This window comes from Alosa sapidissima, chromosome 13 (assembly GCF_018492685.1).
Source record: "Alosa sapidissima isolate fAloSap1 chromosome 13, fAloSap1.pri, whole genome shotgun sequence".
NCBI classification, from domain to species: Eukaryota; Metazoa; Chordata; class Actinopteri; order Clupeiformes; family Clupeidae; genus Alosa; species Alosa sapidissima.
The window spans coordinates 21669889-21814067 of NC_055969.1; the positions used below are offsets into that span (position 1 = coordinate 21669889).

Genomic DNA, 144179 nt, shown 5'->3' on the forward strand with positions numbered 1-144179 from the left:
GCCGGGCACACGGCATCGGAGCAGGGGAACGCTAGCTGTAAACAGATTTACAGGAACTGCAAACATCCTCAGCCATCACTGACGTACGTTCCACCACAGTGCAAGGGGACTTTAGAGGCATTGGGGAATTTGGAGCGGGGAAAACAGCCCAGAGCAGGTCAGGACAGGAATGCAAAAGGTAGAAGCAGCATCTCCATTTCATACATACTTCAAAAGAGCAGGAGGTGAGAATCCACGGGAGGCTAAAACGTCTGGAGCTCTAATAACCCACTTACACAAATAGACTCAGTGACCAGTGATCCATTTGAAACAAGACGCAGGACAAAAAAACTGGTAACTCATACCGACAAGGGTGAAAATGAGAACATGACAGACTGCTCGCTGCTTGACAGAAACTGTGCTGGAAACTCCCTGTATAGACCCTTTCAAGGGAGTTCCATTATCAGCATCATAGTTGGCCCCACAAGACTTCCTTTTTAACATTCCATATGTTATCTTAATGCAGAGGAAGTAGATTGGGGCCCAAATAGAACGTTCAAGCATTGTTTTTGTTTTTATTGTTGAAAGGGTCTATAAGGAGCTGGACATTAGAAGAGCCAGTAGGGGAGCCATGAGTGGACTAGATGCTATTTATCTATTTGTGCAGTTGGACTTTTCTAAGGTGGAGAGACCTGAGAGGAGGAGAAGATCAATGTGTTGATGAAGATTCCACGACTGCCAGCTACACTGGACTGCATTATTCAACAGCCATTTAAAGACCTGAGAGAGGTGCATACAATAATTAACACCTCATTATTTTAACACACACACACACACACCTTTCTCTCTCTCTCTCTCTCTCTCTCTCACGCACACACACTTTCTATTTCACATACCTCTAACCACACAACTACACAACACAACTCTATGTCCACACACACACACACACAGCCCTGTTAAAGTTAAGGTTACTTAAAGGCCACTGAGCAGTAATTAAAAATGGAGAGGTCTGCTCCGGTGTGGTGTGGAGGCGAGCCAGTGGGAACAACATGAAAGGGAATCCAAAGCAGCTGAAGCCAAGAGGCCGAGTCTGCGTTTAGAACAGTGACACAGACCGTACTCTGCACCTAGAGCAGTAACACAGTACGGGTCTGCACCTAGAGCAGTGACGCAGTACGGGTCTGCACCTAGAGCAGTGACACAGTACGGGTCTGCACCTAGAGCAGTGACACAGTACGGGTCTGCACCTAGAGCAGTGACACAGTACGGGTCTGCACCTAGAGCAGTGACACAGTAACACAGTCCGTACTCTGCCCCTACAGCAGTTACGTAGTCTAAATCCACACTGGGTCAGAATCGCTTCTGATCCACAAAACCAGCACCAGACCTGGGCCAGATCAGGATTAGGCCCATGCTAGTCTAAGGCTAGACCCATACTAGACCCAAACCAAACCCGTGCTAGACTGAATCAGCATGCTAGTCTAAGGCTAGACCCATACTAGACCCAAACCAAACCCATGCTAGACTGGGGTCAGATGTATTAGCCAGCGCGCTGCTATTTGTGCTGGGCAGTAACAGGGACCCAGCGTTCTCTGAGCTCCGTCTGCCATGTTTAGTCTGTGCGAGAGTGGAGCCCCAAGACTGAATCAACAAGTGAGTTTGGCCAAAAATATCATTCCCAAATTTGGCCTGATGAAAAACTGCACTGCACAACTTGGGCCCAGGGCTGGATGTAATCAGATCTTCACTTACCCACTGTTTCACGTCACTGGGGCAACAACGGGGAAAAGCTATGTCATGCTAACCACCATGTTGCTAGGTTACCTTTATGCATTAAGTGTGGTCTTTAACTAGGCATTACTAAAACTTCAAAATTACTCATTTACTCATTACAACATTTTACAACCAAATTAGTGCAGTGTTGACATATGTCAGCATTATCAACGAGCAGCATTTTGGCCTTCTGCGACTTGTTGTTGTTGTTGTTGTTGTTGTTGTGACAAACAGAGGAGAAGCAGGACAGTGTCATGGCAACATGCAGGTGTAACTGATTGGCCTCTTCTCTCAGCAGGCAGGGCGACTCGTGTTGTTCCCTCTGCTGCCAGACCTCCGAAGGCCAGGCTCAACGTCAGCAGATGTCAGTGTGTATGCGCACGGCACGCACGCACACACACACACACACACACACGGCCTCATGGTGTCTGCTTCTCTTTAACCTGGGTCTGACACACACACACACACAGAGTTCTGCGCTGACCGGGGGAAGGGCTGCTGTGATGCGATGCCATGGGAACGGGACGGGACGGGGAGTCTCAAGTGCTTCAGGAAGCAAAAAACACATCCTGTTCCGAGCCTCGCACGCAACACACACCGCGGCTCAAAGCGCGGCCCGCAGCCAAACTGCAGAAGATGGTCAACTTGGCAGAGCCACTCCAGCACACCTGGGTAACATTAACAGATTGGCTGAACAGACGCTGCTCAGCCCGGCTCCCAAAACAGCAAATACCTTGTGCGAGTCTCGGCACACCTCCTGAAAAGAAAAGGCTAACCAGTAAAATACGACAATCTTTGCAACCAAAAGTAGCATGGGCAATCTGGGTGAAGAAACAGCATGCAGATGAACTGCATTTTATATTTTTTATATTAATTTTAACTGAAGTTTGTTTGCACAGAAATAGAGTCTGGATTCTATCCTGATTTCATCTGTAGGCTACGTAGCAGTGCTGGTTCCACGTCTTTGGAACGGAAGAGAGGCTCTGTGTCTCCAGTGAACCCTAATCACGGTAACAACACAGAGCTGGTGTGTCCATAGAAACATATACAACATCATAAATATAGCGTCATGGAAACAGAGCCACCAGCTATGGCCCTAACCCTTTCCCCTAAACATCATAAAAAACAGAGCTGAGGGTCATTCTCCATGGTCCGCTAATCACACACACACACACATACAGTGAAAGTTTTCTTTCTACTCTTGCCAGGAGCACTGGCATCTGATGCCGCATCTCTTTCTGCCTCGTTAGGCTGTATGAAAGACAGACTTTTACAGATTTCCCCCACTGCTATCGGCCAAAACAACACCCGACAGGACGGACATGTGCCCTTTCTGCACCTCTTACATAAGCCCCCTTCTGCTGGTGAAAATTAAGAACCCAATCAGTTGCTGTCGTGAAGAGGTTGGATTGTTTTTTCTAATCAGTTCTCTTTTTTAGACGAGCCACACTCTGCCAAACCACTTCAGGGCTCAGTGATTGACAGCTAATGGGAGTGGCCTATACAGGAAGTGTTTGATTTCTCCAGAGGCCAGCTGTCTCTATACGAGCAGACAGAGTCTCCTCTTGGGCTACTGCACACAGCAGCACTGCTCTCTATTAGGAGGCCATCGGGAGATCACAACACAACACAGCAGCACATCTACAGCAAGCTAACACATGAAATGACACCGCACCCCTCCTCACCCCTCCTGCCTTTCACAATACTCGTTGTCTTCCGAAACAGCACTATGCTAACTATATTAACATGAATTGTTGGATTCTATTGAACAAAATCAGGATTCTGAATGCCACCCTGGCATGGACTAGAGAGAGAGAGAGAGACAGAGAGAGAGAGAGAGAGAGAGAGAGAGAGAGAGAGAGAGAGAGAGAGAGAGAGAGAGAGAGAGAGAGAGAGAGAGAAAGAAAGAAAGAAAGAAAGAAAGAAAGAAAGAAAGGAGAGAGAGAGCGAGAAAGAGAGAGAGAGAGAGAGAGTTGGAGAGCTAGAGAGAGAAAGAGTGCTTGCTGTGATGTACCATCAGCAGAGCAGCAGAGCTCACAGGCAGGGTATGGTAAATGATTTAAACCAGCGCCGACCACAGACATGAACTAACCCACGGCGGCAGCCAAAGCAAACCCCGACAGACGCATCCGAAGCCAGCACAGGGAGACGGGGTGAGGTCAACGGGGAGGAGGAAGAGGAGGTGGAGAGGGAGAAGGTAGGAGGAAAGAGGGAAAGAAAGGGTGGAGAGAGAGAGAGGGAGAGAGAGAGAGAGAGAGAGGGAAGGAGGAAAGGAGGAAAGAGGGAGAGAAAGGGTAGAGAGAGAGGGAGAGAGAGAAAGAAAGAGAGAGAGAGGGAAGGAGGAAAGAGGGAGAGAAAGGGTGGAGAGAGAGAGAGGGAGAGAGAGAAAGAGAGTGAGACAGAGAGAGAGAGAGAGGGGGAAGGAGGAAAGAGGGAGTGGAGAGGGGGAGAGAGAAGAGAGGAAATAATTTTGGGTGTAGCAGCAAGAGGGAGTTGGAGCTCTGTACCCATCATGCCTTATGACAGATGCACAACTGCTGCTGCCGCTGCTGCGTGGCTCCTGGAAACAGGCAGCCCCTCCCTGCCTCTCCACTGATTACATTATGCAGTCAGAAAGCACTGACAAAATGGATGAAAGACCAGCGCAACCGACGGCTCTGTTTTCAGCACGTTCACACAACAGCGTCTCAATGCCACGGGCGGGAATGTGGTCTCGTCTGAAGCAGAGGATCGCACGCATGGTCATCAGCCTCACGTCATTCCCTGCATTTGGCAGCCCCACTGAGCGGGCTCACAAAGGAACGGTCAATACCATTTCTGGATAGAGGGGATGGTCCAGTCCAGTCCGGTCCGAATAAACGCTCAGACAGATGTTTCATTCACAACACTACAGAATTTAACAAACACACACGCACATGTGCACAAACACAGACACACACATACACATACACATACACATACACAGAGACACAGACACACACAACGGATGGACAAAAAGGCATGGTTTGTTGTCATGACAACCTCCTCCAGCTTCTACAACCATGTCAGTGCAGTTGACACACCCTGATCCTCTGTCAGTAAGACAAGCTGGTCCCAACCAATTTCTGTTTCTAGGTGGGGCTTTTTACCCCCCCTCTTCTCTTTCTCTCTCTCTCTCTCACACACTCACACACACACACACACACACGTCCCCAGTCTACCACCTCAGTTCCATTGTGTGCCCCGTCTCCCCTATTTAAACCGTTGCCACACTTTGTGTCAATATTTAATGTCAACTTAGGCACACACCAGCAAGCCAGCAAGCCTTTCAGTTGAGAAAGAGGCAAACATGCCTTGTCATTGCCCCCACACAAGACTATACAAAACAAAACAATCTATAGTACACAGAACTGAAAGGACTTCATGCATAAACCTATACTATAATATGCTCCAGTTTTGATATACCAAAACACTTCAAATGTATGTGCAATAAGCCATTATTTACAAAACACTGACCTCAATAAACAAAAACAAGTCCCGTTGAGACATTATCCATCACTAGGTCGCTATGTACTTATATTATTTGACATCACCACTACAAAGACTCAATTTGGCCTATACTAAATGAAGCATGTAAAGGCCTAAAATCAAAACAATTCACATAGCCTAGATCAGAACGATAGAGTATATAGGTCACTTCTGTCTGTCTGTCTAGTGCAGGTGCCATTTGACCTGCCAAAGCTGGAGAAGGGCGACAGAGAGGGAATTACCTGGGAAGGAATGTGGGTTTGGCGAGCCTCGTTTCAGGCACTTGGAACACAGGACATGCACCGAGTAGTGGAGGCCTGGCCACTCCAGCAGAAGGACATTCAACTCTTCCACCAGGGGGGTGACGGCCTGCCAAGCTGTCCAGATATTTGGCAAAGACGCGTAGCTGGCTATGGACAACACCTCGGCCTGCAGCCGCGTGCGGGAGGGCCGGTAGCTGACCACCACGGGCACCTTGCCGCGGTAGGCGAAGATCTGGTGGCGGCTGTCGGAGCGCTGCACCACGTGCGCGTTGATCTGGGCGCTGTAGCGCGCGAACAGACCCGGCGGGAACAGGAAGGGGAAACTGTACTCGATCTGCAGCTGCTCCACGGAGAAGAGCTGGCTGGACACGGGCGTCACCCCACCTGCCGCCCCCGACGTCCCGCTCACCCACCAGTCCTGGCCGTGAGGCTCCTCGTTGCTCACGTGACTGGGGAACTTGTACCAGACGGTGGCGCCGTTGAGCGGCTTGGTGCGTGGCTTGTTGATGCAGTAGCAGACGCCCATCTTCTCCAGCAGCTCCATGATGAGCGACAGGTCCTGCTGCGTCTGGACGAGAGGCTGCAACAGCAGCCGGATGACGTTGGACGGCAGCAGGCCATTTTGCAGGAAGCCCTCGGCCAGGTGCTTCATCTGCGCGGCGCGCACGCGGTCCTCCCCGTCAGTCTCGGCCAGCAGGCGGTCCAGCATGACGTCGGCGTCGCGCTGGAAGAAGACGTTGAGGATGGCGATGAAGCGCGGCAGGTTGTGGAAGACGTACTCCTTGAGCGTGAGGCTGTCCTCGAAGTAGAGCAGCTTCCCGGACTCGTGCAGGTAGGAGAGCGCGCTCTGCAGACGGTCCTCGGTCAGCCCCGCCTGGAGGCCCAGGCGCGCCGAGTCCCACCAGGAGAGCCAGAGGTCCTGCGGCTTGACGTGGAGCTCCTCCAGCATCTGCCAGGACTTGGGCAGCACGCGGTGGAGGTTGGGGAAGATATCCCGGTGGTCTGCGACCGACATCAGCTTCTCCTTGAGCCGATCGACGTTGCGCTGCTCCTCACCCGCGCAGCTCACGCGCAGCACCGGCGACAGGATCTGCAGCCGGTGGTTGAGCAGGTACTGCAGCTGGGCCTTTTTGCGCCGCAGGTTCTTGTCGGACACGCCGTAGAAGAGCACGTGCGGGCTGGACGTCCGCACGTCGAAGCCCAGCGCCAGCGCCTCGTCCACCTGCTCGGCCATGCTCCGCAGGCAGTCGGTAGCGTGCCGCTCCTGCAGCGAGATCTGCCGGTGGATGTCCAGGCACTTCTCCTCCAGCTCCACCTCCTCGCACAGGTCCATGTGCGTGCCCACCATCAGCACCACCGCGTGGGGCACCTTGGCACTCAGCAGGTGGAGAAAGTAGCCCACGTGGTCTTTGAAGCTCCGGGGGGAATAAGTTTTCAGATTCACCACCAGGATATAGAGGGCCCCCGGGGAGAGGAAGAAGGGCTTGATCAGGTCATAGTTCTGCATCCCTGACAGATCGTAAACTATAAACGTGAGACTTCTGGCGATGTCCGCCACCCAGTTCGTCACGTCGATGCCATTGTTTCCCGCCTGGGTCTTTGCGTCCTGTGCTTTGTTGACAACACACTGCCTGAGGCAGGTTTTCCCCGCATTCTTCTGCCCCATTAACACCAGCTTTAATCTGGGCTTCACTGCAGGCTGAGAGTTGGCCAGCTCTTTCTGATAGGCTGCTATGTAAGGGATACCTTTCATGCAGACCTCATAGGGAGGCTGAATGAGAGGATTATCCTTCACCTTCCAAATGTTCACTTTGGCGAGCTTTCCAAAGTTGTCCGGAAGAATGGCAATTTGGTTACCCTGTAAAACGAGCTCCTCGAGTCTCTCCAGATCCACAATTGAGTCTGGAAGATAGGTGATTTTGTTATTGTCCAGCCACAAGTTGGCCAACTTGATCAGCTGGCCAAGCTCCTCTGGGAGAAATGTCAGTCTGTTTCTGCTCAAATACAACTCCTCCAGAGCGCGGATTCGGAGGATGACTTGGGGGAAATCCTCAAACAGGTTCGAGGAGAGATTAAGCATTTTCAGCTTTTGCAGCTTCCCAAAAGACTGGGGCAGAGTTGCCAGCACGTTGCCATCCAGCATGAGGCTCTCCAGGTTTTGCAGGTCACAGAAAGTCTCTGGCAAAGATGATATTAGCGTGTTGCTAAGCCACATGATTTTGATAGACTCCAGCATCATAATGTTATTGGGGAGACACTCAAATTTATTCCCAGAGCAGTCTAGTTCCTCCAGGTCACTTAAAGCCAGGATTTCCAGAGGAAAATGGTGTAGCTTGTTGTGATCCGCATCCAGTGTGCGGAGCTTCCTGAGCTGGGAGAAGGACCTGGGGAAATCATGGAGCTCATTGAAACTGATATCCAGCTCCTCCAAGCACTGTAGAGCTCCAATTCCCGAGGGCAGGTACTGAATTTTGTTGTGGCTAATGCAGAGCTTTTTCAAGCCCTTCAGCAGCACAATATCTTCCGAAAAATGACTCAGGCAATTATGGCTAATATCCAGCTCTACCAACTGACTGAGCAAAAACACTGCTTGGGGAACAGTGGCAAACTTGTTTCTGCGAAGGATAAGGATACGCAGTTTCGTCAACGTTGATCCCAACCCCTCAGGGAGTTCCTGAAGGCAGTTGTTACCCACGTTCAGAACCTCGATGTCCTTGATGTTTTCGGGAAGAGTAATTTTTTGGCTATTTTTAGTGCTGAGGGTAAGCTGGCGCAGGTCACTCCTCAGCTTTCTGGAGCGCAAAGCTGCATCTCTCCATAACCTGGCTGTCTTTAGATTGTTCTCCTTTTCAGCCATGGTACTGCAGCTAGACCCCTCCTCCTTGTTTTCATTGAGGGTAATCATCATTTATCCTGGCAACATGGTGATAGCTCCGCATGCTTCATCGATTCCCATGCACTGTGCGGAAGTCCTCACGGGTTCGACATTCCGTGGAAACGTAACAACAACACAATCAAATACATCCTGAGCGCAAAATCCATCGAGCTTTTCAATCGCTTGCAGGCGCCCTAGACGATACAGCGGTGTTTCGTGCATCTTCAAGCGCTGCGCCATCGAATAGTACCGGACACATGAAACCATCAAAGGTGAAACGGGTCCAGTTTGGAAGGCAGGCAGTTCGCCTGGCACCGCCAGTGCGTGCTCCGGTACCACCGCATTCAAGCCCGTGCCGACATTTAGTAGGCAAATAGATTCGATTCAAATCACTAACCGCACGGCGCCTCGTCTCTGTCCGCTTGTACCTCCTCCTCCTCCTGCGTGTATGTGTGTGTGTGTGTTCTCACCGACTGCAGTTACTCAGAGGAAAACACCAGCACCGCCTATTATACTGCGTCAGAATGCAGAGCCCACCTTCCCGGAGAAGGAAACGCTCATAGTCAAGAAGCGGGCAGAATAAAATGTAAGGTGAACATAGCCTACTGAATAAAAATGGCAAGGCATCACATTTCATATTTATATAGGCCTAAATCGTTTACTTTTTTTTATCGTTGGCTTTAAATATTTTCACAGATAATTGGTAAATTAATAGCCTAACTTTTAACAATCTCATTGTTCTTCAGCATATTAATAATTTCGCAAGATGTTTTCATGGTTGTAGAGTTCAAAAGTAAAGTAGGTTAGCCTATAAACTATAACGACACTAATTTGGTCGATTTGTAAACTAGATCACATTCTGAAATAGAAATCATTAATTTACAACGACGTAATATGCACTGCAAAGGGAGCTGGCATTTAACTGGATAAAAAATAAGACAATTAGGCCCTAACGATTTTCAAAAGTCTACAAATAGCAGCAAAGATTTAATCTGCAACAGAAAATTACTGTTATACTTGGGTCTGCCTCCCCCTGTCGGCTATTTTATGCAAGAATACAATAAGTAGTTCCTGAGATGCATAGAACGAGTTTAACTCGCACTTGTACAAAAAGTTATGTTGGCTTGTTTTTCCAACACAGGCTACAGATCAGAGATCCTAAGAGGTTGTCTGAACCATACCACCAGAGTAGTTTAGTGTCAAACCTAAATTATGTCAAAGTAGTAGGCTAGTAATAGATGTAATATAACGGGTGTTTTTTAAAGATTTGATCATATGAAGATGCCCAGGGGCCAATGGTCCCCTCTGATTTGTCTTAAACATTATGTTACATACAAATGCACTATTCTATAACAATTTTATTTTCAGTCACAATGATATATTTTTTTTAAATGCCAATGTAACCAAATCTAAACCACTGAAGCATGAACAAATCTGCTGCTCTGCCTTTCTTTCATATCTGGAGTCAAATAACATAGGACAACCTGTATGGAATACCTTAAACTTGATACAAAAATCTTAACCTCGTGTTCATTTTAAACATAATGACTTAATTCAGAAAGTAGGCTAATATTTTGTGCACATCTGCAAGTACATAACACCAGCAGTTATAGGCAAACCTTATTCAAAAGATTAGTACAACACGTGCCATAAATCCAAGAGCATATTTTTCAGATTGTCCAAGAAACAGGTAACTTACTGAAACTAATGAGAAGGGTGATACTAAAATACATTGTAAAACCAAAGTTGCAGGCCGTATTAAATCTGAACGCGGGCCAGACATGCCTGTAATAGAAGAACCCTATGGCTTCATTGTTCATTCTAAAACAGCCGAATGAACATCCTCCAAAACTGGTGATTCCATAATTTTTGCCAGGGGTTGTAGAAACAAACCTATATAGGGCTCATCTATTATGAGATTTACCACTTACTCTGAATAACACCTGTCACCTAACCATGAACTCAGAATGCCCTCCAGGAGAGCTTCACAGATCAGTTGAGCATCCTCATATTGTCTACAAAAAGGGTACCACACTACTAAGAGATTGTTTGAGCATTGTTAGAATAACCCATGTTGGTCACATGGCACATGATATGCAGTTGTATTATAGTTTAAGCAGCTAATGTTGGAATGTATTTTGGTGATTGAATTTGAAGTAATGTTTGAATATTGCACTATGGTCTCTATGTCACGGTTGAGACTGAGTGAAGAACTCTAGTTTCAATATGTGAAGTTGTCCTTTGTCTATGTAATCTTTTATATGGGTGATGGGCTGCTTTAAAATCGAATGGAAATGGCCATGATGCATCAGTATTTAGGCAATGGTTCTCTTAATGCATTTATTTGTACATTGTTCCTGGTTTGGTTCTTTTCTCTGGGCGATTAGGCTTCTAGCTTCGCTTAGAGCCCACATCAATGAGGCATACACACTGGCAAGTGAAGCCTGTTTGTATTTTGTGCTGTCTGGTTTGGTTTGTTGCCGGTATTTATTGGTAGAGGACCCATCATGAGTGTGGAGGAGGGTGAGTCTGGGACACCAGACACCACTGTTGAGCCTTCTGGAGGTGTCGTGGGCCCAATTCAATAAAACGTCTATGAAGGAAGATGCCTGCTTGATAACCCCAGTGAAATGCTCTTGAAGGCTGTTCGGTTGGTGATGTTTTTATTAATGATTTGTTAATGATTTTGGTTTTGATGGTAAATAGGCTTGGTTGTAGATTGGCCGCTGTGTGTACCCTATAGCACGAGGAATTTAACATCTCTTCAGTGTATATTTGAAATACCCATTAAATACCCAACGAAAAATGGTTCATGAAATACCCATGAAAAAAATTCAGCACAATTTATAAATGAAATCATGCAATTAACGGGCAATGTATTTATTGAAGAGGCAAGACAGATCAAAAGAAAAGCATTTGTGTAATCCATCTTATCTGTGCAAAACATTATATGAATCGCAATATTTATCTTTTCCATCGACATAAGAGTGTCATGGCAAAGAAAGACGACAGAAGACATGAATCTGAGCGGTCACCGCTCAGGCCCAGACGAGCACAAAATGTGATACACAAGTGTACACAACTGTAGGACCACAGTTCAAAAGATTGCAGCCCCCTTGGAATGCCTGGAAACTCATCACGAATGTCAGTCCTCATGTTTTTTCAAGGCACCGCATGAAAGGGATGATGAAAAGGATGGAATAGAAAGCTCTATTGGGACAGATATTTTGATACATGTGCTAGAGAGGAAGAGCAGAGAGCAGCTGTTCCTGATTGAGTCCATGCTGTGAGGGGCAGGTGAATTATCCTGAGCCCTCATCTGCATCTCAGATGCAAGTATTTTATTCTCCTACTTCATTTTCTCAGTAGTGGGATTTTATTTCTTTGATGTCACAATCAGTACAATAGGGAAAATAATGGATTCCATTTTTGTGAGCTCACAATCTGTGCACTAGAGAAGTGACTGTGATGTCACAATTGATGTGCTGACAAATCGTAATGGATTCTAATTCTATGACATCACAATGAGAACCCTGTAATGGCAGTGACTCCGTGATCTCTGAGTGAGGATCTCTCCGAGGCCCTGTCCTGTCCTGGCGGGTCTAGTGTCGGCCCTTGGGGTTGTGTGGGGGTGGCGCACCCTCAGGCGGAGCAGAGCTGGGCACACCCTGGAGCTGGCCTTCGTGCAAGTGCTCGTTGACACGCAGCTGGCAGCCATCCTGCAGCATGCGCAGGGCGATGCGTGCAATGTTGCGCGCGTCGTCCAGACCACAGTGGGGCCGCCCCTCGTACTGCAACCCTAGCTTCTCCAGCATGCTGCTCAGCTTGGTATTGGTACGAGGAACCTGCAAGAGCAGAACACCAGTTGTTATGGTTATTATGTCCACCAAGGATATTATGTTTTTACCCATGCCTGTTGATTCATTAGTTAGTTAGTTTTTTTTAGCAGGATTACATTTTAAAAAGTTGGCTCAAGTTTCATGTAACTTGGTGGAAATGTCCTACATGGGCCAAGGACGAAACTATTATACTTTGAAGCATCTTTGACATGGCTGAATCTTTGCAGTTCTCTTGAACTGATAAGTTACCAAAAGGAAACAGGAAGATGGCAACTCATGTGAGGAATCTCATAAATATTTCTTTGCAATATCCAGGACTAAAGTCTCCAAGCTATATTTGACTCACTGTTGATAAAAAAAAAATGACTGTGTAAATTGTATCATAATAATACCTGACAAACCGCTATTCACTATTCAAAACAATTGTTCACCTAGCAAACCAACCAACCAACTAACTAACCAACCAACTAACTAAACAACCAAGCTCACTGATGGAGGAAGCACTTGGCATAGGTCTCTATTGAGTGCCATACTTGTTATGGTTATGTTCCCAAAGTAGGTTCCCAAAGTAGGGGTCCGGGCCCACCCTGGGATCACGAGACAGCAAGTGGGGGATTTTTATTTTATTTTAAATTATTAGAAATATCATATTTTAGGCATATTTGTAACAAAGGATTTAAAATAAAAGCCTTTCGATTTTCTTTGCCCCTTCTGACCTCTGATGTGATTACGACAGATTAACAACATTAGCGTCCGCCGATTTGGCCGATACCCAATGCTGATACCAATATTTTTTTCTTTGTTTGTTTACTGGGTTTTGTTGTTGGTTATAGCCTTTAGTAGAGTAGAAAAATTTAAAATCATAGCAGAAAACAGGCCGATATTGGCCAATATACAGTATCGGTGCATCCCTACATTAGACAGATATTTACTTTATACCCAGAAAACTAACATTTCATGACCATAGTGTAGTGATAGTTCGGTAATTCAGCGGTCACTCCCCTCTCCTTCTCTTTTGTGTGTGATGTTTTTATGTGTTTGGTTTTTGGCTTGGCTGTTTCTTCTCTTGTCTTTTTTCCCCCCAGTGTGTGTTTGTTAGTGGTGTCAACTGCTGTGTTCAGTATAAGAATGTCCTCAGAAATGCACATCATGTCATGCAGAAATGTAAATCTTTTTTTTATATATATAATGACAGTTACAATTTCATAATCACAATCATACCTTGTAAAAGTTCCCATAGGATTTTCTGATATTGATCCACTTCCTGGCAAAGGGTGGATATCGGAGTCCACTAATTCTGCACTGAATGTTGAGGAACTTGCTCATGTCCCAAGACCTGGGGGAAAAAATTGCAATCTCAGGATGCATAATTCCCATCAGACTCATTCAAATCAAGTTATCAAATATACAAATACACTGTGTATTCGGTGTTTTGTACTCAGTTGTAGGTCTGGAAAAAATATTATTTTGATATATTTCTTTGTTGATCATTTTCTTGATTAATTGATTACATGGTGAAAAAATTTCCAAGATTCCCAGCCAAGATGATGTCCTCAAATACCTTGTTTTGTCAACATACCAAAGACATTAAATTTCACGGTTACACAGGAGTAAGTAAACCAGAAAATATGAAAAAATATATAAAAATGTTAAGCTGGAAAGAGAGCTTTTCCCTCCACACCGCATAATTGATTACTAAAAAAGTTGTTGATTAATGAAATAGTTGACAAATTGATTAAAATCCCCCTTGGAAGGATTAGCTATATTTCCCCCCTCTGCTGAAGAAGTTGTGCATTATGCAATCTCAAATTGTGGAAAAAAGTAACGATAAAAGCACATCCCGTGAGGGAAATTTGGTCTCTGCATTTATCCCAATGCGTGAATTAGTGAAACACACTCAGTACACAGTGAACACACAGTGAGGTGAAGCACACACTAATCCCGGCGCAGTGAGCTGCCTGCAACAACAGCGGTGCTCGGGGAGCAGTGAGGGGTTAGGTGCCTTGCTCAAGGGCACTTCAGCCGTGCCTACTGGCAGCCCTCTGGTTACAAGTCCGAAGCGCTAACATGTAGGCCACGGCTGCCCCGACAGGAGACCGCGTGACAACGAAGCATCAAGCCGGACTCGAACCGGCGATGCTACTGGCACAATTTTTCATGTGCTCAGCAGAGCAAAGCCCTCTCAATAGTGCTAAGGAGGGGATGTTGTTTACAGCTAGCGAAGCGGTTAGCATAAGTTCGGCAGAATAATGTGGATGTAATAAGGTAAGAAACACGATTTAAAACACGTTTCTTGTTTCTCACTTCTCTTACCGGGACGGTAGTCCCAACGTTGCAAGGTTGGTTTTCCACATGGGGACGCTAGGGGGAGCGGGGAAAGTCACAAGTTTCACCGGAACAGGTCACTAAACAGGTTTATTAAGTTGAAATAGTTGCCAAGTTCCCCTTTAATTGTTGCTGCCCTTCTATACTGAATAATCTGATGGTAGACTGTAGCATTTTGATTAGATTTCACACAGCTGCAAACCACAGGGGGGACCTACCAGGGGAGGTTACCGGCTAGTATTCAAACACCTTCATTATCACGTAAACTGTTCGTGTAGTACGTAAACTCCATGACATCCACAGAGTTTAAACTAAGTGGCTAGCTGGCTAGCTCTGCTAAAATGGACACCTTTTTGAAAGAAGAGCCAAAGGGATGGATATTTTTCAAGTTTTGGACGAGTACAATAAGGCAAATGGACTTGACTGGTCTGGTTCTGTGAAAGTGTGTTCAGACCGAGCCGTGGCTATGACTGGGAATAACAGTGGAATAACAGCTTTCATGAAGCAGAAAAGCCCCAAATGCATCTTTTACACACTGTATGCTCCATGGCTAAACAGATAGAGAATGAGCTTAATTTATTTTTACATTTGACGTAGTATCATTGATGGGTTTAATAAGACATCTTGCAAAAGGGGGACCTTGGCCAGAACCTAGAGGAATTTGGGGGGCCTCAGTATAGTACATGTGATTTCTACAAGATGTATTATTAATTGTCTATCAGTGCTTATCTGTCTATAGGGACTGTGTATTTGTGCTGTCAGTAGTGTTTACTCGTCTGTCAGTTGTGTGTATCTGTATTCTGTGAGTGTCTGTGCTTATCTGTCTGTCAGTAGTGTGTATCTGTATTTGGTGAGTGTCTGTGCTTATCCATCTGTCAGTAGTGTGTATCTGTATTTGGTGAGTGTCTGTGTTTATCCGTCTGTCAGTAGTGTGTATCTGTATTTGGTGTGTGTCAGTGCTGTCAGTAATGTTTATCTGTATTTGGTGTGTGTCAGTGCTGTCAGTAATGTTTATCTGTATTTGGTGTGTGTCTGTGCTTACCCATCTGTCAGTAGTGTGTATCTGTATTTGGTGCCGAGCTCTTTGTCCTGCAGCCAACTGACCACTCGCCGGAGCACCGAGGGAAAGGTGTCTGCGTCATCCACCATTTTCTAAAAATAATGATATAAATCATGTTTGGTTAAAAAATGGACTCTTACTAAAACAAAATAATTATTTGAATTGTAGAATTCAACTGTTACTAAGCAATTAACAATTAATTGTCTCGTCTATGAAACGTGTGTAGTGACGAGTGGACATGTACATACTCTTCAGGATTTAAGTACAGTTGGTGTTGTTTAGCTAATGCTTTTATCTAAAGTGATATGATTTAGATGGCAACACTATTGCAGCACACCCTTTACACATTTGAACACATGAACACGTTTTAATCATTATCGCTTAAATACCAACTCTGCTCCAGTCTGTCTCCAGAGTTCTGATGTTGCACATTATACAGCAGTAGAACATGTTTTCAACTGATTGTGACCCAGGGACTTTCTAACAAAGGAAACTACCTGAGGACCACCACTGAATAATAAATAGTGAGTGTCACCCTGAAACTACATAATAAATGCATGGTCAGGGACCACCAGCAATACCCTCATTGGCCACCAGGAGGCCACAGAGCAGTGGTTGAAAACCCCTGCACTAGCACAGAACACCTCACCTGTGTGATCCCGGTTAACTGAACGCAGAAATCCGACAGCTTGGGGTTGACCTCTGGCCTCACATACTCCTGAAAGGTGTCGACCTGAAACAGAACGACCGGGTGCTTCAAACCACCTCTCACCAAACAGGCACAAAACCCGAATCTCAGCTTGCAGTTTCTTCCACTTGTTGGAGGACAGCAACATTAGAATGCATGAGGGCATTTCACACATCATATATATTATCCATACTCTACATCAACATGCCAACAAACAAAAACAACAGACAGACCAATAGAGAGAATAAGGAAATATTTATGCATGGAACACTGGCATTTTCCGTCACCCACTCACAATCTCCAGTGTGTGTGTGTCGATGAGGACGATGGGGAACTCGATGATCTCGTGCTCGAAGTCCAGAGGGTTGCTCTCTTCACAAGTGGCCTCAAAGTCGACCACACAGATGAAGTCGTAGAACGTGCCGGTCTTCTCTGCCTCTGCTGTCGAGAGCGTCAATTTTTGCTTCTTGTAGTAGCTCTTCAAACGTTTCTTCAGAACGTCTTTCACACCTCTAAAACACACACACACACACATACACACAGAGAGAGAGAGAGGATTGGAAAGTGCCATCAGGTAAGCTGTGCTGCAGCTGTAGGTCTCCACTCTCATGCTGAAAATGATGTGCACCAACGTTAAATTAATAAAATTCCACACTTCAGAGATTGCTATGCTTAAAGCATTTAGCAGACACTTTTGTCCAAGGTGATTTACAACAACTTTCAATATTGTTGTACAATATCCCAGCACAAAAAATAAAAATGTGTGTAAAATATTTACACAAGTCTCTTATGCATTCTTGTTGTGGTCATTGTCACGGTCATTATCATTATTTTTCTGCATGGGTATCAGCCACTTACAGTATGAGCAAACAAGGCCAATAGGTTTATAATTTACAGTCATATACTGCCTATTCTTTTTTGAAAGATACTACCTTCCATTAGCCATCAAGATGTAGGGTCTGGGAACTCACCATTGGCAGTGCTCAATACGAGGGGCGGGATAAACAGTTGTCTTTGTCCCTCTGCACGCAATAAGATAGCGCTACAACTCATGAGTCCCATGCGTTTTCCTACCAGCAGAGCTAGTTGGCTGGTTGATCAAACTTTTGCCAACTTAAAAAAATGCTTAACAAGTCGCAATTCAAAGACCGCTGTTCGCCAGCAGCAGCATCCATCTTCTTTGTTTTCAAGTAGCAGGGAATTCACGCGGCACCGTCGCAACTCTGCCGTCATTATGTTACGCCCATGGTGTAGTCTACGTGATATGCATGACTACGCAGTATAGCCTACCATTTATGATATTGAATATTGAAGTTGTGGGAACTGGGGAGTTTACATAGCTTAAGCTGTATGTTTCTTTCGTCCCCCATGCTGTTTCATTTGTCTCAGCCAGGAAGGACGAATGAAACAAAACCCACGTTCGACTTCTGCTTAATTAACTCCTGAGCGGTTTTGTTCAGAGCTGAAACATTGTCAGTGTTTTACGATGTCTTTGTAAGTTACGTTTAATTAAAAAGTGTTTAATTCGTGCTAGTTTTCCCCACCACTTAAAAAGCATCACCATCTCAGTATACCCACTTAAAATAGGCAAGGATACGTATTAACATTTGATCACAGTATACCCACTACAGCTAACTACTACCGTACATCACAGTGTATCCACTACAGCTAACAAGACTACAGCACTGGTTAAGCCCATCCACCGACTCCACACACAATGTGATTGCCCTGACCGAAGTTTGGTTTTTCCAGCTCGCAAGCCAATAGAGAGTTGCTAGACCCTGGCTGCAAATTGTGTCTAGATTTCTAGGATAACCTTCCATGTCAGTCTTTTTCACCAGCATAGAGAGTATATGGCCATACAAACATAATGTAATTGTTGGGGCAAAAAACGGCATTTTTCCTTTTCAGCATCTTCCTTCCTGAGGATGGTTTATAGTGTTAGGGTTAATTGATTTATAATATCATAGAAATATTGATTACTAGGCTACACATAGTTGGAGACAAATGGATGCAAATTATTTTTTTAGAAAATGTCATTATCCCTTCCTATCCAAAACATCTGGGGATCTTTGTGGCTGTGTAGAGGGGAATGCCCCTAACCAGAAGAGAGAGAGAGAATCTGATTAGGAGACAGTATATCTGATTACCCATAATCTTGACAGCCCCATATCGGGTCATAGCCCTTTCACAAACAGCCTACTATGGCTTAAAGTGATCAATCTAGACATGCACGTTCCTAGCACTTTCCAGATGTATATAGAGATGTAAAGTTAGCCAAACTTTCAAAAGGCTGATAATATGAGTGTTATGTTACATAGTTAATTTCGAGAAGTGCTGTGATGCCTGCCTGTTGCATGTGTTTCTCACCCACCCATATCAATTACAGTTTTTCTCAGTCACTTTGGTGCTTTTCTCAGATCAGAATGAAAATTCTCATAACTATTAGTTCAACCTCCACAACATTTAGTCATTTGTGCACATCATAGTAGCAATTTCTCCTTCATCTGAACAAATTGCAAATGCTTTTGAACATGTATCAGTTGCTTTGTCATGTCAGTTAAAATGAACTATACTTATGGATGCTGAATAGTCATTCCAAATAAAACTAATAGTCTTAATTTCATTGCTAAGTATAAGTATAAGTATATTTACTTTTTTGATCCCGTGAGGGACACAACACACAGTGAGGTGAAGCACACACTAATCCCGGCGCAGTGAGCTGCCTGCTACAACGGCGGCGCTGGTGGAGTAGTGAGGGGTTAGGTGCCTTGCTCAAGGGCACTTCAGCCACGGCCCACTGGTCGGGGCTCGAACCAGCAACCCTCCGGTTACAAGTCCAGAGTGCTAACCAGTGGGCCACGGCTGCCCCACGGCTGCTTGAGTCATTACATACAAAATTGGTGAACTAGTTATCAAATTCTGTCACAATGCTGTAGAATTGCAAAGAGCATATACAGTAAAACAGGGAAACGTACATATTCAGTGTCTTGTACTCACTTACTCCCCTAACTACAGCAATTTGTAACTTTACTGTAGTTTTCAAATGGCTGTACAAGTACTGTATAGTGCTGTCTTGAGCATTTTCAGGTAGTGTCACCAAGTTCTGACCTTTTTCTGCATGGGAAAACACTGAGAGCATAAACTGTCGTAAAGAAAACATGACAAAGCCATTTGACTACCTTGTTCATAAACAATTGTGTCAAGACTTCTCATTTTGATGACACTGGCAGTTTCATTGACATAAATACTTGCTTTTGAGGAATGGACTATCCATTTTGAGCAAGTGACGTGCTTTTGCAGGTTGTCCACTAGGTTTTGCAGCAAATGTTAATAGTGATGTGAGAAAAGCACCAAAGCGACTGAGAGAAAACTGTAACACATCCCATAACACAGGCGCAGCTCTAACCTCGTGTCCAGCTTCAGCTCGTACAGCTTGGCACGGAGCTCGTCCCGGCTCATGCGGTTGATGTGCCCGTTGGCCAGAGCGATCTCTTTGTACACGGGGTCGCTGAACTCCCCGTGCGAAGGTGATATAGCTGGCACCGGATCCACCGTACTGCCACCCGGAGGGCAACCAGTTTTCATCTGAGGAGAAGAACCGATATTGTGTTGATTAAACGTCAGACGTTCGCTACATGACATACGAGCGACCACAGTTCGTCAGACTGAAGAACTGCCTCTCTGACACTGTGATCAGCAGCACCGGAACTGGGAACTGTGCTCTCTCCAGTCCTGTTCACCCTGTACACATCTGACTTCTGCTACAACACCGAGTCATGCCACATGCAGAAGTTTTCTGATGATACTGCAATTGTGGGGTGTATCAGGGACGAGCAAGAGGAGTACAGGAGCCTGGTGGAGGACTTTGTGCAGTGGTGCAAACTCAATCACCTTCAACTCAACACTTCAAAGACCAAGGAGATGGTGGTGGATTTCCACAGGTCAAAGCCCGCTCTGCTACCAGTCTCCATTGATGGGGTCAATGTGGAGGTGGTAAGCACCTACAAGTATCTGGGTCTCCACCTGGACAATAAACTGGTCAGCCAACACTGGTGCACTCTACAAGAAAGGACAGAGCAGGCTGTACTTCCTGAGGAGGCTGCGGTCCTTCAATGTGTGCAGCAAGCTCCTCAGGATGGTCTACTAGTCTGTTGTGGCCAGCGCCCTCTTCTATGCAGTGGTATGCTGGGGAGGAAGCACAAAGAAGAAGGATGCTGGGCGACTTGACAGGCTGGTAAGGAAGGCTGGCTCTGTAGTGGGAGCTGAACTGGAGTGCATCACTTCAATATCTGACAAAAGGACCCTAAACAAACTGATCAACATCTTGGACAATGAATGTCATCCACTACAGCACTATCAAAAACCAAAAGAGCTTGATCAGCTGGAGACTTCACTCACTGCCATGCACAACTGAAATGCTGAGGAAGTCATTTGTTCCTAGGGCCACTGAACTGTTCAATGCCTCACTAAAGGGAAGAGGAGAGATAGACTTCTCTGCTTAGTCTGTCTGCCTCTCCACCCTCTCCATGTTTGAGTACTGACTGCCCACTACTGCTTTACTACTGTTTTACTACTGTTTTACTAATGTACACAGCCTAATGTTTTCACTACTGTTTTACTGCTACACTGTTTTTCATGCTATATTAGCACACATGATCAATGGCTGCGGTCAGGCTTCTGCTACAATACTGAATGAATGAATGGCTATAAACCTATTACCTCAACCTGTTCTTGCACTGAAATAGTTTTTCTTATTTTACCTTGTCTACATTATACTTTACTCTCCTATTTGTCCATATTATTTATGCTGGTCTCTAGTCCTTACTCTTGCACTGTTGGACTAATGTTGGACTACTTTTTGCACCTTCACCATGACACTCACTCTCTTGAGCACCTTGCCATCCACACATAACTAAAGGACTATGGTTGGACTACTTTTTGCACCTTCACCATGACACTCACTCCCGTTAGCACCTTACCAGTCCCGGCCCTGTCACTACAAGCGTCTTATGCTTGATCACCCTCAAGCACAGTGGACTTTCTTAATTTAATTTATATAGTGTATTTAATATTTAGTTTTGTTAGTTTTCTTATCTTCTACTGTCTTTGTTGTACAGTGGAGTTTAGTTATATGTTTATACTTATACTTATGTTTACCAGTTCTGCTGTAAGTGCATGTTGTGTGTGATGTCTGTATGCTACTGAGACCCTTGAATTTCCCCTTGGGGATCAATAAAGTATCTATCTATCTATCTACATGTGTCTGAATGTAAACAAACAGCTAGCAGGACTAGCCAGCCAAAGTAGTAAGTTTAAATTATAAATGAACGTATACTATAAGAACACACTGACTATGTATAAAGCTAAATAACACAAAATACTTAAATTATAATATGCTGCCATGTTTTGACAACAAATCTTAAGCGAGACAACAGGTGATATGACGTGTTCTTGAGTATCTGACGAGACAGTCACAGCCATAAAATGACAGTGGTAATTCTACGTTACTTAGCCCAATGCCAAACGACTGTTGAAACGTCTAATCAACATACAGAAAACATCGTGAACACTTGGGCCATTCAATCAGAAAACCGCTATCTGCTTGCTTGGGGTACGTTCGTAAATTCAATCTGACACGCTTAGTAACAGCAAAGATTGTTAAGGCGGAGCAGGTTAGCCAAGTGACAAAGTTAGCTAACGTCAACGTGACCTGTCCAACATTATTTCCCCAACTGCTGATTTCCAAGAGACACGTATGACGAAAACGCTCACATTTACTTACAAGGGAGATGTCACGGACGCCAGATTCAGCTGGATTCTTATTTTCAGGTTGATGGTGGATGTTCTCCTTCTGTTCTTCCATTTCTAAGTGCGGAAAATTAATGTTCTGAACCCCCTTCCTTCCTCGGGCTCTTGGGTTCCAAGGTTTTCGCGCGCGCCTTCTCCGTAAACATACCACGAGCTCGCAGAGCAATGGCGCAGAGATTAACCACGGAAAGGGTTAACTATGAGCTTGCTGTAACACTTTCAGCGCAGTTATAAACACACTGAGAAAATAGTCTGAAATCGTGTTTTGATTTTAAGTGGCATTTTACTTAACTTGAAATTAGGGGAATGATGATAAACAACATGCAGAGGAAGCGAGTCTTCCTCTGGTATTCTAATTTCACGTCCACTGTTTTCCAACGTTAAAAATGAAACAGTGCCAACTTTCGGCAGGGAGGCCTGCGTTTGTCACTACATCAACAAGCACCTGTCGTTCAGTCATTATTACTCTCTATTTGACACGATTTGACAGACTTCTGTGCCATAGAGACAGTAAGGGGTCTGTGCTACTGGATAAATGTTATAAGCCTTATATACACCTATTTTAATTTCACGCCGAATTTGGCCTGTTCTCTGTGCATGTTGAAACCAGCTCGATAGGACAATTAGATTTAGAATTAGAACACGTCTATTTACAATTAGAACATATGTGATGATGGGCATAAGAGTATCGGTGTGATCAGGGAGCTTTTGCTCTGTTTTCAGTGTACCGAGCAAACATTCTGTTACACTCTGGCAGCTATGGGAGGAGATCATCATACCCCCAGAAGGAGATCATACCCCAGACTTGCAAAACTTTCAGTTATTGACACTTTTAAAAAGACTGAATGAGACTGAAAGAAATATATATTTATTTGGCAGACGCTTTTATCAAAAGCTATTTACATATTTAAACTATTAGAAGGGCCAGTCTCCCCGGAACATAAAGGGCACAACGGTGGCAGCTGAGAATCGAACACAACTTTTTCTAGCTATAGCATCATTTAACCACTACGCTCCCAACGCCCAGATTGGAGTCTCTTTTCCTTTTCTCTTTTGCTTTTCCTCGTGATATTTAGGAAGATACAGGGAGTGCAGGTAACATTTTGACTAAGGCTGAACAACTGGGCTGTGCTTCTATGGTCAATTTCCAACTCTTAGAAAATAAAATTTAAGGAAAGTAACAGAACATAAAAAGCTGAGAACAACATGTGTCATAGAAAAAAGTACACTTGTAACAAGTTAAGCGACTTCTTAATGAAAGCCTATACCCTGAGCAAGTTTTGGTCACATTGAAGATTTTACTCAGCATCCTTGAGGCTCATGCTGTTTCACAGACAGACAGACAGACAGACAGACAGACAGATAGATAGATAGATAGATAGATAGATAGATAGATTCTTGATTGATCCTCAAGGGGAAATTCAAGGTCCCAGTAGCTTATGACACCACACACAACAATGGAAATATAGTAATATAAGATATAGCAGCAGTGCAAGGATAGCTTTGCAGTAAGGGGGGGGGTTGTACATATCGGTTAATATAGCTCGTAAACAGTGTAGACAGTGTAAGCAGTACACAGTGGGCTAGTGGACAGCCAGTGCAGTCAGAGGTCACAGAAGTGTTCAGAAGGGAGGTGTGGAAAGTGGCACTTTGGTGGCTCTAATAAGTACAGAGATAATTTAAACAGGATACAATAATCATATTTCAAATATACACTGGAGAGATAATTCCTTGTGCTACAAGTAGGGGATTTCATAACAGCGGCCAATCAACAACCAGCCTATTTACAATCAAAGACAAAATCACTAACAAATCAACCTTTGTTGGCAAAACGCATCGCCAAAAGAACAGGCTTCAAGAGCATTTCACTATGCATAAAATAATAAAAATAATAAAAAGTATAGAAAATAAATACAGTATGAAAGAGTAGAGCAGTGCATGCTGAGAAAAAGGTGGATTTGTTCCTGAGCTTGGTTGCAGCAGAAAGGCTGGGGCACCACCACTGAGGCTGATGGCTGGTAGGCAGTAGCACCATGACAACCATAGAGATCTGGAGGAAGTGCAGGTCTGACTGTGAAGGGATCTCTGTGAGATGGGCAGAGTGTGAACTTTAAAAGTTTTGATAACTACGAGTCCTATTACAGGTATGTCAGATTGAACAAAGAAATACATATTAAGATATTGACACATACCACTTCATAATTTATCACTGGAAAAATGGCACAGTTCCTGAAGTTGTGCTGAGTCGACCATGTCTGTTTGCCTGGAGACAGTGATGAGAGAAAGTGATGAGAATATCAGGCCTGTCGCTCTGACACTTATGAAACACACTGTAATTAGTGAGGTGTCCATACCTGGTAATGGGGGCTCTTGTAGAAAGTCTTGTCGTAGTAAACAAGAACATCAGCCCCTTTTGGGTTGTCCACAACCTGCACAGGGATCTGACATCATGTTTGTTATGACTTTGTAAGCACCTGTGGAATCTGTTTCTAGTGTTTGTTACTGCACCGTTTGACCGTCACTACAATGACCACAATGCTTTGGGTTTGTCATGGTTGTGTAGTGGTGGAATACTGTACATGTCAACCAATCAAATGTCTTTGTTTGTTTGCTTTTATTTGAATTTTATACTCAGCCAATGATTATTTGTTATTTGTTTATGCCCGCGAAATCACAGGGAATGTAAAGGTTCCATCTCCTCAGAGAGGAGAAGGCTCATCTCAAATATTAACCCAGCACTGGATTTACACAGCATGCATGTTGTGCTTTTAATGTAGAGTGGAATCATTGAACAAATGCAGACTGCTAGGATAGGTTAGGTCACATGGTAGGGAAAGCGCTGTCTGACAGATGGGGGTTCAGTGATGTCACTACCTGTAGTTAATCGGTGGCTATTATCATTATTAATTTGTAAAGGCACACCTGCACTGACATCCTGAGCTGAATAATTTAGTTAGGCCTGCAGAGGCCTGTGAGTGTTTGCCATGACTAATTGAAAATAAAAGTGTAAGGACACCTGGTCAGGTTATATATAAAGTTTGTTCATTATCCTATCGAGACAACTTTTGCACGTAGATTTGTATTTCCACTGTACTTCCAATGCACTACACATAGTGGTATAACACTACCTGTTATGCCAGGTTTAATTATGACACATTCCTACCTGAGGAAGAGGAGAGTTGTAAAATGTCTTGTCCTCATACACCTTCACACCAGACCCTTGTTGGTTGTCCACACATGGAATAGGAACCTGCAGCATATTTATTTCAATTATAAAGATGCTCCATGCATTCACATGGCAACAAACAATGCTTAAGTAACTTACTATGTTAAACATCACACAAAGTGCATAACATTTACTTAACTTTAAATAAAATACATTTATGTTAAGACAAAATGCCTAGTTACATTCAGTTGGTTAGGAACATTAGGCCCAATCTGACTGTCACAGAAGGTTTTTTGAGTCCACAAGATCATTATTTGGAAAAAGGCACCCACCTGGTTTGCCATTTCAGCTACAAAAAACTTCAGAAAACCTTTGGAGAGAAGGGGAGGAGTCTTTAGAGAGGAGGGGAGGAGTCTCATCAGCCTTACTGTCAACTCCGCCACAGTAACTAGAAGCTCAAAGAAAGAAATACAAGGATCACATACTAGAGACTCTACAGAACCTAGTATCAGACTCCTTGCTCCTAGGTGATAAGGAAATAAAGGTAGATCTTGTATTCTTTACCAAGCCTTAAGTTCCACCACTGCTTCTCACTCCCCTCAGACACCCAGAACAACTGTATCAGTGCAGAGGTTACAGAAGTGTCTCTTTCTTTTGTGGAAATGGAGTTAAAGAAAAAACAACTAATGTACAGTGATTCTGACAAACAGCTAGACGTTGAATTTAGAAAGTTTAAAAACCTTGCATTAAGAAAGACTGCTTAAAAGAACAAAACAATAATCTGGATGCTGAACTGAGAGTTAAAGAAGTTACTACTACAGCCTTACAGAGCAGCCCACCAGCAGCAACAGCTCCACAACATGGATCTCCAACAAACCAACTCTGCTTCAGCAAACCAGCTGGTGTTACCCTCCACACTTCTGCCCCAGTCTACCTCCACAGCCATGCCCACACCGACTGCAGAGACAGAGCCACATTTCCAGCCTCGCTCCAGTCATTCCCACACCGACAACATCCACTGTGCACCATCAACTGCTAAACTTCTGGTGCTCCACCCCGGAATCTACTCTTGAAGTACTGTCCATCCACTCTCATATTCACAAAAGCATAGTATGATCCAGTATGAAATCAGAATTCATACTGGAACAAACAATCTAAGATCCAAAGATAGCACAATCAGTAAAAATGGTGGCAAAGAAGGCCTATGAAGAATTCCCTATGGCAGTGGTTCTCAAACTTTCTTTCAATCCCCACTTTGATCATTTCTGAGCCCCACCTGTCCATCATCACTCTAAGAAAGTAGATCAAGCTTAAAATTGTCAAATTTATTGAAATAACGACAAGTTCTAAATACATCCTCTTCAGCAGAGTTAAAATCAGCTGGTGCTGCAGATATAATATAAATAAAAATACATACATAATGTGCCACTGTAAATTAAACACACATATTTCAGTTTTCCAGCAACATATTAGCAAGCACAGGCCAATATTTTACATCATTGTACAATATATTCAATGAAATAGGCTATGCTGCATTACATGGATCCATAATCCAGTCATACTGAGCACTGCTGGTTGGGAAATCTTTTTGAAACAAACTTTGCAGGGATGTGATGTAGGCCTACTGTTTAATACATGGAGTGGCTCCCGAATCACACGTTTCAACGATTTCACTCAGATTCTCAAAGGCATTAATACGATAGATAGATAGATAGATAGATAGATAGATAGATAGATAGATAGATAGAGATAGATACTTTATTGATCCCCAGGGGAAATTCAAGGGAAGGTAGGTGCTTGTCTTTGCCTTGTAGCCTAACTAGAGATTTAACTCTTTCCAAATATATCGCTAAGATAGGCCAGCTTCATCAAGAACTGTTCATTAGTGAACGTGCTTACAGATTCATATGCGCTCTTCCTCCAAGAAGAGGCGACACGGAGCTCAAACACGCGCGACAGCACTTCACCTCGGGAAAGCCGTGTGAAACAGCTGTGTGGTCAACTCCCATCTCCGCGCAAACTGCGGAGCAGACGCGCGTTTAAGAGGCGGGTCTTGATGAAATTCACCACCCTCACAACCTTGTTCAAAATCTCATTCAGGTCGGGACTAAGCTGCCTTGACACGAACGCTTCCCTATGAATAACACATTGCGCATCGGGTTCTACCTAGGCCTAGGCTACAGATAAAACATAAAAATGTAAAAACCCCTGTTTTTCACGTCAGTTCGCGCCCCACCTGGCATGTCTCCGCGACCCAGTAGTGGGTAGAAAGGGGTTTGAGAAACGCTGTCCTATGGCAAACTTAATTTCATCCCTCCTCAAAGACTTTCCTCAACTAAGGATCAACTAAAATAGACAGTGGACCAAAATATCTTCATATTGCTCAGAATTTTGAGTTGTTGGTCAAATGTCGACATGTTGACATTAAACTCAAAATTCTGAGAATAAAGTTGAAATATCATGCCGACTTTAATCTCTACGTGTCGACATCAAACTCGAAATTTTAAGAATAAAGTTTACACATCATATCAACTTTAATCTCGATAATTCATGAATTGAAACTTTCAACACAACATTCACTTACCCCGATCCTGTTGCCGCACACGCTGCTTTTTCACAGCGGTATTTGTCATTTGTAGGCTATGCGACGGGGCGGGGACAAAGATTGTTAAAACGGAGGTGCGATTTGTAGGACTGTTACCGAACTTTCTGTTGGCCAAAATCAAAACACTGGTGAACGTTCTCAAGACTACCAGACGTGAGCCTCTTCTGGGTTGCCAGATGTAATGAAGACTTAGCTAATGTTAGTTGACCTGCAGCTGCTTTAACCAGAGAGGGTTAAAGCGGAGCGAGAGGCGCAAACGTTCGACAATTTCCGCGTTCGATTATTGCAAGGGGGAGGGGGGGAAACCAAATTGGTTACCAAATTGGTTGTGGTCTATTCAGCATTTCTCAAAATATGGGTCCGCAACATGGAGACTGCTGGTCCGCGGAGTCGTGGAGTGAAATTAGGCCCGGTGCTTCATCTGATAATTTGCTGCGCAGTTGATCAAGAAACCGCGGATCGACGAAAAAAGAAAACAAACGTTTCTGCTATCGATGTCATTAAACATGGAGCCCTACAATTAAGTGGTGGTATGAGCATTCATTCAATGCGCGTCTGCGCGAGAGAAACTGAAACTAATCGATAACGTTGGTATCAAAGCTCCGCTTAAACCTGTTGAAAGGCTATTTATTTATTTAACGAAACTTAATAGAACGACGTTGTTTTTTGGAACTTCCTTAGAAACAGAGCAGAGACTGTATAATACACTGTATAGCATTGAGTATTGTATAGTCAAATTTCAATATAACGTGGCCAAGAGCTATTGTAGCCTTCTTTCTGGGTACATGTAGATGAGCCCTATGACCCAAAAGTCTGCCATGACCGGGCCTCAGGTCAAAGAAGTTTGAGAAAGGCTGGTCTATATAACCTGCATCAGAATGAGGTTTGCAATGGTGCGCCTGAAGGCACGGGTTGAAGACCCAGTCAGTTACGTCACGATATGCACATTTGTGTAAATTCATTCCTACGTAATCACCATGACCAAAATTGTACTTTTTTTTTTACTTTGAATCTTGAAAAAAAAAATATTGACCTACCTACCGACCCATTTTTAATTTTTTTTGGCTGTTACTGCAAACAAAAATATTTTTAAGGATGGCCTCATGTCCTAAAGAATGATTCATTGGTATCATACATGATTATAGACAATAATACTGTGAACACAATTATGTTTATCTGTTCTTATTGCTTATTAAGAGAGAACATTTATTTAGTGACGTAAGGTGACACTCCCACTTATGCAGACCGGAACTGTCCCGTTTTGCTCCCATAGTAACGAATTACGTTGCTCTATCTTGCTAGTAATCAAGGATCTTTGCTTTAACGTTTCTCCAACCATGACCCAGCTACACATTACGGAAACAGTGAAAACAAAAAATACCTCTCTAACCAACGTAACATATGTAGCTGAAGTTAGCGATGCAGATGAAGTTTAGCATAGGCTACCTGTTGTGGAGAAATATGGCCAGCTCTGCGTCAGACTTGATATTCTTCGTTTGACGAAGACGTCACCATCTCAGGAAGCTCCTCCGATGTCCACTTAATTTGTTTCTTGTTTTAATTTTGTACATTTGCCTGCCTCTTGTAGGCGTTCATGACTACAACTGACAGCTGTTGACAGTTGGCCTTTGCTAATTTGGCAACCCAAATAGGAGGACGCGCTAGCCCATTATTAATACGCTATTCTAGAATTAATTGTTCAAAACATAAACGAAAATTCCAAGAGATTCCGCCCCGTAACTGATTTTTTTTCATGGGTTATACGGGGTTTCACGGGTTAGAGTAATGTTGTCAAATAAGCCATTACTTCAATTCATCGTGTTTCCTCACTCTCTGACAACATATGGTGATCATTTTTGGAATGGTTACAGTTTATTTTCCATTATTTCCTACATACTGGACCTTTAACAATCTTTGGCGGGGACATCCACACATAGACAGTAAAAGAAAGGGGTAAACCTGGAAGTACACTGCAAGTACACCACTCACTGATTGGCTTAGCCAGAGAATCTCTGTAGCCAATCAGTGGTGTAGGCCTACTTGCAGAAGGCGCAAGTAGAGGGCGTAGCTACCAGCTTCAGTGTTTTTAACTATTTTTTACAGTCTATGGTTTTTAATCAGTCAAAATAGTTTGTCTTTCAGGCCATGTGGTGGCGGTATTGCACCAGTTGATATTATTTTTTACAACTTCAGTTTTGAAGAAAGAGGAAGCTACCAAAACATTCCATCTTTTTCCAATTTGCTTTATATGGGAATCCACGCCATTTCGCTGTGTTTCTTCATTGGTTGATAAGAACATTTCGATTAGTATGGATTGTGTTTGAATCCGGATTAGAGATAATCACACATAAACAATAGATTTGGTGACTGTTTAGCCTACGATAGTAACGTTAACCAGCTGTCTGACTGACTGGGCTGCTGCCGCCGCTTGCTGCTGTGTCTGCTAACCAGCCTTCATTTCGTCACTTTATTGTTCGTTTTTTTCTGGTAAATACGCATTAAAGGTCTTCACATATTCAGTCACAAACATAACAAGTTACAACTTCGTCTTGAGATTCTAAACTGTACTTTGTTCGTGGCAAAGATAACTAGGCAATGGCTAAGGTTAGCAACATGATGTTAGCTAACCTCATCAAGCCTGGGAAGGCATTTACGTTATATTCTTATACGTTTTTTGTCTTGCTCTAGTTTAAAAGTGTATGTAATATAAGCGAGTTAATCCCAGTTCCAATGTCGTTGTTTCGAGCATAAGACTCAAATTTTAGATAAGTAGCACTATTACGTTTGCTAGCCTTTAACGTTAATTAGCGTGCTAATCAATGTAAACAGTCAACATCAACATGCAGTTAAGTACAATCTAGGTAGGCTACTGTGTAGAGATCATCATAGTCGAAGAGTTTTCTAAAGCCTAGCACAAGGAAACCGTATATGTATGTATGACCGATATGTTGATGCTGATAAATAGGTCGTTACGATGCGAATCACCGAGCCATATGTCAGATGTCTTCATTTATACTTTCTCTAACGTTACATCCTCAGCATGAGCGATGGGGTCTTTGGGCAGCAGATTTCAGAGTACATCTACACGACCGACTGAAGAGGTGTCGGAGGAGGTCTGTGAAAGGAAAGGGCATGGTTGTGAATGCAGAAAGAGAAAGCGGACCTCGCACTGTGAGTGTGACAGTGAACCAGAGGAAGATGACAGTCTTCTGGACACCCCTCGCAGGTATGCCAAATCACAGAAAAGACTATGCTTCATTTGCTGTCATAGTCCACGTCAAAGCCAGTTGACAACAAGCATAACTTATAGCGACTTTAACTTACATTGTTGTGCCTCCGGGTAATTCTTGGGTTTATTTTCTTTATGTGAAGGAAAAAGTTAAAGAGCACCTCAAAATACATTTACCAGACGCTCTTTTTGAATGGGGAGAACAGTGACATTCGTATATGTGCATTGGGTCAGGAGTGGAATCTGCATAAAGTATATTTGTGCCAGGTATGTGGCAGTTATCTCTTTCAGTGTAAAATACAGACAGCACACATTTGTATGGATCAACGGCATTGTGCCTGTTGAGAGTAGTTTGACACATGACCTCTCTCTCTCTCTCTCTCTCTCTCTCTCTCTCTCTCTCTCTCTCTCTCTCTCTCTCTGTCTCTGTCTTTAGTCTGGATATTTCTCCAGTATGTTTAGTGGATCTTGGAAGGAGTCAAACATGATGGTCATCGAGCTGGAGATTCCAGATCAGAACATTGACACTGAAGGTGAGCCTATGAATCAATTCATATATTTTCTATTGTCACTGTTGATTGATTTGGTGTCTCATACATAAAATGCAAAGCACATTGAATGACAATTGTGTATGACAATGTGGTATACAGTAATTAAATAGAACTTCTCAGTGTCTAATCCGACAGCACTTCTCAGTGTTAAATCCTACAGCACCTCTGTGATTTTTTTTTTCTTTTCCCTCTACCTTCTCTTATGTTTCTCTAGCCCTGCAGGTTGTGTTTGGTTCTCTCTACAGGGATGACGTCCTGATCAAGCCTAGCAGAGTGGTCAGCATTCTGGCAGCAGCGTGTATGCTGCAGCTGGTGAGGACCCAAGCAGCGCTAACCAGACTGATGGGTGGTGATGGTGGTTACTGCAGCGCTAACCAGACTGATGGGTGGTTATGGCAGCGCTAACCAGACTGATGGGTGGTGGTGGTGGTGGTTATGGCAGCGCTAACCAGACTGATGGGTGGTGGTGGTGGTGGTTATGGCAGCGCTAACCAGACTGATGGGTGGTGGTGGTTATAGCAGCGCTAACCAGACTGATGGGTGGTGGTGGTGGTTATGACAGTTAAAAGACAAAACAATGAAGTCAACTGGAAGGATCTTTAAAATGGCTGAGATTTAACAAAATTTGGTCAATATGGTGTAAATGGACTTTAAAAATGTTCTGTTTGCTATCCATGCTCTGGCTCCAAAAAGCACTTTCTGTCTTATTGCATAGACCAGTGTTTCTTAAACTTTTTCAGACGAAGGACCACTTAACCAATAAAAAAAGAAACGCACGGACCACCTAGCTAAAAAAAAAAAAAAGATTAGACCTACTTCAACGGTATATTAGCCTACACAATAGGCCTTCTCACTGAACCACCTTGCTTATTGTCTTTGCACTTTGCTTTATTGTGTCAGAGGATTCATATGATTTAAACTGGCATATCTTACATAGACAGTGTTGCAGAACTGTGGATTTACATACAAGTTGGTTTAATATTGCAAACCACTCATCTATATTATATTTTACCACGTCTGCTCGCGGATCACTTGGGATAGCTTGCGGACCACCAGTGGTCCCCGGACCACACTTTGAGAAACACTGGCATAGACAATATGGATGACCAATTTTGGCTTCATTTCATCAGAGCATGATGTTGAACTGTTCATGTTTTTGTTTTTTTAGCAGTCATTGGGTGATGTGGACTACTTAATGTTAAGCTCCTATCTACTCCGTGACTTGCTGCTTGGTGCTTTTTGGGCTCTGTGCATAAGGGTAGATCTGGGATGGTGCTTGTAGTTTTTCAGCAGGGTGTTAGGTCTAAGGTTCTTGCAAAGGTGCAAACTCTCCAACAAGCACCAACATCATCAGTTTGTGTTTGTTGGTGTTTATTGGATGGAGTTGTTTGAGTTTGACCTGTCCAAAAGTCATTCTTTTCGATTACTGTATGGGCAGTGTGGTTCTGTATTTTTTCCATTCTTAACACTGGGCAACTTTATAACGTTGGGGTTTGTTGGGTATTTGTCTGGGCAACTTTATTGTGTTAGGGTTTGTTTGGCATTTGTCTGGGCAACTTAAGAATGTTGGGGTTTGTTTTAGACCTTAGACTGACGTGATGCTCTTGCTCTGTCCCCGCCTGTCAGGACGGATTGATCCAGCAGTGTGGCGAGACAATGAAGGAGAATGTCAGTGCCAAGACGGTGTGTGGCTACTACGCGGCCGCCAGCATCTACGGCCTGGACTCCGTCATGAAGAAGTGAGTGAGAGAGGCCTCGAGATCCTTTTCCCCATACTGCCACACAGCAGTGTCCTGGTGTTTCCCAGTAAATAAGTAAACATATGATTGTTCACTGTTGTTTGTTTGTTCCAGATGCCTAGAGTGGCTCCTCAATAACTTTATGACCAATCAAAACGTGGACCTCATGAAAGAGCTGGGGTATGCCTTTTGTCTTTGAGTAGTTGTAGTGTGTGCATGCAGGTGTGTGAGAGAGAGAGAAAAAGAGTGATCAGTGTCCTGAGTGTGTGTGTGTGTCAAGTTCGGGGTGCATAACTGAAGCGCTCCTCTTACTGAGCATAAAAATAGTTTTTGAAGACCTGTCTACATCCTTCGAATGTGCACATCACTATCATGTATGGTGTAGCTAGTTCCAGCTATAGACCTCTGAAGTTTGCCTACAAAAAAAGGACCCAAAGCTGCCATCTTTGCCTTTACAAGGAGATGTGTTGGGTGTTGAAGTTAACTACCTATGGCAACTTAGTTGCATTGCAAGTTAGCTCTGAGGGAGCAAAAATCAAAGTTTGCTGTCTTAACATACCGAAGAGGCATAGTACCCACTCGAAGGCAGTGGACAAAAGTGTGTAGAGCAAAACGTCTGCATTTCAGACTTCTTCATCCCCGCGAGAGTTTAACAGGTGTGATCATTTAAAAGCCCCATGTTACATTCCTATAAGAAAAATCACAAGATACCGGATCTCCTTATTTGGGTAAAGATGGCAGTGTTTTTATAGGCAAACTTCAGAGGTCTATTGATTGTAAAGGAAATGAATTGTTGCAGCATACGCAGCGTGACCAGGGCGCTTCAGTTGCGCGTCCAGTGTAGCCCGGCTGTCAAACTCCTGTTTGCTTTCTACCTCTTTTGATACTGCCAACAAACTCCTGACCATCAAACTCCAATCAAACTCCTGGCCATAATATCCCCTTTAGAGAAGGATACTGATGCTAGTTATGTCAGTGTGTGATAAGTGTTTGCTGTGCTATGTGTGTAATGCTGTGTTGTGTGTGTGTGTGTGTGTGTGTGTGTGTGTGTGTTTGCTGTGCTGTGTGTGTTTGCTGTGCTATGTGTTTACTCTGATGTGATGTGAAGTGTGTGTTTGCTGTGGTGTGTGTATGCTCTGATGAGATGTGTGATGTGTGTGTTTGATGTGTGTTTGCAGGGTGGACGTGATGGAGCAGCTCATCCAGTCCTCCGACCTGTTTGTCATGCAGGTGGAAATGGACATCTACACCGCTCTCAAGAAGGTACTCCACCTGAACGCTCATAGAGCACAGCACAGAGACGGTCTGCTGAACGCAGGCTATAAAATAATGCAATATAATACATATGATATAATATATAACTGCTATTAAGAAGGTACTGCAGCAGGGAGCTAGTAAAGCACAACGCAGACTGGGTCTGCTAAACACGTGCTATAACATAAAGATGTAAAGGTACCACAGCCATATATGCTCATAAAGCCCACTGACTCAGCTGACTGACTGCTTCATTGTTTGTGGAAGTAGTTTCTACACATATTAATGTGTAAATCTGTTTTTTGTGTCCACTGTTCAACATACACACACACACACACACACACACACACACACACACTAGTGGATGTTCCTGCAACTCAACCCGTCCTGGGAAGGGCCCCTCAAGCAGTTGCTCCCTGATGCAGAGAACTGGCTTTGCAAACGCAGGACTGGTGAGGATTACATTACACATACACACACGCACAAGCATGTGCGCAGCCGTGCACACATATACAAACACTATCCACATACATACGGTACTGTACTCTACATACTGCACTAGTTTTTTATTATAACGAATATATGGATAGTACAAACATAATACATCTGTGCTCCTGTCACATCCATCAAGTGCAAATGACACAAAGACACACACACACACACACCATTAATGTATTGTCATAGTCATTCAAATTGGATTAAGCTAGAATATAAAATTTGTTCGAACATAGGGATATGTATATACATATATATCTACTATTTGTGTGCATTTGCATTATTTTTGCTATTCTGACCGTGTGTGTGTGTGTGTGTGTGTGTGTGTGTGTGTGTGTGTCTGACAGACCTAGGAGAGGAGGAGCCTTTCCTGAGCACTGAGGAGGGCTCGCCCTACGCTCCTGTCTTCCGTCATATTCGCCTGCAGTACATCATCAACGACCTGTCCTCTGCACGCATCCTGGAGAGGGACAACATCCTCCCGCCAGGTATGTAGGAAACGAGCACGCTGAGGTAGCGCAGAGATTGGAGGAGGAGGACCACAACAATGATGATGATGATGATGATGAAGAGGAGCGCTTGCAGGGTGGATAGAAAGAGATTTGTCAAAGAGTAGTTGATTCCAACCCTGATGTAGCTTAACCCTGGAAAATTCTAAAGAATATCTGGGTTCATTGAATTCAACATAGAACCTTGTTGCGGAACAGAATCTTATGTTAGAATGTTCAAAAACCCACACCTTTAAGGGTTAAATATGGCCCTAAAGTGGCCCTGATCTGGCTCAGTCATTTTCCATCCCATCTCTCTCCCACTGGCTTCTCGTCACTTTCAACACTCCTATCTTCATAAAGGCAAAAGATGATAAAAAAAAAAGAGTAGCAACACACTCATACTCTCACTTTACCTGTTTTTTTTTGTGTAATTATTATATTGATATATTGTATTAAAATTCTATATATTAATATTTCAACTACTAGTATTGGGGAGATATATTAGACTGGTATATTGGAGTGCAGTCAAAAGCTACTTTTGGTGTTGTTAATGTGATTCGGCCTATAATAGTCTCTTTTCTTTGCCCTCTAGACTGGCTCTCGGCCATGTACAAACAGCAGTGGTTCACCATGCTGAGGACGGAACATGACAATGACCACGGGTGAGGCCGCCCCCCCCAGCTGACACTGCTCACGCTCGGCTCATTCACACACACACACACACACACGCGCATACACATTCATAGCAAACACATTTATAGCAAACGCACACATGGTCATTTAAAAAGTAGACACACATACAAATATGTTCATATCAAACGTATAGGACATGGTAATTTAAAAAAGTAAACAAACACACATGTTCATGTCACTTAAAACATAAACAGACATGCATGTTCATATCAAATGTATAACACACATTTAAAACGTGAACACACATGCGTGGACTTTGTGAAAGTATAACAAAAGAAAGTATCTTTCTTTTCTTTTCTTTTCTCTGATTGTCTAACACTCTGTAAAGCACCATGAGACATGTGCAATGTTTTGGCGATCTATAAGTACAATTAAATTGAAATTGTATAACACACACATATACATTTAAAGAGTATGATGCATGCATCTTCTTCTAGAAAGAATAACATATGCAGGTTACTTTTAAAAGCATAAAGGGCGGTTCACACCAAGAACTATAACTGTAATGATAACGGCAAAAAAAATATATGAATGGAGACATCCACACTTAAACTATAACTTTAATGACACGAAGAACGATATTGTTTGGGATCATTTTGAGAAGGATAAAAACCTGACAGCCAATCAGAATCCATCAACTTTTAGCCATTACATTCATCAACACAAAGAGAGACTTTTTTATCGTTGGTCAGATGATTTTATTGTTATGGTTATAGTTATCGTTCCTGGTGTGAATGGCCCTATATGCATGTAAGTTCTAAAAGTAGAAAGCATTTGAGCAGAATAGCATATGCATGCATGTTCATTGTAAAGTTAGACTGACCATGCTCAGAAGCGCATATCTTGGATCTTGCATCTAGGTTTCAATTTTGGGGGGTGGGGGGTGGAACATGGTTATTAACTAGCTATTACAGTGGTGTATTAAACTCTCTCTCTCTCTGTCTGTCTGTCTGTCTGTCTGTACACTTCCCTCTCCTAGACCTCAGGAAGCGAATAAGGAGGAGTTTGAGCTGAACAGTATGCGATGTGGGAGGAAGCTGAGTAAAGATGGTGATGTAGGTCTTCACCTATTCTGTTTCTCACCTCAGAAAACATACCTTAGTAAAGATGGTGATGTAGGTCTTCACCTGTTCTGTTTGTCACCTCAGAAAACACACCTTAGTACAGATGGAGATGTAGGTCTTCACCTGTTCTGTTTCTCATCTCAGAAAACACACCTTAGTAAAGATGGTGATGTAGGTCTTCACCTGTTCTGTTTGTCACCTCAGAAAACACACCTTAGTACAGATGGAGATGTAGGTCTTCGCCTGTTCTGTTTCTCACCTCAGAAAACACACCTTAGTACAGATGGAGATGTAGGTCTTCACCTGTTCTGTTTCTCACCTGTTTCTACAGTATTGCTGGCGGTGGACGGGCTTCAACTTTGGCTTTGACCTGCTGGTGACCTACACCAACCGCTTCATCATGTTCAAGAGAAATACCCTGAGCCAACCATGCGGGGGCGCTGTTAGCCTACAACCACGAAGACACCTGGCGTACAGGTCTGTATGCGTCGTGGATCCATCCCTGACCCACACTCTTATGGTGATGTTAATTGCTTTTATCCTTCAGAATAACATTAGAATAACAAAAGCACAATAAACATTTCAATAACATTTAAAGTATCAATTTATAGTTAAGGAACCAGTTTCAAATGGATAGACTATTTTGAATGTCTCTTTCAAAGACACACAGTCACATAAATATTAATTTGGTCTGCTCCGGTGACTCGGGTGGTCATGTGATTTACATTTTTTCCCAGATCAACTTCATAGGTGTCCCGTTATACAGAATTAATAGCCACCCCACCAGACAATCAGAAAAGAGTACTTCATGTCTCTGGTAGATAACTACTGTGAAACGTCTCAGCCTGAGTTTTCCCTTCACCTGGGGGTAGAGGTCTGCACTCTCGTGGTAGACCCGCGTGACCCGCGGGTCCCGACGCAAAAGAGTGCAGCGCGGGACAACTTTTGAAAGCTCTTTGCTGGAGTGGGCGGGATGAGAGAGGTTCGTTCGCGGGTGCGGGGCAAACCGATGATTCACTGCACTCCCGCGAATTAAATAGGTGCGTAAAATTAAATATGGAAATGATTAAAGTAGTGTTCATAACTATACTTCAGCTGGATGTTCAGATGCGGGCGGGAGCGGGACTAAAAATGACACATTAATACGGGAGCGGGCAGGAGTGGGACAGAATATTGCGGGAGCGGGCGGGCGCGGGACTGATTTTTCAGACCTCTACCTGGGGGCCTCTCTTCAGCTGCCTAAAATGAGCTTCCTGTTGTTGTCCCATTCTGTAAGTGTGACCCATGGACATATAAAACAGTGAATGGTGTGACCCCTTTATGTGTTCAGGTTACGGCTGGCTTCCTTTGACAACAGTGGTAAACTGGTCTGCAGTCGGAGCACTGGCTACCAGCTACTCACCCTGGAGAAGGACCAGGTCAGCAAACTCACCCACACCTCTACTTTATCATCCGTCACAGGTTTCTGAGTAAAAAAAACTGGTAACACTTTACTTGACAGTATCGACATAAGAGTGACATGACACTGTCATGACACATGAACCCTAACCCTAATCCTAACCCTAACACCTTACTCTAACCCTAACCCTAACTTGTTATGACAGAAACCGAATGTCACTTAATAACGGAAGCGTTATGTCATAAACGTTTATGACACGTTCATGACAGTGTCATGTTGCTCTTATGTCGATACTGTCAAGTAAAGCGTAACCAAAAATGAATCTAATCTAACATCCCGGCTACACTGGGTCCGCAACTGAAGCGCTCTGTTTGCGTAGCTTAAAATTAGTTTTAGACTGGTCAAATTGTTTCGAACGTACGTGCCGCTATCACGTCTGGTATAGCCAGTTCCATTGATTTATAGTTGAAGCTGCTACGCGAACAGAATGCTTCAGTTACGAGCCCTGTGTAGCCTCCCGGTGTGGGTTTAGATAGATTCATTGTCTTCAATGAACCCTTAGTTTGTGTGTGAAAAGTTTGTGTGCATTGTGTGTGAAAGTTTGTGTGCATGCAAGTTACACTCAACGACCCTACCCCCATCTCTTCTCCTTCATCTCTCTCTCTCCCTCTCTCCTTCTCTCTCCTTCTCTCTCTCTCTCTCTCTCTCCCTCTCTCTCTCTCTCTCCCTCTCTCTCTTTCTCTCTCTCTCAGGAGTATGTGGTGATGAACCTGGACAGCCGTCTCCTGTTCTTCCCCCTGTACGTGTGCTGTAACTTCCTGTACACCTCGCCCCAGTCCGAGCGCCGCATGGAGGCCCCGGAGCCCGAGAGTAGCGCTCGGAGCGCCTCGTGACCGTCCGTCCACCCCCACCGTCCACCCCCATCGCTCCCATCATCACTCACACGCCTTATCAGCTCAGCGTTTTAAGTCTTGTTTTTTTATTTTGTTTTTCTTTGGCGGATTGCTCCTTTGAATGGGCATCAACTCTTTTTATTATCATTTGCTTGTTTTTTTTTTAAGAACTTTATTTTAAAAAACAAAAACAAATCCAATTGCCAATAACAAATCAACACACTTGCGTGTGCTTTGGGCAGCTACATGGATCTGGATTGCTTTTCTTCTAGAACATTCTCAGTGAGGCCAGCTTATATTTTTACACGCCTTTCTTTTTTTGTGTGTGTGTGTGTGTGTTGTCACTTGATGTGTCATTCCTATTTATGCTGGTATTGTTTTGTCTCTGTATGCGAGGTCAAGTGAGGTGAGTTGAGTGTTGTGCGTCGTGATGCTCTGTGCTGAGGAGTTTGTGTTCAACAGAGCTGTGTGCTGCCTCCTCTGCGATTGTGTGTGTGTGTGTGTGTGTGTGGGGGGGGGGTCAGTCCCCTCTGGTGCTCTTCTGACAGGTAAGCTGAAAGGCTGAAAGAAAAACTGCCGTCTCGGCTCACGTGAAACTCAAGGTGGGGGGGCTAGAACAAGCCATGTTTCAGTCTCTGGTCATCTGCTGAGGTATTTTATGCCCCCCTCTTCTGATGTAGCGGTATTCTACTGCCCTGATGTTACGAGGGCATATTTGGCTCCCTTCAGGTGTGTGTGTTTGTGTGTGTGTGTATGGGGGGGGGGGGGCATATTTGGCTCCCTTCAGGTGTGTGTGTTTGTGTGTGTGTTTGTGTGTGTGTGTATGGGGGGGGGCATATTTGGCCCTCCTCTGATGCAAATGGGGCATCTATGGGCCCTCTTTTGATGTACGGGGGTATTTTATACCCCTGTTTAGATGTGGCGGGGCATTCTACTGTCCTCCGATGCAAAAGGAGCATCTAGGGGCCCTCTTTTGATGTACCAGGGGTATTTCAGACCCCTACCTGGATGTTACAGGGCATTCTGCTGCCCTCCTTTCATGTAATGGGCATATTTATGCCCTCCATATGTTGTTATGGGGTAATTCACAGTTGTCCAGTGATGTTTTGTCTTACATTTGTGAACATTTCTACATCATGCAGACTGCTGACCCTTGACTGAAAAAGTTGAGTCGTGAAATTTCAAAGTTGAGTTGAGTCGTGACATTCGGACCAAAACGACACTGGGCAGAAGACATTGCCAAATGTCCATTAAATATACAACTAACCAGCTCTTGTGGTGTTTCTTTTCATTTCTGTTGTTTAGTTCTGAAGAATGGGATGTAATAATGTGATTTTATACCAGTGTGCTCTGTCATAAGTTGGCTGACTACTGAACCTCAGTTTACTGACAATTATTGTCTTTGGGAGCTACAACTTCCTTTCTTTTGTGAATGGTCATATTAAACACAACTGAACAAAATGTTAGTCATCCTAATCTGGACTACATCAGGCACATAATATGTGCAATATATACAGGTGCTGGTCATATAATTACAATATCATCAAAAAGTTGATTTAGGTCAGTAATTCCATTCAAAAAGAGAAACTTGTATATTATATTCATTCATTATACACAGACTGATATCTTTCAAATGTTTATTTCTTTTAATTTTGATGATTATAACTGACAACTAATGAAAATCCCAAATTCAGTATCTCAGAAAATTAGAATAATATTATTACTTAAGACCAATACAAAAAGTATTTTTAGAACTAAAAAGTATGAGCATGCCAACTGAGAAGTATGAACATGAAAAGTATGAGCATGTACAGCACTCAATACTTAGTTGGGGCTCCTTTTGCCTGAACTACTGCAGCAATGCGGCGTGGCATGGAGTCGATCAGTCTGTGGCACTGCTCGGGTGTTATGAGAGCCCAGGTTGCTCTGATAGTGGCCTTCAGCTCTTCTGCATTGTTGGGTCTGGTGTATCACATCTTCCTCTTCACAAAACCCCATAGATTTTATATGGGGTTAAGGTCAGGTGCGTTTGCTGGCCAATTAAGAACAGGGATACAATGGTCCTTAAACCAGGTACTGGTAGCTTTGGCACTGTGTGCAGGTGCCAAGTCCTGTTGGAAAATGAAATCTGCATCTCTATAAAGTTGGTCAGCAGCAGGAAGCATGAAGTGCTCTAACACTTCCTGGTAGACGGCTGTGTTGATTTTTTGGGCACTCATCGGGCATCCTATTCAGCAGAAATGCACGTACGCAAGGCTTCACGACACCAATCTTCGTGGTGCAAGGTGTCAATGGTCATCTTTTGGACAACTGTCAAGTCAACAGTCTTCCATGATTGTGTAGCCTACAGAACAGTGTGGCACCAGGTGTCTTCAATATTGAACCTTTTCACAATATTCTAATTTTCTGAGATACTGAATTTGGGGTTTTCATTAGTTGTCAGTTATAATCATCAACATTAAAAGAAAAACACTTGAAATATATCAGTTTCACTTTTTGAATGGAATTACTGAAATAAATCAACTTATTCATGATATTCTAATTATATGACCAGCACCTGTAATATTATCCAAGATAAAGTGAAAGAATGGATGCTTGAATAATATATGATACCAACAGACCTGTCCAAACACTGTCAACTTTAATTTAATTCTTTGATTTATTGTCTGTACAAAAACAAACAAGAGCACAAGGTCAAGAAGTCAAGTGCTTCACAGTTCACAAAACCCATCACAATCAGGAGGCAGATGTGTATGAAAGAGCACCAAACCAAACAGCCCCTCTCCACTTCCAAATATCTGCAACATTTGATCAAATACAAGGCATGCACACACAAACTGCTGACTGACATCCTATCCATCAGAGACAGAAATATAGCACAGAGTTGTCAAAACTGAATTTTTAGACGGACTTACATGACATTGAGGCAGGCGACTCAAACACTAGGCCTTATAACCTCAAGCCTGAGTGAGTGAGTAGGAAATAACTAAATTTTAGTGACCATGATGCTATAGCTGGCAAGCATCATGTGGTCTTAAGTCAGGGGTGATAAAAGAACATGGAACACCATACTCAGTATTTTCAGCAACAGTCAGTTGCTCTTCCTAGTCCAGTGATCTTTATCATGACGATTATCTAGTTTCAAGCTGATTTTGCAAAGAGCTAGTTTTGGCCATAAAACTAGCCTTGAACCTCCCCTTGGCTTTGGTCAGTCATGGTACCCAAACAATAACATCTCTTAACCCTCTTGCCGGTCCTATTTTGAATCTGATTAACCATATGAATCCCGTTCGGGATTTCTCGGCATCGTTTTGTCCCCCGTTGCTCTGATGGGGACCCCCCCAGATTGTCGCATCCCGGTCACTGTGACTGCGATATGGACTCGAGGTTCTCCTGAAGCTTGCGGGTCATGCTGGGCAGGAGGTTGATGTGGTCGTCCACGCAGCTGCCCACGCACTGCTCCATCAGGGCCCGCACGGCCGGTTCCTTCGCCCCCGTGTCGAAGAGGTCTCGCGCCTTATCGTTGCAGTGCATGGTGCAGCGGCTCAGTCTATCCTGAGAGTCGAGAGATTGGAAAGATGATGTTTATATCATATGTGATATCAGTTTCAATCAGTTTCAGTGAGCAAGGCTATCGCTAATAGTTACGAGCACGGTCAGATATGTCTTATTACATTATCACCACACACCCAACTGAGGTAGGTACTCTTCTCTAGCTACGCATGAGTATTCATGCTGTTGCTATACTGGCCTCATCTAGAGCAGTAGGGTAATGAAAGTGCATAACCAGACATAGGTGATGAAACTCACTCCAATGGCTAAATCAGTTCAATATTTCATAATAACATGCTACAACTCACCACATCTATTTGACCTAAACATGTGATGCAGATCATGATGTGATGCAGTAACAATCTCCTCTGTTGTGTGCATTACAACATTCTTTTACATTTCTCATTTTACCTCTTCAGCTTCACAATTTTGACTGTAAACTTAAAAGGATCGTGCTTGCAAATTGCCCAGACAAATGCAGAGCAACTCCAACCAATACTAACAGCTGAATCAGTGCGTGGTATAATCAGTCTGTTTTTGTTAGTGTTTGTCTGTCTTGTCCTTTACAGTCTAGGGCAGTGGCAGTGTGGAGCTGACAGCTGATTTTCTGAAAAAAATTTTTGCAACCAACTACAGCCAATTTTAGACTTTCGGGATCAGTTGTGCATCGTCTGAGCAGTGTGCAAGCACTATAAGAGAAAAGGTGTTGTTTACTTTACCTGGAATTTCTCCAGCTCCGCGGTCACTGTCCCTTGTGCATGGGCGAGGGGTGTGTGGCAGCGTTCGATGCACTGATGTACCTGCGCCATGCTGTCCGTAGAGCGGTCACAGCAGTCTGCGCTACACTGGAACATACGGCCCTGAATGACCAGACCAGACACAGAGAAAGAACAAAGCCAAGGGCGGTGATTAGATTGGCCAGCTTTCTCAATCCCCTCATCATGATGGAGCCAATTACAGTGTTAAGTGGGTTATGTGGGTTTTCTAGCATTTAGACGCGGTTTGTCTGTTAAAGCCATTGCATACTGCTTTGCTTCAGTCACAACTTGTGACAGTCACACTGTCACAAGTTGGGCTTTAACTAGATAGATAGATAGATAGATAGACAGATAGATACTGTATTGATCCCCATGGGTAAACTGTCCATATTTAGGTCAACAGCTATGTTTCAACAAACCATTCACTGGCCAACATTACTTGACGGCATCTGCCGTCCGACAAAACATCCAAATCCAAGTCCGACATTAGAAATGTCGGCAACTCACATGGTTAACAACTCATTAGGTTAAATGGCATGATGATATACTATTGCTACATAACACTATAGCTATACTATATACCAGTCTGTAATCAAACTTTAAGTAGCCTATTATGAGCAGTTTAAGCTACTTAATGAAGTTTCTTACATGTCAACACAAGTTTCCATAACTTTTAAGATATGCATTCCACTATGTATATGAGATCCGTACAGAGACTGTCAGGGACAGGTCCTGCTTGCTGCAAGTCTTTTACCTGCATTTTGCGTATGTGATCTCGCTCCAGGCTTTGAACCATATCTTCTACAGCCTTTGTCATTCGAGCTTGATGCGCCTCGGCCATATTCTGATATGATAGGACTATTATAGCTGCTCTTGATTACTGTTCTTACACATGAAACAGTCGAATCAATAAGGTCACCTCCTTGTAAGCATGTAACTCTCCATTCATGCTGCTTCCGCTTTTGACTTGGCTTCCGGTGTGTATTCCACTCCTTCCTACAGAAGTGTTGGCGCCATCTAGTGGCACTACGAGATAGAACACGTGCACATGCAAGAGTCGGGAACAGAGGCAAGAGACAGAGGGCATAGTACGTCTCACACTTTTGCCTAGCATGAATGAACAATACCATAAAAACACTATAAAATATTATATGAATCCTATTATGTGTTGCAAATTAATTATTGTCAGCTGTGGGGGATCATGGCAGGGGTGAACATTACAGCCTCTTTCTTCAGTGGAACGGCAATGTTAGGCTAATTCGTGACTCAACTCCCTATTCTTAATTGTAGTTTGGATAGACTCTATCACTGGGTTTACCAGGTGTAATTTAAAATCCACGACTCCCACTAATTTTGTGTACATAAAATCATCCGAGAGTGTAAACACTCAACTGTCCATCATATAGCCTAGTGCACTGAAGTATTTCTACATTATACACATAATCATTACAATTGACAGCATCAGAACCCGTGTATTAATCTCTGACAACATCTATGAATTAATCCAGAATCTTTGAATGAATCTATCAGGCTCAGCCGCTGCCTTCACTTCCGCGTCTATCTGTAAACCCGCCCCTCGAAACTCCCACCTTCCTATGTTGTGCTTGCGTGCGCGGTCAACGTACGGCACTGCTCAGCTGACTGCACAGCAAAGCAGACATAGCACTACACTACTGCTGTTTCTGATAGGGAGCAGCACCATGGGTGTTCTTTTGAAGTTTGGAACTCTGGTGTTGGTGCTCGCTGTGTGCCAGGGCTATGAAGACATCTGGGACTACGACGGCCACAAACTAAAAGATACGGACCATGTGTCTCTTTGGCCACTGCCACAAAAAGTACAGACGTCTGTAGTTGCTTTTAAAATGAGCAGTTTGAAGTTCCAGATTGTCCATGCTCAGCATTCGTCTGCTGGACCCAGCTGTAGTATTCTGGAAACGGCATTTCGCAGGTAAAAGGTTTTGTTTTGCCCTCTTATTTAGGCCCACCACACTCTCGACATATCACCCTGAAACACGGGCTAACTTCCGTGTGTTTTTGGAGCTTTTGTGGTAAATTGGCTCTTGCTGAAAGAAAGAAAGCATGTAGCATGCATAATCAAATGTGCATTTGCATTGGATGTATAGGGAAGTGGCGAATAGAGCATAGGGAAAGTAATGGGAATCCTATAATGGCAGGTATTTCGACTACATCTTTGGCTACATGAAGAAACAAGGCTATAAGGAGCCGAAAAAGACGTTTGGTGAAGAAGTGTCGGAGCTTCAGGTTTGGATCACATCGAGTGATTCCGAGTGCGACGGCTATCCGGGTTTGAAATCCGACGAGTCATGTGAGTGTGGGGTTTCCTTTCTTTGCCTTTGCTGCGAGTCGACCGCCCTAACTTGATCAACCACTATATGCCACGCTAAACTGTTTCGCACACAGATCCTTTTAAATGCCGAGATTACACAGTGTCACCAGATAATCCATGCACTCTCCCGCTAGCCGCTTAATCTAAACAGCCTAATTTTAGCTACACCATTGGTTTTATTGAAATAGGCTACTGAACTGTTTGTCAGTTTATTTATCTGGGCTGAGTTAAACTAAATGTGCCTTGCCTGATGCTAATATAAACAAGGCACACATGAGCACTTATCATGATGACAAGCGTCTAGGAGAAGTGTTTACTTAACCTTCTAACACTGTTCCGGTCAAAAATGACCGATTTACACATTCCCTGTACCATAAATATGGCATTTTTCATCAGATTGCCTCAAGATATTATTATATCCTTCACAAAAGGCTTTTGAACACAGAGTTTGTTTTGACTACTTTCTTTGAATTTTGAGTGATTTATTCCACCTAAAAACACTTTTTTACGAAATAAATGGGAAAGAGTATAATTTTCATCCAGGAGATAAAAGACATCTCCTTACACACACTCCTACCACCAATGTTCCCACACACATGCATGCATGCACAAACAGAAGCACACATACAGTACATACAGTACATACACATGTACACCCACACAGACACACACACTCAGTACATGTTGTCAGTTTATGTTGTCATGTTGCCACTTGTACGTGTGAACCACATTCACCACGTTCACAAACATAGGCATTCACGCACATAAACACACACACACACACACACACACAAATGTACACACACACACACACACACACACACACACACACACACAGTTCATGTTTTCAGTTCATGTTGTCATGTTGCCACTTGTGCATGTGAACCACCAATCTTCACACACACACACACACACACACACACACACACACACACACACACACACACACACACACACAGTTCATGTTGTCATATTGCCACATGTGCAGGAAAACCACCAATGTTTGCACACACATGGAAACACTCACACCCACACATACACAAAACAGACATACACACACACACATACACATTTACACCCACTCTCTCTCTCTCTCTCTCTCTCTCTCTCTCTCTCTCTCTCTCTCTCTCACACTCTCACACACACACACAGTTCATGTTGTCAGTTCATGTTGCCACTGTGCATGTGATCCACCAGTGTTCGCACACATTCACACACATGCAGAAACACACCCACCCACACACACAAACACACATAATGTAGATGTTAATGTTCTAATAAGGGTCTGTTTACAATAATGTTCTATTAAATAATACTTTTTGTCATGGTATTGGTATTTAAGAGCAGTTAAAACTGTCCGGTCAAATTTAACCGTGAACAGTAAATTAAGGGGGGTAGCAATGAACAGTGTTTAAAGGTTAAGAAACCCTTATTTTCTTACCAATTGAACTGATTACAGTTTTAGTGGGGCTGTGCAATATTGTACTGTTCCTCTGCAAATGAGTACAGTGATAGGGCAATTTGTCAGCTAGGTTTCTAATAAGAGGAGAATTTATGAGGGGGAAATACTGTCCACACCTCAACTGTTTTGTCAGATGCAAGGGGTGCTTTGATTGTGTAATTTGTGGTCTGTTATCCACAAGTTGTTGCAAGGTGATGCTGTGTCTCAAGTGGTCTGTCTGATTGGCTGTGTCCTCTGCAGATGAGCTGAGTGTGGATCAGCCGTCAGCTGTGCTCAGAGCACCAAAGGTGTGGGGAGCCCTGAGAGGTAACACACACGCACACACACACACTCACACACACACACACACACACACACACACACACACACACACACACACAAAGCCCTCTGGGAACCTTTCAACAACACAGACATATTCATTTTGTCATGTATGCAGATTAGATTATATTATATTCAACTTTACTGCACAATGACTAAAGTTGAATCTAACTGACAAACACTAACTGACACATACACAAATGCAGAAAAGTGTAGGCAGAGTTATATCCTGCTGCAAAGTTGAATATCATGCAAGTTTGCAGCGCAATAAAGTTAAATCCATAAAGTTGTAAACACAGTCTATAGCTGGAGGTCAACATCTCATCTTTAGGTGTTGGAATTGAAACAAAAATTCAAAGTTTTAAAAAGCTGTTTGTGTCAATGAGGGTCACTCTTCCTAAAATTAAGTGCTATGCTTTTAGTATAATGTGACTTCATATCCTTTATGACATGGGACTTGAAACCTACCCCCCCCCTCCTTTGCCTGGTCAGGCCTTGAGACGTTCAGCCAGCTGGTGTATGAAGATGACTATGGAAGTGTAAGTCTCTGTTAAATCATTCAAACTGTTTAATTCTCATCATGAATGTGTCTGGGCACTCTGGTCATGTCAGTGTGACTTGGACATTGATATTGATTTGTGATGTGTTGCAAGTCCTTTTTATTCAGTTAAAACTGTTATGTTCAGACTTAAGATGTGTCAGCCTGGCCATGTTAATGGTGTTCATGCTTAATGTTATGCAATACCATGTTTTGGAAGTTATTTTTATCTAAAGAAGACATGAGACTAAAACACATTTATGAAATATTATAAACTATTATTTTATCAGCTAAAGCAAGCTGTTGCAATACTGTAGTACTATATTTTTCTGATTTTTTTTTTTTTTTTTTCATCCAACAGAAAAATATCAATAAGACGGCAATCTCTGACTTCCCCCGCTTCGCGCATAGAGGAATTCTTTTGGACACATCTCGCCACTACCTGCCACTCAAAGTCATCTTGGCCAATCTGGTAAGTTGGTTTACAGGCGTAGGTCCCGCCTCCACTGCCTGTCTTCATTGAGGAACTTTGAGGTAGAGCGAAGCTGTGGTAAACCAGTTATATTCAATCTTCCTGATGGCATCTGATATCACAAGACCACAGTCACATGCTGTGGTAAAGAGAAGTACTACTGTTTTGTACAACCTTGACAAGTACAGTCTGCCAGCAGTTACACTCATGGTATTGCATAATTTCACAGGATGTCACCTGTAGAGTCTCACTGTAACTGTAAGATTAGAAGAGGTGAATGTCACAGCATGGTGGTTTTGATTGGATGTGTGGACATTGGTGTGAATGACATCCAAGGTCTTTTTTTTTATTGCCTTGCAAGTTAAAGTATTGTATAAAGGCCTTGATTTCTGGCACAAGTCCACACAATCTGCCTTACAATCTGAGCACAATACACAATTTTAGCAAGAAAGCACTGAAGATTCACTTGTTTAATCAGAATTGGCCGGGTTGAGTAATAGGTTATTTCTGGGCATTAAGACAGATATTAAGGGACAGAGGGTTTTGGGTATTAAGGTAGACAATTCAGGTTATTGTCAGGTTATTAACACTGAATTCCTAAAGTGAAGGGTGTACTAGCAAGTTTTACCTGAGCGTTGGTCTGAGGTCAGGTGTATTTAAATGACTCAGGTGACAATGATGTCATGATGAATCCTGACAGACAGGAGGGTGTTTTGACTAGTCAGCTGACTCAGGTTTGTCATGTTTGCCTCCTTTGTTCCTTGCTGTTTGGAAGGAAACATTTCATTCAGACCTTCGAGGTTTATATTGGCAGGAGGTGCAGTCAGGGCAAAGGTGGTTTATACTACCATGCACTTGGGAAATGTGCACTTTGTACGGCACTGTGGTCAGTGTAAACTGTATTTTATATGTGCTTTTTTTTTTTTTCAGAGGAAGCGCTAGAAGCACACATGATGTGTGGTCATTTGGTAGATGTATGGATTGGTGAATTTGTCTTTTTCATTAATGATCCATTCATCCATCCACCTCTCAATCTATCCATCCCTCCAGGTGCAGAGTTCTGCATGATTCATTCCATGCTGTTACTTTTGAAACACTCTGAGAAATGTTTTGTGTTCTGCCTCAACAGGAAGCCATGGCCATGAACAAGTTTAACGTATTCCACTGGCACATTGTGGACGACCAGTCCTTCCCCTACATGAGTCGCACCTTCCCCGAACTCAGCCAGCAGGTGAGCCTCTGCCCACACCACAGCCAGATCTGGGCCCAATCATTTCAGATTGCTCTGGATGCCATACTCTTGTATGTTATGGAGAATGGGTTTTTTGACATTCCTAATGCACGTCCAGAACACCTGAGGTGAACGTTTGCATCGGAACATGTTTGTCTGAACAGATACATTTCAACAGTTTTGTGTCAACATTCCATCTCCGCAGTAACTTTCTATCGAACTCCCAACACGTTCACAGATAACTACCTCAAACTGTTTGTGAGTGTTTGCAAACGTTGGCAGAAAACTCAAGGCAGACAGAAAACATTCGCAAACATTCAGCTATGTGTGCGAATCTGAACTTATCTGTGTGTTACTATAACATTCTCGTCACGGGTAGGAGTGTGTCCCTTTTGGTTGCTATTTGAAGGGTACCTCCTTAGTGCTAAATGGGTGTCCAGTGCATTGGAAATTGACTAAAGGGGGAATTCCTACATGTTGTTTCTGTAAAACCTTCTCTCCTTTGTGTTCTTAGGGAGCCTTTCATCCATACACACATGTGTACACCCCCTCCGATGTAAAGATGGTGATCGAGTTTGCTCGCATGAGGGGAATCCGTGTCATTCCCGAGTTTGATACTCCGGGTCACACGCAGTCATGGGGCAAAGGTGAGTGGTCAGAGGTCACTCGGATCAGTGCTATAATGCTTAAAGACTAGGAGACTTCAGACTAGAAACTAGGAGACTCCAGACCAATAACCGGGCCTCGATGATCCATTAAATGGCCTTTTATATCTGAGCTACAGAACTACAAGTGATCATTGAGGAGTCATCATAGCAGATCCAGATCCCCCCCAACTCTACAAGTAGCAACAGGCCAGAACTATGAAGTCGGATATAAATGTGAACATGTGAGTTCTTCGTTATCGTTAATCGTGATGACACTCCCTGTTTCACTTCCTCTGTTGCATCTCCTTAGGCCAGAAGGACCTGCTGACGCCATGCTACTCCGGCAGCACCCCTAGTGGCTCGTACGGGCCAGTGAACCCCATCCTCAACTCCACCTATGAGTTCATGGGCTCCTTCTTTAAGGAGATCAGCTCCGTGTTTCCGGACGCCTACGTGCACCTGGGGGGAGACGAGGTCGACTTCTCCTGCTGGTGAGGCCACTAATTAGCCTTAGCTTGTCTTAGTGAAGTAGGCCATCGTTGTCGAGTTGTTAGAGGCCAATGGGTTATCAGAGATCTCCTGGCTGTTTTACAGCTCCCCAGTGTTGCAGATAAAAAAAAAAAAATTATGTTGCCGTCCTGCTGCTTAGTTCTTCCTTGATTGATATCAGACTTGGTCAACTGTAAACATCTTACTTTAACACCACTCTGCACGTTGTTTATAAGTTTAACAACGTTCCATGTCGGGTATTTCTGTATAAAATGGGCACAGTTCCCTCTCCATAGTAACAGCTTAAGGAGCTTAAGGAGTGATGTGATGTGACGTGATGTGCAGGCTCAGTAGACACTACACTACCCTTCAGCCGGTACCGTCAACTCCTTAGATATGACTCACACGGATGTGACGAATGTTGGAAAATGAACATTCTAAAGAATATCTGGGTTCATTCAGAGCCTGGGTTCATTGAATTCAACAGGGAATTTTAGAACCTTACATTGTTGCGGAACAGAATCTTTTGTTAGAATGTTCAAAACTCCCCTGCTAAAGGGTAAAAATGTTTGATTTAGGACAAAGAGCTAAATATACAGCTGCCAGACGCTGTGTTAGACTCACCCAGTTAAGATGATAATGTTGTCTCTGATTGTACATTTCCCTTGACCAACAGGAAATCTAATCCTGATATCACAAAGTTCATGGAGGAGCAAGGGTTTGGCACAGACTACAGCAAACTGGAGTCCTACTACATCCAGAGGTACTGTGACACACAGACAGCACCGAAACTGTGGGATCTCCCAAGTAAACACACTGGCTACATGAAGACTAAACTTTGGAAAGTCTCCAAATTTAACTGATTACATTTTGCTTTTTGACCATAGAAAGTTGCCTGGAAAACAAAACTTTTCTACTTAATGACAACCTTTGCCATTTGATGACATTTGTTTATTAACATATTCCCCATGCTTTGTTTTTTTTTTTCTTTCAAGTTTTTGATTGACTCTACAGTAGTGACTAGAAAGTTGTATTTCCTGATGACATTTTAACACTAGAAAGGCCATGACGGGTCATTTTGACTGCTTAAGTCAAGTGAGTTTAAAATTCAACGGTCAAAACGGTCAACGGTTTGTTTGTCTACCTCTGATCTGGCCTGTCTTTCCTCTTCACATAAACAGAATTCTGGACATCGTGAGCACCACTAACAAAGGCTACATGATTTGGCAAGAGGTGTTTGATAATGGGGTGAAGGTAAGTAGGACCTTTAAACGTTTTTGCTAACATGATATGATCATCAGAGTCTAAAAGGTGCATGGACAATCCACTGACATGGATAACTCTCTTTTATGTCCTTCTCAGTAAAGACATATATGGGCAATTCCATGTAAAATTATGTTTTTTGTAACATCCATAACGCCAATAAAATGTGATGGTATGGTATGATGTGAATGATTACATGACATTTGAGCATTTGCTATTTTTGGCTGAAGAATGTACATGAGAAAAAATGCACAAAAAAATTATGTTATCATTCACATCATACAAATGCCAGGGCATTTCACTGATGTGACAAAAAGTCTATTTTCTGTGGAATTGCCCTGATCTTATTTTTGGACAAATTAAAACAGAAAGACTAATTCATCCATGTCTTAATATCTAAAGCTCTTATGATCATTCTGCAAACTAAACCTATGGTGCTTCCACTACTAATTAAGCTTTGAGCTCTTGAGCTACTAACATGTAGAATCCGACCATGCTCTCTCACATAGACTGAATCTCAATGTCCCACCTTAAGTGGTCTAAGCCCTGAATCCTCACAGCATAGCTGACATCAACTGTTAAGTGATTGAGTGTGAGGGTCAGTAAGGGCAGGAAGGAAGGGTGCCGCAGGACGAGGTGACACATCACATTAAATTGGCGATACCAAAACACATTTCCGTTTTTTGCAGCAGTTCACTGTGGTTTTGCAGCAGTTCACTGTGGGGTTTTTTTAAGCCTCAGGGCCTCTTCTATGGGTAACCCAGTGCTTCATGTCAAAGCCCTATGAACTGTGGGTAAGTCCCTTTGGTATAGTCTGCAGAGATTGCAGCTTAAGGAAAGTGTGCAAAGGGCTCAAAGTGTCTGGCAAATAGCCCTCAGGCACTCAGTGATTTGACAGTGGGACATCCTGAGATGTTCTAATTTAGTGGGAAAGCGCACCACAAGTCTGTTGAGTCCACGAGTGTGGACATTGAGATTCAGCCAGAGAATACTAATGGGAACGACAGGCCACTCAGCATGCCAGACGCCCTAAATGTGCATCCAATCACCTCTGCACGTGGTAGAAACGTGTTAGTGGGGCAGCCCAATCGGCTGTGAGCTTGTTTAGCAGTGATGGGTCATTTTGATAGCACAGCACAGGTACCAATCACTGTGCCCTGTCGCAGCTGAAAGGTGACACTGTGGTGGGGGTGTGGATGAACAACAAGTTGGAGGATGAGCTACGTCGCGTGACGGGGGCAGGGTACACCACCATTCTCTCTGCCCCCTGGTACCTTGACTGGATTAGCTATGGCCAGGACTGGGTGAAGTACTACAAGGTGGAGCCCCTCAGTTTTATTGGTCAGTCCTCCTTTTGGAAACGGTCAACTCAACTGTGGATGTTTATAACATAGTGATAACGTTATATATATATATATATATATAAATGCCCTCTGCTGATTGTGGATGGTTAGTAGTTTTCTTACAGAAGTCATAATCAGGAAGTTTTAAAAATGTCCCTCTTAGGCTTCCATTTAAAAGAGGAAAAACCATACAGATGGTAAAAGTAGGCGTCTGTCTGGATGGTTTTGAGTTATTCAGCGTGTTCTGAAAAGTTTGAGTGTCTGCCTACTTGCTGATTTCTCCCTTCTCTGGATGGTTGAAGTGAGGGATCTGGTGATCTGTGGCCTGTTGCTGTTTCGGCTGGTTGTGATTGGATTGGTGTGTTCAGTCCCAATGACTGTTGCTTTTCTTGCGGGTGCTTGGTTGTGGTGCTGCCATTTTGATTTAACAGTTCAAGACCTTTGGTTCCCTCTTGGCATCAGAAGCAGCTGTGCATTGTGTGTGTGTGTGTGTGTGTGTGTGTGTGTGTATGTGCTGTGTTGTTCAGCTGAAAGCAGATACAAAGGTCCACGTATGGCTCGGTGGGTACGACAAGGAGCTGGCCCGCGTCACCGCTGCCGGATACCAGACTCTCCTGTCTGCCCCGTGGTATCTGGACCTGATCTCGTACGCCCAGGACTGGCAGAACTACTACAAGGCCGACCCCCACAGCTTCAACGGTGTGTGTGACTAAGTGAAGGAAAGAAAAACAAACACACAGGTCATTTACAAGGGAGTTAGTACAGTTTACTGTTTTGTTGTTATCAAGAGTGAGAGTTACTATTTCGTGATGGTCTAGCCTCCTGGACTTCACCGATGTGTTGTTGCGATCGTGTTCAGTTAGGGGCGACACAACAGAAGTATGTTTGGGTACTCCACTTGTGGTCGTTTTTACCAGCATGGGTAGCAGCATGGCATCATAATGTACTTACACTCTGAGGAAATTGAGCCTGTGTTGGTCGGCCATATTGGCAAAACTGGAACGAGACTTTGTGTAGGGAGTGCTCTTTGGTGTTGGAGTATGTGTAGTTGGCCAGGTCACACAAAATTCACCATCTTTGGTCTCTAAAAATCACTGTAAATTACTTTATCACCTAATTCTTACTGTGTCTGGCTTGCTGGGTTATTGGATGTCTTACTGTTACTGTTTTGCTTTTTTGACAGTGTTTTGATATGAAATACTACTACTTAGACCTAGAAGTGTTGAGCCACCTCTTCCCATTTTAATTCAAAAGTGTGTGTGTGTGTGCTGTGGTGTTTAGTTGAAGCCAGATACCCTGGTCCACGTGTGGATCTGGTGGGGTACAGGCGGTCACAAAGCCGAACTGTCCCGGGTCACCTCCGCCGGATACGAAACCCTGCTCTCCGCCCCCTGGTACTTGGATCACATCTCCTACGGCCAAGACTGGCAGAACCTCTACAAAGAGGACCCCCACGATTTCAGCGGTGTGTTTACAATCTGACAAAAAAGCTTTTTAAAGGTGCCATGTGTAAGAATTGAGGTAAAAATATCCAAAAAATGAGCTACACGCATCAAAAGAATGAGAAGAAATAAGGGCGATGATGTCATTAAAAAAATGACAAGGTATAGTGCTGCAGAGATATCAACCTGAATTAGCATGCTAAATTACTAGCCACAGCCCGACAGGTGTCATAATACCACTTTCGGCCATGGGAGGCGGTATGCGGGCAACATAACCGCCAGCCAAACTGCAATACACGTTTCTCGGTTGTTACTCTAGGGTAGACCAACTCACTTTCTGGAGGTATACTGCCCCCATCTTTTATGGAATGTGGTGTATGAATTGATTTTTTTTGGCGGACATTACACATGGCACCTTTAAGCAGCTCGTCCAACTGCACGACAACAAAAAGCTGTCTTTTGAGACTGTGATTGCGTGAGGGAGGGTACAACAGCGGCGCGTGGGTGGCATGCGTGCTCACATAATGGGAGTGGCACGTGCTTGGTCTTCCTGTGTCACCGACACGTTTGCTCAGACGATTGACGTGGGGTCAATCTTATCGGTCAGGGTTAGGGGCAGTTACAAGGCTGAGCGGTCCTGTGTCCCCGATGCTGTGAGGTGTGGTGGTGTATACAGTGACCTGAGGAGTGCATGCTTAACTAACACATTCTCCGATTTGGCGATGCTAAGACAATTGGTCACTCAGTGCCGTGCCATTGCTCTGCTGTGAGGGCTAGTGATGAAGTGGAGTGCTAGTGTATCAAAGGTTGGGGTTGGGCTCTTGGGAGGTGCTTGGTTTCTTTCTGTGTTTTAAAGTCATTATTATTACTTTTTTGGGGCTACTCGGTACCTTTTAAGTTGGTGTGTGTGGTTGTATACATGTGTGTATTTATGCACATGTTCGTGTGTGTGCGCACGTGTGTGTACCATTTAAGTTGGTGGGGGTGTGTGGTTGTATACATGTGTGTGTTTATGTGGGTGTGTGTGGTTGTATACATGTGTGTATTTATGTGTACATGTTCATGTGTGTGTGCGCACGTGTGCTGTGCAGCTGAAGGCAGACACACTGGTCCACGTGTGGATCTGGTTTAGTTCGGGCGGCTACACACAGGAGCTGTCCCGTGTCACCGCCGCAGGATACCAAACCCTCCTCTCCGCACCCTGGTATCTGGACATCATCGAATACAACCAGGACTGGCGCAAGTACTACAATGCCGACCCCCACGGCTTCAACGGTGTGTGACCTAAAACCCTTAAACCTCATGAAACCATTTATTCATAATGGCATTTAGAAAGGGTTATTTTTTAAATGGATAGTTTGTGAAGAGTGAAATAATGAGTGTAAGGTGTTGAAATGAGTTCGTCCTGCCTTGTTGTAAAGTATATTATTTTGTAGACAGGACAGTTGAGAGTGACCGGAAGTGAGTGAGGAGAGAGATGAAGTGGGATCGGGAAATGTCCGCTGGTCGGAATCAATCCCAGGTCGTAGTATTTATTGTAGTAGTATTTATTGTTACCATTAAGCTGCTTATAGAAATGCATTTTATGTAGATAGGACCGCTGAGAACAGGAAGCAAGATAAGAGAGAAATAGGGTGGGATCGGGAAATGACCGCAGGTCGGAATTATGTCCAGGTCGTAGCATTTTATTGTAGTAGCATTTATTGTTGTCTAAGGTCACAATGGGACCTTATTGCTTTATATAACCAAAGAGGGTGTTCTATGATGATGCCAACTGTAGGCTACCTGGCCTCAGCACCTTTAGAGATGGGGCTTTGATGAGCCAAGCGTGTGTATGAAGCTGTGACAGGATGCCCTGGTCCCTGCGTAAAAGGGGAAGACGGGAGCTGGCCCTGGTTCTGATTAACCGGCTCCTCTTCTTGGATCACTGGTGCTGACTGTAAGGATTGATTGTGTGTGTGTGCTTGTGTGCACATGTGTGTACAGTGTGTGTTTCAGTTCTCAGGCACTGTGCCTGAATCCAGCTTGGATTCCTTGATATCCTTGCTTTTAAAGATGATTGCTATTTGTCTCTAACAGTATCCTCCATCCATCAGAAGTGTCTAGTTAGCACACTTAAATTGTAAATCATCCCATTGGTGGTTAAGTTTACATTCCACACTCCCACAGCTATCCCACAATCCCTTTCACCCGCCGTGCTCCCCTCAACAAATCTCTATGGTTAGCCCATTGTACTTCTGCATGATGCTGCATGCTTTGCAAACACCTGTTGACGTTGCACCATAGACGTGGGGCATACTCACACTGGGCACGGTTCACTTGTACCGTGTCGGAGTACTGTTCTCTCCAGTTTTTGGTCCACACTCCCACTGCATACTATCAAACTGTACCCAGGCACGGTTGAGCTCCTGAGCTCTAGAATCTTTGCATAGGCGCGTGTTTCGTTACCATAACAACGTTTTAACATCATAACATTTGTGTTTATTGCGTCATAATGCTCGTTCTATACTCATTATATCATTCGATCATAAGCCCAACCCCACCGTGCCCAAGTCCACCTCCTCAAGCGGACCCGGGGATGGATAAGCGTACCATGCCTGGGTACGGTACAGAGCGATCACACTGGTCAAACGAACCGGACTTTGGGGTTCAACCGTACTCCGGTACGGTACATATGGCATAGTGTGAGTACGCAAGAAGCAAAATTTCACAGTGGGCTCATCTGATGCGGACTCTGTGTCCTCCACCAATCAGATGCCCCTTTTCTCACTGGCCTGGAATTGCATGGGGTGAATTTAAATGAGCTTGCCTTGCTTTGGGCTGAGGGCGCTGGCTCTATAAGGGTTTGACCCGATTTCTGTTAGTTTAAAGCAACACCAAAGAACTTTCCCTCTGTCGCACGCACGCTATTTGTTTATCCAGCACCGGCTTTGCAAATAACGATGTCCACAGACAAGGTAGAATATGTTGCATGACTTATAAAAGTACGATGTATTGCGACATCAGATGCAAGTCAAATTTGTAGTTTCTTATGTCTCATTCCATTGAACTACAGATCCGCTACCCGATCTGGCAAACTTACATAGTGCGGTTATAGCCGATAGAGGGCCGCGAAGCGAATGCATAATTGCCGTACACCCTGTTACGAGTTGATGAACCACTGAAACGATTTTGGAAACATTATTTTAAGGTACAAAAAACTCTTTGGTGTTGCTTTAAGCTTATTTTGATTGTCAAAAACCAATGTAGAAAACAATCTACACAGCTGCTTTCACCAGGCTGCAGTGTGTGATCTCTTCATTGTGTGTGGGTGTGTGTGCACGTGTTCTTAATTTTCCTGTTCCCTGTGTTTGTAAGTTGGTCTTAATGCACGTGTGTGTGTCTGTCTGTGTGTCTGTCTGTGTGTGTCTGTGTGTCTGTCTGTGTGTCTGTCTGTCTGTCTGTCTGTGTGTCTGTCTGTCTGTCTGTGTGTCTGTCTGTCTGTCTGTCTGTCTGTCTGTCTGTCTGTCTGTGTGTCTGTGTGTGTGTGCGCATGTGCGTGTGAGTAGCTGAATATGGACACCCAGATCCACGTGTGGAAGGGCAATCTGGCACAGTACCAGGCTGAGATGGCACGCGTGACTGCTGCTGGGTTCGCCACCCTCCTTTCCACCCCCTGGTACCTCAACCGCATCTCCTACGGCCAGGACTGGGTCAATATTTACAAGGCCGACCCATACAACTTCACCGGTGTGTGTGTGTGGGGGGGGGCTCAGATGATGTCCTGTACTCTCTCTACACTCTGTGTGTGTGTGTGTGTGTGTGTGTGGGGGGGGGGGGGGGGGGGTGGTAGGCGGTAAGCCTTACAACACCAACATGGGGTTGCTGTGTGTGTGTGTGATGATATTCTGTACTCCATGTTGTAAGGGGTAGGCCAACATGGGAGTTGTTGTGTTGTATTAAGTGTGCGCAAGGGGTGGCTTGTCTTGTCATGGCGAGTGACAGAATAGCACTGGAGGTTCTGTGTCGTTGTATCACGATTAGTCTAGAGGTGTGTGTGGGTGGTAGAGAGAGTAAAAGAGTGCAGAGTGATCACACTGGCAGTTCTGTGGGGATGTCACATGTCAGTCTGGAGGTGTGAGTGTGAGAAATTGAGCAGGAGAGTGCAAAGTCATTGCACTGGCAGTTCTGTGGCGATGTCACATGATCAGTCGGGAGCTGCGTTTGTCTTTTTCTTCAGTAGTGAATGACCACCACCTGACCACAGAGGGGCACACCTGGCCAAGTTCTGCTCTCGTCGGTGTTTTTTCAGCCTACTAGATTAACACAGGCGATCACAGTCACAAGACACAAGAGTCACAAGGTGTGTGTGTGTGTGCTTGTGCAGGCACAGTCGAAAGGAAGCCTGTTTGGGGTAATGTTTGTCCACTGTGGTTAACAACAACACAGGTGATAATTGTTGCTTACAGGAAGGCTTGATTGGTTTTTGTTAAGGCTTCCTGGCCTTATAAGGACATGCCAGCCATGCAGCTGTACATATACAGTGCAGGATTGTTAGACCATCCTCAATCAGCTAAGAGCAGATTTAAGTCATCATGTAGTTGAGTTGTAAATGTATGGTAGATTTTGCCATCAGTTCAACTTGTTACATGTTCATACAAAATGTACAGTATATTTATTATTATTGTTGTTGTTGTTGTTGTTGTTATACTATTATAATGCAAATGTATAATATCATTATTAGCAGTAGTATTAGTATTTTGTCTAAGTATTATTTTGTTTTATTTCTGAGTTGTCTGATGACTAAACTTTGACCTTTGACCCCAGGCACTGAGGAGCAGAAGAAGCTTGTGATTGGTGGGGAGGCGTGTCTCTGGGGAGAGTATGTGGATGCCACCAACCTCACCCCCCGCCTCTGGTAAGATGGAAACTTCTAGAACAGACATCGACATCCCATCTGTCCAACAGTGCACTCCATGCCTACACAATACAACCACCACTCTCAAACACCCTAAACGTATCCCATCCACACATGCTAAAGATACTTATCTTTTCAGGCCAAAATAGATTAAATTCATTCATGTTTGCCGTCACTAAATAATAATGTCTTTCTGTGTGTGTGTGTGTGTGTGTGTGTGTGTGTGTGTGTGTGTGTGTGTGTGTGTGTGTGTGTGTGTGTATGTAGGCCCCGTGCCAGTGCTGTTGCTGAGAGGCTGTGGAGTGACCAGAGTGTGAAGGATGTGAACGAGGCCTACATCCGCCTGGTGCAGCACCGCTGCCGCATGATCGAGTGAGTACCCCGGCACCCCTGCAAACACCCTGTTACTTAATTTACATTATACACAATATGCTGCAAACACCCTGTTACTTAACTTACATTATACACCTTATGCGGCAAACACCCACGTGACATGACGCAGATTATACACCATAGGTGCATTCAAATTCGGCAAACATTGGCGAAGCGTTTGTGGCGAACATGTTTTCTCTGAACAATTAAATCTGAGCGATTTGGTGTCAACATTTCATTGTAACGGTAATTGCATTGTTGCCTTCGTCAAACCCACGTCCAGCTCCACTGTATGTTCGCGAAGATCTACCTCTACCTCTACCTCAGACTGTTTTCAAGTGTTTGCAAACGTTCGTCAAAAACTGAACGTATGAAACGTTTAGTAGTTACGGCATACATAATGTACAATGTGTGGATGATGGAATGTTTCATAATTATGCATAAATAATATACAGCCTAAGGTGTGGATGTATGTTTTTTTAATATATATATATATATATTTTTTTTATATCTTTTTCACATCATGGAAATGACCGATTTAAGCAAGTTAAATACTCAGTTATTTATTGAACAATATTGAATGAAATTGATGGGTGATTTATTGTGTGTGTGTCTGGACAGACGTGGTATCCCAGCTGAGCCCCTGTTTGTGGGATACTGTCGCCATGAGTACAAAGGCAGCCTATGAGCTTGTGGCATGCCTGCCTGGGACCTACAGAAAAGGGAAGAACGCCTCACCACAATGGCTTTCAAACTACCGACCAATCACAGATGACCTCCATTCACACACCGAGAACCCATCCTATGTCGTGCACTGAGCTGATTTTTGTCTTTTTTTATTGGAAAGAATGTGTGTGTGTGTATGCGCACGTGCGTGCGTGTGAGTGTTTCCATGCTTTAGTAATCTTGTGTGACTGATCCATCATGTGGAGAGAGAGAGATTAACTTTCACTAGCTGCTGGTTGAGTGATTTCTACAGTCAGTTTTTTTTATATATGAATCAAATCAGCTTTATATAATTTGTATTGCTGGGTAAGATTTATAGAACGTAGTTCTGACATTCAGGAATGTGAATTGTGCAGGGTGTTTTATGAATGATTTAAAACTGATTGAAGTGACTTCTGTGTCTGTTTCTGTTTCTGTGTGGTGAGGTAACCTATTGGACATATTATGCACCCAATGACAGACCCACTCAACAAGTCTTACGTTCACATACATTTATAGCCACATACACATTTTAAATACACAGCAACATCCATATGTCACTGACCCACTCATACATATGCACTCACACTTTTTGATGGCCATACTGGGGGGTATTCCAGCGTGGTTTAGTGACAAATCTGGCTAAGTTAACTCAGGTTAACAAGGGGTAAACCTCCTAATAGAAGAGCTGTATGGCTTCATTCTCCTTACAAAACAATGCCATAGGGCTCTTGTTGTAGGAGCTTTACTACTTACTCTGAGTTGACTTATCCAGGTTTGTCACTAAACCACGTACTTGGAATTCCGCCCTGGTCTCTGCATAGCTGTCAGACCTTTGATTCGAAGATTTGAAGCCACTTGTTCCTTCACCTCCATGAGCCGACCGATGCAGTAGTAAGTGACCTCACGCCAGGCCCGCCATCTTCCTGAGCAGGGCGGTCTGGTCCTGAGGGGTCATGGCCTCGTAGCTGGACAGTTGCAGAGAGAAGGTTGCATTCCCCGAGGTCAAAGTTCGCATGACCGTAGAGTAGCCCTGAGAGGCAAAGAGAAAGTGGAGATGTACTCACAGATGATGAGACAGATACGAAGCAACTTTGTCCATCCCGCAGGACATTTGCCATCCAGTGGTTTACAGTATGTGACATACAGAACAAGAAAACTATATGATGAAATGACAAGTCAATCCACCAGGATCTCTACAGGCTGGGAGCTAAAACTGAATGAATGGGTCATGTGCCAGTGGAGGAGTCTGGTTGCGTTTGCGCTATCCTGCCCTGACACAACCAACTAGGGCTGAAAGATTAATCAAAATCAAAGGCTGCGATTATTTGTGAAAGTAGTACAGGCTCTGACACAATGGTCAATACTGTCACTTTATGTTTTTTTACATTCATGTCACCCTTGTGTGACAGACAAGTCATGTCCATCAATTAGAGGAACTGTGACAAGCTAACTAAACAGATTTGTCCCACCCTTGGATTAATAGATCATGATAGCAGTTCATGATAGTTCACCATCATCTTAATTGGTAATGCTTCAACACATGTTATGAATGTATTATACAGTGAATCTTGAACTGCAGCTTGACTTATATCGCAAGTCAAATCACATCAATGCACAATTGCAACTGTCAGAAAAACTTAAATTAGATATTTTCCCCAAATTGTTGTTAAAACCCACCATCATTTCGGCCAGTGGAACCGTGGCCAGCAGGACCTTGTTGTCATGGCGACTCTGGACGTCCTGGATGGAGCCCCGTCGCTGCGCGAGGTCAGCTAGCACAGGGCTCAGTAGCTCCTCCCCAACAGTCACCTCCAGTGACATCACCGGCTCCAGGACCTGCCCACCAGCCTTCTTTAGCGCCTACACACACACACACACACAGACACACACTCAAACATCACAATCATTCAATACATTGTGCTCCCTAATTCTTCTTAAAGGCTCCAGGTTTAGAAATCATTGTAATGGTTAAATGACCTGTTGTGGCGAGAATGGCGAATTACCTAGTGCTCCCCCTACCGTCTCCTAGCGTAAAACCAGCCTGGCAAGATCTGCATCTGCACTAGCGTCCCGGCAAAGTCTGAATCAGGAAGTCCCGTGAGAAGCGAGAACGAGCGAGAAACACAAAATGCTTTAAATTATCTGGACATACACACTCTCCCCGGTTAGCCATGCCGGCTAGCTATAAGATGGCTTCATTTTTTAGATGTTCATCATGGCAGGGCCAGCGGAAAGACTAAAAAGACGGTTGTGAAATATGCACTCCAAAAGCTGTAGGGGGAGCTCCGTAGAGAAAAACGTGACAACAAAAGTGAGAGAATGGTGAAGAAACGTCTGGAGTTACAGAACAGCCCTTTGAACACTAAAGAAGATTATTTTCCTTTCATTACTCTTATTTTTCTCTCTCTCTCTCTCTCTCACACACACACACGGACACACACATACGGACACACATACACGCACGCGCACACACACACACACACACACACACACATCTTGAGCATGTTCATCATGGCAGAGCCAGCGGAAAGACCAAAAATGTTGTTGCAAAAGTGATGTTTGATGTGTGTTTGTATGTTTGATGTGTGATGTGTGTTTTGAATTTCCCCTTGGGGATCAACAAAGTATCTATCTATCTAAAAAGATGGTTGTGAAATATGCACCCCAAAGCTGTATAAGTATAAGTATATATACTCTTTTGATCCCGTGAGGGAAATTTGGTCTCTGCATTTATCCCAATCCGTGAATTAGTGAAACACACTCAGCACACAGTGAGGTGAAGCACACACTAATCCCGGCGCAGTAGGCTGCCTGCAACAACAGCGGCGCTCGGGGAGCAGTAAGGGGTTAGGTGCCTTGATCAAGCCGTGCCTACTGGTCGGGGTTTGAACCGGCAACCCTCCGGTTACAAGTCTGAAGCGCTAACCAGTAGGCCACGGCTGCCCCATGGGGAGCTCCATAGAGAAAAATACCACAACAAAAGTGAGAAATCGGTGAAGAAATGACTGGAGTTACAGAACGGCCCTTTGAACAGTCTAAAGAAGATTATTTTCCTTTCACTACTCTCCTTTTTCTCTCTCACACACACACACACACACACACACACCTTGAGCATGCAGCGCGACACACACGCTGCCACCATGGCCAGTGAAGTGCCCGGCTCCATGCTCACACTCTGAATCGTGGTGCTCACGCCCTGCATCGGGTACCCCAGCAACGGACCTGGAGACGCAAGAGAGGGACGACTCAAAAATAGCCATTGCAGGGTATTAATCTCTGAAACAGGTCAAGTTTAAAGAGTGTGACAGGTCAGGTTTACAATGAGCATGTGAGTGGCTAAAACAGGTCATGTTTGCTGTGTGCATGTGTGTGTGTGTATGTGGAGGGATTTAGGCTGGCGGCACCTGTTGGAAGTGACCCCCCGTCACCTTTCAGCCTCTGAGATCAGGGCTCATGGTTACCTTGGAGATAAGCGCTGTGCACGCCATTCTCCACGGCCTCCCGCAGCTCAGCAGGAAGCTGCAGCTCCACTTCCTCGTCCAGGTCAACGGCACAGGAAGAGGAGCATGATGGGTCGTCACTGGGGTGGACCGACAGAGTGACCGTGGCCACATGTCTCCGCTCCCCCACCGTGCGGTCCAGAGTGTCTGAAACGCACACACACGGATGCATGCACGCACACCAACACGCACACACAAACGGACTCATGCACGGATGCACGCACACACACGCGCGCACACACACACACACACACGGACGCATGCCCGCACGCACACACGCATGCACACACACACACGCACACACACACGCGCGCGCGCGCACACACACACACACACACACGCAGACATGAATTTCAAGTTCAAGTTACATTTGATACAGCAATACAGCAATCTGTGTCATCATCTCAAAGCACTTAAGAGACTGAAGATCCACTCTGAAATAAGAAGCCTTTGGTAACCTCAAAAAACGGATCCGTCATGGTAGGCCCAAGAGTCTCTGAAGCGATAATACCCCATCAGAGAGATATCTGCCTCATAAAGTTAATTTCTGTTGAGGACTTAAAAGATGTGTTTTGTGCTTGACAGGTGGAGGCTTGGTCTGGCTTCAGAAAGTAAAAGTCCTCATATGTATTCCAACTACTCACAAAACCAGATGATTCTAACTGGCACAGCCCTCAGCTAGGTAGATCAACTAATTTACTTTTAATTCTTTTCTGAAGCTGGGCTTTTACAACTCTAGGTGGTCACAGTATCAGAGTTCTACAGTACATCCGTGTTACCATAGCAACCTTTATGCTCAAGGGTGAGCAAGAGCAATCTAAGAAGTCAGGTGACTTACAAACCACACACGCCTACAACAGGTCAAGCATAATTTCAACCTTATATCATACATTTATGAGCTACTATAACCACAGTGCATGACAAAGTCTAAAGACACACACACACACAGACGGGGAGGGAGAAACTGACTCTTTTTTTACAATAGGGTAAAAGATCCCTGCACATACAAATTCTTCAAAATAGTTGATGAAAAGTAAATTGTCAAGATCATTTTCTTATCTTTTTTACCACTTATGGGGACACATGCATACAGCATACACACACTGATACACACACACTAGGGAAGAGGTTCTTTTTTTTGGGATTCCCCACTTTGGAGGTGGGGCATTTTCAAGTCCCACCTGACCCCATCAACCTGGCAAAATAGTAGCGTTAAAATATTATTATTATTTTTTTGCATTTTGGTTCCACGTTACATTTCCTGTCTCGGGCCGCTGGATCAGATGTTATTTTTTAATTTTTCTTGTCTAAATTTTACTAAACTAAAAACTAGTTTCCTCCTGTTCATCGCACCCCACTAGTGGGGCCCGCCCCACACTTTGAGAACCACTGCACTAGGGCAACCAGATTCCCTTGTGTGTGTGAAACACACAGACAGATACAGACACACCTGAGGATGGCATTCAAGCTAGAGAGAAAGTTGTGCACTTTAGTGCACCCTAGTGGTAAGGTTATGCAATGTTTACATTAAAATTACAATCCTATATCACACCAGCCCCATAAATTAACGGTCTAGACCAGTGTTTCCCAAACTTTTTTTCTGGGGACCCACTTTTTAAAAATGACAGACCATCGCGACCCATTTCACTTCAGATCTAACATGCAACCACCAATATTGTTTTAGGCCACAGGTTCTCAAACTTTTATATGCCCCCCCCCCCTAACCATTCTACACTGCCATATGTATACGTAATAGCGCCTAGGTCTGGCCTACTACCACTACTATTACAGGGATTGGTGATGCACTGACTCAGTTTCCCACAACTCTGCAATCTCAATTACACATGAAACAATTTTAAATATTTTCAAAGCTATAAAATTCTCGCTCAGTTTTGTACACACACAACCTCAGGTTTTCCTCATCCTGCTTTGAACACAGTTGTGTTGCATTTTGAACACCATCAGCGTGGAAAGTTACCTAAAAGATAGCGTTTTAATGCGCATCCGAGAGTTTGGGGATATTCTTGCATTCTATGCAATCGTCACTCTTCAACATAGTAAGCTGTTCCTGTATATTTAAAGAGAGATGTATAGGCTACGTTGCGTTACAGACAAATGGATCCATAACAGCGTTAATTCCGACGTAAACATAGCAAATAACTCAAGTCGTTATATTGTAGCCTATTTCTGGAGGTTTCTTTGGAAAGTTGGATCCGCATTGAATCCGCAAGTTAAACGTTTGCTTGTTTGTAGGCCTTATACTAAGGCTGTGTACATATTGATGTTGTGACAAGCTATGTTGTTGTAAGAATGTGAAATGAATAAATATCAGAACAAGAGGCTTTAGCGCAATAGCCAAAAGATAATAGAGTTTGTGAGGTGGAAAACAAGAGGAAATAATAGCTTTTAAAATGTCCATTTAAATTGTAGCCTTATATAATGCATTGGTGTGCATTTTAAATCCGAAATAATAAGGAATGTGAGGAGGCTGCTATTAACTTTAAAGAGTGCATCTACAATCAAAACTGTCAGCATATGACGCAAATTGAATAGCCATGCCCGGTATACGGATGTCTGCTTTAGTTGACAGCATGGTAACTAGATTTTAATCGGTCAACGGAAGCAGCTGTCCGTTAATATTTATGCTGATTCATGTCCCTTGCATTTTGCAACTGCGAGGTCCATAGTGGGCGCCCCACAGAAATGTTTCCTTTTGTGAGTAAGATGTACGCTGCCCCCTCTGTGACGCGTTCGCCCCCATTTTCAGAGCTATTCTAGGGCCGTCACTGTGGTAAACAAACTATATCCCAATAGAAAACTGATAGCTTTCCTGGTTAAATGGTATAAGCTAGGCCTATTACACAACATAAATTGTGCTGGCGACCCAAATAAAATCTCCTGCGACCCAGTCTTTGGGAACCAATGGTCTAGACTATTGGTAACTGAGGGGATAAGGGGGTGCAACTTGGCATAAGGGGGTTTCCTTGGTCACGGCTGGTTCCTTTAAACTGGTAAATGAAGCTACAGTCTACCATCTGACTGGCAGATTTGGGTTGACTTGTGATTGGCTGAGGTGGTGCTGAGCTGACCTGTGGTGGATGCCGATTGGAGGATGGTCTCCCGGTAGGCCACCTGCAGAGGGCCCAGGTGTGTCTCGATGCCGTACTCCCTCCTGATGCGATCGTGGATGATCTCAATGTGCAGTTCACCCATACCACACAGAACAGTCTGGTGAGGGAGGAGGAGGAAGAGAGAGAGATAGAGAGAGAGAGAGAGAGAGAGAGATAGAGAGAGAGAGAGAAGAGAGAGAGAAGAGAGAAAGAGAGAGAGAAGAGCCAATAGGGCAAGCTGCAATTTGATTCTGTAATTTAATGTTAAATGATTGAGTGTTTGTGTTTCTCTCTCTTTCTCTATGTGTGTGTGTGTGTACATGTGCGTTTGTGTGTTTACCTGTCCAGAGTCAGGATCTGTGCGGACCTTAAGACTGGGGTCCTCCCTCTGTAGGCAGGTTAGGGCATGGTCCAAGTCTACATACACACACATACACATACACACACACACACACACACACACACACACACACACACACAAAATTAGGGAAACATATCTCAGCATTAACTCATTGAATGCCAAGCTGGTTTTGGAAGCTTTGTCCTAGAGTGCCAGCAATCTAGACCATTTTTGATGATTTTTGTACAGCCACAGCTTGTTCTGTGTTATAGCTATGAACACATACAATGGCTCGTTTAAAAGGTGAGACTTTAAGCTCTCAGTGGGTGCAAACCGTGTATTTCTACATGCCTCTGTTCCTGAGAAATCCCAAGCTAAACAGTGGCTAGTTTTCATCAAAATCGCTATTTTTTTCTAGAAATGGAGATATAACGTCTTTCATGAAATATGAAGTGTTGTGAAGTGAAGTGAAGTGTAAACTTTCCGGGAAGTGATCAGCGAGACCTGGCAAGATGCCACCTAGTGATAGACCCACAAAAATGGCCTGGTTTTGACCTGACGTGCATCGTCACTGATTCGACCCAAAGCGGCAACCGAGTTATGATAAAATGTCCAGATAAAATGTCCAGATTGTGCGTTTTCGAGTTGAGTTTTCGATCGTCATATATTTCATTTCCATTCATCACAGAGTTCCCAAAATCACATATAAGGTGTGTTAGAGTGTCTAGTTTCGTAATTAAAAAAAAAAAAGCTAAAAACGTAATATTACGTTTTTGGCACTGAACGCATGGGAAGGAAAAATGTAATATTACGTTTTTGGCACTCAATGAGTTAAGATGACCCGACACACTGAGCTCAATGTGTTGGGTAGTGGCGCTGCTTTGGTGCCTCACCGGCCTGTTTGGCCATGGATGGCGGCTCTATGGAGCAGAAGAAGACGGGCTCTGGCACCTCCACCCCTGCCAGGACCAGCCCAGGGGCCTCCCTGCCGCCCGCTCCCCCAGCCGAGCCTCTCTGCTCCTGGGCCTCCTTCTGAGCACGCCGGCCTGCAGCCGCCGCAGACGCCCTGGAGGACACGATGGTGTCGCCCGTCACCGTCTGGGAAGAATGAAAAGTGAACACACACACACACACACACACACACACACACACACACACACACACACACAGACAAACATACACGTGCATATGTAAGTCAGGTCCTGTTTTATCAGTGACAATAACAGTGGATGTGTAGGTATGTGTAGTTTTATCAAGTGTATATGTTTTGCATACATTTGTGTATGTAGTACTGTGTACATTTGTGTACACATGTGATTGTCATGGTCATAAATTCAAACAGATCAAACGTGTATCTACGGCTGTGCATGTTCAAACACAGGCCAACCAATTATCCGGTAGCAATGCTGCCATTGCTCCATCATACTTATAGAGTGTGTGCATATGCGCGCGCGCGTATGTGCGTGTGTGCGTGCGTGCCTGTGCGTGTGTGTGTGTGTGTGTGTGTGTGTCACCTGTTTGAGTCCAACAGTGAGAGCAATGTTCCCTGCACTAAGGGAAGGAATCTCTACATGCTGGTCAGCAAATGGTAGCAGCAGACGACTCATCCTCTCCCTACAACACACGAGTGCAGCTATTAGAACATGAATAAGTTACCATACATATAAGCACATGAATCAGTTACCATACATAAAAGCACATGAATGTGTGCTTTTGAATTTCCCCTTGGGGATCAATAAAGTATCTATTTATCTATCTATCTATCTATCTATCTATCTATCTATCTATCTATCTATCTATCTGAATCAGTTACCATACGTATAAGCACATGAATCAGTTACCATACATATACACACATGAATCAGTTACCATAGATAGATAGATAGATAGATAGATAGATAGATAGATAGATAGACAGATAGATACTTTATTGATCTCCAAGGGTAAATTCAAGAACATACATATAAGAACATATACATATAAGCACATGAATCAGTTACCATACATATTATGATTCTATTCAAATCTAACCTCAGTACAGCTTTGGTATACATCTAATTATGCTAATGAGGGGCAGAGGAAGACTCTGGACAACATTAGGAGAGAGCGTGAACACAAAACACAACATAACATGGACACAACATGTGAGAATGCCGCTGGAGCATGCAGAGTAGTACATCTTATTACCAGCACATAGTGGCTGAGGTCAAAACACTGAAGTAAGCTGTGTTTATGTCTGCAGTGTCTTCAAAATGCAGTGTTTGTGAATTTCTTAATGAAAGAATTGAGACAGGACATACGTTCCGTTTCTGTTGATGTTGTGGACCGAGGACTGGGGCTTCATAGAACCGGAGTAGATGCGCAGGAACACCAGTGGACCTCTCTGTTTGTCGTGGATGACCTTAAAGGCCAACGCACACAGGTCATCTTTATACCAGCGTCTGTAAACACAACACTCTCTTTTCAGTATAAGAATATCAACCGTTGTATATCAACTTGATTATTAAATATCAATAGATTGTTAAATTCAAGAGGCACCTAATCCAAATCCTATTTTGTGCGCCTGCTGCACTTTGCATCTTCACAGAGGCGCCCCGAGTGCCTCAAATTGAAAAAAAAAGTTCAACTCAGTGGAAAAGCGCCCAACTTCACTTGCGTTTTACAAGTAGCAAACCACCCCGCGTGATCGCACTCTACAACCTGCAGTGGAGAGGGTAACCTTGAACAGGACCATAAAACACAAAGCTATTTTAAACTGGTCTACAGTGTTAGATCAGTCTTGATATTGCTCATATACTAATAAATACTACTGCAAGTTAGACAGTTTCACAAAAATAAAGACTGACTCGTTTTGGACTAAAGAAACGTTTGATCAGTGCCAGATGGTGTGCTAGCTGCTTCTGTCTGTGCTGTCCACTGGTGTAAATATGGTGTGCTAGCTTATTCTCTGTGCTGTCCGATGGTGTAAATATGGTATGTTAGCTCCTTCTGTCTGTGCTGTCTGATGGTGTACATATGGTGTGCTAGCTCCTTCGGTCTGTGCTGTCCAATGGTGTAAATATGGTGTGCTAGCTCCTTCTCTGTGCTGTCCGATGGTGTAAATATGGTGTGCTAGCTCATTCTCTGTGCTCTCTGATGGTGTAAATATGGTCTGTGGCGGTTGAACGCACACCAGATCGTGATGCCTCTCGTCGGGCGCAGGCAGGTAGAGGGTGATGGCGTCCAGGAGGGGCTGCACACCTTTGTTCTTCAGGGCACTGCCCACCAGGACGGGCACACCTCTCCGTGCCAGTGTGATCCGCCGCACAGCCTGCTGAAGCTGCAACACGCACGCACGCACGCACACAAGATCAAAACAATTAAACAAACATTAACACTCACATACTTACACTAAAAAAAGACCAGAATGCACACACCAGGGATGGGAATTAGCACGAGTCCACATATGCTGATAAAATATGAAAGAGGCTGGTAGATTTCCAATTTGATTTACTATTGAATGGCTTGTGAATTTTACCATTAATTTTGCACTGGCTGAAGATTGAAGATTAAAAGAACATTTTAAAAAGTTAATTTTCCATCCCTGCCACTCTCACACACACACACACAGAGACAGACAGACACAGACAGACACACATACACACACACACACACACACACACACACACACACACACACACACACAGTACAGTGTTGTTTTCCCCACTCACCTTCTCTGGAGGAACAGCATCAAAGTCCTCACTGAACTCCCCCAACAGCAGTTCAGCAAACTCATCATCGAGATCTGCCACCTGAGCGCGTGCACGCACACACACACACACACACACACACACACACACACACACACACACACCCTCACTAACAATCCACAGTCGCAATTCTAAACTAAATCATGGTTTTTCACTAATCCATTAATCAACTTTAGAATGTGTACATTATCCCAGTATCACACTATGTTACGATATATTTAACCATACATTTAATCATATATTTAACTTGGACTACAATGAATTTATTTTGGTGCATTTGTCAACATCAAAACATAGATTAGGTGTGAGGCGCTGACTGTACCTGTCAGGTGTGTGGTAATGTAGACACTGACTACACCTGTCAGGTGTGTGATAAGGGAGGTTCTGACTTCACCAGTCAGGTGAGTGGCAATGGAGGCTCTGTCTGCACCCGTCAGGTGTGTGGTAATGGAGGTACTGACTGCTGTCAGTTGTGTGGTAATGGAGGTACTGACTGGTGTCAGGTATTTGCTAAGGCCATCCTTAAAAATATTTTCGTTTGCCGTAACCCGACCGACCCTGTCAATTTAGAACCGACCCAAATATTTATTTTTTTCCCCTTTTAGTCCGACCGACTTGCCGGTTGTAAACTTGCGTTAATACCGACCGATTGTTTTTTTTTTTACTCTAAACAACCAATACAAATGCAATAAAATAATATTTCTTTTAGTAGGCCCAAGTATTGTGAATATAAATTGTCTACATGCAAACGTGGCTCACTTAAAAAAAAAAAACCTGTGGCGTCATCTCTACACCATTGGTTTTACGCATGTCACACTATGGCCTACGCTTCGTTTCATTCACACAAACTGATGACGCTTTTACTTGGCACGAAGTTCTGGAAGAACTGTGGCCAGATCTTTTCTCATCCCTTCTCGCCCTAGTCTAACGGTGACCGTGTCGGAGTATTGAAATTGGTTGTGGTCTATTCAGCATTTCTCAAAATATGGGTCCGCAACATGGAGACTGCTGGTCCGCGGAGTCGTGGAGTGAAATTAGGCCCGGTGCTTCATCTGATAATTTGCTGCGCAGTTGATCAAGAAACCGCGGATCGACGAAAAAAGAAAACAAACGTTTCTGCTATCGATGTCATTAAACATGGAGCCCTACAATTAAGTGGTGGTATGAGCATTCATTCAATGCGCGTCTGCGCGAGAGAAACTGAAACTAATCGATAACGTTGGTATCAAAGCTCCGCTTAAACCTGTTGGAAGGCTATTTATTTATTTAACGAAACTTAATAGAACGACGTTGTTTTTTGGAACTTCCTTAGAAACAGAGCAGAGACTGTATAATACACTGTATAGCATTGAGTATTGTATAGTCAAATTTCAATATAACGTGGCCAAGAGCTATTGTAGCCTTCTTTCTGGGTACATGTAGATGAGCCCTATGACCCAAAAGTCTGCCATGACCGGGCCTCAGGTCAAAGAAGTTTGAGAAAGGCTGGTCTATATAACCTGCATCAGAATGAGGTTTGCAATGGTGCGCCTGAAGGCACGGGTTGAAGACCCAGTCAGTTACGTCACGATATGCACATTTGTGTAAATTCATTCCTACGTAATCACCATGACCAAAATTGTACTTTTTTTTTTACTTTGAATCTTGAAAAAAAAATATATTGACCTACCTACCGACCCATTTTTATTTTTTTTTGGCTGTTACTGCAAACAAAAATATTTTTAAGGATGGCCTAATGGATGTACTGACTACACCTGTCAGGTGTGTGGCTCACCTGTTCTATGAGGGCCCCTCTGGCATCGTTGGTCTGTTCAAGCAGCTCTGGGTCGTCCCCTGGCCCCAGGGCCGTCACCTCAAACGTCCGGCCATCATCCTCACGTCCTCTAGGCCGCCAGGTCATCCGTTGCTTGGTGACCAGGTCCACCAGCCCACTGAAGCTCCTCCCAGTGCCGATGGGAATCTGACAGGAAGTACAGTATGACAGACACTGTGACATCACCACCTCAGCATCCTCTACAGTGTAGTGTTCCATCTAGACCCTGGGAAAATGTTTGATGTTTGAATGGCTATCATGTATGCTGTCAACTAATATCTACATGTACGTGTTATCATTTATCTTTATTCAAATATTATTTATACCTATTGTGATAACAAATGATTTATGTAACAGAAGATTTCCTTCTTCACCAGGAATAATAGGACAGTATATGATTGTACATTAAGTATGTGAATATATAAAGCGTGACTGTAGAGGACAGTGGTACCTGCAGCAGGACTGGGTTGGCCTTCAGTTTGTCCTTGATGCTCTGGATGGAGAAGCTCAGGCTGAGGAGAGACATTTAAACAGATGCAGTTTCAACCCTGACCTATGACCTCTGACCTCCACCAGAACCTCAAGGAATCTAATCAGGCGATTGGCTGATAACAGATTATCCTACAATGTTCTAATCTACATTGTCCTGCATTGTCCTACCTTTCTTCTACATTTCCTTATGCTTAATCTACGTATTAAGGTACAGATGTTTGAGAGCTGTAAAAGTGCTCGAAAGTGAAAACAGTTTGTGTGTGTGTGTGTGCGTGTGTTTGTGTGTGAGAATATGTGTGTGTGTGTCTGTTTGTGTGTGTGTGTGTGTGTGTGTGTGTGTGTGTGTGTGAGAGAGAGTGTTTGTGTGTGTGAGAGTGTTTGTGTGTGTGTGTGTGTGTGTGTGTGAGAGTGAGAGTGAGAGAGAGAGACAGTGTGTGTATGTGAGTATTACCTGGCTCCAGGCTTGTCCATCTTGTTCAAAAAGCACACGCAAGGCACTTCATGCTTGTCTGCCTGCCGCCAAACAGTCAAGGTTTGGGCCTTGCAAACACAAACACACAAACACACACACACACACACACAGATTGAGATGAGCATCCCCAGGCCTGTCCACTAGCTGCAGATGTTTACTACACTAGGCATATGTGTCCATGTGTGAGGTGCTGCTGCTCCTCATCCAGGGTTCCCACTAAGTCAAATGTAAAATTCTATGACTTTTGCCTCACAAAAAAACTGAATTTCCATGACTTACTATAGTATTTACTAACGTGTAGCATTCAAGAATATTTGACTTTTTAGAGTGGGAGATGAATAAATGGCCATTGAATAAACAAAGTTGGGATACTCAAAGAAGCAGTAAAGCAAATAACCAAATATACACCAGTTCTGCGTAGAAATATTTGTATTAATGTATTTTGGCAAGTACATTTTAAACTGCCACAACAAAATTCCCTGATATTCCATGACTTTGACCCAAACATTATAAAATTCCCTGAATTTCCATGTCCATGAATAGACTTTCCAAAATTCCATGATATTCCATGAAATTCCATGACCCGTGGGAACCAGCTCACCTCCACCCCTGCTGAGGCGTCGAACACGGCCACAGCCCCGTCCAGCACTCTCAGCGCTCTCTCCACCTCCAGGGTGAAGTCCACGTGCCCTACAGCAACACAGCACCACCTTCATTACGATGACAATAAGACCAGGGATAACAAACTTCAAAACTAGTCAATCTCAGATGATCTAGTATAAGTATAAGTATATATACTTTTTTGATCCCAATGCATTTATCCCAATCTGTGAATTAGCGAAACACACTCAGCACACAGTGAGGTGAAGCACACACTAATCCCGAAGCAGTGAGCTGCCTGCTACAGCGGCGCTCGGGGAGCAGATCTAGCACTGTTTTGGACAGAACATGCACTAGAAAGAATCATACTGTACATGTTGTCCTGATTCAGTACAAACAATCATAAAACTGCCATCAAATAATACTCCCGCAAAATAGCCTCAATCCAGCTTGAATTTATCTTTATCACAAGAAGCAGGAGCATCAATGCCAACCTGGAGCAACCTTTAACTTTGGCCACATACAGAGGCTATACAGGCAAAACAGACAGAGCGAAGACGAACAGCAGACCACGCTGAAACTATCAGCAGCAGCGTCATTTTGATACTGCAGTTATGTAAAGCACATTGAGTTATGTAAAGCAAATTTGAATGACCTCTGTGTATGAAATGCGCTATGGACCCTTTCAACAAGGTAAACAAAAACAATGCTTGAACGTTCTATTCGGGCCCCAATCTACTTCCTCTGCATTAAGATAACATATGGAATGTTAAAAAGGAAGTCTTGTGGGGCCAACTATGATGCTGATAATGGAACTCTCTTGAAAGGGTCCATATAAATAAACTTGACTTGACTTGGCAGTCAGGGAGGGAGGATAAAGAAGGATCACAGATCAAAATGGACACAAATGATATGAGGGGCACCTGGTGTGTCTATGAGGTTGATCCTGTGCTGTTTCCAGTCGAAGGTGACGGCTGCTGATTGGATGGTGATTCCCCTCTCTCTCTCCTGGGCCATGTAGTCCGTCACCGTGTCCCCATCATCCACATCTGAGCGGGGAAAAGACAGAGAAGAGAGAGTCCTACAGGGTCTGAGAATAGGTTGAGATAATACTGTGGACATCAAAGTAGACAGTTATGGGAAGTTCATGACAAGAGGTAAGTTCAGTTCCCAGATGAGAAATGATCACTAACCCTCCATAGGTGCACCTGAGGATATGCAATCTCTCATTTATGAAAAATGGTGATGTTTTTTGGGCCAAAAGATAGCTCCATCTCCATGTTTGACCATGTTCTGGCTGTACCAGGCTACACTACAGTCCTGCCTAGCATAGTAGCCATACTGCTTAAATACTTTAGGCTATTTATCCAGACAACATTCTCATCACTCTCCAACATCATCAGGAAGGTAGCCCACTATGCTCTGTAGCCCCAACCTGTGGGGGGCCAAAATGTCATGTTTACTAACCGCCCAACGCTCTGATGTAGCCGGAGTAAAAGAGCATCCTCTCCGTGGTAGTGGTTTTCCCTGCGTCGATGTGCGCCATGATGCCGATGTTTCTGATTCTATTTGAAAAAAAAAATGGGATGTTTATTTACTATTTGTGGCATTTTGATTTAGTCCCTTATTTAATATAATCAATATGACAGGCATACTTTGATATATCCGGGGTGACCACTTGTCGTGGAGATTTGACATCATCTGTTGAAACAAAACAAAGTCATGTTTAGCTCTATAAAGTTCAGAGGGGGAAATAGCTTAAGTTAGCTCCATCAGTTTGTTGTGGGTTAAGGGGCACATTGGACACACCTGGCAAAGATCGGTAGCTTCTTTTCCCCTGCCATCTACACCCGAGCGTTTGAGCTCCATTCTTGCAGGAGCAGGCATACTGCAGGATGCAACACAATACATTTGTGTCGATTAGCGAGATGCTACCAAAGAGTATCAAACATACTCTGATGCTACTTGTTAGATATCCTAAGGTTAAATGAATGACTCTATCGGCTACAGCCACACTAACAAGCAAGCTCTAACGTTATCACTTACCGCACGCAAAATGCTAAATGTTACACCAAATCGCATAGTCTATCCTTTCAGGGTATTTACGGATATGATATTTGAAGATTCATATCCAAAGTCTGTTCATATTCATGGACTAGAGCAGATCCGTCAAACTTCATCCACTGACATGTCCCTGCTCACGTTAGGTAAATACAGTGTAACTGTAACACATGCACACAGGAAACAAGGAACTGTGTATTTTGTTCCAAGAGCGTATTCGTTCCTGGCTGCCCAGTGGACGGACATAGCAATTTGATGACAGCCAGACATGGGCAGTATTTTAATTATATGTATTTTAAATACGTATTTAATTACTTTAGCGTATTGTGTAATTAGTCTTTTGCAGGATTGGAACAAATCTAATGTAGTTTGTAACAAAATACTTAGAGGGATTGTATTTAGAGTAGGCTATTTCAAATACTTAAATACTTAAGAAAATCTGTAATTTTTTCTCTAATAAGCCAACATTTCATCACTTAAATATAAACAATAAGCTATGCTTATCATAGCCTGGGAGCCAAATGCCAGAATCGTGGTGAACCTTGTTTTGTTGGTTAAAGTTTTTTTTTTCTTTGTTGTTTCTTGTTGCCTAGGGGTTACTCCATAAGAATAGGGTGGGTGCCCAATGATGTCCCTTGGGCAATTCCCTATATTCAGCTCTAAAGTTGACCTAAGTAGCGATTTATCCAAATACTAATTTCATTACCCTTTTGGAAGGACAGCGTAAAATGTAAACCCATTTTTCCTTTTTCTTGCAGTATTCCCACATTGTGACCAACAAAAGTGTTAGATACAACCTTTCTCCTTTACGATCCCCTCTGGACATGTCTGAAGTTGTAAAAAATGAATAGAAAAGTCAACTGAGAGAGCCAAAATGGTCAACATGGGTTGTAAATCTAATTTTTTTGCGCCGCCAATATAATATCACCCTATAGACAAGTTAAAAGCATTATATCTGTATCTGTCTTTTCTGTTACATCATCCCCTTAGAACATTGAAAGTAAAAAAAGAAAAGTAACTAACTTCAGGAGCTTGAATTGTCAGGTGTGTCAAGTCATACTAAAATGTGAAAATGATAAAGATAAGATACTGAGGGAGAACATTAGGACATGGACCCCAAGACCTTGAGTACTTAATAGCTGATGTTCATTCTCACTACAGGACAGTATTACTGTAAAACCACTTCATGGATTTGACATGAGGATTTATGTCAGGGATAACATCCGCCGAGGTCTGCAGAAATAATGGAGGAGACGGATGCAAAGACCTCCCCGATGCAGAAAGAGTTTTCTCCACCAAGTTCATTAGTTCTGTATATCGGGACACCTTGCAGGATGTTATTCTGTTTGTTTCTTTCTACTGTTATACTCAACTGTTGGAGTTCACGCACCAGGCAAAACATTACAAACTGAAGGCACAGACGCCAATTCACCATTATTCTGTTAGTCCCCCATGCTGCCAGTCATTTATGTAGGCAATAGGCATGCATTTATAGCACAAAAAGGGAAATGCAGTTTAAAAAGAGGCCGACCTGTTAAATTTGTCGTTCTACATTCATTGGTTATGGAAATGATGGTGGGTTACTGCCATGCCAGTGGTTCTTAAGTGGTCTGGCTTTGGGACCCACAATTTCCCATGTTCATAAGTCGCGACCCATATATATACTGTATATATATTTTATAGCGTTCAAGCCAATGGATATGGTGAGCCACATGGTAAGACAAGCGAAGTGCCTGTAGGCCTACTTGTTTGGAACATGCGGATGTTTGGCATTAGCCTACATTTGTGAAGTCTTCAACTCTTGATGTCACCTTTCAAAGTACTCGACAGGTATGACTTTGACAGGGGTGCCTTGTTTCCATGTGGCATTTTAGTTTTGATGGTTTCATGCTCTCATGTGTCAGCCATCTACTGCACACCACACAATGGGGTTTCTGTCCTATTTTGTCCTCAGTTTAAGTGAATCCATTTGGGTCCCGACCCACCAGTTAAGAAACACTGTATGTTACAGTTGATTCCACTGTTGCGAAGTTTGCTTCTTTTCAGTTCAATCATCGATATGAGATGCTGTTTACATTTTTTTTACCAGATCTACTTCATAGGAGCCCCAATGTACAGAATTAATAGCCCTCTGCCAGCCAATCAGAACATAGTATTTCTTGTCTCTTAGGGATACCTTTTCAATAATATGCCTTGTAGTTTCTTTTTAAAAAGTTGGTATACCATGATTATTGTGTGGATATTTTTGTATTTTCAAATTACTAATTACTTGTATTTTAATTAAATACATTTTTCACATCAGTATTTTGTATTTTATTTTGTTACATTTTATGAGCCAGTATTTGTAGTTTGTAACAAAATAGTTTTTGATGTATTTGTGCCCACCTCTGATGACAGCCAACGTTCTTTTTTCACATTTTCATAAAAAAAAATTGGTCCTGTCTGTATTGTACCATTTACTTATGCTTCTTCCATTTGATATCTGTGCCTATTTGGTTACAGTCAGGTTAAATATTACGCCTAGGCTAGGCCTAGTCTTGAATGGTCCAACCATGGGAACCACTAGTTCTACATTAGGCAATTTAATGTGTCTGTGTTTGTCAGCCTGTATGGTGGAGGACGTTGACACCTACACCCACTGTTCATTTTACCCCACTCATACTAATCTTCAACCAACCTGCTACAATGAAAATAACCTGAAGAATGTCATTATGTAAATATTTGTCATATGCAAACAACCGCTGCAATACTCCTCATTGGCCTGGGGATGCTCTTCTTGGGGGACAATGTCAATGCTTCAAGCTTTCATATCTCATAACAGTTGGGAATTGTCCTAAAAAGGTAAAGGCATTTCTATGACAGGAAACAATAATTGCTACTCTTAGCATTTGCAGAGATAAAATGTGTGTGTATGTGCCTGTGTTTCAGAAATGTATGTGAGAGAACACACATGTTAGCTCTGGGAAAGCTAAAGGGGTTTTAAATGGCTCGCCAGTCTAGAGAAAATGTGTCATCTGATGGTGTGTGGTTGACCCACTTCACTTCCTGTGCGCCTGAGAAACAACAGCAGAAATGTTGCAGCTATATAACCCCCTCGCTGTATTCAGTCAGATGTATTCGTAGGGCTAGAGGTTCTCAGACCATCACCAGCTCGAGAAGGGAACAAATAACCAAAGAACTACAGAAGAGTAACCCTGAGAAGCTCAGCTCACCTGATATGGCTTGGCAAAGACCCATTCTCATGCTGATGCTGTTGGTGATCCCTTCTGCAGGTGAATAATCTGTCACTCACTTCAATAGAGGCTCATTCCTCTTTCAATGTCTGGATTCAAAGCAACACATTTTGGGCATCGATAGCATGTTTTGTGAGATAGAATCTACTTGTTGAATTTGTTGACAACACCTTTCAGACATTATTATTTATTTATTTATTTATTTATTTATTTATTTATTTATGATATCTTTAATCAAATATATTATTTGAAGATGAAATATTTCAGTGTATCCTTTCACAGAATTCACACTGTATTGCTCTGACATATGTAGCTCTGTTTTATATTCTGTCAGAGGTTACAAAAACATAGGTCAATATCTGCAATAGTAAAAATGGTTGTGCTGGTGAACATATGCCAATAATAATCATCATATCTCCAATGTTAGTTACCTTTTCTTGTAGTTTATTAACAATACACTGCTATAAAAAGTATTCACCCCCCTTGGATATGTCCCCTTTTACTGTTTTTATAAATGGAATCTTGATAAATTTAATTTGGTCTTTATTTACAATAATTTACAAATGCAATGCAATACAATGTCAAAGTGAAAGCACATTTCTACAAAGTAATGTTAATTACCTAAAAAGATTTAATGCAAAATAATTGATTGGATAAATATTCACTCTCTTTGAGTCAGCATTTAGATGCACTTTTGGCCACAATTAAAGCATGGAGTCTGCGTGGATAGGTCTCAATTAGTCTTGCACATCTTGCAATTTTACTCAATTTTTCTTTGCAAAACTACTCAATCTCTGTCAGATTGGAAGGGGATCAGGTGTGAACAGCTTCGGCTCATTGTCTAGCTGGAAAGTAGCCTAAATCTTCTCCCAAGTCGTAGTCACTATTTTGCATTATTCATTTTTAGTTAACATTACTTTGTAGAAATGTGCTAAATATCTAGGGGGATGTATACTTTTTATATAGGCACTAAAGGTATAGTTCTCATTTCAATTATTTCCCTCTATAAAGCAAGACCATCTCTGAGATGAAAACCTCAGATGGAATTATCTTACACTCAAAAGCTAGATTTATACGGTGAAGACAGATGCCAGGTGCCAGGTGTGATTATCTTATACTCCAAAGCTAGATTTATACACTGAAGAGAGGTGCCGTGCCAGATGGAATTTGCATATGTTGAATTCAATTTCTCACCCAATATTCAAATGCCAAAAACAGTCAAGCTGACTTAAGGACGCTGTCATTCTCAGGTAAACCTGCAGCTTATAAGGGACATGCAGTGGCCGCACCTGAGGTGCACATGGAAGCGCCGGGTGCCCGGCGGGTGCCACTGCTGCACCAGGATCGCCTAGAGAGGGAGGTGGATTGGCTGAAGAAGCTGGAGGATTGGCTGAAGCGGGAGGTGGAGGAGGATCTGGAGAAGAAGGCCAGGATGGAGCTGGAGCTGGAGGAGAAAAAGGAGGAGGAGGACGATCACCTGGTGGAGGAAGAGGAAATGGAGGAGGGGGATCACCTGGAGGAGGAGGACAAGGAGAACAACGGGGAAGTGGGGATGGAGGAGGAGAAGGACCGTCTGGAACTGGAGGAGGAAAAGGAGGAGTACCGCCCAGATGAGGAAGAGGAGGAGGAAGATCGCCTGGAGGAGGAAGATGAGGAGGAGGATCGCCTGGAGGGAAAGGAAGATCGTCTGGAGTTGGAGGAGGAGAATGCGGTGGCACAGTACCCAGAGGAGAGAATGGAGCCAGTTACTTCCCAGTTTGAAGAGTTCGAAGAGGACGATCGGAGCCCTGAGCCCCCACTCCCCCAGTTTGGAGACAGCAAAGAGGATTATTGACCCAATCCCTGTGAATATCAGCCTTGCTAGGGTGTCATAATATGCTAGGTAGCTTACATCATTGCTATTGTACACAGTGTTATTGGTCTGCCAGCCATTACACTTTGCAAATTTATATTGGTTTAAAATATATTTGCTGGCTGATAATTTGCCTGATTTGTCTTATGAAGTACTCAGCACAAGCATAAATGTATGAGGATTAAATAAACCTTACCTACTGTGTATTTATAGGCCTACTGTCTTTTTTTTTTACTATCTGTATCACAGTTACATTAGCATCAATCAGCTACAACTGAAATGTGACTGGTGTGTTAGTGGGGAAAAAAATGATTTCTGAAGTGACAACATTTGTCAATGAATTGAAGGGCCTGTGGGTGCAATCTACATTGAACACTTTTTGAGATTTAAAACTATGCCCCTTATTATGATTTACATACAACTGTCAGAAGCATTTCTTGTTGTCAACCCTGGACAAAATAATGAAGACAGAGTTAACTGTGCATCACTATTGGTTGTGTTGAATGCATGCGATTGTGATTGGATCCTGGGCTTTTGGTGATTCGGAGACAGGCGTAAATGGGATCCTTTCCAGACTGACCTGCACAGCAAATTCAAATTTACTTACCGGTTTGTCTGGGTTCACCCAGGCTACTGTAACCATGCAGACATTTTGGTCGTTGTGTTGCTTAGTCCTCTCTTTCCAGTCAAAACACTACATGGCAGGATTTTTACTTTCTGAAGCTGGTCTTTTACATCTCTGGATGTTTCAGAATTCTTGTGTGGCATAGGCCAAACTCAATTTTGAATCTGCCATTCGTGCAACCAGCAGATGGCAATGCAGACCGACTGCCTATGGCTCTGTAGACAGATATTAATGCTTTGGCACAGTTTCCCTATTCGCCAGTAGATGGCGATAAAACGACAGTCATGACTAGGTTGAATTAAAGCTTTTATTGAGGTGTTCTTTCTCAATGTTAACTGATAATTATATATGTGTGCACATGTTAGATATATTTATATTTATATCATGTATGCAATTGTTAATTGAATTATATTTGTATAACCAAGCTTCATAATGTAGCCTACAAATCAGTTATAGCTTGTTCCATTCCTGCTCTGAAATCATTGGCCTCACTCAGATAGATTCAATCATCGGTTGACACATGACTTCACTTCCTGGTTTATTTGTGATCAGTTCATTCCTTTACAGTCAGTGACTGCTAATTTCCACATGGTGTCTCCCAACCTGATGTAATTCAAAGCTTGTTAAAATAGAACTAGGCTTACTACCTGTGTGTGTGTGTGTGTGTGTGTGTGTGTGTGTGTGTGTGTGTGTGTGTGTGAGGGAGACGAAGAGAGAGGACAACAGTTGAGTAGGATCACATGTGCAAACACCTGCGACTGGACAGTTGACCAAAGCAAGCTACGTAATCACTCATCACCCCACCCCCTTCTCCCACACACACACACACACTCGCATATAGGCTATTCTCTCCCTCACACAGTTACTCTCTATCCACAATTCTCTATCCTCTACACACGTCGCATATGCTCTCACTCTTGCACAAATCACTCCACTCCACTCAACTCTATCCACATACACACACACACAAACACAGTCATATAGACTACTCTCACTCTTGCATAGTCTATCCATACACACACACACACATACACAGTCGAATAAGCTACTCTCACACGCAGTCACTCTCTTCACACGGACACACACACTCTCTCTCTCTCTCTCTCACTCACACACACACACACACAATCATGTCTAAAACTAAAACAAGTTATGCACTTCAAAGTTAATGACAAGCACACACACAGGAAATCAGACATCATACAGCCTAGTCCCTCTGTTCCAGGATTTCAGTCAAAGCAAAACAAAGACGCATTTTCTTTTAAGATCAAACACATCTGTGATCTCAGCTCCAAATCTCTCCAGCTTTATCAAGAACATAAAAGAGGGAAGGACAATGAGGAAGTGTCAATGTAAAAATAACAAAATAGACACTGTAAGAAATGTATCCTGGGAAAGATAAACATTTTCACCGCGAGTGAAATTACTTGAGTGAAGTGACTTTCACATGACCTCAAAGGTGACTGCAGATTGTGGGTCCGTTTTGATACAAAAACAAAAATAGACCAAAAAAAGGTAACATAAAATCTGCCATACCAGATATAGCGAAGGCCACATTCTGTGCAGTGCGGGCATCAGTGAATTGCATTTAATTGTGGCCTGATGTGATGTTGGAGCTCGTTAACAAGCTTGTTTGAGTGCTCCTTCATCACCGATCTACTGTGTCTCTGGGGGGTAACGCTGCTTAAGTGCTGTTTGCTCCCCCGCTCTGTTCCATCCACAACAACCCCCCCCTCCAACCAACACACACACACACACACACTTGCTCAGCTTCCACGGAAATCTCTGGGCCCACAGCTGCCTTGGTCTCTGGTTTACAGCTGAAACAACACACTGGTGCCTTTGCCTGATCCAGAGCTGATTGAGAAGCCTCGAGTTGCTGAATCTCTATGTCGGCCAATCTCTACGAGAACTCAAAATGTGCATGTGAGTGAGTGAGTGTGTGTGCATGTGAGTGTATGTGTACTCATTCAGCAATGTGCATCCAGTCCACACACTTATGTGAGCATGAGTAGGCACATAAAAATCCCATCTGCACACACACACACAAAAGCATACACAAAAGGGTATGCCAAATATCACGTTCACTGACACACATCTTCACTCACCCGTGCTGTAATGACACAAATTAAGGGTAGTTTGTGAATGAGCCTATAAGGCACGAAGGGAAAGACCATCTCAGCAGCACATGCCATGTTTGTATAAATTAAACATACACACACACATGCTCTAGTCTACAAACATGGCCACCATTTGTAGTCTGTGTGCTAATTCTCCTGGGTGGGGGTTGTGGTGGTGGTGTGCGCTCCTGAATAATATTCACGCGTGTGTCAACGTGTTTATGAGCAAGAGATAGAGAGAAGCACAGAGAAAGAGAGGAAGAGAGAAACAGAGAAAGAGAGAGGGAGAGAGAAGGAAACTGGGTTAGTACCCCGGCTCCGTATGTTCCTCTCTCACTGGTGGCCACCCTTGGGGGTAGGTGGCTCACTGCTCCCCTCCCTTGGGGCAGTTCTCATTTATTTATTGCCCCAATCAGTGCGTCTGGCCCGACTGAGTGCCAGGGCCCTGCTGGAGGACCGGCTCTCTGCAGCCCTGCTGGGTATTTTTAGCATCTGGCACATAAGGGGGTGACCTAGGACTCCTAGTTCATGCCTTGAAGATGTACTTTTGAGTCAGACTGGGAATGCATGAGAGAGAATGATTATGAAGCGTAATCCGGATACAAGGCTACAAAAGTAAACCAACTGTTTCACTGGAGTTAAAAAAGATTATGTGACTGAATGGTTATGAAGTGTTATATAGATTCAAGGCTACAAAAGTAAACCAACCGTTTCACTGGAGTTAAAAAAGATTATGTGACTGAATGGTTATGAAACGTTATCCAGATACAAGGCTACACAAGTCAATCAGCCGTTTCAATAGAATGAGAAAAACAGTCAGGAAAGGTCTCTGGGATGAAATATTTAAGGGAGGAGTTACTCTCGCCTGAAGATTGAGGTTAAAAATGTGTGAATAAAGAAGGGTGTTAATATTTGATTCAGAGGGAGAGATGAAAAGCAAACATGGAAAATGGCTGAATTTTAACACCCCAGTTGGAAAATCAGAGCACAATCAAAAGACCAAAATCCCATCAAAAATACACACACACACACACACACACACACACACACACACACACGGACGGACAGTCATCACAAATGTCATCGGTGTAACAATAACAACTTTATTTCCTTTGGTGCTTGCAAAAAAACAAACAAAACAATAAAACAACAGTATCTTAATGTCTTACAGGTGATAAAACATCCATCTAGATATAACAATACAGGTAGTGATAATATTAAAAATGGCAGCACTAGTGACAAATGAAAATACATGTTAATAAATGCGCACTAATAAATTACTCATGTGCTTCAGCTATAGCAGTATAGCTAACCTTATGCTTTTAATGCTTCAACACAAGTGAGAAAGTAAAATACAAATTTCACACGCACACACACACACACACAGAGGCACAGAGCAGAACGACTGCTACACACACACACACACACACACACTGCTACACACACACACACACACACACAAATCCTGCCTGATAGGTGCCCCCCCTCCCCTTTGAGCCTAATGAGTTTGAGGTTCCTGGGGGACCTGACCGAGGCTGACAGTGTAACGGGTCATGGGCCCGTTCTGTTCTGCATTCTCTCGGTCCGTCCCCAGGCCTGCAGGGAAGGGGGAACACGGAACACGGCTCCGGGGCTCACGCCGCGTGACCAGACACAGACCCTGGAGCGTACCGGCACGGGCCAGATCTACACCGCAGGTCTGCCAGATCAGCCTCGGAACATCTTCTAGGGTGCGCCATCATCTAGATTAGGAAACGCACACCTGTGAAACGCGAGGGAAGGTGGGACAGGAACCCCTTCTAGGGTGCGCCATCATCTAGATTAGGAAACGCACACCTGTGAAACGCGAGGGAAGGTGGGACAGGAACCCCTTCTAGGGTGCGCCATCATCTAGATTAGGAAACGCACACCTGTGAAACGCGAGGGAAGGTGGGACAGGAGAGCCGGACGTCGCTCAGACATCAGCCCAATTCTGGGCCGACTCCGGCCCACATCCAACCCAGACGTGTCAGAACCGACATGAATTGGTTCCAGTCAGCCGATACCTCAGCATGACATGCATGTTTCATGACTTGATGTTGTTCTACGTTCTACTGGTGCAGATGGCCCAGTAAAGAACCCTGAATGGTTCTTTGGTGCCATCTTAAGAGAGCAACAGAACGAGGTCAGAGTACAACGGAACGTCAGTGAAACGGACTCGTGAGGATGGCAAGAGGGGATGCTGGGAAATGCTCATCTGACTGAAAGTTCACCTTCCAAACGTCACTGAGGGACTTATAAAATGAAGCACCAGGAAACTGTAAAGATACACACATTCCCATAAACATGCACACTGAGTGTGTCAACAAACCCAAAGAGCACACACACACACACACACACACACACACACATCCCTACACCTACAGGGGACAGACCACACCCAGAGGGACCGTTATATACATGCTTTGCTGAACTGAGAATCTCAGAGGACCAGGACTGACCCTTCTCTTCCCCTAGGAGTGCTTCTGACCCCCCCCCCCCCACCCAGGGAAACGCCTCCCCCATTCCTACCCTCACTGATAGGCACTTGGAAGGAGAGTGAGTTCAAGCTGATTTCGGACACTGAGGCCCAGGCTAGCCTGGCTAAGCAGCAGTAGCAGCAGCAGAGGTGGCAGCACCTGATGGAGTCCTAAAGGGGCAAAGGTAGCGTTCAGTGGGCTGGACCTGAAGAAGTGAATGACAGGAGCCTCCGCCCCAACACCTGGCTTCAACTCTCTGAGGGACCTAAAAGACAAGTTACGGAATTTTGAGAAACTTGAGCTAAATGAGAACCGATTCGTATTCTAAGAGAGAATCCTTCAGGTTTTAGGAACGGAAGGATAAATGAAAACCATCAAAAACGTATAAAAAGTTTCTATGTTCGGAACTCAGTCTCATCCTCTTGTTAACTTGAGGAGGACCTTGGACTTGGAGAAGAGCTGGCCCCAGTTTTTCTAGCAAGTTAGCTTGGATCGCTCCGGAAAATAATGGCAAACGTAAATCGTCAGCTAACGTTAATCTCGGTCACAACACTGAGCAGAAATCACCTGCTCGGGTAATCTGGCGGGCCTGAAACGGTGAGGAATTAGCACGCTTACTGTAGGGGTCCCATTAACCAACATGCATTGCAAACAGAGAAAAAGGCTTACTGTACATTTGTGCTTCAGTATTCAACTTGACTACCTGTGCTGTGATCACGTAGACACACACACACAAACACACACACAACCAGCCCGACTCGGGTCAAACTCAGGGGTACGTCACGTGCTGAGGAAGACAGGAAAGAATAGTCGGAGAGGAGAGGGTGAACGAGGGAGGAGAGAGAGGAGAGCTGCTGGAGCCAAACTAAGCGGTGTGGAATGTGGCCTTAGGCAAGCCTCAAACTCTAACGCACGGTTCTCCACTTCATCCCTTTCCCCTGCACTAAAGCAGACCAGCAGAAATAAGCAGCTCGGTTTGGCCTTTTCCCCTCCCTCCCTCCCTCTCTCTCTCTCTCTCTCTCTCTCTCTCTCTCTCTCTCTCTGGAGAGCGAGAGAGTTCCAGCGGGTCTCAGAGCGCCCCTCTCAGGATTCACATCTCAGGAGGATATAAGACGATTGTCTAGCTCACATCACATACCCACCATGACAACCGCCACCATAAAAAAAACCTCACAGTACTATTATGGGTACACAAGACAATTAGGTAAAGGTAAAAGACTTCCACCACAGTTCTCTTCAAAGACTAGCCTACTTGACAGATTACAAAAAATTCCACACTGTTTGGAATAAAGAAATGGAGATATTAACCACTCTGCGCTAACAACCATGGTAACAACCTTTGTGACAAAATGGAATTAGAATTGTAGTTAACATCTGCCCCTCTTAAACCTTCATGACATCACACAACACAGAGCTCACATGATTAGATGAAACCTTAGCTCCTAAGGTTACTGTGCTCTTCAGAGTTTATACTTCATAGGTCAAGCTATGTCTGCGTGGCAAGCTCAACCAACCGCATGTGAATAACAACAATAATAAAAAGCATAACAATTTAACATCACACACTCCCGTAACTTACAATTGTAAACGCCACAATCGTTGCGTTTCTCTTAGGAATTGGGTAAAAGTTATTCAGCCCAGACATCTAAACTACACTTAAAAAACATTTTATGTTATACTACTAAGAGCATTAATGTTGGATGTAGCAGCCACGCCACTAACAGATACATTACTGGACCATCATCTTAAAAAACGACTTAGTTACTTCATTAAGGGGTGCAAACGCTAATTAGAAACACCAGAATTGCCGTCACCATTTTATATAAATATATACATTGAGTTTTTTTCTTCATAAAAAAGCTACTTTGCGCCATTATGTCTTCACAGCAAATATATAGATAGATTTTTTTTCCTTCCATTTGTTTTTGTTTGTGATTTTTCATCTTTGCTCTCTTCCGAGCCACTGAGCTTCCACTGGAGCAAAGGATGCTGGGTAAGGCTATGTACATGTTGTGGTTTGGGTGCGAGGGTTAGGGCGGGTCCAGATCAGGAAGCCACTAGTCCTCTGGTCTATGGTAGGCTGGCGATGTCTCGTTTGGGTGGTGGACCATTGGCTGGACCGCTGGGTTTAGCGCTGGCACCGTTGGCCTTGTCCTCAAATATCATCACCCTGAGAGAGAGCGGGAGAGAGAGAGAGAGAGAGAGGAGAGAGAGAGAGAGAGAGAGAGAGAGAGAGAGAGAGAGAGAGAGATTGATTTAATTTGACTTCAGATTTACAGGGTGCAGCTTGTGGCAGTCTTGAGATAATTGCACATTGCTATTGTATTCCGAATCATGTTGCATAATAATAATTGGTCTTGATTGTTGACTGGTCCCGAACCAACAGCACAAGGAATTTCTTCCTACAAAAAAATCTTTCCTGCATATAACTGGAAAATAAATAATATGGTGTTTGGAATCTGATGCTACATTTGATTCAACATAATTCAAAACAGTAATTCAAAACAATCACCCCCCCACACACACACTCCGACAAGATGTGAATTCCCCATTCAACACACACACACACACACACACACACACACATTGGAGAAGCTGACGATTGTGGTGCCAGTTGGCAGTGTAAGGGTGGCTTCCTGTGCAAAAAAGGTACAAACGGGAGGCAGCAGCTGAGAGACGACTACTGACTGAGGAGAACCGAAGCAGACAGATCACCTCGGCAACCCACTGAGTCAAACAAGAGGATTAGAGTGAGAGAACAGACAGACAGAGAGAGAGAGAGAGAGAGAGAGAGAGAGAGAGAGAGAGATAGAAAGAGAGAGAGGATGGAGAGATAGAGATAGAAAGAGAGAAAGAGGATAGAGATAGAAAGAGAGAGGGAGGCAGGATAGAGAGGATAGAGAGATACAAAGAGAGAGAGAGAGAGGGATAGAGACAGGAGGTGAAACATGAGTCAGACTGACATTGTGTTGGATGAAAAAACAAAGCAGAGAACACAACTGTGATTAGTAAGGAGAGGAAAAGAAAAGGGAGAAAGTGAGCAGAACATAAAGGAGAAACAGAAGAGGGATACAGAGAGGAAGAGAGAGAGAGGAAGAGAGAGAGAGAGAGAGAGTGTGAGTGACTGTGTGAGTAAGTGAGAGAGAGCAAGAGAGAGAAGACAGGTCTATTCAGAGCTGACGTCTTGCTTTCCATTTCTGGTAAACCTTTGCAAAGCCCTGATAAGCCCTTAACAAGCACACACAAGTGACCACACACACATACACACACCAAAGTTCTTATTCACACCAGTCAATATAATCAAGCACACACAGGTTCACTAAAACTCTGCACGTTATGCCCCACAATTCATCGCATTTGTTATCCCACACTGCCCTGAAAAACTACTTTACCCACAATTCAACTCCCCCACCCCACAGCTGAGCTTCCTGTTTTAAGTTCCAATATGCTGAGTGGGCTGGGGCCAGCACTGCAGGGTTCCTGCCTGAAGTCCCGGATTATCTACCAGAGAAAGGAGGTCACCGCTCTAACCCTTAAGGAGCCCTCACACACACACACACACACACACACACACACACACACACACACACACACACACACACACACACACACACACACACACACACACGTGTGCATGAATGGTGCTGGCACACTGTTAAGCTGTGAGTATGATGACTGGAGACAGAACTACAGTGAAATCAGAAGGAGGGTGATGCACTAGTTTGGACCCAACTTCCCCTACAGCTACAGTGTGTTCACACTACATTATATAAGTACTTCACCTTATCTGCAAATATGATTAGTGTGTGTGTGTGTGTGTGTTAGAAAGTGTGTGTTTAAGAGCATTACATCAGTCACATAATGTAGTGTGACAATGTGTTTTGCCATGTGTGTATGTGAATGTGCGTGTGTTTGTATGAGTGTGTATATGTATGTACATGCGTGCGCGTGTGTGTGTGTATGAGTGTGTATATGTATGTACATGCGTGTGTGCATGCATGCAGGCATGTACCACAGTGTCCACTGCCTTTAGCATATGAACTAATCAATATATCAGATCCACAACTGGTGTTACTCACACAACCCAGTCACGGGTCTGGACATTTCTCGGTGTGTGTGTGTGGCTGTGTAGGTCTGGCTTTGTGTATGTGTGTGTTTGTCTTTGTTTGTGCTTAATCATGTAACAAATGTTTGCGAATAGGTTAAAAAAAAAATTGATTTGAGTTCTCTGTGAACTTGGTAACAGAAGAGGTAGCTCTTAGCAAACAATACAGCTCAACGAAGTGTTGCTGTTGATATCAAACAATTATTTTTACACAATGCACTCTATGCACAACTCTATTTTAGATTTGCTTATACTGGCAGATCAACTTCCTGTTTACATTAATACATTGGCAGATATGGCTCTTTTCTATAGTCATTGTCTTCGAGACCTCTGGTTAAATAACTTTAGCTATTTTGTTCAACTAGCAATAGCCTACCATATTAAAACTGACAGGTCAGTAATCTGTCATTTTCTGTCATAGCCTACTCTCTGTACAACATCAGTCGTGCATAGAGCCTATTACCTTCAAATTGTTCGAAATCTCAAGTGTTCGGTGTGTCTGTGTGTGTGTGTGTCTGTGTGTGTAATGCGTGTGTGTGTGCGCACATGTGTGGGCGTGTGAAAGTGTAGTGTGTGTGTAAGTAATTAGCTCTAACTGACCCAGCAGGCTGAGAGCAATGCCACACAACCAGACGTTACTTTAGAGTAACTGACGCCCAGCTGCTGTGACCGATAACTGCCAACTCCTCTAGAGCAGGCCAGAAGAAAGAGAAAGAGAAAGAGAAAGAGAAAGAGAGAGAGAAGGGAGGATAGTGAGAGAGAGATGGATAAGGAGAAAACTACAGAGCAGGAGCCAATGAAATGAAAGAAAGAGTGAGAGACAGAGGGAGAGAGAGGTGAGAGATGGAGACAAAGTCTAAGATAAACAAATGGAAGTAAAGGATAAAGGGAGAAGGAGAGAGAGAGAGAGAGAGAGATAGACAGAGTGTGAGAGAAAGTGAGGTCTGTTTTCTGTCCAACCAGTGATTTTTTTTCTCTCTTTCTCTCCCTGGGATAAAGAAACAGAAGAACAGAATGCTGCTGAAGTTTCCCTTGCCAACAGACAGCGCGCGCGCACACACACACACACACACACACACACACACACACAATCCCACAAATGCATACATTAGCAGCTGAAGAGAATGGGGGCGTGGGGGGTGAGTGGGGCCAGAGAGAGAGGGAGATGGAGAGTGCGAGTGTGTGAAAGCCAGGAGGAGGAGTATTATAGAGTGCTAGAGAAACTGTAAAAGGAGGTGAAGAGTTTGGAGATGATTTTTTTACAGGGTGAGGCAATTAGCAGTCAAGAGACGAGAAAGAACCAGAGATCACTTCTTATCACCTTTCTTTCTCAGTTTCGGTGTCGGTCTCTCTTGCGTTCTCTCTCTCCGTCCTATTCTCCCTAACTCCCTCGCTCTCAGAGCCTGGTGACTAAGCCTGTGTGTGTGTGTGTGTGTGTGTGTGTGTGTGTGTGTGTGAGATGAGTCTTGAAATGGAGGAGTGGGCAGAGGAATGCAGTAGGAGAGAGGGAACTTGGAGGGCAAGATAACAACTCCATTGTGTGTGTGTGTGTGTGTGTGTGTGTATGTATGTATGCATGCATACACACACACACTACCAGTCGAAAGTTTGGACACAGCTACTCATTTATACAAATAAGTAGCTGTGTCCAAATGTTTGACTGGTAGTGTATGTATGTATGTGTGTGAGTGTCAAGTCGGTGCACGGTCTCTCAAAGTCAACGCTGAGTGTGTGTGTGGTCAAAACGGGGTCAGTGAAGTCCAATGAGAATCCTCCAGAAAGGAGAAAGAACAGAAAGCTGAGAGTAGCTAACAGAAAGATGAGAACAACTAAAGTCTGCAGTGGTAAAAAGACAAACAAACACACACACACACACACACACACACCTGTTTCTACGACAGTGAGAATTCAGATTTAATAAAATATGTATAATGTCAACCCTACTCACACTGCTAATATTCACCCCAAACTCAAAATGTTGCTTTACATACACTAAATGTGCTCTCAAAAAATATGCATTAATGCCATAATAAATTCATAAATATATGCATCAATGCCATAATCACTGAATACTGCTAAATATACACATTAATAGCGGGTGCACACACACACACACAGTGTCCAGATCAGCCGTTCAGTCACAACTATAAATGATTGACAACTAAATCCTCCAAACCATCCATTAATTTCATAAGCCAGTAATCAGCTTTTTTATTGCGGTGAGTGTGCATCTCTCTCTCTCTCTCTCTCTCTCTCTCTCTCTCTCTCTCTCTGTGTGTTTGTTTGTGTTTAGGAGTGGGGCATGCTTAGTTGGGTTGTTAGCTTAGGGCTCAATTGAGATTGTTGCCAGATAACTTGTCTACTTTCAGTAATGCAACAAAGCTGTGACAAAACACTATGCATGCAGACACACGCACAAGCCTCATCTTCTTTCAATACATTTGGTGGAATATGTTTAAACGCACAAAGAGAGAGAGAGAGGGCAAAATAAACTGCTCTTTTGCTCTGTGATCAGTTTTAGGATTAGATGAGGATTTGTTCAGGCAAGGGGCCATGGAAATTACTTATTCTGGAGAGTCCATGTCACATGCTAGTGAGTTTGCAGCAAACAAACACAAACACACACACATACATACATACATAGGGTGTTGGGCATGTTTGTGTGGTGTCCACAGGACATCTGGAGTATATTTTTTAAGCTTTTGAACGAATAGCTACAACTTGATCTGTGTGTGTGTGTGTGTGTGTGTGTGTGTGCACATCTCTGTAGGCCTAAGACTCTTAGACTGCCAACATCTCCATCTTCATGACCGATTTAGCATCACTCCCTAGCAAATCCCTACCCCACTGAAAAGGCAAAAAGCTTCAGTCAAGTCCAACCAGCACATCCTTATTCAGATGCACTCATTTACTTCACAGCTATTTTAAAGCACAGAGAACCTCATTAGGACATGAAAGTCATTTAGATAAACCACTCGTCACTCCAGAAATTAAAGTAGGTCACATTGATGCCACTCTCTAACTTTAGTTTTTTTTACACACACATACATACATTTTCAAATTTGTTTACCTTATATCTAACTGATTAGTTCTCTTTGCAGTCATGGTTTGTATGTGTTTATGGTTGTTGTTGTTGTTATTATTTTCATTTGTTATTATTACTATTCTGTTAAAATGATTTAGTCTATAACTATAAGTATTTTTTTATGGAAGCTATATGACTACTTTGAACTGCACATTCTTGATGATGTCTATCGCTATTGTTGTGCATTTCTTTGGACAAACGCAAATGCTGAGAACTATACCCATAACATACATACATATATCAATACCCACGTACAACATACATACGGTTCATATACCATACATACATAACTACATGTGCATACATACATCTGGAAACAGATGTCCTGAAATTACTCTTCAGTTCAGATCTTATGTAACGGGGCGGCATTGACTTTCTATAGTGTGGGGTGCAGCAGCCAGTCTCCAGCTGATGAGAGTCCTGCAGAGCCACAGCCTGGTAGCGTTCCTGCAGGGCCACAGCCTGGTAGCGAGTCCTGCTGTCCCTCTCTGGGTTTGGCTATAAGGGAAACCTACTCACCACCAAACTAGAGCACTTTTATTTCAGCACTGCTAAGTGGGTCCCTTACTGAGTGCGCTACATCTTCTCTCTCTCTCTCTCTCTCTCACACTCACACACACACACACTGCAGTGCACACATGTGAGCATACACATAAGAGTGTGAGGGTGCACGCACACACACATACACACACACACACACACACACAGACACAGGAGCATGTAACCACACACACAAATGAAAACATGCACACAAATTTTGACATATACAGTACGTGCATACACACACGCACGCACACACACACACACACACACACACACATTCTCTCCCTCGCTCACACACACACAGATATACACAGACACACACTGCATCTGGTGTCTGCACAATCGAAGTGGAGTCGGGTTGGGTGGGGGTGTGTGTGTGTGTGTGTGGGGGGGGGGGGGGGGTTATGTAACCATGGACACAGACAGGAGTGACCATGTGGTGAGCAGGGGTGACATCACAAGTTAACCCCTGTGGCGCCGATCATGCTGTAGAGATGCTGATGCCACACACACACACACACTCTCTCTCGAGGAAGGGAAAACAACAGGTGTGAGAGCAGCAATTTGCCACTGATATGTGACTCCCAACAGCAGTCACTGACACACACACACGGAAAAGTTACTGATACAAACACACTTTCTCTTTGTTCAACACTCTCGCTCACACACACTAATAGTCAGCCTCTTCACACACTCACAAACAGACACAACTTACACAGTCTTCCTAAAATTCACACACTTGCAAATGGAAGCAAATGGTATTTTCTTCAAAGACCTAAAATGAAATGAATGCCTTCCCTCATTCAAAAGATACTTGCAAATGGAAGCAAATGGTATTTCCTTCAAAGACCTAAAATTACATTAATCCCTTCCCTCATTCAAAATATACTTTTTTACAAAGTACACTTACACACTCTCTCTTTCTCTCACTAACACACACACACACACACAGACCATCAGACTCACAGTTTGAGCACGGCCGATCTCTTGCCCAGCATCATCTTGACGAAGTCGCGGTAGTTGATGGTGTCACTGACGCCTCCCGTCACCTCCGAGATCATCTTCTTCATCTCCAGGTGAGTCTTCGGAACGCCCAGCTTCTCCATCATGCGCTTCATACCCATCATGTCTGTCACACACACACACACAGTGACTACTGTGTCCAACTTTTTTTTAAATTAAATACAATGTACTATCCCAACAACATTCACTGACTGATGACCAACACACACACACACACACACACAGCAATCCTCCTCCTCGGTTGGTTACATGTTAAAATCACACTGGCCAACTGTGCAGCTGGGTGTACACCTCACACCTGTTGAATATGAGGCTGGAGTATCACTTTCACAGCAGGAGTCCCACAGGCCCACACTCACACACACACGCAGAAGTTAGTCTTAACTACAGTTAGAAGGGGATAGTATCACAATACATGCAGAAAGACACTTCTTTCTCTCTCACTCACACAGACACAGACACACGGTGTCAGACTCACCAATCTCTCCTTGGTCGTTAAGGTCAAACTCTGCATATTTATCTGCAAGTAAAGAAACAGGAATGTTTAAAGACCTGGAAAAACACTGTGACTTGAGCTGTGCTGTGCCACTCTCTCTCTATCTTTCACACACACACACACACACACACACACAGCTGTTAGTGGCAGGTGTGTGTGGTTGTGGTAGACCAAGGTCATTTATAGGTCAGCTGAGGTGGTGACGAGTGAACAAGGGCAAGAAAAAGAGAAGTAGAGATGGAGTGGTGAGGTAGAGGAGTGAGAGAGAGAGAGAGAGAGAGAGAGAGAGAGAGAGAGAGAGAGAGAGAGAGAGAGAGAGAGAGATAGAGATAGAGATAGAGATAGAGATAGAGATATATATATAGATAGATAGATAGAGAGAGAGAGATAAAGAGAGAGAGAGAGAGATAAAGATATATATATATATATATATATATATATATATATATAGAGAGAGAGAGAGAGAGAGAGAGAGAGAGAGGGAGGAGAGATACACAGTTTAGTGGAGTTGTTCACTAATGTTGATGTTTTAACTGTTTCTCTCATGTCTACATAACTTTGTGTCCTAACCTCTTCTTTCCTCCACCCTCCTACTCATCTTTTCTCTCTCTCATCCCTCTCTCCCACTCGTCTTCTCTTTCCCTCTCATCCCCCTCTCTCACTCTTCACCCCTCCTCTGTACACTCATCTTTCTATAATCCAGTCCTTTCCTCCTAATTACTTCAACACTACCTGTTCTCTGGTCACACACACACACACACACACACACAGTCCCTTCCTCCTAATTACGTCAACACTACCTGTTCTCTGAACAGCCTCACACTCTGCTCCATGGTGCTGTACCAGAAGTAGCACAATGAGAATGTTTTAAAATGACAATGTAAAAACACACACACACACACACACACACACACACACACACATCTACTGTATGAGCAGTACTGTTCACTATTGCCTTATCCATCCCTCTCTCCACCTCTCGCTTTCTCTCCCCCTCCATCTCTCAGCACTGAATGGATCCTTGGTTACAAAAGTGGTGCTGTTGTTCAGGGGGCCTCAAGTCCCCTAACTGTGTCATGGTGTGTGTGTGTGTGTGTGTGTGTGTGTGTGTGTGTGTGTGTGTGTGTGTGTGTGTGTGTGTGTGTGTGTGTGTGTGTGTGAACGTCTGACAGAGACAATTGTGCCTAGCGACATTCCAGCCCCCTTCAATCCTCCAGGGACAACAGGGGCCTGTGTGTGAGAAAGAGACAGAGAGAGAGCGAGAGAGAGATAGAGAGAGAAAGGAGGAAGGGAAAGAGGGAGCGAGAGAGAATGAGAGAGTATTTTGTGCTAGTCTCCAGCATGGATGATGCCTCTCTATCTAAAGAGGATATCACACATTATATCACCTTACGCCTTAAGTTACCTTCCCTCTGTCAAACACGCACGCACATGCACGCACGCACACACCCCTCCTCCTCCTCTGGTTACTTTTGTATACTTCTTGACTACTTCATCCCTAGTTCACTTCACTACCTTTCTCTCCAACTCTGAATGGAGACAGCTTATCTTTTTCAAACCATACAATTACACATGAAACCGAAACAAAACACCTCTTTCCCCTTCTATCTCTCTCTCTCTATCTATCTCTCCCTCTCTCACTCTGTCTATCTCTGGCCCTCTTTCTTCCTTTCTGCAGCTCATGTTTTCATTCCTTCTTCGTTGCAAAACATTTATTCTCCAGAACTTTCCTTTCTCATCTCAGCATTCCTCCTCATCCCTCTCTCTCGCTCTGTCTCTTTTCTCTCCATGTCTCCCTCTTTCTCTGAGCTGTAGTCCATCTCGGGAAACCTCACACAAAAACAAGTAAGCATTCCTCCAATGTGTGTCAGGGCACACACACACGCGCGCACAAACACACACACACACACGGACGCTTGACTTCATCACTCAGAGGGAAGGAAGCATTAAACGTCCCACATACTCGACGCACCCGACCAGTAGCGCGACAATGTGACGTCACAGAAGCACCGTAACCATTTATACTCGCGCGTGGTGGTCGCAACACTAGTTGCAATATTCTCCTGAACAGAGGTGTCGCTGTTGTGAAAAGACTAACATTAACTACTTAAACAGCAGAAGAAGCTGCAGTAAGAAACACCAGTAGCTAGCCTCTGTGATGGTACTTCAGACTTTGGTTGCTACTATTCACAACTACCATCATCATTATCATGTAGTTTCCAAGGTGTGTGCACAGGTAGATAGATAGATAGATAGATGGATATATAGATAGGTACTTTAGTCATCCCGAGGGAAATTTTAATAATTTAAACAGTTTAGTTAGCTAGCTAGCTAGCTAGCAGCTGGCTGAGTTTGTGTAATTTCCTGAAGTGGAAAGAGATTTTGTTCAGGCCTTAATAGATATCCTTTGTTTGAAAATAAATCGTTTCTATTCTTTCCTCTTAATTCCATGTGTTGCAACTCTCACTGGTAACTTTGTTAACTTATCCAGCAAACTATTAAAAATTCACGACTGTAACAAAACACTGCAACTCGCTTGCCCTCGAACTAGTCCATCTTCCTGTTTCCGCCTTGTCGCGCTCGTCTGAAAAAAAATGAGTGGTGCGCTACCTCGCGCTACACGGCCAAAACCCTGGCGCGCCAGAGAGATCTACGTCATTTTGACGTCACATTGTCGCGCTACCGGTCGGGTGCGTCAGGTATGTAGAAGCCTTTAGGGTCAAAGGTGAGGGGTGAAAGGGCAAGATGAGGAACAGGAAATACAGGCCTCACAGAAGCCCTCAGCTCCCAGTGGTCTCTGTGTATATATGAGAGAGAGAGAGAGAGAGAGAGAGAGAGAGAGAGAGAGAGAGAGAGAGAGAGAGAGAGAGAGAGAGAGAGAGAGAGAGAGAGAGAGAGAGAGAGAGAGAGAGAGAGAGAGAGAGATAGTGTGAGTGTGTGTGAGAATGCGTGCATCTGATACTGTGTATGACTGCCTGAGTAAGCATCTTAAGAGTGTGTATATTTGCCTGTTTGCCTGAGGCAATAAGTGCATGTTCATTCCTGTGTGTGTGTGTGTGTGTGTGTGTGTGTGCGTGTCATCCTGACTCCCAGACCTAGTATGGTGCCTCTGCTACTTTAGATGAAACAGATGCCAAGACATCCAACAGAGGAATGCACACACACACTCATTTAGCTGCGTATTCGCAAAAAGACTTGGATGTACCTCTGTGTAAGTGTGTTTACACCACATATATAGTATATAGCAATAACCTTCATTTGGCTTATATAAAACACAAACACACACAGTTTACACACACACACACACAAACACACACGGTGTACACACACACACGGTGCTCTGTGTGGGGTTAGTAATAAGAGGGGCATCTGTAGGGGAAATCATAAGATGAGGACTGGAGGTCATCTGTGAATTGTGCATCTCAGCACTTCACTTGGCTGTCCGAATAACTTGTTTGCACGCACACACACACTCTCCATTTTCCTCATCTTAGGCCACATGTTCTCCCCTATGGCCACACACACACACAGAGAGAGGCCTGGGAGTCACCAGAGGTGAGGCAGAGAGGTCTGGAACATTCTACTGCTGCCACTGCGGACCACGTTTTCTCCTCGGACACATGCATCACAACACTGACACACACACACACACACACACACACACACACAAACACATAAATCACAGCAACTGTCTAAAAACACAAAACAGCCCAGTTACACACATACACACGAGGATAGCGCTATCTGGTAAACACATCACACACACACACACACACACACACTACACACAATACACAAGAGAGAAGCCATTCACAGGTGCCACAGTGTTTGTGCCAAGACTGTATGCTAAACCATACATCAACTGTCATAACACGACGTTCTCACACACTCACATGAGTGTAGGACTGTCTGGAAAAAACACCCCCATACACATCTGCATAAAAACCTGGACGACAATGTGTGGAGGTCTAGACTGTATAAACAATCATGCATTTCTGGACCCAGGACACACACATGCGCTTGAGCATGCAAGCGCGCACACACACATACACACTTACTCACTGATTCTCAAAACACTCCAACACACGTCCTGGTTTCTGTCTCTGCATATACATCTAAAGCTGGGAATGTGTTAGTCAACACGTTCACACACACACACACACACAACCCCCTCCCCATACACACTATACATTGTGCTGCCATTATAAAAATTAATCTCTCTCACTGACCTAATTCATGCCCAATGAGCAGTAGTGTCTGAGTCATTCCTCAAGACAACAATGACTATGGTATAGGGAGTGATATGGGGATGGCATAGAGTGGTATGGGGATGATAGGGAGTGGTATGGAGATGGCATAGAGTGGTATAGGGAGTGATATGGGGATGGCATAGAGTGGTATGGGGGTGGTATAGAGTGGTATGGGGATGGCATAGAGTGGTATGGGGTGGCATAGAGTGGTATGGGGTGGCATAGAGTGGTATGGGGTGGCATAGAGTGGTATGGGGATGATAGGGAGTGGTATGGAGATGGCATAGAGTGGTATAGGGAGTGATATGGGGATGGCATAGAGTGGTATGGGGGTGGTATAGAGTGGTATGGGGTGGCATAGAGTGGTATGGGGATGATAGGGAGTGGTATGGGGTGGTTTAGCGCATGGTATGGGGGATGGCATAGGGACAGTGTCTGCACAATGGAATCTGAGGTGGTGTATGTCCCTGACTAGGCAGCGGGCACTCTGCACAGGGCATGAAAGCGGTCGCAAGGCGGACTTGGGGCGCCAGGCTGTCCTCGGAACCAGAACATCACTGTGTGCCCGCAGGCTCAGCTGTGGAGCGAAGCAGCCAGCTGCGTTCCATCTGGACCCCGGTGACCTTGGCGTGAGTTCGGCCTGAGGCCCGCGGGCTGGTGGGTGACTCGTTGGCGAGCAGATCACGCCAGCGGCTCAGACACGCACCAGCGCAGCGCACAGGCTAGCCAGGAAGCTGCTCCTCTCCACCAACACATTTCATTGATTTGTTAGGATATTGGTTTTTTTTTTTAAAGCATATTCTAGGACTCTTAGTAATTTTTCTCCTCCTGCATTTGCCAGATAGGATAGTGCGGAGTGACAGGAAGTGAGTGAGTGAGTGAGAGAGATTGGAATCAGGAAATGACCGTCGGAATCCAAACCAGAGTCCCTGTGGACACTTGGACCATGTGGTTATGCAGCAGCTTCTGCCACTGTACCTTCTGTTTTTTTTTGTGTCAGTAAACATGTGGCGATTTCTCACTGTCTGCGTGGCCACAAATTGCGCGCAACTCCTGTGGTAAAAAAAAAAAATCACACAACTCACACACAACCAAACCTTCCGTGGCCAGAGTAGCTTGAGACAGACACAAACAAACACACTTACACACAACCAAAGACCAACAGACACTGTACACAGCTTCAGTAGCCACAGAAAGCCCTGGCCTCCCTGGCCAGAGTAGCTCAACACACACACAGTGTGAGTGATCTGTGCTTCTTACTTTTAAAGGAGTCCAGTTTCTCAGCAAGATCCTCTTCATCTCTGTACTTTTGATCTTCCATAAACTCCTATATCCAGGGAAAGAGAGAGAGAAAGAAAGAGAGCAAGAGAGAGAAAGCAAGAGCGATAGAAAAAAGAATGGAAAACAGAAAGAAAGAGGCCAAGATAAGAGAGAGATAAAGAAGGAGCGAAAAGAGAGGGAAGAATGAAGGAGAGAGAAACGCAAACACAGATCAGATTCCCACACGGCCAAAGAGCAGCACAGCTCAGATAACAAAGACTCAGTGTGTCTCTGTGACAGAAAAAAAGTAGAGAAAAATAAACTGCATGTTTCTTAGACTGATGATACCTGTGCTGTTCTCTCAGCCATTGTGGTTCATATTTTCAATTACTATGGATGTGTGAATACATACTGTGTGTAAATGTGTTGTGTTTGTGTGCAAGTAAGAGATGTTTCTATCATAGCTGATGCACATATTTAGTACAGACTCTGACACACTGCTGTGTGTGTGTGTGTGTGTGCGTGTGTGTGTGAGCGCGTGAAAGACACATTGGAATGAGTCATGGAGACCATGTGAGTATGACTGACAGCAAAACGTGTGTCACTCATTCTTAATCTCTCTGAGTGTGTGTGTGTGTGTGTGTGTGTTTGTGTGTATTAGGGGTGTAACGGTACACAAAATCACAGTTCAGTGAGTATTTCGGTACAGTTAGCCTGTAGGTACTGCTAACCTAAAAATTGCTGAAGCGCAACATGAATAGTATTTTGAAAAGACACATTCTTTTTTGATGTTAACTATACAAATGCTCCACAAGCAAAAACGCCTAGATAGATAGATAGAAAAAGATTGATTGATTGATTGTGGTCCTCAATGGAGTGGGGGTGAATCTCCTTGATTAGGAGAGACAAATAATTGATGTTTCTTTCCAGTATAGAATCGCCTTGGTCAATCATCAAACTCTACTAAATACTATGCATGAAATATAAACACCAGTTGTTGTCATGGTTTTTGATATGCTGAAAAGTGTTGTTTTAAAAACTGTTTCCCAATCTACATAAATGCAAACGTTAAAATGCTGTTGCTGCCATGTAGAAGAATTATGTAAAGATATTTAAATTGGCCTAAACCATAGCATTGTTATAGAGTATTATTTTTATGATCTTGACATTCTGTCCTCAGTTATAGCATGCATGCAGCAATGCTGTGGCAGTGGGCTAAGATCTGAATAGACAGGAAAAAAAGTCTGTGTCTTCATCACTTAAATGATGAAATGTATGACCCTGGGTTCATGACCAAAAAACAGGAACTAAGTTTGTGTTTTCTCTGTGTTCTTGGACTTGAAATGTTGACCTGATCTCGACCTGATAAGTCAGAACATTCAAATAATTAATGGAGACCTCTGTGCTACTGTTGATTACTGTTAAAGACTGCATTTGGTACATTTGGTACACATCTGCATTGAAGCCAATGTCCTGTACCTAAACGGCTCGGTACTAATACATGTACCTTTACACCTCTAGTGTGTATGTATATCTGTGTGTGTGTGTGTGTGTGTGTGTGGGAGAAAGAGGTTTAGCATGCCTCTGTGCAGGACATGAGGACACACACACACACGCGCACAACAGTTGCTGAGCTGAGCGTTATGATGAGTTAAGGATAGGGTTAGAGCTACAGTGCACACACACACACAGGCAGGGACAGGCACACACACACGTGCACACACACACACACACACACACACAGAGCAGCTGAGCTGAGTGTTATGATGGTTACTGAGCCACAGCAGGGATTTAAATGGAAAAGAGTTCAATATGCACCGTCTGTCTGAGTGAAGGCAGTTCAGGACAGAAAACTGCCCATCAATAAACCCACCACTGGCATATACCACACAGGACACATGCCAAATCAACAGCGTGTTTGTGTGTGTGTGGGAGACCGAGTAAGAGTGGTAAGAGTGAGTGAGAGAGGGGGGAGTGAGAGGGGGGGGGGGGATGACCTGTTTGTCACTTAAGTGTAAAAACAGTGACATACATGCTACTTCTGCAATCAAAAATAATACTTTACACAACATTTCAACCCATACTTTATATGATGATTAAGGTGAACGTATGTATATCTAAGCCAATGGTAAATTACCTCTTTTCACAATCTCAGCATCAGCAACTTCAGTGTCTTACTCAGGTGTGTGGTTCAGTGTATGAGGGAGGGCAAGCCTGTGAGGGAATGTGCTGAATCAACCTGCGTGAGTGTTACTGTGGTCATCTAAGCCTCAAGGACAGGCAACAGTTAGCCCTGACTCATCGTTGAAGCACAGGGCAGAAGATGACCGACTAACTAACGAGGTTAAGGCACCGTGTGTTGACACGATTGTCTTTGTCGGGGAGACGCCAACGCGGCCCTCATCAGAGATGGCAATGCCCGGGGGGGGCATAGACTATCTGGTTGTCAGCAAGCGACTAAAAACACAAGGCTTTAAATCTAATTCGTTTAAGTGTTATGCCCTGACGCATTTCGGCCCAATTATTATTGCTGATTCCAGCTAAACACCACAAGGAGCAGGGTAATGCCGTTAGGTTATCCAGCTTATGCCGGTTGAATGCACTGATAGGGCGCACCCGTTCTCCCGCCGAGACCCCGGCATAGCACTGCGACCTGAATTAGGCTACTCCGGCAACAGCACTGCAAGCAAAGCAAACCTCTCTGACAGATTGCCAGAGGAACCTAAGCAAAGCAGAGAGGAGAGAGAGACTGAGTGGGGGCTGTGGGAATGGTTGCGAAGGCTCAAATGCCAGAGCTGCTCCGTCCGCCGTCGCAACCGCGACACAATGGGCTCATTCATTCAGCTATCGAGACACCTGCTTCCCGTCGGAGCGCAAGAGGGTTGCGGATTCAAGGGTGGAGACGGGGCCCCCTCTGCTTCAATAGCATTATTTTAACTGTATTCACTGACTATTTGTGCTTAATAAAAGGTCAGAACGCAGAGTACGCGCCACTGACAACTGATTAAGGTTTCCGTTGGTAGGTCGCGGCATGGGAGGGTCGGTCCTTAGAGCACATGCTGTACCCCCACCCAACCCCACAGCTGGGAATGACAGAAAAGCAACAAGTGGCTTTCCTTCGGAGGAAAAGCCGGCGGGCTGATTTATTTCAAGTGGCTCTAATAGAATTCATCGTTAAATAGGTCACTGGTAAAAAATCACATTCTACAAAACATTTAAATTTGCCAGACGACTCACATGACATGCGACTCTACTCTCCTTTACATGGTTCATTTATGCCCTTATTATCATTGGATTAATTCGTTTATCGACAGGTTCATCAAGGCCAAGTGTGCGAAATTGCATACCGAGATGGCACCTACTACACAAAAACACCAGCTAACGTTACAGCCAGGAGACCCAGAGAATGGCACAGTCAAAGAATAACCCACCTTGTTTATTTCTTCCAGCCTCTCCCTTTGTTGGGCTTTCAGTAATCCAAAGGTTTTACCTCCTGCAGACATTAGAAAGCGTATTTAATATTCGAAATTCCACATGGCACTGAGGTTAGCTCTGCCTATTTGCTAACAGAGGCTAGCAGGTTTGATAAAGACCTCTACAACAGTAGCTAACATCACAGCACTAGCATTCCAGTTGATAACGTTAGGTGACCCGCTTCGCTGTTCGAATCATAACGTTATAAATGGGAATTGTGTTTTGGATATCAACGTATTAAAAGGCACATTTCTGTAATCTTACCTTGCATATTCTGATTCGAAGGCATCGTGGCAGAAAAAGAGGTTTGTTGGTGATGAGAGCTGGGACAAAACGCAGAGTCTGCGTGGCTGTGAACGCGGTTGTCCTCACTGTGTGGATCTAAACCAGAGAACTCACGCTAGTGTAGGTCAAGGCGAGTGTAGCGGTACCCTAGTGATGCGCTCCCGGCTCACCAGGAATACTGCCAACCCTTGAGCCCCATCATGTGGACAAAAGTGTAATGATTGTCACACGCGTCAGTCTTTTTTCACCTCAGAAGCATGGAGCTTGCTTTAGTTATGTTGTGTAAATATATATATTTTTATATAAATGAAATGAAAATCACAAACAAACAAAACTAGCCTACAATTGATAATAGCTTAGAAGCCTACATAGACAAAGAACAAAGAGGAAAATAATTGTAGCCTCCCAGATAGCACAATCATTTTGGCCCAAATTTGGCCCAAGACTGGCTTGCTATTTTGGCTGGGTTTTGGAGTTGGTAAACACTGCCACCATGTGGCGAGTAGGCTATTAGCATTTTCGATAGACGCTGAAGATCTTAGCCGCTAGATGGCAATGTTTAGGCCTACAACATTGTCGAGCGATCATATCCCTATGTACTCTATTGTCCACATCCTACTTATATTACCAGGCAAATCTAAACATGCAGTGTATTTTCCTCATGACTAGATACCCCTAAGGTCTGCCTTGCACTCTTAAAGAATTAACGGAAACTTGTTTAGCCTATAAGTGAAATTCCAAGGGTTCAAAAGAGTGGGGCAGCCATAGACGTATGGCGACAGCTCCCGTAACATGTTAATATAACTTAATTTGAAAACATGTTTCTGTTTTATAGCAATAAATGAAATGCATTTTTGATCATGTGTCATTTGAGTTTGAGCAGTAAAATCACACTAAGCTTCCCAGATAGCAAGAGGCTAGTGGACCACTGTCGGTCTATTGCGGCCGTAGCTGGCATTTTGCTCATCGTTTCTCTGGCGGTCCGCTGGCGGGTTGCAGACAAAATTTTCCAATATTTTGCCACTAGGCCTATTGGTCTAAACTCTTTTTCATTTGTTAACTTATACTCCATAAATAATTTTATGAACTTTTCCTAATATTCATGACAAGTTAAATTTAAAGAGATGGTCCAACGGCGGACCACAAGTGGCATGCCACCGGCGGCATAGGCCTACCACCAGTGGTCCGCTATCTGCCAATCTGATTTTGCTATCTGGGTCAGGCGCGCCTGCAGGTGTACGTCCGTACGCACTGTGCGTACCATCACTCAACAACGAGAGAAAATTTACCTTGTGTGTGTGTATATTCACACCATATTGGCCTACCATACCTTTCCAACTATGCACAGTATCCCATTAGTTGCATGCCATCAGGCTATTTACAATTTTCTATTAAGTAAAGTTAGTGAACACTTATCAAAATTAACGCGCACACATGTTTGAGCAGGAGAGAATACGCACGCAGGCACGCATAGGCTACTTGTTTTCTTTTACTCGGCTTTCTATATGGTTATCAGCACACAATGTTGAGCTAATTCACTAACTCAATACTCATCATGGATATCACAAGTTTAAACAACGAAAACAGAAAGGATGGAGGCAGCAAAGCTAGAGGAGCTATTCAAGATGGGCAAGAACAAGGTTGGCTAAGCAATTGGTGTGCTTGTCAGAACGACTGCATTACAGCTGCATTACAACCAGACGTTACAGTACGCTATAACACAACTAAAGGTAGCTTTAGCCTGTATAGGGATGTATAAAGTTGCCCAAATGAATAGGTAATTGTAGACGTTGTTGTTGCATTATTGCATGTGGATGTTGTTATGCTATATGCACGAACCTAAAGGAAAAATACTGTCCACGCGTGAAGGTTTTTTTTTTTTTCCGAGGGGTGGGTGTGCGTACCATAGCATTAATTCCTGCAGGCGCCCCTGATCTGGGTTACACCCTATGGTTACACCTGCCAACTAGCAAGAGGCTGGCAGACCACTGTCGGCCCACTTGGGGCAGATCTGGCGGTCCGCTGGAGTTTTGCTCATCGGTTCTCTGGCAGTGCACTGCAGGTTGCAGACAAATGGCCCAATATTTTGCCTTGAAAGATTAGAATCTTTTAACTAATGCCCCATTCAAGCTATACTCAAAAGACTACAATATCATTGATGTAATTTCTAATCATTAATGTATTTTCACCATGCACCTACTGGCGAATGCATACAACACAACAACCCTATGGTTTGTGTACCCTGTGGCCTCGTTTTGGTTTACAATGGCCGGTAAATTATTTGAAGAGTATAGTCAGATACTTTCTATGAGAAAACACAGACAGCACTCAAAAAATCCTCCAGAGAAATGCATGGGGTAGTTTGTAATGCCAATATGGCAATTGTCTGTCTACACATATCCCCGCCCCTTCCGTGGCAAAAAAGTCGACATGTGAAGATTGTGCCAATCAGGAGATGTGTTGTGAAAACATCGAGCCAATCATGTGCTGTGATTTCGTCACTGGTGCAAGGTTGGTCATTTCTGTCCGAACAGATGCCCGATAAGTGCCCAAAAAGCATTGCGATATGGCCACCAAGTGGAAGGACTTGCCTAAAAGGACTTAGTGTCTTCAAGATCTTTTGAAGACAGAGAGAGATGCCCCTGTCCCTGCATGCTATAACCTAGTTTTCCATAGGCTACTCTAGTTTTCCACTGTGTTTCCAGATTGGAAAGACCTGTTTTCATTTTATGTCAATTTGATGAGCAGGTTGACTAACCTTCTTATTAAAATTACATATGAAGAATTTGAATACACATTTTGTATGCATGCAAAAAGTACCACCAAAAGACAAACACAAACGAGGAGGCATGGCTCAGAGGTGGGTGTGCTTTGGCAAGATGGACATAATTTATATGAAGAGTTTGGTTCCAAAAAGCTAGGCCTATATCTTCGATTTTAAAGAATTTTCATGAGTAATATTTCTCCATGTAATTTCAGTGTAACTGTAATTGGGTTATTGTTATTTGGTTTATATTCACTTAATCAAACCATTGTAATAGCCTATTATTGATATTACCTAAGATATGCATACACAATTAAATAACACGTGCCATAGACTATTAATGTTTTTAAAACTGGAGAGACAGCGTTTTGAAACCAAACTCTAGCCTCCTCTCGATTATATGACTGTCAGGGCCGGATATACGCTGTGATGTCTGGTGCAGGCTAATTAAAACCCATCCCCCGTCGGCATCATGGGTTTGATCTGCTCTCTGGGTGGAGTTGTTGGAGGGATAGACTAAACTTTTCTGAGGGAAAAAGGGAACCGGCTGCTTCCACCCGACGGAGTTAGTTTTGCTTCAAACTGAAATTGTGTTCCCCCTCGGATAACAGAAGATTTGACTTCCTCTGATACTTGTGTCTGTGGTTTACAGGTTTAATATTGGAGTATTTTTGATTTTCTCTCCGAATTTCTATAGTATTAAAAAGAGAAAATGGGCAATAACTACAGCAAGTAGATTCCCCCTCCTGCCAAGGGCACGTGCGCTAGATTTATGTACAAGAAATACGGAGCTGAAAGTTGCGCGCAGTCACCAAAATGGGAGAAGTGGACCTCTACAGCAACACCGAAGCTGAGGTGGCCCCCGGGTGGCTCGTTTGAGACGGACGTTATGGAATATCTTCAGCTCGTCCTGTGCGAACAGCATAAGACATTTGTGGATTGGCGAGCCTTCACTTTGTGGAAGGTCGAGTCATTGATACGCCAAAAGCAGAATGTCGTGTGTCACCCGGTCCCCAGTAGAGAGCTGAAAACATCATCGTCTTGCGGCCACCCCGTAACACAGCTGGGAGACCCATCTCCTGGGAGTCTGGTTCTTAACAAAGAATCACTGAACAATGTACAAGACTCCTCGCTTTTACTTCCAAGTACCAAAGACAGCCTGGAGGACTTTACATTGAAATGCGAAAGTCTAGCTGAAAATGTTGGGCTCAGTCACGAAGAACTTGAAGCAGTTTTGCGTGCAAAAAAGACTATCGAACTAATATTGCAAAAAAACAAGGCAGCATTGGCAGCGAGTGACATGCCTAAAAGAACGTCTGCGTCAAAAGACAAAATCACTGTATGCTATGATAAAGTCTGGAAGCACTACAGGTATACAAAGCGTAGTGAGATCGACTGGCGACATGTTATGATTGCAAGCAGTAGGAATGTGAAAATCCTTTGACATATTTAAACCGTTTGGACCATGCGTTCATGTACTGCGGCGGCTTTGAGATGACTTACATCCACATTGCGGAAAAATACCTGGTGGACCGTTTTGTGAATGGCTTGAATACCAAACTTGGAAACGCACTGAAGGAAAAATTTCGACATTGGCTGCATTTAACCATAAATGATATAGCGACAGAGGCAGAGAAACTGCACAGTTGTATGAGGAACGTGCAGAGAAGGGGTGCTAAGGATGCAGCAACTGCTCCTCTGCCCCTTAACGTCCAAAGTGCCTTTTTGAAAAGGCCTAAGATTTTTTTCCAAATTAATTATTAGTAGGCCTACAATATTGAACATTTCATAATCATTTATGAAATTATAATAATACAAAAATAGCCTACTACATTCTGTCAGTTTACCCCACACCAATGTGAACTTTTACTTGCATTACTTGACAACAGATTTTAGACATTAGTCATCCACCTTTCAGTCTAACTTTACCAAGATGTTGGAGGAGACGTTGAGCAGGATAAGGTCACCTTACTGGGGAACGTTCATTAGCCTACTCCAACTGATGTGATGAAAAATAAACGTTAGTGCCATTAATTTAAGAACAATCTTGGTTGGTGGCTATCAGGCGCATAATTCACTTTTAATTGCCAACAGAAAGGTTGGTCATTATATGGTGTTTCATTTTTACAGTGCAGGCACAGATGCTGTGCTGTGTGACTGTATAGTAGCCTAGCCTAGATGACACAGAGTATTTTGAAAGGAAAGAGGAAGCATTGATGTAAAGATGACTTGGAAAGATAACTGTGTCATAAACATGTGTTTTGTATTTTTTTTAAATTGTAAATAAAAGTAAAAATTGAACTTATATGGTGATTTGAAAATGGGTTGTAATATCTGATTGGGATTTATAGTTATTGTGTGTGTTTGGGCATTTGGACAGCCAGGTTATAGTAGCCTTTAAAGGTGATAAAACTGAGCCAGTTCAGGCACTGAGTAGGTGAGATAGGTACTTAGGCTACTGTTAACAATAACGCTAACACACCTGACGCACCACCGGAAATAAATGAGCTGGCTAAAGAAAGAGCCTTCCAGCATCAAAGTGCTTTTATTAGCATGACTGTGTGGGTGCAGTGTTGCAGAGTAGGCTACAGAATGGAGATAGTAAGATGATAGGGGTGTGTGTGTGTGTGTGTGTGCGTGCGTGTGTGTGTGTCTGTAAACACAAACACAAGTCTACATTAGACTGAGTCCCTCACTCCTACCCATCAGGAAAATCTGAACATGCAGTGTATTTCCCTCTTGACTAGCTAAATCTTATTTTTGCCACTTAGATCTGCCTTGCACCGTTAAAGAATGAACTGTTGATTAGTGATTCAGAGAGACTGTGTGGGATAATTTTTATTTTTCTCATTGAATGTTTAGTATACCATATATATATGTAGTAAAATCTAATTACCATCCTCCTACTCTGACCCTTCTGAAACCCCTATGTAGGAAGGTTTTGACTTGAATGTTACGATGACCCCTGTGTCATCGAACTGATGGTGACCCTCAGGATGAGGGGTTGTAAACATTTCTTATCTCTGTTAAATAAACAGATGGTTAGAGGATCACTGGTGGGTAACAACTTGTGATTTTCCGTGGGTGTGTGATAAGAGTTGGCTTCACCCAGATGTGTGGGCTTGTTACTTAGACATTTCATGTGGGTAACATGCTCCCGGCGTCGTGATTAGAGCTGCAGTCTCATACCAGTTGTCTTGGAGTAATTTTGACCACAACTGTATGGGTTCAAAATGCTAATAACAAGAGTGGGTCAGAAACTATGACATTGTTAAATTGAAGACTTTAAAACCTGTAGCAAACACGTTCCTGTTTTATTGCTGTCAATGAAATACCTTTTGTTTATTTCATCATGTCATTTGAGCTTGTCCTGTAAAAATGCCCCAAATTTGTCCTGGCTTGTCCTGGGATCTGGCTACTTCAGCATAACAAGCACAAATCATGATCTGTTAAATCAGGGGTTTTCAACCAGTGGTCCGCGGCCCACTTGTGGTCCGTGAGGACATTGCTGGTGGTCCCTGACCTTGGATTCAGTAGGCCTAGTTGCAATGTGAGAATCAGTATTTTTATTCAGTGGTGGTCCTGGCGTTAGTCAGAATGGTGGTCCCTGGTTCACAATCAGTTGAAAACACCTGTGTTAAATAGTTAAAACTGACTTTTGATGTCTTACAGTTTTTTCTGATTGCTTTAGCACATTTTTTGTAACTATGGCTTTTTTTGCAAAAATCTGAACTGGAGAGATTCTGTAAAGAGGAATGGCCTTTACTGTAATGTCGCCTTCATGCCAGATCGGATATTCGGAAAAGTGGGAATGTGGAAAAGAGGAAAATGACTTGAATGCAAAGTCGGGTTGGATTTTATGCTCATAGTAAGGAGTACTAAAAACTTTATTATTTGTTTTCCAAGCTAATCTCATTACAGTTTTTTTCTGATTGCTTAAGCACATTTTTTGTAACTATGGCTTTTTTTTTTTGCAAAACTCTACACACAAATAGGAAAACCTTTCACCCAATCAGCAAAACAAAGGTGAAGTTAGAGGAAGAGGACAAGGAGGAGCAAGAGGAGGGGGAAGAGGAAGGGTAAGATGAGAAAGAAATAGCCCTTTTACAGGCAAAAAAAATCAGTCTACATGTACATGTACATGTAATGTCATATTAGGCCTGGATACGGCATTCCAGAATATGTTTTCCCTGGTGCCTTGGACTAGGACATTGCATGTGATGTAGACAAAATTTTGAGAGAGACGACCTGATGTAGACTGATTTGTTTTGTCTCAGTGAAATTGCTATTTTGTGTTTTGACTTGGAAAAACACACTTGTGTTTGTTTTGATGTGTGTAAATAAACACCAATACTTGAAGTTTGGATCCCTGTATGTTTACAGAACTATGACAAAAGTATGACCTCAAACTGACATAGTACCTTGTGCACAGAGAAAGCAAAAGCCAGATGTGTTTTTTATTCATACCATCAGTGTGTAGTTGACACATTGTGTGCTTACTATTGTGATGGCTTGTGTTTACTGCTTGATACGAAAACACAATTTTTACGAAGGTGTGAAGAGTTAAGCAAGGTGTGTTGGCTTTTGCAAGAGGACTACAGTGTTTTACTGATTGGGTGAAAGGTTTTCCTATTTGTGTGTAGAGTTTTGCAAAAAAAAAAGCCATAGTTACAAAAAATGTGCTTAAGCAATCAGAAAAAACTGTAATGAGATTAGCTTGGAAAACAAATAATAAAGTTTTTAGTACTCCTTACTATGAGCATAAAATCCAACCCGACTTTGCATTCAAGTCATTTTCCTCTTTTCCACATTCCCACTTTTCCGAATATCCGATCTGGCATGAAGGCAACATTGCAGTAAAGGCCATTCCTCTTTACAGAATCTCTCCAGTTCATCCAGATTCCCAAGGCCAATGCTGTGTATTCCGATTCACAGGCCCAGTGCTGTGCATTCAGATTCCCAGGCCCTCTGCCATGCATTCTCCTCTTTAGCTTATCAACTGGTTTTCTTTGGGGACCACATCAGGGAGCTAGATGACCATGCAGCAGGATCTTGATTAAACCATTGTACCATCAGCCACTGTAGGAAATTCACACCACAAGGAATTTAACACCCCCAGTACGTCTGAAATTATAAATCAGTTATACCAAACCATGAGTGACATTCTACTGCATTTAACAAACTTCAGCCACATTCAGACACAACATTTTTTCTGCTGTGCCTTTTACATCATCTAGAAGCCTATAGGTTGCATCATGATGTTTGTTGGACCTCTTAATTACAGTTTCATGGCCATTTTAATCAAGTGTTTTTTCATAGTTATTCCCTTAAAGAGGTCAATATATTTCCCCCTTGTTTGAATTACTTTCTCTTTCGAATTTTGAAGTATGAGGTGACAATAACACACACATGATCACAAACATGTGGCACATGATTGTGAACTATTTATTGATGAAGGATTTGGGTTTTATTCTACTGAATAGATTTATGTTGCAGTATAACATAAGTATATAATTTTCTCCTATTCAAGTGTGATATCAAAGTTCAACAGAACAAATGTGATCAACATTTTATCTCATATATGCCTTCCTGGTCTTAGGGTGCCAATAATTGTGGAGGGGGCTGTATGCGCACATTCAATTTCACTCGATTAAATTATTTCAGCAACCCCCCTTGGCAACAGGTGAAGGTGTGAACAAAAGACCAACAGCATGATTGCCACAAAGTAGAACTCCATTCAGGCCCGTATGTAAATCAGATGGGCCTATCATCCACACCATTATCACGTACAGGGACCGCTAACTAGAACCATTTGGTAAGCTATACCCTGATTCTTCATGTACAATCATTTATTCATATGAATAAATATATGAATGCTAACACCTTATCTATTGAAAATCTTCAATATTTCACTGATTGCACTATGTAGGTAGGCTATGTGAATAACCAAACAGCACATGGACACTGCTGCTGACGAAGTGAATTTTATAGCCAAGTTTCGTGTTTTTCACAGTGTTCTGAGATTGCTAAAGACAATTTGTCAATTTATGTAAATGTAATAGGCATGTCTTATTTTTCTTGTCGTCTTATGAAATGAAATATGAAGAATTGGAACTTTTTTACTCATGAAAAAGTGACAACAAAAGAAACACAAACAAACAGAGAGGCGGGGCTGAGAGGGTGGGTGTGTTTGGGCGAAATGGACATATAAAGCCTACCGCTCACCTCAGCTGGCCAGTTACGGACATTCTCCTCCTGTGATTCTGTGACTGTCAGGACCGGATACAGTGGAGTGTCACAAGCAGGCTATTTGAAAGCCATCCTTCGTCGGCATTACAGATTTGATTTTGCTTTGAATTTGTTCTCTTGGATGGAGTTGTTTGAGTTATAAACTTTCCAGAGGGAAAAGGGGGAACAATCTGCTCCCATTCGTAGTTTTTTTTCTCTGATTTGTTGTGCAAGCGCAAATTAGAGCTGGCAGCCTGCTACATTTGTCAAAACACTTCCTCGGATAACTTGTGCCTGGCTTAGTTTAATTAGCATAGTATTTTTGCTCGAAATTTGAAAAGAGAAAAAATGAATAATCACAGCAAGCAGGTTCCCCCTCCTGCCAAGGGCACGTGCGCTAGATTTATGTACAAGAAATACGGAGCTGAAAGTTGCGCGCAGTCACCAAAATGGAAGAAGTGGACCTCTACAGCAACACCGAAGCTGAGGTGGCCCCCGGGTGGATCTTTTGAGGCGGACGTTGTGGAATATCTTCAGCTCGTCCTGTCCGAACAGGATAAGACATTTGTGGATTGGCAAGCCTTCACTTGGTGGAAGGTGGAGTCATCGATATGCCAAAAGCAGAATGTCGTGTGTCATTCGGTCCCCAGTGGAGAGATAAAAACATCATTGTCTTGCGGCCACCCCGTATCACAGCTGGGATACTGCGGCTCATCTACTGCGAGTCTGATTCTTGGCAGAGATTCACTGAAAAAAGTACAAGACTCCTCGCTTTTAATTCCAAGTACCAAAGACAGCCTGGAGGACTTTACATTAAAATGCGAAAATCTAGCTGAACATTTTGGGCTCAGTCACAAAGAACTTGACGCAGTTTTGCGTTCAAAAAAGACTATTGAACTAATATTAAAAAACAAGGCAGCACTGGCAGCAAGTGACATGCCTAAAAGAACGTCGGCATCAAAAGGCAAAATCACGGTAGGCCTATGCTACGATGAAACCTGGAAGCACTACAGGTATAGAAAGCGTAGTGAGATCGACTGGCGACGTGTTTATGATTGCAAGCAGTTGGAATGTGAAAATCCTTTGACATATTTAAACCGTTTGGACCATGCGTTCATGTACTGCGGTGGCTTTGAGATGACTTACATCCACATTGCTGAAACATACCTGGTGGACCGTTTTGTGAATGGCTTGAATACCAAACTCGGAAACGCACTGAAAGAAAAAAATCCACATTGGCTGAATTTAACCATAAATGATATAGCGACAGAGGCAGAGAAACTGCACAATTGTATGAGGAACGTGCAGAGAAGAGGTGCTAAGGATGCAGCAACTGCCCCTTTGCCCCTTAACGTCCAAAGTGCCTTTTTGAAAAGGCCTAAGAGTTTTTTCAATTTTTAAACACGAGTAGGCCTACAATATTGAACATTTCATAATCATTTATGAAATTATAATAATACATATAGCCTAGTAATAGCCTAGCCTACTACCTTCTGTCGGTTTACCCCACATCACTGTGAACATTTACTTGCATTACGTGACAGATGTGTTGAAAGAACCGCGGTGAAATTAGACATCCACTTGATATTCAAGAGAGGTCTAGTTATGTTTTGAATTTCAGGAGAATGTCTAATTTCAGTCTAACTTTACCAAGATGTTGGAGGGAACGTTGAGCAGGATACGTTACCGGGGAACGTTCATTAGCCTACCCCAGCTGATGTGATGAAAAATAAACCTTTTATAGCCTAATTTATCTTAGTGCCATTCATTTAAGAACACTCTGATTGGTGGCTACCAGGCGCATAATTCTCTTTTGATTGCCAACGGAACGGATCAACGGAAAGGTTCATTATATTGTGTTTGTGTTTTTATTTTCATTTTCTCAGTGCGTGGACACAGATGATGGTATGTTTAGCTCTGCCCACGTGGTTATCAATTCATGGCCTCATGCAAATGCCAGATATTAGTCGTGAGAAGAAGAGGATTTTCCTCATATTTTTGCAAAATGTTCTGTGCTGTGTGACTGTATAGCCCAGCCTAGATGACACAGAGTATTTTGAAAGGAAAGAGGAAGCATTGATGCAAATATGACTTGGAGAGAAAACTGTCATAAAAATGTGTTTTAGGCTATTGTATTTTTTCATTGTAAATAAAAATCCAATTTTAACTTATACAGTGATTTGAAAATGGGTTGTAATATCTGATTGGGATTTAGTTATTGTGTGTGTTTGGGCATTTGGGCAGCCAGGTTATACACTGAAAAAAAAAAGAATCGCTGGACTATTAGGCCTACTTAATTTATAGTCTACATCGGTCGCACCTGGATGTAATGTTTACGTTACGAAATTGATTCATGTGTTAACCCAATTTGATCTAGTAAATTCAGATGTACTATTGCAACATCATTGTTAAAGGACAATAACTTTGAGTGTGCTGTGATACAGTAAGATATATTCTTTGAAGTTGAACCATTTGTGCATGCTCAATAGCCGACCTAACGCATTCATGGTGGGAACAAAGCATGGCTCATCTCAAAGTATAACATAAGATACAACTCAGCCCCAAATTCTACCGGTCTCTAAGCATAACTCTCTTTAAGAAACTTATGTGAAAACGTTTGGCTACACTGTTAGCTGCATGAATATCTCAGTGTTCTTGCAAAGGCTCATGGGAACACAATGATGTGTTCACTTGCCTTACTTGTTCAGTACTTAGGTGCTTCACTGATCTGACATGATTCTGTTGGAAGAATTCATTGCTGTGGCAAAATATGTCAGTTCAATGTAATAACATTGTGTTCGAAAGAAAAAACATGAGTTTGTTTAATTTAATGTTTTGTCGTTTACTAAATGTGACAAACACTCTTTTCCTTTCCCCCCCAGTATTACCATACTTGATTCAATTAAAAAAAGTGGATTGCTCAATCGGAATGACTATTTGAACACAATAAGGATGTGTTTAATTCAAAACCAGACTGTTTCATGTAATTGTAACATAATATGGTTTGATAGATAGATTTTTTTCAGTGGTGATAAAACTGGGACAGTTCAGGCACTGAGTGGCCAGTGAGTATCCATGGCCACCAACATGGCTGTCTGGTGGAGCGTCAGCTGTGTTGTAACGGCATCTTCTGTTATAGGCCTACTCTGCTCACTCTGACACTGAATATCTTGTTTGCCCAATAAGGCAACTCTATCAACTTTGACAGATGCATACATCCTTATACATAGACATTCCTGTTCAACATGTACTTAGTTGTTTAAGCATGTGTTATGGTTTGTATAATATTGTTTTATTTTCATTAGGCTGTTGATTAATTTGACATTATTGTTTATTATTGATATTCTCCTTAATGTAGTAGTCTTACCATATCATTGTTTTTATATTATTGATTGAATGGACATTATTGTTTTATTATTGCTTTTCCCCTCATTTGCATTGCTTATTTTATTAGGCTATTGATTTAATTGATATTGTTGTTTATTACTACTATTCTCCTTATTATATTTGACCAACATTCTAATCTGTTCCCTGTTCAATTTTAAATATGTTGTTTTGTATTATGCTGGACATGCATAATAACAGCACGTAACATGCTGATTGACTAGGTGCAATACCCAAACGGGTTCGAGATAGAATTACTGTTAACAATAACCGCTAACACACCTGACGCACCACCAGAAATAAATGAGCTGGCTAAAGAAAGAGCCTTCCAGCATCAAAGTGCTTTTATTAGCATGACTGTGTGGGTGCAGTGTTGCAGAGTAGGCTACAGAATGGAGATAGTAAGATGATAGGGGTGTGAGTGTGTGTGTGCGTGTGTGTGTTATTAGACACATTAGACTGACTATTAGTCTACATTAGACTGACTCCCTTAGTTGTAACATTCCGATACATAGGCTACTATGCTGTCAATACGTTTCGGTTTTATTGCAGTCAATGAAATACATTTTGTTGATTTTATCATGTGTCATTTGAGCTTGTCCTGAAAACATACCCCAAACTTGTCCTGGCACCTGTCTACTTCAGCATAACGAGTGCAAATCATGATCTGTTAAATAATTAAAACTGACTTTTGATGTCTTAATATGCAAACATTCAGAGACCATTACCTAACCAGGAGATGCAGCAACCAAGTCTAAATGGTTTGCACCTGAGAACCCTTATCACATGTTAATTGGTACATTCACACCTGTATATAGAGCGTAGGCTACCCTCCACAACTGACCTATAAAAAAAAAACGTTGAATGGAAACAATTTACCATAACAAAGAGACACCTGTTTCTCCATTGGCCTCTACTTGATTGTTGCCCCCACCAAGATGGCGGTGCAATTGAGGTACATTCTGGAGCCCAATGCGGTATCTATCACTCGGTGAGTTGCACAGTTTTGAAAAAACGTTAAGGGTTGTTTTAAGGACATGCTGGTGCATGCCCGTGGCCAGCCACTCTGAAACAGTCAAAGGCGATTCAAAATGAATCAGAAAGTCAAGACAGGACTCATCATCAAAATGTTGGTGTCCACCACTCTAGTTCATCCAAAACAAACCAGAAAAGGGACTCAAATTCACAGGCCCAGTGCTGTGCATTCCGATTCCCAGGCCCTCTGCTGTGCATTCAGATTCCAAGGCCCTCTGCTGTGCATTCTCCTCTTTATCAACTGGTTTTCTTTGGGGACCACATCAGGGAGCTAGATGACCATGGCATGCAGCAGGATCTTGATTAAACCATTGTAGAGGGAGAGCAGATAGCTAACAAACGTTCAGAAAACGTTCACTAACTATGGACAGTTGTCAGTCTTTACAGAGGATTTACACTATTTTTTTACTGTAAAGGCGACTGTGCTTGCCTAGTTAAAACATCTCACTGGTGCTCTTTCCTGTCATTCAAATTCCAGCCATGCAGAAAAATGGAAGTGTGCTGTGCATGTTTGAGGAGTGCTGAAGAGTGCTATGGAGATTGCATTATTTGCAAAAATTAGACAAGATATCCTTTATAGTGCAACAAAAAGAAACATTCTCCAGTGCATCATTACTGCATATGATGCTGAAAGGGAAGTGAACCTATAGGACAAATCCTCAGCTATTAACTGATTAATGTCCCTGTACTATAGCTATTGCAGATAGTGATGGTTATTTGTGAAGTGGAAATAAGTCTATCCTCACTCAAGTGCTATGTGGAATGTCCAGTAGTGATCACTGCAAAAACTGTTCATTCAACACTGGTAATAGATGCTCAAGATCTAATTATGTCTTTAGGACACCCATCTGACTGCAGCACATTTAAGAAGTATGCAGGAAAGTTTGTAAGAAACTTTTGTATTGTTATTTGGTATTTGTTATGTGGTAGCAAATGATGTTAACTATTAAAGAAATAGACCTAATGTAGGAATGCACACAGATATTGCAACAGATAATGGTGTAGGCCTATCTGATTAAGACCTGAGTGCACATCAGTGATGTGCATGCAATAATTTGAATACTGACCTTGATCTAGCCTACTTTGGATATTTAAAGGTAATTTATTGCCAAAACACCACACAATATAAATGAGCTATAACAAACAATAAAGGACATAATCACACTCAAACTACTATTGTACTGACTACTAAAATAATAATTATGTAGGAAGTTTAGAAGTTTAAAACCCAGAATTGACCAAAAGTGCACCAAATTCAACACAAATGACTCAATACACTTGGAGGAGGCCTGCGTCCTTACTTTTCCAGATATTTTAGGATTTGGATATCGTTTCAGTATCGAGTATCAAGATATTTATGGCAGGTATTGTATCGAAGTCATCATTTTGGTATCGTCATTTTGGTATCGTAACACTATGCCAGAGCCACTCTGTTTTCTAGATGTCGAGGATCGGAGGCTCTACCACCAACAAGTGATACTGCTCAATGGCATATTAGAAGAGCACATTATCAAGCTCTAGTATGGAGGCAAGCACACATACCAAATCCAGTGTTACTAGAAGTAAAATGTTTTTTACTTGTCGGTTGTGGATGACCGTAGATGCAGTTCTGCATTAGGCTTATTCCCGCTATCTAAGTTCATATGTAGGGCCTACTGTAGAGTTGAAGGTTATCTGTGCAACTTGTTATTGTGATGAAATGCATGAAACACCACATGAGTTTTTTTTTATGTTAAAATGCTGAATATACGGCTTAGAACTCAGAATTGAGCTTGGTAAACAAAATATTCAGAATCAGCACCCTCAAATTAGGTAAGAAGGGTGGTTTAACAACTTTTTCTCAAATTTGCAGTCACAAAAATTGTCTTCTGTGCAGCTACTCTCCCTCTATTGTACCATCAGCCACTGTAGGAAATCCACACATCACAAGGAATTTAACACCTCCAGTATGTCTGAAGTTATAAAATAGTTATACCAAACATGAATGAAATTCTATTGCATTAAGCAAACTTCAGCCACCTGTATAACATTTTTTCTGCTGTGCCTTTTACATAATCTAGAAGCCTATAGGTTGCATCATGATGTTTGTTGAACCTCTTAATTGCAGTTTCATGGCCATTTTTAATCAAGTGTGTTTTTCATAGTAATTCCCTGGCTTAAAGAGGTCAATATATTTCCCCCTTGTTTGAACTGAATTATTTTCTCTTTCGAATTTTGAAGTATGAGGTGACAATAACTGTGGCACATGATTGTGAACTATTTCTTGATGAAGGACTTGGGTTTCATTTTACTGAATAGATTAATGTTATAACATAAGTATAACATTTTTTCCTATTTAGATGTGATATCAAAGTTCACCAAAAGAAAAAGGTGAGTAACATTTTACTGTAACTGTAATATAATATGCCTACCTGGTCCTTGGGGGGTACCAATAATTGTGGAGGGGGCTGTATGCGCACATTCAATTTCACTCAATTAAATTGTTTCAGCAACCCCCCTTGGCAACAGGTGAAGGTGTGAACAAAAGACCAACAGCATGATTGCCACAAAGCAGAACTCCATTCAGACCAGTATTGTAAATCAGATGGGCCTATCATCCGCACCATTATCACGTACATGGACTGCTAACTAGGCGGTGGGCGGTGGTAGTGTAGTGGTTAAGGAACTGGGCTAGCGTGCAGTAGCCTGAAAGTTGTCGGTTCAATTCCTGGCTTCCACCGTTGTGCCCTTGAGCAAGGCACTTAACCCCAAGTTGCTCTGGGGACAATGTGATCCCTTGTAATATAGCTGACATATGTAAGTCACTTTGTAACGTGTAATGTAACGTAACTAGAACCATTTGGTAAGCTATACCTTCATATAAGTAATACATTATATGGTAAGCTATACCTTCATTTGGTAAGCTATACCTTCAGCTAATTCTTCATACCGTAAAAAAGCTATATTCTTCATGTACAGTAAAGTCATATACTATTTCAGTAAGGCCTATGGACACGACTATTTTTATTCAAAGGCCAACATCTGATCTGTTGAAAATCTTCAATATTTCACTGATTGCACTGTAGGCTTAAATTATTCAACAGCACATGGACACTGTTGCTGACAAGGTGAATTTTATGCATACAACAAAGTTTTCTGTTTTTCAGTGTTCTGAGATTGCTAAAGACAATGTCACTAATAGACATATCTGATTTTGTCGTCTTATGAAATGAAATACAACCCCAAAACAGAAAAAGTTGGGACGTTGTGTAAAATATGAATAAAAACACAATGTAATAATCTGCAAATCTATTAAACTCATATTTAGTTGCAAAAAGGACACAGACAACATATCAAATGTTGAAAATGACAAATTTGACTTTTGTGGAAAATATATGCCAATTTTGAATTTGATACCAGCAACATGTTTCAAAAAAAGTTGGGACGGGGTAATAAAATGCTGGAAAAGTTGTGTAATGATAAAGAAAACAAAAGGAAGACTCTTTCACAACTAATTAGGCTAAGTGGCAACACCATTGGGCATGAAAAAGAGCATCCCAGAGAGGCAGGGACTCTTAGAAGTAAAGATGTAGGGGTATTTATCACTCTGTGTAAACTTATGTGCACAAAATGATGAAACAATGTCATTTTAATGCTTCTTAACATGAAATTGTGAAGTATTTGGGGAGTTAAATCATCTACAGGACATAATATTATTAAAACATTCAGAGAATCCAGAGAAATCTTTGCAAACAAGGGAAAGAGCTGAAAAACACATTGGATGGCCGTGGTCTTTTGGACCTCAGATGGCACTGCATCAATACCAGACCTGTTAACAGACCGGTCATTGTATGGGCTCAGGAAAATCTCTGATAACCATTGTCTATGTGCACAGTTTAATATCAATTCAAAAACTGCAGCCAACATTGTAACAGCTAAAATTTTATTGAGACATGATACAGAAAATACCACCCTCTTATCTGGGCCTGAGCCTTTTTAAAATGGACTGAGGTAACGGAAAAAGGTCCTGTGGTTAGACCAATCAAAGTTTGCCATTATTTTTGGAAATCAAGGACTCATCTGGGCTAAAGAGGAGAGGGCCTATCCAAGTATCCAACCTATCCAACTTGTTTTAGTGTTCACTTCGAAACCCAACATCTATGACTGTGTGGAGGAGCATTAGTGCCTACAGCATGGGCATCTTGCACATTTGGCACAGCACAATCAATTCTGAATTATGTATACAGGTTTTGAGCAACATATACTGCCACCCAGGCAATGTCTTTTCCAGGGACGACCTTGAATATTTCTGGAAAACAATGCCAAAATGAATTCTGCATATATTTAAATAGTATTTCTCCATAGAGGCAGAGTCCAGGTGCTAAGGTGGCCTGTCTGCAGTCCAGATTTGTCAAATTAGGTGCATGATGAAATGAAAAGCATGACTAAGAATACCCCATACTGTTGAGCAACTGAAATCCTATATCGTGGAGTAATGGGACAACATTTCATTATCAAAACTGTAGCAAATGGTCTCCTCAGTTCCTAAACATTTACAGAATTGTGTTAAATGAAGAGGTACAGTGGCAAACATGCTCCCGTCCCAACTTTTTTTTATATTATGACATTCTGTTTTTATTTGCATTTTACACAACATCCCAACTTATTCTGTTTTGGGGTTGTATGAAAAATTGGAACTTTTGTAGGCCTACTCATGAAATAAGTGACAACAAAAGAAAGACAAACAAACAAGGAGGCCGGGCTGAGAGGGTGGGTGTGTTTGGGCGAAATGGACATATAAGGTCTACCACTCACCTCAGCTAGCCAGTTACGGACATTCTCCTCCTGTGATTCTATGACCTTCAGGACCAGATACAGTGGAGTGTCACAAGCAAAAGCCCTCCTTCGTCGGCATGACAGATGTGACTCTGCTTTGAATATGTTCTCTTGGATGGAGTTGTTGGAGTTATAAACTTTTTAAAGGGAAAAAAGGGGAACCATTTGCTCCCACTCGTAGTTTTTTTCCTTTTTAGAGCAGGCAGCTGCTACATTCATCGGATTTATCTTGTGCCTGTGGTTTACTAGTTTAATAGCATAGTATATATTTTTAGCCAACATTTGAAAATAAAGAGGAGAAAATGGGCAATAACCACAGCAAGCAGATTCCCCCTCCTGCCAAGGGCACGTGCGCTAGATTTATGTACAAAAAATACGGAGCTGAAAGTTGCGCGCAGTCACCAAAATGGGAGAAGTGGACCTCTACAGGAACACCGAAGCTGAGGTGGCCCCCGGGTGGCTCGTTCGAGACGGACGTTATGGAATATCTTCAGCTCGTCTTGTCTGAACAGCAGAAGACATTTGTGGATTGGCGAGCCTTCACTTTGTGGAAGGTCGAATCATCGATACGGCAAAAGCAGAATGTTGTGTGTCACCCGGACCCCGGTGGAGAGCTGAAAACTTGCGGCCACCCCGTACTGGGAGACTGCTGCCCATCTACTGGGAGTCTGATTCTTGACAGAGAATCGTTGAACAATGCACAAGACTCCTCGCTTTTACTTCCAAGTACCAAAGACAACCTGGAGGACTTTACATTGAAATGCGAAAGTTTGGCTGAAAACTTTGAGCTCAGTCACGAAGAACTTGACGCAGTTTTGCGAGCAAAAAAGACTATCGAACTAATATTGCAAAAAAACAAGGCAGCACTGGCAGCGAGTGACATGCCTAAAAGAACGTCGGCGTCAAAAGACAAAATCACTGTATGCTATGAAAAAGTCTGGAAGCACTACAGGTATACAAAGCGTAGTGAGATCGACTGGCGACGTGTTTATGATTGCAAGCAGTTGGAATGTGAAAATCCTTTGACATATTTCAACCGTTTGGACCATGCGTTCATGTACTGCGGTGGCTTTGAGATGTCTGACATCTACACTGCTGAAACATGCCTGGTCGACCGTTTTGTGAATGGCTTGAATACCAAACTCGGAAACGCACTGAAAGAAAAATATCCGCATTGGCTGCATTTAACCATAAATGATTTAGCGACAGTGGCAGAGAAACTGCACAATTGTATGAGGAACGTGCAGGGTGCTAAGGATGCAGCAACTGCCCCTCTGTCCCTTAACGTCCAAAGTGCCTTTTTGAACAGACTTAAGGGGTTTTTCCCAAATTAATTATTAGTACAATTAGCTTTGAGTATTTCATAATCATTTATGAAATTATAATAATACAAAAACATACTGCCTTCTGTCAGTTTACCCCACATCAATGTGAACTTTTACTTGCATGACGTAGCCTACACTGACCACACTGTGGAGCAGCCGTGGCCTAAAGCGCTTCGGACTTATAACCGGAGGGTTCGAACCCCGACCAGTAGGCACAGTTGAAGTGCCCTTGAGCAAGGCACCTAACCCCTAGATAGATAGATAGATAGATACTTTATTGATCCCCAGGGGAAATTCAAGGTCTCAGCAGCATACATACTACACAAACACATTCTTTAACAGCAGAAAGAGTAATTAAAGTATATAATATAAAAACACAACTTAGCAGTAAGGACAGTAGAAGATAAAGAATATGCTAAATATACTAAAATACAAATTATACTAACACTTAATACAATATATAAAAATATACTAAAATACAAATTACAAAAATACAAATTATACTAACTAACACTTAATCTAAATAAATTCTAAAAACAGTATCCACATAGTGGTGATTAATAAATCATTGCTCCCCTCACTGCTCCCCGAGCGCCACTGTTGTTGCAGGCAGCTCACTGCGCCGGGATTAGTGTGTGCTTCACCTCACTGTGTGTTCACTGTGTGCTGAGTGTGTTTCACTAATTCACGGATTGGGATAAATGCAGAGACCAAATTTCCCTCACCGGATCAAAAGAGTATATATACTTACTTATGTGTTGAAAGAACCGCGGTGAAATTAAACAAATGTCAGAAATTGTAGTCATGAGAATAGTGGCACACTGAACGTCTTTCCTCATCTTTTCCTTAATGCAAAAAGTGCTGTGCTGTGTGGCTATATAGTAGGCTAGCCTAGATGACACACAAGTATATTGTATTTTTTAAAATTGTAAATAAAAGTCAAAATTGAACTTATACGTGATTTGAAAAAGGGTTGTAATATCTGATTGGGATTTGTAGTTATTGTGTGTGTTTGGGCATTTGGGCAGTAGCCTAGGCTAAGGTTATAGTTAAGGGATAGGCTAATGTATTGTCCGCCCGTAATTATGTAAGGGATAACGGCCGCCGAGGTGTCCTGTTATACGGAATTAATGGACGAGGGCGAGGGGCAAAGAATTCCCCCTAGGCTACATTGGGGCTCCTATGAAGTAGATCTGGTAAAAAAATGTAAACAGCATCCCATATCGATGATTGAACTGACAAGAAGCAAACGTCACAACAGTGGAATCAGCTGTAATAGCACAGTGGGTCGTAGGGTGACCACCTGCTAATAATCCCAAGGGGGTATGTTTCTGAGGGACAATGCGGGACACTGCCTGGCGCGGCGGTGTCCCCACCTCACGGGCAGACTCACCATCCACTGTACATGGTATATTAATAATGCCCTCCCCTAAACATGTATAATTGCTGATGTATCATGAATAGGCCAACCAATGTGTATTTTTTTTCTAAATAAAGATTCATAATACTTTGAACATTCAGTGAATTGACAGATCCACTTCCACTTACGATTTACTTCAGACATTTCAGCCACCACTTGGCCTAACGTAGGCTTCCGCAGTGGATAACGCTAACGTTAGTGAAGGTAACGGTAACGTTAAACCTCTTTCAAGTAGGCCTATGGCTAATGAAATCTCTGATAACATCAATCCACAGCAATGCAATGTATGCTTTGAGTGGTGATGATAGGTGGATGTTTGGTAGCCTATTTGTAGGTCCTTATGATTTCCAGTGAATATAAACATCATTCAAACACTGCTCAAGTAGCTATTAAATATGTGTAATTGGTCGCGTATGTAACTCTTCTCGACTTAGGCCTATACTTTGTTAAATTTAACATCTCCACAATTTAAATGAGAAAACCATGTTAACAAATTACCTACGACGGACCTTACACCTAGGGAGAGGGGGGGGGGGGTGTAATTTAAGTCATAACTTGTGTTACCAGAGCCCGTCTACGGATTATCTGGTGTTACGTTGAAACTATTCAATTTGGTGCAACCCGATACATTTTAGTAGCTCGTAAACTTCAACGTGCCAGTTTACGTTAGAACTGAGCTAAGATGGAACTTACGTGCAACCGGCTGCAGGATATAGAGCGACCAATTTTATTTTGAGCAAGCATTGATTATGCGTGACACAGTCTCAATTTGCAGGACGCATGAATATGGCTTCAAACGCTGTGCGCGCACGCGCTACGCGGGACGGGTGGTCACCCTAGTGGGTCGGGACCCAAAATGGGTCACCGAACCGTTCTGGGTCGCAGAGCTTGTGGTTAAAAAAAAAAAAAAAAAAGTCGCCAATTTAAAATGCTACCTTATCAGATGTAATATTGGACCTTCATTTTGATAAACTGTATTTGTAGCCTACATATCAGTCATTGCCATGGACATAGACAATGTTTATGTGACAGGTCATGTTAGACATCAAGGGCAGCCTGGCCTACTGGTTAGCGTTTTGGACTTGTAACCGGAGGGTTGCTGGTTCAAACCCCGACCAGTAGGCACGGCTGAAGTGTCCTTGGGCGAGGCACCTAACCCCTCACTGCTAACCGAGCGCCGCTGTTGCAGGCAACTCACTGCGCTGGGATTAGTGTGTGCTTCACCTCACTGTGTGCTGAGTGTGTTTCACTAATTCATGGATTGGGATAAATCAGAGACCAAATTTCCCTCACGGGATCAAAAGAGTATATATGGATTCACTTAAACTGAGGACAAAATACGACTGAAACCCCATTGAGTGGTGTGCAGTAGATGGCTGGCACATGAGAGCATGAAACCATCAAAACTAAAATGCCACATGGAAACAAGGCACCCCTGTCAAAGTCATACCTGTCGAGTACTTTGAAAGGTGACATCAAGAGTTGAAGACTTCACAAATGTAGGCTAATGCCAAACATCCGCATGTTCCAAACAAGTAGGCCTACAGGCACTTCGCTTGTCTTACCATGTAGCTCACCATATCCATTGGCTTGAACGCTATAAAATATATATACAGTATATATATGGGCCGCGACTTTATGAACATGCGACATTGTGGGTCCCAAAGCCAGACCACTTAAGAACCACTGGCATGGCATACTACCCACCATCATTTCCATAACCAATGAATGTAGAACGACAAATTTAACAGGTCGGCCTCTTTTTAAACTGAACTGCATTTCCCTTTTTGTGCTATAAATGCATGCCTATTGCCTACATAAATAACATAACATCCTGCAAGGTGTCCCGATACAGAACTAATGAACTTGGTGGAGAAAACTCTTTCTGCATCGGGGAGGTCTTTGCATCCGTCTCCTCCATTATTTCTGCAGACCTCGGCGGATGTTATCCTTGGCATAAATCCTCATGTCAAATCCATTAAGTGGTTTTACAGTAATACTGTCCTGTAGTGAGAATGAACATCAGCTATTAGGTACTCAAGGTCACGGGGTCAAAGGTCATCATATGGGGCCCATGTCCTAATGTTCTCCCTCAGTACCTTATTTGTATCATTTTCACATTTTAGTCTTGACTTGACACACCTGATAATTCAAGCTCCTGACGTTAGTTGCTTTTTCATTTTTTTTTTTTACTTTCAATGTTCTAAGGGGATGATGAAACAGAAAAGACAAATATAATAGCTTTTAACTTGTCTATAGGGTGACATTAAATTGGCGGTGCAAAAAAAAAAAAATTGGGTTTACAACCCATGTTGACCATTTTGGCTCTCGCAGTTGACTTTTCTATTCATTTTTTCCAACTTCAGACATGTCCAGAGGGGATCGTAAAGGAGAAAAGTTGTATCTAACACTTACGTTGGGCACAATGTGGCAATACTGCAAGAAAAAGGAAAAATGGGTTTACATTTTACGCTGTCCTTCCAAAAGGGTAATGAAATTAGTATTTGGATAAATCGCTACTTAGGTCAACTTTAGAGCTGAATATAGGGAATTGCCCAAGGGATATCATTGGGCACCCACCCTATTCTTATGGAGTAACCCCTAGGCAACAAGAAACAACAAGAAAAAAAAAAACTTTAACCAACAAAACAAGGTTCACCACGATTCTGGCATTTGGCTCCCAGACTATGATAAGCATAGCTTATTGTAATGGTTAGTATATTTAACTGAGTGATGAAATGTTGGCTTATTAGAGAAAAAATGACAGATTTTTCTTAAGTATTTGAAATACTCTAAATACAATCCCTCAAAGTATTTTGTTAAAAACTACATTAGATTGGTTCCAATCCTGCAAAATACAAATGACAAAATACGCTAAAGTAATTAAATACGTATTTAAAATACATACTAATTAAAATACTTCCCATGTCTGCTAATCACAGGAGTTGGTCAGCAACTGTGACATTGTTAAATTGAAAACTTATCATATAGCAAACACATTTCTGTTTTATTGCAGACAATGAAATACATTTTCTCATGCGTCATTTCAGCTTGTCCTGAAAAAAAAAAATGCCCCAAACTTGTCCTGACCTGTCCTGGCATCTATGTACTTTAGCATAACGAGCGCAAATCGTGATCTGTTAAATAATGAAAACTTTTGATGTCTTAATATGCTAACATTCAGAGACCATTACCTGACCAGGAGATGCAGCAACCAAGTCTAAATGGTTTGCACCTGAGAACCCTTGTCACAGTTAATTGATACATTCACACCTGTATATACACTGCGTTCCAAATTATTATGCAAATTACATTTAGTAAAGAACTAAAAATGGTAATTTGTTGAATTTGCAGCATTAGGAGGTGATATAAATTAAATCAAAAGTTATTTCAATCAAAAACAGGCCAAGTTACATGTTAACATAGGATCCCCTTCATTGATATCACCTTCACAATTCTTAGATAGATACTTTATTGATCCCCAGGGGAAATTCAAGTCTTTGCATCCATTGAACTTGAGTTCTTGGAGTGTTTCTTTAATGTCTTTGCAAAATAGCCTCCCAGAGCTGCCAGAATGTCAGAATAGCCTCCCAGAGTTCCTGCTTGGATATGAACTGCCTCCCACCCTCATAGATCTTTTGCTTGATGATGCTGCAAAGGTTCTCAATAGGGTTGAGGTCAGGGGAAGATGGGGACCATGCCATGAGTTTCTCTCTTTTTATGCCCATAGCAGCCAATGGTGCATTGTCATGTATAAAGATGACTTTGCTACGGAAGGCACGGTTCTTCTTTTTGTACCACGGAAGAAAGTGCTCAGTCAGAAACTCCACATACTTTGCGGAGGTCATTTTCACACAGTCAGGGACCCTAAAGGGGCCTACCAGCTCTCCCCCCATAATTCCTGCCCAAAACATGACTCTGCCATCTCCTTGCTGACATCTCAGTTTTGTTGGGACATGGGCCATTCACCAACTATCCATTACTCCATCCCTCTGGACCATCTTGGGTTGCATGGCACTCATCCATAAACAAAACTGTTTGAAAATTAGTCTTCATGTATTTTTGTGCCCACCTCAACCGTTCCTGCTTATGAGCATTGTTTAGGGGTGGCCGAATAGTAGGTTTATGCACACTTGCAAACTTCTTGAGGATCCTACACTGAGCTTCGCGGAACTCCACAGGCACCAGGCTTCAAATACCTGTTTGCTGCTTTGCAATGCCATTTTAACAGCTGCTCTCTTAATCCTATGAATTTGTCTGGCAGAAACCTTCCTTAGTATGCCTTTGTTTGCACAAACCCGCCTGTGCTCTGAATCAGCGACAAATTTCTTCACAGTCCAATGATCATGTGTGGCAAGTGGTAGGTTAGTTCTCCATTACGAAATGTCGACTACGCCATCTGAGGCCCTGCCCCTCAGAATCTTCAATCAATTGGACTATAATTAGTTACCTGAAGCCCAACCAGGCAACACAGGTTCGTGGACACAGAAAACCAGAGGCGCGTTTCCAAAAATAAACTCTCGTCTTTATTAACTAATAATATTAAAAACATACAGGGAGTGGGTTCTCTCCAGACAGTTCGAACTTTTGCCACTAAGGCACTGACACAAATAGCCTAGACACGCATGTATACACACAGTCACACACACCAGAACGTGCTTATTAGATTACTGGCTAAGGGGGAATGGGAGGAGCCAGGAACAGGGCCGGAGCTTACCCAGGTCTGGAGAGCATATAAGAGAGAGGGTCTACAGACACACGTGAATATGTCAATAGCAAATTCTCAAAATGCACTACAACAGGAAAAGTGAAAGGGACGCCACCACCTCGAGATGGCCCGCCACCCCAGTTGGCCTGCAGCTCCTGTCCGGCAAGAGAGCAGAATCAATGAGCCAATACGCACAATATATGCACATGCACTCACATAGTGTGGTGAACATCGTATCTTTATACAGTGAGGCCTAAAGCTGGACGAGAGCGTCCGGTGTACAGGAATTCTCCCGTGTGCAAGTTAAAATGTATGCAAACGTGTAAAATCGACCAACAACGACCATTATTTTGAAGACAGTTAAATTTACATACCAAGCAGCTGAGACCGGTTATGAAGCCCATGTTCAGCGACCGACAGCAATCCTAGAACCCCAAAGTTTGTGTTAACTATACTAGCCTACATCATACAGGAACGTTACAATAACCTACCAGCAGACCCGGCGGCAGACACAAATTCACGGACGGGCATTACACCTTTCCAGGGGGGGCACTGGAACTTAAATTGATCACGGTAGTTTAAGCTTACACTTGACAAAACATTCCAATATGAAAATGTAGATGCAATTGTTGTAAAATGGTGCAGCTCCTTTAAGAGAACCCTGTGCGCAGGGATGGAGAGAGAGAAAGCGAGAGGGGATATGTGTGTTAGAACTGAGATGCGTGTGGAAAAAGTAGACGTGCTGTTGAGACTGGAGCTAGTTATATTCAAAATAATGCAAAAATAAATCCGCAGATAAAACCAAAATCCTCGTTCATTTGCTAACCACTTTTCAGATAGAGTGTTAGGGAGTTAGCCCCGAAGTTACGGATAACTTCGGCCCTGGAGTGGTAAGCTCCCTGTTCTCCGACTAGGTCAGAAGATAAAAACTGTAAATGTTAACGCGATCAAACAAACCCAGAAACTACTAGGCATACTTCTACTAACTACGATATGAGATATAGCCTACCTGCGAGCCGATAAGCTGTATTTGTCATCGGATGACAGGGGTTAGTGCAGAAGTGAAGTAGACTGCGCCACGTAACCTCCTCTCCATTTAGGTGATGGGCTTACCTAATGTTCCTGATTGATTAGCTACGGAATAATACAGATTTTACCAGTTTTATTTGCTACTTGCTAGATTGACAAACGTATAGGCTAGGCCTACATTTAATAAGTGTTCAAAATCAATCTATGGGATTGGGGTTGGTTGGAGCAGCCAAGCTCTTTCAGGGCGGGCACAGATGACTTCCAGGACGGGCCTGGCCCCCCAAAGCCCCCCCATGCCGCCGGGACTGCCTACCAGGAATGTCACTGGATGCGTGCACAGCGGGCAGGAGGCCAAAACAGCACAAGGGATCCCGCGGTGAAGGGAGGGATCCCGCGGTATGCAGCTATGACGTCGGCTTTCAAATTAAAAAGTTACAATTTATATAGCCACTTCTCTACACTAATTGGCTCGCCTCCGACTGCCAAGAGTCACTCGCAATGGCACTACTAGGCTAGACAAGGGGCGTGGACCTTGTCCTGTTACACATGCACAAGTTTTCGGGAAACGTTTTCATACCTTGTCCAAGGTAGTGCACAATTTCACGCTTTTCAGCAGCAGAGCGATCCTTTTTTTTCCCCATATTGCTTGAAACCTGTGGCATGCTTAATAATGCGGAACATCCTTCTTAAGTAGTTTTTCTTTGATTGGGCTCACCTGGCAAACTAATTATCACAGGTGTCTGAGATTGATTTCAATGAGCCCTGAGACACAAAACCATCCATGAGTTCAATTGAAACTTAACTATAAAAATACATCTCTTGGTGGTTTATTGCACAATGAACAAAAAAAACGTTGAATGGAAACAGTTTATCATAACAAAGAGACACCTGTTTCTCCATTGGTCTCCACTTGATTGTTGTCCCCACCAAGATTGCGGCGCAATTGAGGTACATTCTGGAGCCCAATTCGGTATCTATCTTTCTAATATATAAGCTCTACACATGGTTGGAGTGATACTGCCTTTATGCTGGCCGTACACTCGGAGGACCTGACTTTAAAAATTCTGACCTCCAAAACAGTGTGTTAATGAGATCAGCTTGGAAAACAAATAATAAAAGTTTTTAGTACTGCTTACCATGAGCATAAAATCCAACCCGACTTTGAGTTCAAGTCATTTTTCCTCTTTTCCGAATATCCAAGGCGACATTAAAAGCCATTCCTCTTTACATAATCTAGTTCATCCAGATGCCCATGCCCAGTGCTGTGCATTGAGATTCCCAGGCCCTCTGCTGTGCATTCTCCCCTTTAGCTTATCAACTGGTTTTCTTTGGGGACACATCATGCAGCAGGATCTTGATTAAACCATTGTACCATCAGCCACTGTAGGAAATCCACACATCACAAGGAATTTAACAACTCCATTATGTCTGAAATGATAAAATAGTTATACCAAACCACGAGTGACATTCTACTGCATTAAGCAAACTTCATTTTTTTCCTGCTGTACCTTTTACATAATCTAGAAGCCTAAAGGTTGCAAGGTTGCATCATGATGTTTGTTGAACCTCTTAATTACAGTTTCATGGCCATTTTCAATCAAGTGTGTTTTTCATAGTAGCCCTGGCTTAAAAGGGTCAATATATGTCCCCTTGTTTGAACTGAATTATTTTCTCTTTCGAATTTTGATGAGGTGACAATGATTGTGGCACATGATTGTGAACTATTTCTTGATGAAGGATTTGGGTTTCATTCTACTGAATAGATATGTTATAACATAAGTATAACATATTGTCCTATTTAGTGTGATATCAAAGTTCACCAAAAGAAAAAGGTGAGTAGCATTTTAGTGTAACTGTAACACACCCAATTATCACCACTTTTGTTCAGAAATTCTAAAACAACAATATTTTTTAACACTTCAAAATAATATTTGCTAAATGAACCTTACATCTTTCAGTAGCCATAGGTGTGTGGATTTGAACAAACTCTGGTTTGGTTCTTAACGGGATCTTTTACTGCCTGAAATATCCGATTTTCTTTATCACGCTCTGAGTTAGTGCTGGCCTGATGGGTCGCCTATTTACGCCGTTTCAACGGCACATGAACGGTAGACCGAGAATTCTCGTCATGAAATTAAAATTCCACTGGAGCTCCAAGCGGTTGTGTACACGCAGCCTTACAACACTGTTTACGGTAAAATGTAATTTTTGGTGCATAGCTAATTTAGATACACCTATGGTGTGGGTGGTTGCGTTTCTTTAGGAGTCCGCCGTCTTGGTTTGTATGGAAATGGATATTACGGTAATAGGGGGAGTTCCGATAATATATGCCTACCTGGGGTGTGCCAATAATTGTGGAGGGGGCTGTATGCGCACATTCAATTTCACTCAATTAAATTGTTTCAGCAACCCCCCTTGGCAACAGGTGAAGGTGTGAACAAAAGACCAACAGCATGATTGCAACAAAGCAGAACTCCATTCAGACCAGTATTGTAAATCAGATGGGCCCATCATCCATACCATTATCACGGACAGGGACCTCTAACTAGAACCATTTGGTAAGCTATACCTTCATATAAGTCATACCTTATATGGTAAGCTTCCTTTGGTAAGCTATACCTTCAATAAGCTATATTCTTCATACCGTCAAAAAGCTATATTCTTCATGTACAGTAATATGTCATATATTATTTCAGTAAGGCCTATGGACACGACTATTTTTATTCAAAGGCCAACATCTGATCTGTTGAAAATCTTCAATATTTCACTGATTGCACAATGTAGGTTATTCAAACAGGACACTGTTGCTAACAAGGTGAATTTGCATGCATATTACAGCCAAGTTTTCTGTTTTTCACAATATCACTAATGGACATATCTGATCTTTCTTGTCGTCAATGAAATATGAAGAATTGGAACACACATCTTGTATGAAAAAGTGACAACAAAAGAAAGACAAACAAACAAGGAGGCGTGGCTGATGGGTGGGTGTGTTTGGGCGAAATGGACATATAAAGCCAGCCACTCACCTCAGCTGGCCAGTTACGGACATTCTCCTCCTATGATTCTATGACATTCAGGACCGGATACAGTGGGGCGTCACAAGCAGGCTATTTGAAAGCCCTCCTTCGTCCGCATGACGGATTTGATTCTTCTTTGAATCTGTTCTCTTGGATGGAGTTGTTGGAGTTATAAACTTTCCAGAGGAAAAAAGGGGGACCATTTGCTCGCACTTTTTTTTAGTTTTCTAATTTGGTGTGCAAGTGCAAATTAGAGCAGACAGCCTGCTACAGTTGTCAAAACACTTCCTCGGATAACTTGTGCCTGTGGTTTAGTTTAATATTTTTGCTCGAAATTTGAAAAGAGAAAAATGAATAATCATAGCAAGCCGGTTCCCCCTCCTGCCAAGGGCACGTGCGCTACATTTATGTACGAGAAATACGGAGCTGAAAGTTGCGCGCAGTCACCAAAATGGGAGAAGTGGACCTCTACAGCAACACCGAAGCTGAGGTGGCCCCCGGGTGGCTCGTTTGAGACGGACGTTATGGAATATCTTCAGCTCGTCCTGTGCGAACAGCAGAAGACATTTGTTGATTGGCAAGCCTTCATTTTGTGGAAGGTCGAGTCATTGATACGTCAAAAGCAGAATGTCGTGTGTCATCCAGAGCTGACAACATCATCGTCTTGCGGCCACCCCGTATCACAGGTGGGAGACTTCTGCCCATCTACTGGGAGGCTGCTTCTTGACAATGCACAGGACTCCTCGCTTTTACTTCCAAGTACCAAAGACAGCCTGGAGGACTTTACATTGAAATGCGAAAGTCTAGTTAAAAACTTTGGACTCGGTCGCGAAGAACTTGTCGCAGTTTTGCGTTTAAAAAAGACTATTGAAGTAATATCACAAAAATGGAAGGCAGAGCAGGCAGCGAATGACATGCCTAAAACAGCGTCAAAATACAAAGCCAAGGTATGCTATAAAGGTTGGTGGAGGGACTACAGGTATACAAAGAGAAATGAGGTCTACTGGCAGCGTCTTTATAATTGCAAGCAGAAGGAAGGTGAACATCCATCGACATATTTGAACCGTTTGGAACATGCGTTGCGCTATGAGATCATCAACCCTGATGAACCATACATGGTGGACCGTTTTGTGAGTGGCTTGAATACCAAACTCGGAAACGCATTGAAAGAAAAAATTCCACATTGGCTCGATTTTTGCTTATATAATATAGGGATAGAGATAGAGAAGCTGCACGATGAACGTGCAGGGAGGGGGTGCTAAGGATGCAGCAACTGCCCCTCCACGTCTAAAGTGCATTTTTTCAAAAAGGCCTAAGCTTTTTTCCAATATCATTCCCATTTTTTTAGGGAGAATATTGAAAGGAAAGGGGGAGCATTGATGCAAAGATGACTTGGAAAGAAAACTGTGTCATCAAAAATTTGTTTTATTGTATATTTTAAATAAAAGGCAAATAAAATGTGATTTATTGTAAATTGTAAATAAAAGGCAAAACTTATACAGTGACTTTACAGGATTGTAATATCTGATTGGGATTTGTCGTTATTGTGTGTGTTTGGGCATTTGGGCAGCCAGGTTATAGTAGCCTTTAAAGGTAAAAATGGCCAGTTCAGGTACTGAGTGGCCAGTGCATATTCATGGACACCAACATGGCTCTCAGGTGATATGTTGATCACCTTTTGTTTTGTTGAACTTTGAAATCACAACATAAATCTAGAATAAACCCCATTAGAAACTCCTTAATCAAGAAATAGATGTTTTAAACAAAATCATGTGCCACAATTATTGCCACCTCTCATAGTCAGAGTAGGCTACAGAATGGAGATAGTAAGATGGAGATAGTGACATGATGTGTGTGTGTGTCTATAAACACACAAGTCTACATTAGACTGAGTCCCTCATGTTGTAACACTCCGAAACATACTGCAGAAGTATGGCCATTCTATCACTGTGTCCCATGTCTTCAAAATGTGGGATGTTGTTTTTTCAAGGTTAGTGTAAAAGGACGGTCATAAGTGATCATAGTTTGCACAGTGTGGAAGAAAGAGCTTTGGCCTCAAACTTATCCATCTCATATCTCTATACTTTTCCTCCTCCTACCCATCAGGCAAATCTGAACATGCAATGCATTTCCCTCATGATTAGCTAAATCTCATTTTTATACCTAAGGTCGGCCTTGCACCCTTAAAGAATGAAATGAAACCTATTTATAAGGTTGGGAAGCAATAATGAATTGACAAGAACTAATGAATTGACAACTTTAAAGCAAACACATTTCTGTTTTATGGCAGTTAATTAAATTCATGTTTTTGAATCATGTGTCATTTGGGCGTGATCAGTGAAATCGCCCCAATATTCTCCTGGCACCTGTCTACTTTAGCACAACGAGCAGAAATCAAAACCCATTCCAAATAGTTAAAACTTTTGATGTCTTATGCAAACATTCAGAGACCATTACCTGACCAGAAGATGCAACCAAGTCTAATGGTTTGCACCTGACAACCATTGTCACAGTTAATTGGTACATTCACACCTGTATGATGAACCCTCCACAATACATCTCAAAAGGTAAAGATGGTACTCCTGCTGGTGTATTTCCACTATAAAAAAAACACTTTTGAAGGGAAATAATTTATTTTGAGGTAAATAAGTGATGTGTATATATATATATATATATATATATATATATATATGTGTGTGTGTGTGTGTTTGCTGCCAATTTTATTTGAGTTTGATTTTATGGCAACTTGGTAACCTCAAAATGTGACCTTTTTAGTCAACTCTCTAAAAGATGTTTCTTCTATAGGCTTACCATTCTCTTCATATTAGTGTTTATCATTCATCCATCTATATATCTTCATTGTCCTGTTTGTCACATCAGTTGATTGGAACATCTTACTGTAAAGTGTGTGCAATGGTGGTGCAAAAGTGAACTGTGCAGATTTTCTCTGTATGAGAGGTGACTAATTGTGGCACATGATTTTGTTTAAAACAACTATTTCTTGATTAAGGACTTTCTAATGGGTTTTATTCTACTGAATAGATTTGTTATAAGTATAAAATGGTTCTCTCATATATGCCTTCCTGGTCTTAGGGTGCCAATAATTGTGGAGGTGGCTGTATGCGCACAATCTGTGTTTCACTTAATTAAATTGTTTCAGCAACCCCCCCCCTTGGCAACAGGTGAAGGTGTGAACAAAAGACCAACAGCATGATTGCCACAAAGCAGAACTCCATTCAGACCAGTATTGTAAATCAGATGGGCCTATCATACACACCATTATCACATACATCGATAGCAATCTAGAACTATTTGGTAATAGGCTACCCTGACTCTGCATGTACACTAATTTATCCAGTATGTTATTCCAGTAAGGCCTAATATTTCATTGTAAAATTGCACGTTCTAGGTAGGTTATGTGAATAACGGTTATTCAAACAGCATATGGACACTGCTGCTGACTAAGTGAATTTTATGCATGCATATTACAGCCAAGTTTTCTGTTTTTCACAGTGTTTTGAGATTGCTAAAGACACTAATGGACATATCTGATCTTTCTTGTCGTCTTATGAAATGAAATAGGAAAAATTGGAACATACAATTTACATGAAAAAGTGGCAACAAAAAGGGGCTGGGAGGGTGGGTGTGTTTGGGCAAACAAGGAGGCGGGGCTGAGAGGGTGGGTGTGTTTGGGCGAAATGGACATATAAAGCCTACCGCTCACCACACCTTACGGACATTCTCCTCCTATGATTCTGTGACCGGATACAGCAACAGGGGTGTCACAAGGAGGCTAAACAACATGGACCAAACATCTCCTTTCGGCCATACTGAAACACAGGGAGACTGCTGCCCATCTAAAAAAGTAAAATTGAACAGGGAACAGGACCTTTTGCTTTTAATTCCAAGTACTAAAGACAGTCTGAAAGAGTTTACATTGAAATGCAACAATCTGATTGATAACCTTGGGCTCGACTCAGAACTTTACACACTTGTGAGTTCCAAAAGGAATATTGAAGTAACATTGCAAAAATGCCTGGCACTGGGACCGCCGGCAGCGAGGGACAGAACAGCGGCGTCAGAAGGGGATACCGCGATATGCTACAAAGAACTTTGGGATGACTACAGGTATAGGCCACGTAGTGATATCGACTGGCGAGATGTTTATGCTTGCAAGCAGTTGGAAGGTGAAGATCCTTTGGAATATTTAAGCCGTTTGGACAATTTGCAAAATAGCCTCCCAGAGCTGCCAGAATGTCAGAATAGCCTCCCAGAGTTCCTGCTTGGATATGAACTGCCTCCCACCCTCATAGATCTTTTGCTTGATGATGCTGCAAAGGTTCTCAATAGGGTTGAGGTCAGGGGAAGATGGGGACCATGCCATGAGTTTCTCTCTTTTTATGCCCATAGCAGCCAATGGTGCATTGTCATGTATAAAGATGACTTTGCTACGGAAGGCACGGTTCTTCTTTTTGTACCACGGAAGAAAGTGCTCAGTCAGAAACTCCACATACTTTGCGGAGGTCATTTTCACACAGTCAGGGACCCTAAAGGGGCCTACCAGCTCTCCCCCCATAATTCCTGCCCAAAACATGACTCTGCCATCTCCTTGCTGACATCTCAGTTTTGTTGGGACATGGGCCATTCACCAACTATCCATTACTCCATCCCTCTGGACCATCTTGGGTTGCATGGCACTCATCCATAAACAAAACTGTTTGAAAATTAGTCTTCATGTATTTTTGTGCCCACCTCAACCGTTCCTGCTTATGAGCATTGTTTAGGGGTGGCCGAATAGTAGGTTTATGCACACTTGCAAACTTCTTGAGGATCCTACACTGAGCTTCGCGGAACTCCACAGGCACCAGGCTTCAAATACCTGTTTGCTGCTTTGCAATGCCATTTTAACAGCTGCTCTCTTAATCCTATGAATTTGTCTGGCAGAAACCTTCCTTAGTATGCCTTTGTTTGCACAAACCCGCCTGTGCTCTGAATCAGCGACAAATTTCTTCACAGTCCAATGATCATGTGTGGCAAGTGGTAGGTTAGTTCTCCATTACGAAATGTCGACTACGCCATCTGAGGCCCTGCCCCTCAGAATCTTCAATCAATTGGACTATAATTAGTTACCTGAAGCCCAACCAGGCAACACAGGTTCGTGGACACAGAAAACCAGAGGCGCGTTTCCAAAAATAAACTCTCGTCTTTATTAACTAATAATATTAAAAACATACAGGGAGTGGGTTCTCTCCAGACAGTTCGAACTTTTGCCACTAAGGCACTGACACAAATAGCCTAGACACGCATGTATACACACAGTCACACACACCAGAACGTGCTTATTAGATTACTGGCTAAGGGGGAATGGGAGGAGCCAGGAACAGGGCCGGAGCTTACCCAGGTCTGGAGAGCATATAAGAGAGAGGGTCTACAGACACACGTGAATATGTCAATAGCAAATTCTCAAAATGCACTACAACAGGAAAAGTGAAAGGGACGCCACCACCTCGAGATGGCCCGCCACCCCAGTTGGCCTGCAGCTCCTGTCCGGCAAGAGAGCAGAATCAATGAGCCAATACGCACAATATATGCACATGCACTCACATAGTGTGGTGAACATCGTATCTTTATACAGTGAGGCCTAAAGCTGGACGAGAGCATCCGGTGTACAGGAATTCTCCCGTGTGCAAGTTAAAATGTATGCAAACGTGTAAAATCGACCAACAACGACCATTATTTTGAAGACAGTTAAATTTACATACCAAGCAGCTGAGACCGGTTATGAAGCCCATGTTCAGCGACCGACAGCAATCCTAGAACCCCAAAGTTTGTGTTAACTATACTAGCCTACATCATACAGGAACGTTACAATAACCTACCAGCAGACCCGGCGGCAGACACAAATTCACGGACGGGCATTACACCTTTCCAGGGGGGGCACTGGAACTTAAATTGATCACGGTAGTTTAAGCTTACACTTGACAAAACATTCCAATATGAAAATGTAGATGCAATTGTTGTAAAATGGTGCAGCTCCTTTAAGAGAACCCTGTGCGCAGGGATGGAGAGAGAGAAAGCGAGAGGGGATATGTGTGTTAGAACTGAGATGCGTGTGGAAAAAGTAGACGTGCTGTTGAGACTGGAGCTAGTTATATTCAAAATAATGCAAAAATAAATCCGCAGATAAAACCAAAATCCTCGTTCATTTGCTAACCACTTTTCAGATAGAGTGTTAGGGAGTTAGCCCCGAAGTTACGGATAACTTCGGCCCTGGAGTGGTAAGCTCCCTGTTCTCCGACTAGGTCAGAAGATAAAAACTGTAAATGTTAACGCGATCAAACAAACCCAGAAACTACTAGGCATACTTCTACTAACTACGATATGAGATATAGCCTACCTGCGAGCCGATAAGCTGTATTTGTCATCGGATGACAGGGGTTAGTGCAGAAGTGAAGTAGACTGCGCCACGTAACCTCCTCTCCATTTAGGTGATGGGCTTACCTAATGTTCCTGATTGATTAGCTACGGAATAATACAGATTTTACCAGTTTTATTTGCTACTTGCTAGATTGACAAACGTATAGGCTAGGCCTACATTTAATAAGTGTTCAAAATCAATCTATGGGATTGGGGTTGGTTGGAGCAGCCAAGCTCTTTCAGGGCGGGCACAGATGACTTCCAGGACGGGCCTGGCCCCCCAAAGCCCCCCCATGCCGCCGGGACTGCCTACCAGGAATGTCACTGGATGCGTGCACAGCGGGCAGGAGGCCAAAACAGCACAAGGGATCCCGCGGTGAAGGGAGGGATCCCGCGGTATGCAGCTATGACGTCGGCTTTCAAATTAAAAAGTTACAATTTATATAGCCACTTCTCTACACTAATTGGCTCGCCTCCGACTGCCAAGAGTCACTCGCAATGGCACTACTAGGCTAGACAAGGGGCGTGGACCTTGTCCTGTTACACATGCACAAGTTTTCGGGAAACGTTTTCATACCTTGTCCAAGGTAGTGCACAATTTCACGCTTTTCAGCAGCAGAGCGATCCTTTTTTTTCCCCATATTGCTTGAAACCTGTGGCATGCTTAATAATGCGGAACATCCTTCTTAAGTAGTTTTTCTTTGATTGGGCTCACCTGGCAAACTAATTATCACAGGTGTCTGAGATTGATTTCAATGAGCCCTGAGACACAAAACCATCCATGAGTTCAATTGAAACTTAACTATAAAAATACATCTCTTGGTGGTTTATTGCACAATGAACAAAAAAAACGTTGAATGGAAACAGTTTATCATAACAAAGAGACACCTGTTTCTCCATTGGTCTCCACTTGATTGTTGTCCCCACCAAGATTGCGGCGCAATTGAGGTACATTCTGGAGCCCAATTCGGTATCTATCTTTCTAATATATAAGCTCTACACATGGTTGGAGTGATACTGCCTTTATGCTGGCCGTACACTCGGAGGACCTGACTTTAAAAATTCTGACCTCCAAAACAGTGTGTTAATGAGATCAGCTTGGAAAACAAATAATAAAAGTTTTTAGTACTGCTTACCATGAGCATAAAATCCAACCCGACTTTGAGTTCAAGTCATTTTTCCTCTTTTCCGAATATCCAAGGCGACATTAAAAGCCATTCCTCTTTACATAATCTAGTTCATCCAGATGCCCATGCCCAGTGCTGTGCATTGAGATTCCCAGGCCCTCTGCTGTGCATTCTCCCCTTTAGCTTATCAACTGGTTTTCTTTGGGGACACATCATGCAGCAGGATCTTGATTAAACCATTGTACCATCAGCCACTGTAGGAAATCCACACATCACAAGGAATTTAACAACTCCATTATGTCTGAAATGATAAAATAGTTATACCAAACCACGAGTGACATTCTACTGCATTAAGCAAACTTCATTTTTTTCCTGCTGTACCT

General features: G+C 43.0%; 7 protein-coding genes and 1 long non-coding RNA gene across 20 annotated transcripts in view; 2 read left to right on the forward strand and 6 right to left on the reverse strand.

The window, feature by feature from the left end:
- Nucleotides 1-8857, reverse strand: part of mfhas1 (multifunctional ROCO family signaling regulator 1) — a 38897-nt gene extending 30040 nt beyond the window's left edge. Inside the window, exon 1 of the mRNA XM_042059415.1 lies at nt 5502-8857. Within this exon, the coding sequence (XP_041915349.1) occupies nt 5502-8430 (2929 nt within the window). The 5' untranslated portion in view covers nt 8431-8857. The remainder of the gene's footprint in view (nt 1-5501) is intronic.
- Nucleotides 8858-11261: 2404 nt separating this feature from the next.
- eri1 (exoribonuclease 1) lies at nt 11262-22863 on the reverse strand. Its single transcript, XM_042059430.1, has 7 exons — nt 22095-22863; nt 19719-19897; nt 16605-16821; nt 16271-16354; nt 15604-15713; nt 13458-13572; nt 11262-12242 (listed from the first exon to the last, which is right to left on the reverse strand). Exons 1-7 carry the CDS (start codon nt 22173-22175, stop codon nt 12000-12002), a joined length of 1029 nt encoding a protein of 342 aa, XP_041915364.1. The 5' UTR covers nt 22176-22863; the 3' UTR covers nt 11262-11999.
- A 7124-nt stretch (nt 22864-29987) lies between these two features.
- On the forward strand, nt 29988-40970 carry gmcl1 (germ cell-less, spermatogenesis associated). 2 transcript variants are annotated; one of them, XR_006021597.1, is made up of 16 exons: nt 29988-30378; nt 30931-31117; nt 31264-31387; nt 31557-31653; nt 31886-31983; nt 33298-33410; nt 33525-33590; nt 34589-34673; nt 35026-35116; nt 35507-35647; nt 36243-36312; nt 37323-37398; nt 37739-37884; nt 38738-38825; nt 39559-40428; nt 40487-40970. XR_006021597.1 is itself a non-coding variant. In XM_042059429.1 (15 exons), the coding sequence occupies exons 2-15, from the start codon at nt 30939-30941 to the stop codon at nt 39697-39699; spliced, it is 1515 nt and encodes a 504-aa protein (XP_041915363.1). In that variant the 5' UTR covers nt 29988-30378; nt 30931-30938; the 3' UTR covers nt 39700-40480. The 2 variants fall into 2 exon arrangements, 1 of the variants encoding a protein (XP_041915363.1); XM_042059429.1 differs by lacking the exon at nt 40487-40970 and having other exon boundaries at nt 39559-40480.
- Nucleotides 40971-42323: 1353 nt separating this feature from the next.
- On the reverse strand, nt 42324-44967 carry fam136a (family with sequence similarity 136 member A). The gene is made up of 3 exons (XM_042059433.1): nt 44764-44967; nt 43971-44111; nt 42324-43254 (listed from the first exon to the last, which is right to left on the reverse strand). Exons 1-3 carry the CDS (start codon nt 44848-44850, stop codon nt 43060-43062), a joined length of 423 nt encoding a protein of 140 aa, XP_041915367.1. The 5' UTR covers nt 44851-44967; the 3' UTR covers nt 42324-43059.
- Nucleotides 44968-45629: 662 nt separating this feature from the next.
- hexb (hexosaminidase B (beta polypeptide)) lies at nt 45630-61948 on the forward strand. Of its 12 annotated transcripts, none has more exons than XM_042059422.1 (14): nt 45630-45957; nt 46184-46335; nt 48059-48124; nt 48629-48675; nt 49036-49146; nt 50276-50377; nt 50892-51024; nt 51335-51515; nt 52190-52276; nt 52695-52767; nt 53943-54117; nt 60368-60458; nt 60726-60830; nt 61452-61948. In XM_042059422.1, exons 1-14 carry the CDS (start codon nt 45710-45712, stop codon nt 61516-61518), a joined length of 1638 nt encoding a protein of 545 aa, XP_041915356.1. In that variant the 5' UTR covers nt 45630-45709; the 3' UTR covers nt 61519-61948. The 12 variants fall into 12 exon arrangements, 11 of the variants coding, with proteins under 11 accessions (XP_041915356.1, XP_041915357.1, XP_041915353.1 ...); XM_042059423.1 differs by lacking the exon at nt 53943-54117 and adding an exon at nt 54647-54818; XM_042059419.1 differs by lacking the exon at nt 53943-54117 and adding an exon at nt 55401-55584.
- Nucleotides 61949-62032: 84 nt separating this feature from the next.
- gfm2 (GTP dependent ribosome recycling factor mitochondrial 2) lies at nt 62033-77833 on the reverse strand. Its single transcript, XM_042059416.1, has 20 exons — nt 77661-77833; nt 77424-77502; nt 77270-77315; nt 77082-77179; nt 76538-76663; nt 75616-75704; nt 74994-75082; nt 74502-74562; nt 74012-74197; nt 72199-72279; nt 71659-71807; nt 70789-70929; nt 70003-70102; nt 69382-69586; nt 68489-68565; nt 68128-68266; nt 65000-65185; nt 64645-64760; nt 63216-63398; nt 62033-62568 (listed from the first exon to the last, which is right to left on the reverse strand). Exons 1-20 carry the CDS (start codon nt 77694-77696, stop codon nt 62440-62442), a joined length of 2316 nt encoding a protein of 771 aa, XP_041915350.1. The 5' UTR covers nt 77697-77833; the 3' UTR covers nt 62033-62439.
- An 8754-nt stretch (nt 77834-86587) lies between these two features.
- LOC121680206 lies at nt 86588-88013 on the reverse strand. The gene is made up of 2 exons (XR_006021599.1): nt 87416-88013; nt 86588-87267 (listed from the first exon to the last, which is right to left on the reverse strand). It is a non-coding gene; the product is annotated as an uncharacterized LOC121680206 (long non-coding RNA).
- A 625-nt stretch (nt 88014-88638) lies between these two features.
- aif1l (allograft inflammatory factor 1-like) lies at nt 88639-106686 on the reverse strand. Its single transcript, XM_042059434.1, has 6 exons — nt 106504-106686; nt 106197-106258; nt 102766-102832; nt 97238-97279; nt 96703-96865; nt 88639-90173 (listed from the first exon to the last, which is right to left on the reverse strand). Exons 1-6 carry the CDS (start codon nt 106526-106528, stop codon nt 90074-90076), a joined length of 459 nt encoding a protein of 152 aa, XP_041915368.1. The 5' UTR covers nt 106529-106686; the 3' UTR covers nt 88639-90073.
- Nucleotides 106687-144179: the final 37493 nt, after the last annotated feature.

Coding starts and splice junctions, on each gene's coding strand:
- hexb (XM_042059417.1), top strand. CDS start 45,710: ATGGGTGTTCTTTTGAAGTTTGGAACTCTGGTGTTGGTGCTCGCTGTG. Junction 51,025..51,334: donor CACGCAGTCATGGGGCAAAG/GTGAGTGGTCAG, acceptor GCATCTCCTTAG/GCCAGAAGGACCTGCTGACG. Junction 51,516..52,189: donor GAGGTCGACTTCTCCTGCTG/GTGAGGCCACTA, acceptor CTTGACCAACAG/GAAATCTAATCCTGATATCA.
- fam136a (XM_042059433.1), bottom strand. CDS start 44,850: ATGGCCGAGGCGCATCAAGCTCGAATGACAAAGGCTGTAGAAGATATG. Junction 44,112..44,763: donor ATCACATACGCAAAATGCAG/GTAAAAGACTTG, acceptor CTGGTCATTCAG/GGCCGTATGTTCCAGTGTAG. Junction 43,255..43,970: donor CGGAGCTGGAGAAATTCCAG/GTAAAGTAAACA, acceptor CTCGACTCTCAG/GATAGACTGAGCCGCTGCAC.
- eri1 (XM_042059430.1), bottom strand. CDS start 22,175: ATGGAAGAACAGAAGGAGAACATCCACCATCAACCTGAAAATAAGAAT. Junction 16,822..19,718: donor GAGCTGAAGCTGGACACGAG/GTTAGAGCTGCG, acceptor TGTGTGTTTTAG/AGGTGTGAAAGACGTTCTGA. Junction 15,714..16,270: donor AGTTAACCGGGATCACACAG/GTGAGGTGTTCT, acceptor CATTATTTTTAG/AAAATGGTGGATGACGCAGA.
- gmcl1 (XM_042059429.1), top strand. CDS start 30,939: ATGGGGTCTTTGGGCAGCAGATTTCAGAGTACATCTACACGACCGACT. Junction 37,399..37,738: donor AGCTGAGTAAAGATGGTGAT/GTAGGTCTTCAC, acceptor CTGTTTCTACAG/TATTGCTGGCGGTGGACGGG. Junction 37,885..38,737: donor CGAAGACACCTGGCGTACAG/GTCTGTATGCGT, acceptor TTATGTGTTCAG/GTTACGGCTGGCTTCCTTTG.
- aif1l (XM_042059434.1), bottom strand. CDS start 106,528: ATGCCTTCGAATCAGAATATGCAAG. Junction 106,259..106,503: donor TTCGAATCAGAATATGCAAG/GTAAGATTACAG, acceptor TAATGTCTGCAG/GAGGTAAAACCTTTGGATTA. Junction 97,280..102,765: donor GAAACTGGACTCCTTTAAAA/GTAAGAAGCACA, acceptor CTTTACTTGCAG/ATAAATATGCAGAGTTTGAC.
- gfm2 (XM_042059416.1), bottom strand. CDS start 77,696: ATGCGATTTGGTGTAACATTTAGCATTTTGCGTGCG. Junction 74,563..74,993: donor ATGGACAAGCCTGGAGCCAG/GTAATACTCACA, acceptor GTCTCTCCTCAG/CCTGAGCTTCTCCATCCAGA. Junction 62,569..63,215: donor TTCCACTGGCCGAAATGATG/GTGGGTTTTAAC, acceptor TTTGCCTCTCAG/GGCTACTCTACGGTCATGCG.